This window comes from Xenopus laevis, chromosome 5L, assembly GCF_017654675.1.
Source record: "Xenopus laevis strain J_2021 chromosome 5L, Xenopus_laevis_v10.1, whole genome shotgun sequence".
NCBI lineage: Eukaryota > Metazoa > Chordata > Amphibia > Anura > Pipidae > Xenopus > Xenopus laevis.
The window spans coordinates 168,447,447-168,587,838 of NC_054379.1; the positions used below are offsets into that span (position 1 = coordinate 168,447,447).

Below are 140,392 nucleotides of genomic sequence, written 5' to 3' on the forward strand. Positions count from 1 at the left end.
GTATATAATATATATATATATAATGTATGGGCAGCTTGTAGCAACTATAGAGAGTGAGGGGAATGTTTAGTTGGACTGTCGCCCCCTGTGGGTATTAAGCGACTCCCCTTCATTTCACTCCATTAATTCTGCCCCTAATATAAATGTTACATTGTGTTTCCTGCTGACGTTCCCTGTGTTGTGCCCCCGGTGCCCATGAGGTGGCAGCGCTGAGCTCACACTTCATTGTACAGATTTATTTTATTCATTTTACAAAACAATTTAACTCTTCAGCCTCCCCATAGAGAATGGCCAAGTGCTGAGTCGCAGTGACTAAAGGGAAAGGTCCCATTGGAAATGAACTGGAAATAAAACAATGAATTAGGAAAATGAATTGAAAAGAAGGAAGAAATGGAGAATTTTACCAAATACGATTCAGTTTAATGTCTCGGAGTTTTGCTGGATGAACTGGAAATCCTTCTCTGCATGGGGGAAATAATCAACTAAATGATTAAAGGGGCAGTTCAACTTCACAAAACGTCTGTCCCAAAGCAACTGTTATAATTGGTACATGAGTCGCTCCATTTCCCAGCAGCCCCTACTGAGCATGCTCCCCGAGTGTTACCCACCCCCACTCAGTAAAATAACGTGGGGCCTTACAGTTCAACACTAACCAGAGGGTCATATTTTATTATATTGTTATAGTTCAGCAGCTTTATTTCCCCTGCCACTGCTGAGCTGTCTCTCCATTCTCCTAGTTAATTCAGTGAGAAGCTTCTCCAGGCAGCAGTGTAGCTTTAGTTCATTGTGTGCCCAGAGCAGTGTGCCCAGAGCATGCCTCCTGTTATAATTATTATATTCAATGCATTATATACAGAACCTCAGAACCAATGAGATTGAGCAGTGAATTGGGGAGCTGCTTAGAATAACCTTCTCTGTTAGAGTTTGGGTGAAGTTCCCCACACACACACATAGGGTATATATATATATATCTACAGATTGTCTGTTTGTGTGGCCTCGTTATTATTCTCGTTACCGTTCATGTGACTCATTACATTTCCCAATTGCAGGCGCAGATGGTGCGGAGCTTTAATGGGATCCTTTTGTTTCTATTCCCTGTCTCTGTGTTGGGGAACAGACGGGGGACACGCGCAGTGCATGCTGGGTACTGGCCAGTTTATGGCTCCAGATGCATCACATTGGGGTTCAGACTCGGGGTCTCCTGGTGGGAAAGTAACAGAAGAGACACGTGGCGAGGGGGCAAGAGTGGGGGGCACATGTATGAGACAAGAGTGGGGGGCACATGTATGAGACAAGAGTGGGGGGCACATGTGTGAGACAAGAGTGGGGGGCACATGTGTGAGACAAGAGTGGGGGGCACATGTATGAGACAAGAGTGGGGGGCACATGTATGAGACAAGAGTGGGGGGCACATGTATGAGACAAGAATTGGGGGGCACATGTATGAGACAAGAGTGGGGGGCACATGTATGAGACAAGAGTGGGGGGCACATGTATGAGACAAGAGTGGGGGGCACATGTATGAGACAAGAATTGGGGGGCACATGTATGAGACAAGAGTGGGGGGCACATGTATGAGACAAGAGTGGGGGGCACATGTATGAGACAAGAATTGGGGGGCACATGTATGAGACAAGAGTGGGGGGCACATGTATGAGACAAGAGTGGGGGGCACATGTGTGAGACAAGAGTGGGGGGCACATGTATGAGACAAGAGTGGGGGGCACATGTATGAGACAAGAATTGGGGGGCCACATGTATGAGACAAGAGTGGGGGGCACATGTATGAGACAAGAATTGGGGGGCACATGTATGAGACAAGAGTTGGGGGGCACATGTATGAGACAAGAGTGGGGGGCACATGTATGAGACAAGAATTGGGGGGCACATGTATGAGACAAGAGTTGGGGGGCACATGTATGAGACAAGAGTGGGGGCACATGTATGAGACAAGAATTGGGGGGCACATGTATGAGACAAGAGTTGGGGGGCACATGTATGAGACAAAAGTGGGGGCACATGTATGAGACAAAAATTGGGGGGCACATGTATGAGACAAGAATTGGGGGGCACATGTATGAGACAAGAGTTGGGGGGCACATGTATAAGACAAGAGTGGGGGCACATGTATGAGACAAGAGTGGGGGGCACATGTATGAGACAAGAGTTGGGGGGCACATGTATGAGACAAGAGTGGGGGGCACATGTATGAGACAAGAATTGGGGGGCACATGTATGAGACAAGAGTTGGGGGGCACATGTATGAGACAAGAATTGGGGGGCACATGTATGAGACAAGAGTTGGGGGGCACATGTATGAGACAAGAATTGGGGGGGCACATGTATGAGACAAGAGGTTGGGGGCACATGTATGAGACAAGAATTGGGGGGGCACATGTGTGAGACAAGAGTTGGGGGCACATGTATGAGACAAGAATTGGGGGGCACATGTATGAGACAAGAGTGGGGGGCACATGTATGAGACAAGAGTGGGGGGCACATGTTTTTTCCACTGGATGTGTTTGATTAGAGCCTTATGCAGGAATGGGAGTGGAGGAGGCGGGGCTGGAGGAGGGGCCTGATTGTAGCATTATTATGAGGGTCCTTGTTGCAGTGCAAGTGGCAGTTATTGGGGGGTTATGGGCAGTTATTGGGGGGTTGATGCCGCCGGCAGGTGCAACAACCTCTATTCATGGCTGTGTAAATGGAGCGTTGATGTGGAACAAACTCATCACAACAAGCCGACTCTCAGCTCTCATAATAACTCATTCTGCAACTGTCACTTACCTGTCAGCCGCCCATCAGCTCCCACTGTAAACACATAATCACTTTGCCGCCCACCCCTACGTGCGCCCCCATCACTCAGCTACATCTATTGGCATGAAATGTCTCCCAACTGAGCAGTGACGGGAACCCCTGTATCACTAACTGCCACCCTTTATATCAGGCCTCATGGGCCCCTGCTGACTCAATACACCCCATAATGACAGCTGGTGCCAGGCAAGTGACAGTTAGTCTGTGTCTCACTATTAATTACACACTCACTTATATACACTGGCGCTGTCTCACTGGGGGAAATCAACTGCTCACACTGTCATATTTAACTGCCTTACACCTACTGTATCTACTGTACTCACACCTATTGTACTCACTTACTGTATCAACTGTACGTACACTTACTGTATTGACTATACTCACACCTACTATATCTATTGTACTTACACTTATTGTATTTAATGTACTCACACCTACTATATCTACTATACCCATACCTACTGTATCAACTGTACTCACCCTACTGCATCAACTGTACTCATACTGGCTGTATTGCCTGTACTCACACTTACTGTATCTACTGTACTCACACCTACTATATCTACTGTACTCACACCTACTGTATCTACTGTACTAGTCACACTTACTGTATCAACTGTACTCACATCAACAGTTTCTACTGTACTCACACCTATTGTATCAAACTGTACTCACACCTACTGTATTGACTATACTCACACCTACTGTATCTACTGTACTTACACTTACTGTATCAACTGTACCTACACTTACTGTATCTACTGTACTTACACTTACTGTATTGACTATACTCACACTTACTGTATCTACTGTACTTACACTTACTGTATCTACTGTACTCACACCTACTGTATTGACTATACTCACACCTACTGTATCTACTGTACTTACACTTACTGTATCAACTGTACCTACACTTACTGTATCTACTGTACTTACACTTACTGTATTGACTATACTCACACTTACTGTATCTACTGTACTTACACTTACTGTATCTACTGTACTCACACCTACTGTATTGACTATACTCACACCTACTGTATCTACTGTACTTACACTTACTGTATCAACTGTACCTACACTTACTGTATCTACTGTACTTACACTTACTGTATTGACTATACTCACACTTACTGTATCTACTGTACTTACACTTACTGTATCTACTGTACTTACACTTACTGTATCTACTGTACTCACACTTACTATATTGACTATACTCACACCTACTGTATCTACTGTACTTACACTTACTGTATCAACTGTACTTACACTTACTGTATTGACTATACTCACACTTACTGTATCTACTGTACTTACACTTACTGTATCTACTGTACTCACACTTACTATATTGACTATACTCACACCTACTGTATCTACTGTACTTACACTTACTGTATCTACTGTACTTACACTTACTGTATCAACTGTACTTACACTTACTGTATTGCCTGTACTCACACCTACTGTATCTACTGTACTAGTCACACTTACTGTATCAACTGAACTCACATCAACTGTTTCTACTGTACTCACACCTATTGTATCAACTGTACTCACACCTACTGTATTGATGTTATTTACACCTACCAGACTCACATCTATGATGCCACGTGGGACTGAAACTTGGCTGTCATTTTCCAGCATTTATTTACTGTTACTGCTGCAACTCTCAGTCTCCCACATCTGTACTGACTGACAGAATCAGAAAATCACTGGGAGACAAACTGTGTCTTTTCATCATCTCCATCACATCCTTATATCAGAAATGTCAGTCACTCCTCCATCCCTATAATAAGGCAGAGAAACTCCAAATACCTGTGAATTTCACTTTTATCTTACTTATATCAGAGTTATCTACCAAATCATGTGTTATAAGGGATAATGTACCCCCTACTGTAAATGATAAGGATATTAGAAGTCACTGAGGGGTTGTTCTGTGACCATATAAAGGCACAAGGCTGCAGGCTGAGTTATACAGGGAACTCTGAGTATCACTCATGTATTATAAGGGATAATGTACCCCCTACTGTAAATGATAAGGATATTAGAAGTCACTGAGGGGTTGTTCTGTGACCATATAAAGGCACAAGACTGCAGGCTGAGTTATACAGGGAACTCTGAGTATCACTCATGTATTATAAGGGATAATGTACCCCCTACTGTAAATGATAAGGATATTAGAAGTCACTGAGGGGTTGTTCTGTGACCATATAAAGGCACAAGGCTGCAGGCTGAGTTATACAGGGAACTCTGAGTATCACTCATGTATTATAAGGGATAATGTACCCCCTACTGTAAATGATAAGGATATTAGAAGTCACTGAGGGGTTGTTCTGTGACCATATAAAGGCACAAGACTGCAGGCTGAGTTATACAGGGAACTCTGAGTATCACTCATGTATTATAAGGGATAATGTACCCCCTACTGTAAATGATAAGGATATTAGAAGTCACTGAGGGGTTGTTCTGTGACCATATAAAGGCACAAGGCTGAAGGCTGAGTTATACAGGGAACTCTGAGTATCACTCATGTATTATAAGGGATAATGTACCCCCTACTGTAAATGATAAGGATATTAGAAGTCACTGAGGGTTGTTCTGTGACCATATAAAGGCACAAGGCTGCAGGCTGAGTTATACAGGGAACTCTGAGTATCACTCATGTATTATAAGGGATAATGTACCCCCTACTGTAAATGATAAGGATATTAGAAGTCACTGAGGGGTTGTTCTGTGACCATATAAAGGCACAAGGCTGCAGGCTGAGTTATACAGGGAACTCTGAGTATCACTCATGTATTATAAGGGATAATGTACCCCCTACTGTAAATGATAAGGATATTAGAAGTCACTGAGGGGTTGTTCTGTGACCATATAAAGGCACAAGGCTGCAGGCTGAGTTATACAGGGAACTCTGAGTATCACTCATGTATTATAAGGGATAATGTACCCCCTACTGTAAATGATAAGGATATTAGAAGTCACTGAGGGGTTGTTCTGTGACCATATAAAGGCACAAGGCTGCAGGCTGAGTTATACAGGGAACTCTGAGTATCACTCATGTATTATAAGGGATAATGTACCCCCTACTGTAAATGATAAGGCTATTAGAAGTCACTGAGGGGTTGTTCTGTGACCATATAAAGGCACAAGGCTGCAGGCTGAGTTATACAGGGAACTCTGAGTATCACTCATGTATTATAAGGGATAATGTACCCCCTACTGTAAATGATAAGGATATTAGAAGTCACTGAGGGGTTGTTCTGTGACCATATAAAGGCACAAGGCTGCAGGCTGAGTTATACAGGGAACTCTGAGTATCACTCATGTATTATAAGGGATAATGTACCCCCTACTGTAAATGATAAGGATATTAGAAGTCACTGAGGGGTTGCTCTGTGACCATATAAAGGCACAAGGCTGCAGGCTGAGTTATACAGGGAACTCTGAGTATCACTCATGTATTATAAGGGATAATGTACCCCCTACTGTAAATGATAAGGATATTAGAAGTCACTGAGGGGTTGTTCTGTGACCATATAAAGACACAAGGCTGCAGGCTGAGTTATACAGGGAACTCTGAGTATCACTCATGTATTATAAGGGATAATGTACCCCCTACTGTAAATGATAAGGATATTAGAAGTCACTGAGGGGTTGTTCTGTGACCATATAAAGGCACAAGGCTGCGGGAACTGTATCACAGCAGGAGGAGGAGGAGCAGAGGAAGTGCTGTTACTCGGCTATTGGTCCTTTTTTTGTGACTCTCCCGGGACATGGGCTGCTGGCCCTGAGTCAGACACAAACGTTCCTGGGACCTGACAGTGGCTCTTGGATCTCCTGGTGAATCACATGGAGTGGCCAGATGGCTAGCAGCAGAGCGGGCCCCCCGATCCCTCAATGCCACTTACATCCCACCTGCCCTCATGCCTGGGCCTCTCACTGGGAAAACAGGGTTAACCCTTCTGTTACTGGAATTTTTGGGGAGGATTAGATTTCCCTTCTTCTCAGCCTCACATAAAGCTTCTTACAACAAGTCTGTGACCCAGTGAGATGACAATCTATTCAGCAGCTTCATGTGCGGTGGCAATGGAATAACTGCGCCTTTTAAGTGATAAGAACTCAGTGTAATTCTGATTAGAGAAATGTCAGTGGCAGATCCCAGCATTCCCAGTCACATAGACGCTGATATTATTATTATTATTTGTATTATTATTGTTATTATTATTATTATTATTGTTATTATTATTATTATTATCTCCTGTGCGTATGACAAGTTGTGCCCAGAGAACTGACATTTCATTTAGGCCCAAATCTGCCAAGGGGTGCTAAAATATAAACTCTTTCATCCCTCTCTCCTAATTCTGTGCTTCTAATGGGTTAAACTGACACTTAAAGTAACAGGAATAAGGGGTGTCACACTGATGTGACTCCAGTGAAACTGCGCCCCCTGGGGGAACCCCCTGATCAGTTCATCTTGTTACTATGAGAGGGGCATGACCTGAGACAATTGCACCCCCATCATTACTAGCAATAAATAACGACTTGGCTCCTGTGACCGACATTTACATGTGGCCCCCGGGGGAGAGATAAAAGGGCCCCTAGGGAATCCCATTCATGTGACACATTATTGCTCTGATGTTTTTATTGTGCCCAGAACAGATGGAGAACAGAGAGAAACAGCAAGTGCAGGAGCCTAATGAGCCTGAGAGGATCTGCCCCCAGAAATGTTATTATTCATCGTTCCTGCCCCAGGGGCCCTGCACGGGGCTCTAACACCGACACTAACGCACCTCCTCCCAGAAGCCTCTGCTCCGTGCTACTCTAGGAAAGGGACAGGGGGCTCAGGTATCGCGACAAGATTAAGGATTTCCATGATTTTTAGCAGAATTAAGGCACAGTGATCCCAATTACGCAAAGATTCCTTATCCAGAAAACCCCGAGCAGATAATAGATCCTATACCTGTGATAGATTTGTATCCAAGGGTAATAATGATATTGTTCTTAGTATTAATTATAGTGTTCTTAGTATTAATTATATTGTCCTTAGTATTAATTATATTGTTCTTAGTATTAATTATATTGTTCTTAGTATTGAATCCTTGTTTCCTACATTAGCATCGCTCTCCAACAGCCCCACCTAGTGTTGAACCAATGGAACAGCAGAGGGAATATATTATTATTATTATGCTGCTCTCTGTATATATATAGTGGTACCATGTATCCAGCGAGCTTTTTGTATGACTCAATAAAGTGACTAGGCAATTGTATCCCTTGGGAATGGATAAATGAATGTTTGTAGATCAGCCTAGTTTAGATACCAAGCAAGTTGCACTAATTAACCTTTAATTAACCCCCTGAAAACACCTGCAAGACTCATTAGCAATTCATGTGGATGTGGCTGAATAGACGTCGGTGCAGTCTGCAGCATCTGAATAACTTGCTGACTAATCACACAGGATTTAGACTCAATTTGTATCTGACTCTAAAGGGAAACCGCTGCCTCTGTGAACTACATTTCCCAGCATCCCCCAGCAGCCCATAACATACACTCTGATATCCCTGAGCCAAAGAGCTGACATTCCCATTGGCAATATTTCATATGGAACTTGGGAAGAAAAGACTCTATTCCCTGGCAGTGAATTATTCAGGGAGGCTGTTAGATAATATGTAGTTCAGCTGGAGGAGGATAATGTTACACATTCAGCCTTACGTCTTTAATTGGCACCTTAATTGCCCTGCGCTCACTCACCAGCAGCAACCGGGGGATATCTCTGGAAAATTCAATGGCAAATCAGCATTATTTCTCCTATGAACCCGATACAAGGAAGACTGAAAATAAAATCCATGAACAATATTGACCATGCGTATTTAGGTTAACTTCCCCTTTAAGCTTCCTTAAACATGACAGTTAAGCCTCAATCATTGCCTTGAAGGGGTTAATATAGACATGTGATCAACGTGATCTGGAGAGGCAGATGGGGGGAGGGTGTAAAACTGCACTGCTGTGCATGACCAAGTACAGCCAAAACGAGACTGAATGCATTCCCAGCATGCTCACTCATTATAAAGTTATTAAATCCTCTGGTTAAAGGGAAAGTTCATGTTCCATTTATCCCACTTGAAGGTTCTGTGGCCTCGCTCCCACTGTTTCTTTTACCTATGGGGATACATATGGCAGCACCACCGCCATTTTCAGGATTTCCGCTCTACAGTCCTGAAGTGCAGCCGCAGCCCAGGGTCGCCAGGTTGGTGGTTTTCCAGCCACATTGGGCTACTAATTTAAAGCCCAGGCGGGTTTTCGAGGTACAAACTAACCAAGATTTGGGCTACTTTTTGGGCCTTTGGCTGCTTTGTACTTTGGAAAGCAGCCAATGTTTCTTGCCCTAATGTGCCGAGCCTGTGTCTCCCAGTGAATGTTGGGTAATGTAGTTTTTGTTTGTCTTTGCTAACAGCCAAGTTGAATGTAAGACTACAATACCCAGCATGCAATGGGGCTGACTTGAGTAGAAGTCGGGACTTACCAGGTTTTTGGGCTCTGTACCCCAGTCTCCCGTCCCTCTTGAGCATTAGAAAAAGGTGTATTTTTATATATATTCATTTATTTTTTAGACTTTTTCCACTGCACATATTGTGCTATTTGGGGCTAGTTTTGGGGGCTGGCTTTGAAAATTAGACCTTGTAATCCTGCCGCAGCCCGTACTGCATGGGGGGCAGTTTCCCACAAGCCCCTCCAACGATCCGGCTCTGGTGATTGGGCACAGGTCTCGGGGGTGGGACTAATTCCTGCACTCGCCCAGCTGGTCAAGGTATAACGTGGACTGAGGAGCTGACACAGTATCCCAGGGTGAGTAAATGGTTAATAGAGCAGCCATTGGGCTCCGGATGGTTTACTAAAGAGTTTGTGGTCTGTGTTGCTTTAAATGAACTGTTAGTATGATGTAGAGAGGGATATTCTGAGACAATTTGTAATTGGTTTTCATTTTTTATTTTTGAGTTATTTAGCTTTTTATTCAGCAACTCTCCAGTTTGCAATTTCAGCAATCTGGTTGCTAGGGTCCAAATTACCCTAGCAACCATGCACTGATTTGAATAAGAGACTGGGATATGAATAAAAAGAGGAGGAATAAAAAGTAACAATTACATTTGTAGCCCTACAGAACATTTGTTTTTTAGATGGGGTCAGTGACCCCTGTCTGAAAGCTGGAAAGAGTCAGAAGAAGAAGGCAAATAATTCAAAAACTAGAAAAAATGAAGACTGATTAAAATGTTGCTTATAATTAGCCATTCTATAACATATTAACTGTTAACTTAAAGGTGAACTACCCCTTTCAGAGATCCTTTTCTGCGGTTACTGCCCCACATCTCCCATCATGCTTAACCTTTGTCTGACTGGGGATTCTGGGAGTTGTAGTTCAGCTATATTTGGGTGGAAACCTCCATGTCCCCCTGTTGATGTTTCTGGAAGGCCGGGAGTTACTGGTGCAGAATATTCAGTATATTGTGGGGTCCGAATATGTCCCAGTTGTGGCCTTTGGGGCTTGTGGGACAAACAGACTCCATGATAATAATCCTAATTTATCACTGACCAGGATCAATACAGAGACACATTGACTTCTGCACGTTATTGTTCCCATGAAGAACCCACAGACCTTCCCTCTGAGTATTGCCCTTTATTGCCCTTTATTGCCCTTTATTGCCCTTTATTGCCCTTTATTGCCCCGTCATGTGACTCCCTACCCACTGAAGCTTTCTGAGTCCATTTCTTTTCCTGCCTGATGTTTCACAGGCACATTTAATCCTTTAGGTGGGAAAGTGGGGTGCAAAGCCCGTCATGAAGCTGCTGAATTCATTCCCCCAAGCAAGAGCCAATGAGGAGAAGCCTTTAGTAAACCCTCCCCCTACTGGTCAGGATTGGGCATTACAGTCACATGCAGTATAGAGATTTATGGGTGGGTGTGGGGAGATTGTGGGTGCTGTCACGCTGGGGTGGGGGCAGAGACAACATGGCACCCCAGGATTTGCACCTCCTTCTTTAACTTGCCTCCCTCCATCTGTTCTTTATGTGTCACTAAATGAACCATCTGATTCCTGTAAACACTTTTATTTTTCTTTGATAGAAACTTACAAGGGGAGTGCAGGGAGTCTGTGACTCAAGCAATGGGAGGGGCCAGAACTCACTGACAGAGGGAGGACCGACAGGGAGTCTGTGACTCAAGCAATGGGAGGGGCCAGAACTCACTGACAGAGGGAGGAGGGACAGGGAGTCTGTGACTCAAGCAATGGGAGGGGCCAGAACTCACTGACAGAGGGAGGAGGGACAGGGAGTCTGTGACTCAAGCAATGGGAAGGGCCAGAACACTCTGACATTTAGAGGGAGGAGGGACAGGGAGTCTGTGACTCAAGCAATGGGAGGGGCAGTTCACTTTGATGACAGCTTACAGGGTGTAGTGAGTCTATGACTCAAGCAGTGGGAGGGTCCAGAAAATGTTGATGACTGCTTATGCTTACATTACAGGAAGGGGGGCAGGGAGTCTGTAACTGAACTAGTGGGTGGAGCTACAGTAATCACATGGTAGCTTACAGGGGGAGGGGCAGGCAGTATGTAACTCAAACAGGGGGTGGGACAAGGACACTCTGATGGCAATTTACTGGGGCAGGGAGACTGTGACTGAAGCAGTGGGAGGAGTCAGAACACCATTCGGTTCGGTATTCAGCCGAATCTTTCGCGAAGGATTCAGGGGTTCGGCCGAATCGAAAATTGTGGATTCGGTGCATCCCTAATACAGAGAGAGAGAGAGCCTTACCTGTCTGTATGTCCTCTCATCCCCACCCTTATAAACCAAATCTGTCCTTTCTTTAATCACATTATGTTCCTACTCATCTCCAGGGACACAGGTCAGGTATTGGTGTCTCTTATCCAGATCACTTGCAATATTACAGCAGTTGGGTCTCACTTTTTGGCACTCTCCTGCCATAGATTCCTTCAGGTCCAACTCTGACCCTGACAAGTCCATACCTCCCAACATTTTGGAAGTAAAAAGGGAGACAAAAAATTTTTTTCAGCGCGCAATTTTTTTGACCACACCCCCTAATTACCATATTTGTTTTACAAAATTTGGCAGGTTATGAAAGTTTGAAAATATTTCTCCTTATCTAAACTGTGTTTTTGTGTCTCAAAATTGTTACAAAGTATCTTATTTGCACCTGTTAGCTGTTCTGGGCTCTCTGCTAAAAGCCAATTAAGTGAGAAACTTTGTTTCTTTATCAGGCTGTTCAGTGCAGAGAAAAGAGGGACTTTCCAGTACAAATGAGGGACTGCGGGTTGAGCTGTCGAAAAAGGGACAGTTGGGAGGTATGCAAGTCTATTGTTTATCTGTTCTTGGCCTTGAGCCTCGGTATGTACTACTACTCTAGATACTCTGCTTGCTTTGCCTCCATAGCCTCATTAAGGTCAGAATGTGACCCACAGGAGTCAATGGCAATAGACTGCAGATAAGCGAGACCTCGGTGCTGTAAAGTCCAAATCAGCTGAGGCCTATGACTTTTTTAAAAGGGGCCCTGTTTTATAATAAATACAGATTTTCAAAGCCCAAGCAAAGTCTGGACCCCCTGCGATTATGCCCCCCTGTGCACCCTTCATGGTTGCCATGGAGACAAAGACCCTGCTACTTAGGCGGAATTTAACAAGTAATTATTAACTGAAGCTGAAACTTCACATCCTTGACTATAAAATAGAAATACAATATAATTCCCCCCTTTATCTGTTCTATTGTGCGGGTGCCGCCTGCACCCCCTTCTCTTCTAATCACAGACTTTCTATAGAAATGAAGCAAATTCACTAAATAACAAGTCGCATTATTTCTGCATTATTTCTGCATTAGTGCCGGGGAATTGGCAAATCCATTTAGTGAATAAAGAGATAAGATCCCGGGGAGGAAGATTTAAGCTGCGGGAGGAACGTCTCTTTCTCTTATACACAAGCGACAAATGATTATAATTTAATTACAGACAGAGGGGGTGCAGGGATAATGAATGGGGGGTTCTTTCACCCAGTGGATTGAATAATGATTGAATTAACCCTATAAATACATGTATTGTGTGTGGCATCATGAGGCCCAGTTGGTGGCCCCATACTTCACACCCCAGGATGTAGTTGGGCAAATATATAAGATATTTGGGGGCAAATTTACTTACCTTCAAAGTTGCGCCAACGTTGGCTTCGCCGCACATAGCCAGTCGAAGTTTCGCCAGGGCGCCGCTTATTCACTAAAATCTGAAGTTGCGCTCAGGGAGGCGAAGTTGCACTAGCGTTAATTGGCCAAGCAAAGCGAAGTTACGCTAGCGATGCCTAATTTGCAATTCGAGACTTTTGTTTATTTGTTTATTTGGCTCATGCCGTCTGGCCACTGTGGCCCCAGGAGCAGCACCATAAGCAGAGCCACAGATATTGGGGGGGTCGGACAGTGCAAACAGGGGCCCCAGTACTAAGGCTTCAGTTATGTTAGTGGCACCCAGTAATTATTTAGCAAAACGAAAACTCTTACTGTCCAATCACATTTCAGCCATTGCAATTTCGGGGGGGGGGGGCGGAGCTGGAATGGGAGTGAAATAAAAGAACCTGAAATGAAATAACGGTCCCTGTATATAAGCTCAGAAGTCTGCTGCACCGGCGCCCCCTTGTGTTCAACACTGGCCACACCTCAATCCCACGTACTGGGGTCACTTGTATGTGAAACACAAACTCTGGGGTCACATTACCAGGCCGGGGGTCCTCACTAATGATTTGTTGGGGAAAGTGGAGGAAGAAAATGTGCAGATCTGTGAAACAAATCAGCAGCCAATCACAACCCTCCCAGTTAACCCCCTAATAACTCACTGCCTCCAACCAATCACGATGCTCCCAGGTAACCCCTAATAACTCACTACCTCCAGCCAATCACAGGCCTCCCAGTTAACCCCCTTCTTGATTAGTAAATCACTGCCTCCAGCCAATCACGATCCTCCCAGGTAACCCCCTAATCACTCACTGTCTCCAGCCAATCACGATCCTCCCAGGTAACCCCCTAATCACTCACTGTCTCCAGCCAATCACGATCCTCCCAGATAACCCCCTAATCACTCACTGCCTTCAGCCAATCACAGCCCTCCCAGGTAACCCCGTAATAACTGTCTCCAGCCAATCACGATCCTCCCAGGTAACCCCTAATCACTCACTGCCTCCAGCCAATCAGGATGCTCCCAGTTAACCCCCTTAATGATTAGTAAATCACTGCCTCCAGCCAATCCAAGTCCAGTGACAAGTGAGAAATAAAAAGAGCCTGAAAGTAACAAATATGTGTAAACTTTATTGTGTTACATTTGGCTGCACCAGTGGCACCAGCCAGTCAGTTCCTGGTACATTAAATGACTTTTCCCTTTGTCCCCAATATCCCAGGGGCCCCTGTTGTCTCTGCGCTGGGATTCCCTTATACACAACATACAGAAGTGCTTTAGTCAGACGTGTGGCCCTCAGGCACTTCTATATCATTTATTATATCTCATTTGTTCTATCTCATTAATTCTATCTCATTTATTATATATGATTTGGGGTTTGTTCCACAAGAGTGAGATGGAGACACATGGGGTGAGTGTGAGGCACACGGGGGAGATAGAGACTAGTGATGAGTGAATCTGCCCCATTTTGCTTCACCAAAAAATGTGCAAAACTAGTGAAAAATTAGAGAAATGGTGAAAAATTGCATTGAAGTCAATCAGACATTTTGTTACACACGCAACTTTTTTTCTCATTCAATTGCATTAAAGTCAATGGGTGTTTATTTGCATTTTATTTGCCGCTAATTATTGCCGCAGTTTTGCAAAAAAAATCTGCCATTGGCGAGATTTGGAATTTCGCTCCAAATCCATGCGTGGAGAAAGAAACCATCACTAATGGGGACAAATAGGGAAGATGGGGGCATTTGGGGGAACATGGGAGAAGATGGGGGAAGAAGGGGATATGGGGCAGATGGGGGAAGATGGGGAGGTGCATGGCGGGGGCAGGAGACACAACACTCAGATCCCTGTGCTTGATGCCCACTCAGGGCTTAGTTACGGGGTCCCCTTGGGCCTCTAAGTGCCGCTCTCACCCCCAATTCTGAGTCCAGTGAAATGTGCAATCTGACCCCCCCCCCCCCAGTAGGGAACAAGTACTTTATTTATGGGTTGTTCCAATTCTGACCTTTACTTCTCCAGCACTAAGAGAACGTGTATGACTTGTGTAATGTCCCACATATAATACAGTATATATATATATATATATATATATATATATACCCACCTGAAGAAGGCTCGAGCAACAGGGCCGAAACGTCGTATATTTAATAAATTTTCTTTTCACTTGGATAAAGACCTGGTAGTGCGGTTTTTTGCTATGGATGTGTATTATTTTTAAACCAGCACCCAGGCAGTTGCAATCTGCAGGAAGAGTGCTCCAGTTTACTTCAAGCATATATATATATATATATATATATATATATATATATATATATATATATATATATATATATATATATATATATATATATATATATATATATATATATATATATATATATATGGGGGTGATCTGAATCGAGGACACAGACAAGAGCTATTGCTGGAGAGATTCAGGGTGAGTGAGACTATATGTGACCGTAGAGATGCCGGAGCCCCACATAAGCAGCATCCCCCCCGCAGTTCTCTGTGCTGTACCCTACATTATATTCCTATACCCAGTGCATCCCCCCGCAGTTCTCTGTGCTGTACCCTACATTATATTCCTATACCCAGTGCCCCCGGGGACGCGACTTTCCTCCCAGGGCCTCTTCAGTCAGAATTAATGGGGTCCCGACGTTCCCCTTGCAGCAGCCCCTGAGTCTCCTCGCTCTCTCCCCGGCACCTCCGGCACATTAGGGGTTTGTGAAGTCCATTGTAGAGGGCGGCCCCCAGTAACAAGACGATGAACCCCAATATCTGCAGCGCATGAAATGTCTCCCAGCCCAGGGCCAGACTCACCACCCAAATAACGACGGTCCTGAGACTGTCCAAGACCATGCGGGTGGTGGCGCTGATCTCCTTGGTGACGCTGATCCCGGCGAAGTTGAAGAAGGCGATGCTGATGATGTTGCCCAGCAGGGCCAGGAAGATGAGGGGCTGGTTGCCAATCTGACAGAAGGCATCTAATGAATCCTCCAGCACCGGCCGCTCACTGTTGCTCAGACCCCCGGCCGGGATGTAGTAGAACGGGATGAGCAATAACGACAGGATAACGAAGCCGAAGAGACCTGACGAGCAAATGGATCACAATGAGGAGAAGGGACTGGTTCAGCCCAAGCTTGGGATAGGGGGGTAACTACATAGGACTGGGCCCTACAGCATTTCTCTTTCAGGCCCCCAAAATGTTTAGAGTTTGACTTGTTTTACCAATATTTATTGAATTTGTATTTGAATTAGGGTCCCTATACCTCCTGGGCCCCCCCTGCAGGGTCTGCTTCCTCTATAATTAACCCCTGCATGGGGGCAAGTAAAAGAGTGAATTAACCCCGGGGCCCAGACACATAGGAAGTGGCTAATAGCCAGTGACTTACCCTCGGTGCCGACGGCTCTCAGCGGGTGAACATTGTGTTTGTAGACAAACTTCTCCTCCAGAACCATCTGAATGGACACGATGATCTGAGCCATAATGATGAGCAGGTCCCCTGTATAAAACACACACTTAGTGTCACGTTTGCATTCTGGCAGTTTGGCTCCTAGTGGGTGTGGCCAGCCGGTCACATGCTCAGAATAACAACCAGCAAACTAGTTCCTCAAGTCACACAAACTATTCAGGGACGTGTCTATGAAGATTCTCATTCAGCCAGGGCATCATATACAATATCCAGTGGAATTAAAACAACTGAAGAAGCCGCTCGGATGAGGGTGAAACGTTTTCAACAAAAACTCCAGTTGCCTTTGATTTAATGAGATACTGTATATTTAGACAAGTCATCAGCCAATCAGTTTCTTCATCTGAGCAAATAATCATGGGTTCCCTGGTTCTGTTTGTTCTACATCACATCCCTATCACTGTGTAACTCAGGGGCACAGAATGTTTCTATTGGAACTGGGCCCATTGCTTTAGGCAGACAACATGGTAATAATGATTGAATTAACCCTATAAATACATTTATTGTGTGTGGCATCATAAGGCCCAGTTGTTGGCCCCATACTCCGCACCCCAGGATGATAAGGGGCCACAGGGTAATTGGGCAAATACAACTGTTTAACTTTATAGCATTAGACTTGGGCTAAAACTTCTACTGCAATACCTGTTCCTGCCAGCAGATGTCACTGTATTTATTTATATATATTTATATCTAGAGAGAGAGAGAGAGCGCGGAATCTCTGGGAATTTAGTTCTTTAAAGGATAAGTAAACCTTAAAAATAATTGAGTGTAAAATTGATGAGGGGGCTATTCTAAGCACTTTTGTAATGTACCTTCATTATTTATTATGTTTTTACTCCAAGATATTAAGGGATACATGTACTGTTAATATGAATGAATTGTGTTACAACAGCGCCACCTGCTGGTCAGTTTCCCACCAGTCTGACCAGCAAGTAGTCAAGGAAGTTGTCAGGAGAAAGAAACAGGCTGCTCTGATGTTCTTCTGCTTAGGAATAAAATTGGAAACCTTTCTCACATCTTTCCTAAGCAGAAGAACATCAGCCTCTTTCTTTCTCCTGACAACTTCCTTGACTACTTGCTGGTCAGACTGGTGGGAAACTGACCAGCAGGTGGCGCTGTTGTAACAAAATTCATTCATATTAACAGTACATGTATCCCTTAATATCTTGGAATTAAAAATAAATATATAATGAATTTAAATTACAAAAGTGCTTAGAATAGCCCCCCTCATCCATTTTACATTCACTTGTTTTAAAGGTTTACTTGTCCTTTAACTCTTTGCATAACACAGGGCTAAATATCATCACATCTGTGTATTAATAACAGAAACCTAAATGTATTGAGCACAGAGCATTCTGCACAATTGTATTCTCCGTAGTGTGGGAGCTGCCATGTTGCTTGTTCCGCAAAACTGAATATGAAATATAATCTGAAGGCACCAGGGCCACTGTAACCAGATAAGGTAGAATGCTCCTATGGGTGTATGTTCTGTGTCTGGCAGCGGAGGGGTTAAATACATGGGTATCATGGAGCAATAATTTAGATTCAGTGTGTGTGAGACTGAGCATCTTTCCCAAGGGTTGGGAGCCTCAATGTGTCAGTAGTACAGAGAAGGGATGCCTCTAATCCACTATTTTGGCCGAACCCTTCGCAAAAGATTCAGCGAATACTGAACCGAATATGCAAATTATGGGAGGGAAGGGGAAACTTCCTTGTTTTGTGTGAATTCTGTGGCCCTTTCTCTTTCTGTTCAGTAGAGACCCCAATCAGCAGCTATTTCACTATCTTCCCCTTAGGGAGGGGCATATTGTGCTCTCCATAATCCCAGGGGCCAATAGAGACTCATTACCAGTAATGACATCACTGAGGTTTTTTCCGGCCCCAGGGCCACTGAGTAAATCTGCCAGTCCCACGACTACCAGTCCGGCTATAGTGATACAGATTCCCAGCCACTGGCTCCACTCCAGCTTGCGGCCCAGGAAAGCCACGGACAGGAGCCCCGTGAAGATGATGACGGCCCCCCGGAGCATCTGGAAACTGGAGGCGCTGGTCATGTTCAGAGCTGAAATAAAGGGGGAGACAGTGGCAATGACTTAGTGGGAGGAGAATGGGCACAGCCGGGTCTGGGGCTCATCCTCATTTTGTTTCCCAGCATGCTCAGCACTGTCACATGATCTGCAGGTGACGCACTGATAATATCGTCTGCCATTGGGCGAGTGTATAGAGGGAGACGAGTGATGTCAGAACAAGAATTGGATATTGATTGACTTGGGGCTGCTTGTAACATTTTGATTGGGCGTCTGTGAAGGCAACTGAACATCGGCCATTGTTATTATTAATTGTCACATACAGACAGGGCCACATCAGGGGGGACAGTAGTCCAGGCTGCACAGGTTTTTGTGACTAAGTGGGGCCCGGCCATGATTCATTTATTTCATTAGTCGCCCCCCCCCCTGCTGTCAGACCACCAGGGTTACCCGGTCTAATTTTCAAAACCAGCCCCCAAAACTAGCCAAGAGGCGCCTCAACAGTAGCCCAGAAATAGCACAAGATGTGCAGTGAAAAAAAGTCTACTAAATAAATGAATATATGGGAAAATGCGTCTTTTTAAAATTTCACTGGTTTGCAAATTTTTCCATGAAGCAAAATGGGACAGATTCGCCCGTCACTATGGGGCTAACTACAGAGGGGGCCCATGAGATATAAGGGTCCCATAAGGCCCAATACAATTTCTATAAATATTAGTAAAACAGCTCAACCTCTAGATATTTTGGTGGCCGGCAGATTTTTGCTCCAAAATGATCTGAAATTGAGGAAAGTCACCGGAGAATGTAAAAATGCTTAAGAGACGGGGGTACAGAGGCCAAAATCTGGTAACTCCCGACTTCTACACAAGTCAGTCCCATTGCATGCTGGGTATTGTAGTCTTACATTCAACTTGGCAAATTGTTAAACAAAAATGACATTACCCAACATGCATTGGGAGCAGGCCTGGACTGGCAATCTGTGGGTTCTGGCAAATGCCAGAGGGGCTGCCATTAGGTGCCATAGAATGTGACTATTTAGTGGGCTGCTGGGACCTGTTTGGGCCTCTTTTTACTTGGGCCTATTTTGACTCCCAGTCCGGACCTGATTGGGAGACACATTACTGGCACATTAGGGCAAGAAAAAACTTTCCAAAGAACAAACCAGCCCAAAAGTAGCCCAAATCTGTACTTTGGCTAGTTTGTACTTTCAAAACCCGCCTCGGCTTTAAATTAGTAGCCCAATTTGGCTGGAAAACTGGCAACCCTGCTGCAAGCTTAAGAAAACAGCACAGGAGCTCCAGCCTGTGTATAATTTCTCCTGTTCACATCTCTGTACTCTCATTGGTCCTTTAGGGATAAGTTCCAATAAAGCTGTACAGGGATTGAATGGGTGATGTAGGAGCTTCCTCTCCAGCCTGTCCAATGCTACTCAGCGCTGGATTTCTTTGCCGGCCGCCCCTAGGCCGCGCAGTCCTAGCACCTGCCTACAATTCCCAGGGCGCCGGCGAAAAAACGCTGGCGCAGCTGGTGTAATTGAATGGGGACACACACGTCCCCATAATGCGGCTGGGCGGCATGCCGCCCCTATTTTTTCCTGCCCTGGGCCCGGGCCTATGTGGCCTTGCCACAAATCCGGGCCTGATACTACTGCAGTTTTAGTTAGTTGTACTATTGGTGTATAGGTGCATCTCAGGTCATTTTGCCTGGTCATGTGATTTCAGAAAGAGCCAGCACTTTAGGATGGAACTGCTTTCTGGCAGGCTGCTGTTTCTCTTACTCAATGTAACTGAATGTGTCTCAGTGGGACCTGGATTTTACTATTGAGTGTTGTTCTTAGATCTACCAGGCAGCTGTTATCTTGTGTTCGGGAGCTGCTATCTGGTTACCTTCCCATTGTTCTGTTGTTTGGCTGCTGGGGGGGAAAGGGAAGGGATGATATTACTACAACTTGCAGTACAGCAGTAAAGAGAGATTGAAGTTTATCAGAGCACAAGTCACATGACTGGGGACACATGGGAAATTGACAAAATGTCTAGCCCCATGTCAGATTTCAAAATTGAATATAAACAAATCAGTTTGCTCTTTTGAGAAATGGATTTCAGTGCAAATGTCTGCTGGAGCAGCACTATTAACTGATGTGTTTTGAAAAAAATGATCTTTCCAGGAAACATCGTAACTGTCAAGTCTGTGGCACTTTCACTCATTTCTATTGTGTGGGCGGAGCCAGTGCCCACCCAGATGCCAGGGACTAGGATTAGACAAGGGATCATTTTATGTGATGTGTCTCAATGATCATCGACCTCCTCAAACACGCGGTTGAGTCCCTGACACCCCAGAACACGTGTGACTTACCCACATACATGATGCTGGTCCCGGTCATGTCACACAGAGCCGGCGGGAGGAAGAGCAAAGGGTTAAAGGGCTGAGAGGGTTCGATGGTGGGAACGGGGGAACTTCTGTTTCTGCAGATGAGAATGTACAAAACTGCCAGACAGGAGAGTTCTCCCAGGAACATGCCCACGGCCTGCAACACATACAGATAGAGTGTCAGCCTCTGGGGAAAGCACGGCCTCCTGGGTATTACGTGCAGCCCCCCTGGCCCAGGTACAGCTTCATATTCACCTCTATTCCCCTGTATAGTAACACTACTGACTATAGTCACACAATCTTGCTTCATTTTCATATATACATGTCCCTTGTGCCTCTCTGATTGGCCAACAGTTTTATTCCCTAAACACTTTCATTTGTTATATTTTACCCTCCTCCCTCATCTCTCCCCTAATCACTCACCTTCCCTTTCTCTCTGCTCCTTCCCCAACTTTCTCTCCACTTCTCTAAATTCTCTACAACTTTATTATCTCCCTTCAATCTCCCTTCATTTCTATCTCCATATATTCTCTCTGTGTGTGCCCTTTATATACAGTATATCTTTTATTAATATATATATTCTCCCTATTTGTGCCCTTTATACACAGTAAAATATCTTTTATTAATATATATATTCTCTCTATGTGTTCCCTTTATATACATTATATCTTTTATTAATATATATATTCTCTCTATGTGTGCCCTTTATATACATTATATCTTTTATTAATATATATATTCTCCCTATGTTTGCCCTTTATATACAGTATAATATATTTTATTAATATATATATTCTCTCTGTGTTCCCTTTATATACAGTATAATATCTTGTATTAATATATATTCTCCCTATGTGTTATAATATATATATATATATATATATATATATATAGTCTCCCTATTTGTTCCCTATGGTTTCAGCTCCACTGCCCCCCACCCGCTGCCCCCAGGGAACCCGACTCACTCAAGTGACACAAATGTTCTGTTTCTCTAAATCTTCCCTTAAATATAAATAAAACAAATACAGAACTTTCCCTTCCCTACTTGTCTCCGGTATCATTTCCTTTTTTTGAGCAATTTCAGTTACTTGTTCTTATTTTTTTCTTGCTCACACCCCCTATTCACTATTTTACTACTGATTTCCCCTCCCCCACTCCCCCTCATGAGCCTCCATTTTCCCCCATCAACTGCCCCCCAAAATCCTACACCAGCCTTTTTGGAGTCATCAGACTTGCCAAAAACTCCCATCATTTCACTAAATCAAGTTAGGGTGCTGGGAGTTAAATGTTTCTTGGACAAACCTATAGATAAGATTCCCCGCACCCCGTGACACCCCGTGACACCCCAGGGCTCAGTAACTGACCTGTAGAAACGGGTGCTGGAACTGGTGACTCTCTGACCCATTACAGCCTTTGGCATTGAAATTATCTGCCCACCTGTAACACAGACACACAGTTACTCACACACTGCTGCCATATTATATATACTATACTGTACATCTATACCTCTATATATATAATCTACTGCTATATACTGTCTGTCTGCCCCAGGGCTCAGCACTTGCTCCTGGTTATCTTCCTCTTGGAAAGTTCCTCAGTGGGGCTGTTCTTTTTTGTTGCTAAGCTAAACTACCCTAGCAACCATACAGCATCTGGAATATGTTTCTCCGTATTTTCCTCAGATAGAGACAGGGGCTGAGCCTTGTTGGGGACATTCTACTCTGCAGAAAAGAGAATGAGAGGAGGATACAGAGCGATAAACATTTAGTGATTCAAGGCCAGTGGGTGCTGGGAGTTGCTCATTACCCCAGCGGTGGGACAGGAACCAGTTTGTTGTGTTTATGTTGATTTACAGCCACAAGGGCACCCAAGCCTTGGACTCTCTATGGGCAACAAAGACCTAAATGTGTCTGTCTGTAGTTGTGTCTCTGTCTGTCGTTGTGTGTCTGTCTATAGTTGTGTGTCTGTCTATAGTTGTGTGTCTGTAGTTGTGTGTCTGTAGTTGTGTGTCTGTAGTTGTGTGTCTGTAGTTGTGTGTCTGTAGTTGTGTGTCTGTCTGTAATTGTATCTGTCTGTAGTTGTGTGATTGTGTGTAAATGTGTTTGTGTGTAAATGTGCTTGTGAGACGTGGGGCAAATAGAGTTCAATGCAATTGCCCTGGTACAACTCCCTGCAGCCTGTATCCTGACTAGTGACCTTATAGGGAGTTCAGGGAGTTCAGGGAGTGCACAGAAAAGATTCCTGTAACTTCATCCTCATGTTTCATTTTTGCTTTTGGGCCGGCAAGTTTGTGCAGGTTTGGTCGGGTCCCTGGGTTTCTTGGCAAAGAGACGGACGTGACAGACAGAAAAACGTTATTATTGGGCTCCAGTTACACTCGGTGATGCTGCTCCACGCTACATGTCAGCTCTATAGCAACAGCTCCAGCCCCAAGAGCACAAGAGACGGGCTACAAATAACTGCTGTGTCTCACTGATCCCTCACCCACATTGTGCCCTGTGACTCCTAAATCCTAAATATACTTCTCCCAGTCTCAGCATGAGGGTCACGTGACATTTAACCCTATCAACCCCCCTCACATGACCAAGCGCTGACGAACTGCCGGCTTCTTGTGGTTTGAAAAGTGACGACTTTGCGCTTTTTCTTGTGTGGCTAAAAATGTCCTATTTTATATAGTGAACTTATTGCACGAGGCTAAAGTTTGAGCTTGTCAATAGCAGCAATGATCCAGGACTTCAAACTTGTCACAGGGGGTCACCATCTTGGAAAGTGTCTGTGACACTCACATGCTCAGTGGGCTCTGATTGGCTGTTGAGAAGCTAAGCTTAGGGCTCGTCACTAATTATCCAGCAGAAAATGAGATTCCCTGGCTGTAATATAAACTGATGCTACAGGTTTGCTGATTATTCAATTCTGATGCTAATTGCACTGGTTTCTGTGCTGCCATGTAGTAATTATGTGTATTAATTACTAATCAGCCTTATATTGTGACATTTCTATTCTATGTGTACTGTATATTGTGAGTGGCTCCCTAAGCTCAGTAAGTGACAGCAGCACAGAGCATGTGAATCAGTGAATCAGCAGAAAAGAAGATGGGGAGCTACTGGGGCATCTTTGGAGACACAGATCTTTACTGCTAAAGGGCTGTGGTTGCCTTGGGCTGGTACAGAAGCACAAAACATCATGTACAACATTTCTACCCACTTCTTTAGTTAAGCTTTAGTTCTCCTTTAAAGGCAGTGACTACAATGTGGTTATTTTATTTGTATTCAGGCAGAGTGTAATTATCTATAACTCTCAATACATATCAGATAAAGAGAAAACTGGGAATCCCGATCTATAAATGGATACAGGGTCACTGGGAGTGGAATGTCAAGTGTAATAAACTTTGCAGTCGGTCTCCAGGAGTTGCTACCCCTCCCCCGCTACTCCCTGTCACCCAGAGAAGAGGAACCGGCTCCCATTCACTTCACTACGTTACTTGCACTCAGGGACTTGTCTAGAGAAAAGATTGAGGCAGAACCTCAGTGAGAGGAGACGGAGCCCCAAGCAACGCAGGATGGAAGGGGCCCCCCATGTAAAGGGCTGGGGCATAATGAACGAGTGCAGCAATAATAATAATAATAATAATAATGACTCTGTATAACTATGGGAGTCTGTGTCCCTGATATTTCCCATCATTCCAAATAGAAATCATTGAATTAAAGGGGAAGCAAAGGCTGACAGTGTTTCTGTTCATACTTAGCTGAGAGGGTGTTGATGGATCCAGTTGTTAACATCATCCCTGCCAGGAGCAGTTGGTACGAGGTCCAGGCCATTGTGTCAGTGAGTCGGGGTTCATGTAGTGATGGGGGGCTCCTGCAGTGATGGGGGGCTCCTGCAGTGATGGGGGGCTCCTGCAGTGATGGGGGGCTCCTGCAGTGATGGGGGGCTCCTGCTGCTGCTCCTGCTGTTGTTGTTGCTCACGTTAAATACTCGCAGGGAGCAAGTGGTTCCTGTACAGACAAATATGAAATCATGTGATTTCTTAGTCAGCTGCTGTGGGGAGGCTAATCCTATTGGCTAAGGGACGAGGAGGAGGAGGAGGAGGAGGAGGGCAGGCGAGTGACACGGGCAGGGAACTGAACCAAGGAAATGTCTGGCACTACAACTCCCAGCATCCCCCACAGACTGGCTTGTGTAGTTCAGCAACAACTGAAATATAACAAATACCTGTGACATTTGTTGCAGCTGCTGTTTATTGTGTAACAGTAATAATTGTGATGTGTCAGTGCCCCCCGTTATTCTGTGTGACACTGGGGATTATGTGCAGCTCAGTGCGACAGACAATAAATCACGTACAACTGTATCACTAGTCCTGACTCTTAATAAACACACCGACATGTTTCACCACCATCAGAGCCCAAGTGCTACAATAATAATACTAATAATAATAATACTAATAATAATAATACTACTAACACTAATAATAATAATACTAATAATAATAATACTAATTATAATAATAATACTAATAATAATACTAACACTAATAATAATACTAATACTAATAATAATACTACTACTACTACTAATAATAATACTAACACTAATAATAATGATACTAATAATAATACTAATAATAATACTAATAATAATAATACTACTACTACTACTACTGATAATAATAATAATACTAATAATACTACTACTACTACTACTACTTAATAATAATACTAATAATAATACTAATAATACTACTACTAATAACTAATACTACTACTACTACTAATAATAATAATACTAATAATAATACTAATAATACTACTACTAATAACTAATACTACTACTACTAATAATAATAATACTAATAATAATACTAATAATACTAGTCCATACCTCCCAACTGTCCCTTTTTCGGAGGGACAGTCCCTCTTTTGACATCTCAACCCGCAGTCCCTCATTTGTACTGGAAAGTCCCTCTTTTCTCTGCACTGAATAGCCAGAAAAAGAAACAAAGTTTCTCACTTAATTGGCTTTTAGCAGAGAGCCCAGAACAGCTAACAGGTGCAAATAAGATACTTTGTAACAATTTTGAGACACAAAAACACAGTTTAGATAAGGAGAAATATTTTCAAACTTTCATAACCTGCCAAATTTTGTAAAACAAACATGGTAATTAGGGGGTGTGGCCACAGAAAGGGGTGTGGTCCAAAAAATTGCTGCGCTACGTGTGGGAAAATTTTTTTTGTCCCTCTTTTTACTTCCAAAATGTTGGGAGGTATGATACTACTACTACTACTGATAATAATATCCCTGTGTGAGGAGAGACAGACACAGGCAGGACTAAGGGCACTGACTATTCTTATCTGCTGCTCCGCCCACATGCAAGGCCACACCCAATGTCTGACTCACCTGTCATAGCAGTAACCGCCCCTGAAATAAGAGGGTGTCATAGGGCAGTCACCTGCTTGTCTGTATCCGTGTCACCCTCATGTCACCTGTCACCCATCACCCTCATGTCACCCTCATATCACCTGACCACCTGTCACCGTCATGTCACCCTCATTTCACCCGTCTCCCGTCACTCTCATGTCACCTTGATATCACCTCATATCACCCTCATGTCACCGTCATGTCACCCTCTTGCCACCCGTCACTTTCATGTCACCCGTCACCCAGCAAGAATTGTGTTGTACTTTGGCGTCAGCATGTTTCTTAATCACAAGTGTGTGACACATTAGGGAACTGGTGCAAACAAGTGATTTACTGAACAAAATCCAGTGCTGGAGCAGTGACTGACCAACAGAGCTGAGACTCACTCACACATAAACAACCCCCCCCCCAGTGTAACCATGGCAACCAATATAACCCTATACTAGTGTATCACTAGATCACTGCAACGTATACAGATTGTATCAAAGTCAAATATGGGATCAGATCCATTTCACAAGCAAATTAACTTTAGTATCAGGTTCACTACAACTTGATTGGACAAATAATCCTGTGTGTGCCCTTAGCCCAAACTGTACTGACCCAACAGCCGCTGTGAAAGGAAACGTTCTGGGACTAATGTGAGAATAACAAATGTGTCAGGCGGTACCAGCGGGTGACAAATATGTAACTGTGTAATAAGTGAATTGGGGTAATTACAGTGTAGGAGCCACTAGAGGGAGCAAGTGAGGAAAAGTAATTCCATAGAGTTGAGTGAAGTCCCAGAGACTAGAAAGGTTATAAAAGGGGAGGTTCCAGAGGGAAATATGGTTGTCGCTCTTCCTCCTGAATAATTACAGGTGGGGGGGCAGGACATGACATAGTGGGGGGCGGGATCTGACGCTGGGGGTGGGGCAATTGGCTGATCGCCAATCTCAGGGAATCCTGTCCTGTTTTTATCATTTGGAAAACCAAGCAGGCAGTTTTGACCCAGATAGTCCTTCAAAAAACTCTGCTGTTGGGGTTAAAACCGGCCAGGTGACAGGTGTTAGAGTCCCACTGTTAAAGACCTGGCAAGGCTGATGTTTGGGCGAAGTCCTGTAAACGGGGGGGAGTGTTGACTGGACCCCTAGTTCCCCTGGGAACAAAAACTGAAATCCAACTGGACTCCTGTAACTGGAGTAAAGTGTTAGTGGGGCCCTCCTGCTGCAGCTGTTACTCTCTAATTGGGGTCTGACATTCCTGCACTTTCCTCTTCTTCCTTCTATTCCCAGTCTGTTCCCTGTGATGGTTCTGCCCGTGTCTGGGGGTGACACACGCTGGAGTATTGGAAATATACAAGATCAGTGGCCGTACCCACTAGTGATGGACGAATTTGTCCCAATTCATGAAACGCAAATTTCGTCAATGGGTGTCCGAATAATGTTGATGCGCAACGGTTTGGACGCAAGTATCTTTTCCGACGTGCGTCCACAATTTTTAGAATGTACGAGGCAGAAATTCGCTGCAAATTCGCGCCTGGTTAATTAATTCGCCCATCACTAGAACCCCCCCTTTATGTACAGGACTGGGGCGCAGACATTGCCCAGGTTACAGTTACACTGTTTGAATAGAAGAGGGGGGTCTGTTACACATTTAGGGTCACTGTCCTTCCACCAAATGAAACAAATGAAGTGAGTCTGCCCAGAATGTCCCCCCATACTGTGAGCACTTACTGCTCCCCCCTTGCCCCTTTATAAGAAAGTGTCAGTATAAAGTAATGACACACCTCCCAATATTTTGGAAATAAAAAGAGGGACAAAAAAGTTGTTGCGCGTAGTGTGCCAGCAGTTTTTTGACCACACCCAATTTTGTGGCCACACCCCCCTAATTACCATGTTCATATTACAAAATGTGGCAGGTTATAAAAGTTTAAACATATTTCTGAATTTTTTTCAGTTATTACAGTTTTGCTAATGAAGGTGAATTGCCCAGTACAGCAGTGCCCCCCTGTCACCCAATACTCATACCTCGAAACTGTCCCGTTTTTAGAGGGACACTCTCGCTTTTCACAGCTCAACCCGCAATCCCTCGTTTGTACTGGAAAGTCCTGATTTTCTCTGCACTGAACAGCCAGAAAAAGGAACTTAGAAAGTCTATAACTTAATTGGCTTTTGGCCTAGAGAGCCCAGAACAGCCACAGCTGCAGATAAGATACTTTTGTAAGAATACGCAAATAAGTAATTGTAACAATATAAGATAACAGGTCCCTTGGGAGAAGTTAGACTCACAGCTGAAAGGGCAATTAACCCTTATTAGCAAAACTGTAATAACTGGGGAAAAAACACAGAAATATGTTCAAACTTTTATAACCTGCCAAATTTAGTAAAATGAACATGGTAAATAGGGGGTGTGGCCACAAAATGGACGTGGTCTTTTTTGTCCCTCTTTTTATTTTCAAAATGTTGGGAGTTGTTCTCTGGACCTTCTCTATCCCTTGTATGAGCTTTGACATCTGCCCAACTATTCTGTGATAAATACTGGGCCTTTATAAATATATGTTATTAATAATAATAATAATAATAATAACAGTAATGGGACTAATTGTTCGAGGCAGATCCAAGAAATCAGGAATAACAGGATTCCTGTGCAAGAGTGTAATATGGAACAGGATCCAGTAGATGGCGCTGTACAACCAAAGGACAGACCAGTATAACCCAATGGCACAGGAACCACTAACAAGTCTGTTCTGCCAACTGCACCTCCAGCCCAACAGAACTCACCCCTTAAAGGAGAAGTAAAGCTTAACTGTAGGTAGAAATGTTGTACATGATATTTTGTGCTTCTGTACCAGCCCAAGGCAACCACAGCCCTTTAGCAGTAAAGATCTGTGTCTCCAAAGATGCCCCAGTAGCTCCCCATCTTCTTTTCTGCTGATTCACTGCACATGCTCTGTGCTGCTGTCACTTACTGAGCTTAGGGAGCCACTCACAATATACAGTACACATAGAATAGAAATGTCACAATATAAGGCTGATTAGTAATTAATACACATAATTACTACATGGCAGCACAGAAACCAGTGCAATTAGCATCAGAATGTAATAATCAGCAAACCTGTAGCATCAGCTTATATTACAGCCAGGGAAGCTCATTTTCTGCTGGATAATTAGTGACGAGCCCTAAGCTTAGCTTCTCAACAGCCAATCAGAGCCCACTGAGCATGTGAGTGTCACAGACACTTTCCAAGATGGTGACCCCCTGTGACAAGTTTGAAGTCCTGGATCATTGCTGCTATTGACAAGCTCAAACTTTAGCCTCGGGCAATAAGTTCACTATATAAAATAGGACATTTTTAGCCGCATTCATTTTTAGGGTTTAGTTCTCCTTTAAGGGGAAATATCCCTCCCCAGAACTATTATGCTGTTATAGAGACAGTGCACCCCCTGTGTATCCCCCTGTTACATGGGCTTATTATCATACTATAAATACATGTTAATAATAATCAAATAATAATACTGGCACACTGGGCACCTGATTAAATGGTAATATATTTACATACATAGACTGCGCCCACTATAGGGCATCTAAATCACAGGCGATGCAGTTGGTCTCATTTCAGCCTAAACATTTTCACCCCCTAATTACCATGTTCATTTTACAAAATTTGGCAGGTTATGAAAGTTTGAACACATTCCTGTTTTGGTTTTTTTTTCCAGTTGTTACAGTTTTGAAGGTGAATTGCCCTTTAAGCTGTGAGTCTAACTGTGAGTCTAACTTCTCCCAAGGACCTGTTATTTTATATTGTTACAATTACTTATTTGCTTCTCTCAAAATTCTTACAAAAGTATCTTATCTGCTGCTGTGGCTGTTCTGGGCTCTCTGCCCAAAGCCAATAAAGTTAGAAACTTTGTTTCTTTTTCTGCCTGTTCAGTGCAGAGAAAAACGGGCCTTTCCAGTACAAACGAGGGACTGCGGGATGAGCTGTCAAAAGAGGGACTGTCCCTCTAAAAACGGGACAGTTGGGAGGTATGATTTTCCCTTTCAATTGGTCAGTATTGGGCTCAGCATTGAGAATATTGATATATTTGCTTCCAGGTGATGCACAAGTAGGTTGTGCCCATTTGATCCAACAAGGGAACCCAATCAGTTATGGATCAATGACCATTAATTAATTTCTATTAAACATTTCATATAAAACATTTACCCCCCACTGTGTTGCTCTGAGAAGCTGCTTTATGTTCCTCATATACAGCAGCCCCTGGTGCCCATTCCTCAGTCCCTCCTGGGGCCACATCACTGGCCTCTCTATAGATGGTTCCTCTGTTGCTTTTTCATTACTGCCACCTACTGTCCAACATGGAAACTGCACAGAGCAATATGCACAATAGATGCAGAGACCCTGGTATGTGAAGAACTAATACAAGAAGTAAATAATGCGCCAGTGCAGCTGCACCAGGGAGAGAAATGCGATGTATGTCTTTTATAATTGTAATAAAATGTCATTATTCCCGGCCTTATACAGGGGTTCAGTTTACGCATCATGTGACTGATTCCTAATTGGGACTAATTCCAGAGGTCTCCACACACCCAGGGTGCCCGGCTCATAACGGGCAGATATATGATATAATATTCCCTCCCCAGGGGTGGCAGGTCCCAAGTGGTCACCAGGGGTGTCTCTATTACCTGCACCCACATTACAGAGGGGCCGATACCAGGAAAGTCAGCCGGGGGGCAGCAGAGAGTGCGGTTACTGAATTCTCTGCCAATTCCCTACAGGAATGTTATACCCCTCCCCCATCACATCTGCCTCTTCCAATGAATCAGATCTGAGCTGAGCCCGGTGCCCTCGCTGCCAGTGACAATCTGCATCACAACTGGATTTGGGGCCAATTCTGTTTATTTCCAGTTACTCAGCTCTGAGGCAAATGCTATGGGGGAACCAGGAGGCTGATTGGGGCCCTGACTGATGTGCAGCACAAAGATCATCATCCCCAGAGTTTGGGGGGACCCAGGGATCTCTGTGAATAAGGGGGGCTCTCACCAAAACACAGAACTTTCCCTTATATCCTACAGATCCCAAGTTACAGCCCCTGTGTCCTGCCAGTCCTATTGGATCCTCTATAGAGGCCCATACCTGGGATGAGTTGGCCAATCCTGAACAGGGTGGAAGCTGATTGGTCTCTGGGAAACACCAATCACAGTCATTGTAGCCTCGGCGTGTGTCCCATTGTGCCTTCTCTCTGGGCTCCAACCTGTGGTCAGTATAACTGGTAGCCACTGTGCCAGCAGAACAAGCAAAATGCCACAATATTGTTGGCCGGACAGAACTCTAGATACAGGAGGAACTTTCATTCTAAGCTTTTCCAAGCAATATTTAGTTGCAAAGAGCAGCCCACGAAGAACAACTTTTTGGCACTGAGATAAGAGGGGGAGACAGAGCTTTCTGCCCAGGATGGGGTGCTGGGACGTGATCTACATGAGGGGGATTGTGATGGGTTTAGCACCTTGTTACAAGATCAGGTGACCTGCTGGGAGTATATAAGGTACGTGGGGGAGGGGGTAGAGATTTATCTTTTATCCAATTAAATAAGGAACGTGGGTGAGTCCACGGTATAGGTGGGAATCAAATGTGTTTGGGTTATCACTTTAAGTGAGCAGCCAGTTAAGAGAAGCAGTGGAAGTGGTAACTCCCACTCCTACTACTGTCTCCATCTTGTCCTACTGTCTCTATCTTCCCCTATTGTCTTCATCTTGCCCCAGTCGCTCCATCTTGCTCTACTGTCTCCATCTTGCTCTACTGTCTCCATCTTGCTCTACTGTCTCCATCTTGCTCTATTGTCTCCTTCTTGCCCCACTCTCTCCATCTTGTCCTACTGTCTCCATCTTGCCCCCTTTCCTCTATCTTGTTCAAGTCTCCATCTTTGTATATAAAGATTGGGAGTCCACCTCTGATTTAAACTTGGTTAAGCCCAAGGTACTCGCCCCAGTTCACAGGCGATATATATATCAAATTTCCTTGTATCCAAAGATAGCTGTCCCAAAGGCTTACTTTTCCATAAAAAGTTTCTTTATTTAAATTATCATTAAAAATTCAGTTACATACAGTCCCCCCAGGCCCACCTTACGCGTTTCGCACCCTCCGGCGCTTAGTCATAGGTGTATCTGTAAACCACACAGCCTCTACGGGATTTATACCCTGTCAGTCCCTCCCACTTTATTTAAAACCAATCAAAATCTTTGAGGGATTAACCCTATTGTGTTAATTGCTCTTCAAACATGCCTATATGGGGTTTTTGCATTACTTTTCATATGTTGCTGTTTACAAATTCAATTATTAAGTATGTATAATAGTCACTGTTTATAAATTCAATTATTAAATATGTATAATAATATATATCACAAAAATAGTATAATAACCAAAAATCAGTAGCACTCACTTCTTTTGCATTTGTTGTTCATAAACCGTCAATAGCTCCCTTTTAGTTTAGATAGCCCCATCTTCAACCCCTAACAATGTTAGCCCTTTCACGTATAACAGGTAACATCAAATTCATGATTAAGTCCTAAGGGCAAACGCGTGCCCAGATGGAATATCCAAAATACTTCTCTCCTCTCCAAGAGGCTCAACTGATCTCCTCCTCTTTCTCCCAATCTAACCCTCTCTATCCCCTGAATACTGAAAAATTCTAGGGAATTTCCATTACACGCACTAAAGTGTCTAGTGACATTGCTCTTTTCAGTCATTGGCGGGTTTTTTATGTGACTCAAATGCTCCCTAGCTCTTTCCTTCAGTTTCCTGGTCGTACATATTGTATTTGACAGTTAAGGCACGTGATCAAATATATTACATAAGTGGTATTGCAATTGATATAGCCCTTAATGTCAAATTCCCTCCCTGTCACCGTTGATTTGAATTTTTTTGATACTTTCATTTGCCTACACGTTATGCATCTCTGACTCCCACACCTGTAGTTCCCAATTGATGTAAGTGGCCCCAAATCACGTCCCTGGCCTCTCTTTTTAAAATGACTAGGTGATAGCATGTCTTTCAGAGTGTGGGCCCGCTTAGGAATCACATTAATACCTGGATTCAACACTCTGAAAAAGTGCTCATCACCATAGAGAATAGGTAAATATTTCTTAACAATCCTCGATATTTCAAAAAATTGTTTACTGTACCTAGTAGTAAGTACTACTTTGTCTGACCAGTTGGAGCTCTTGTTCTGCTTTGTTTTCGTCCTTAGCAAGTCCTCTCTAACACTTCCTTTTGCCCTCCATAGAGCTTTCTGTATAGTTTTATGTTTGTAACCTCTCTCCGCAAATCTCTGCTGCATGTCCCACACCTGGTTCCCAAAGTCCTTACCTGTGGAGCAGTTTCTTCGAAGCCTCAGAAACTGCCCCACCGGTATTCCTTCTATTAATTTTTTTGGGTGACAGGAAGAGGCATGGAAAAGAGTGTTGCCACTACACGGTTTGCGATAAATACTCGTGTTTATTGCCTGATCCTCTGCTGTTAACCTTACATCCAAAAATTCTATTTGATTTGGGCTAAATTGACTAGTAAAACCAAGGTTTAAGTCATTCTCATTGATATCCTTCACAAAATTACCGAATTCTTCCTCAGTCCCTTGCCATATACACAGAAGATCGTCTATATAGCGCAAGTCTCCATCTTGCCCTACTGTCTCCATCTCATCTTACTTCTTCCATCTTGCGTTACTGCTCCCATCCTGTCCTACTGTCTCCATCTTTTCCTTCTGTCTCCATCTTGCCCTACTGTCTCCATCTTGCTCTTCTATCTCCATCTTGTCCTACTGTCTCCATCTTGCTCTTCTATCTCCATTTTGTCCATCTGTCTCCATCTTGTCCTACTGTCTCCATTTTGTCCTACTGTCTCCATCTTGTCCTACTGTCTCCATCTTGTCCTACTGTCTCCATCTTGCTCTTCTATCTCCATCTTGTCCTACTGTCTCCATCTTGCTCTTCTATCTCCATCTTGTCCTACTGTCTCCATCTTGTCCTACTGTCTCCATCTTGCCCTACTGTCTCCATCTTGCTTATCTGCCTCCATCTTGCCCTACTGTCTCCATCTTGTCCTACTGTCTCTATCTTGTCCTATTGTCTCCATCTTGTCCTCCTGTCTCCATATTGTTCTACTGCCCCTGAGTGAAATTAGAAGTCAGATGGAATGGGGTCCCATGGAAGGCACAGAGTACAAAAAAAACTTCTACCAAATTCAATGACATTTTGAGAGTCATTTAAAGGGAAACACCCACTCAGGCAGGACGCATGAGAAAGAGCAGATTAACCTCATTTCTGGGAGTCATGGAGCAGAGACACAACAGATCCATTATTTTTGCAAAGTGTCACTGTAACCCTTAAATATAAGGATCACAACCTCCCTTAAACCCGTTCGATAACCCTCCTGAAGTGTTACAATTACTCCTTGACTCCTCAACAATCTGTGCCATGAAATTGCCATTTATACACTTGTTCCCATGAGCCTCTCTGGTCACAGATCAGGGAGAAGGAGCCATTGCAGTCAACACTGACATGTGACAGATTCAGAAACAGGTTACACACGTGTGAATTGTGATACTTTACTTGGGAAGAGACAACTCACACATTTATTAGTGTAATCGCTGGCTCTTCTTATGGAAGTGTTTGGAGGGTTACTGCCTGCTCTGTTATTTACCCAGAGACTATTATCCACTGTTACTATAGGCACCATCTCTCCCTACTATACCTGCTATCCCACAGTCACACTCCCTTCCCAGAGACTATTATCCACTGTTACTATAGGACACCATCCTCCCTACTATACCCTGCTATCCCACAGTCACACTCCCTTCCCAGAGACTATTATCCACTGTTACTATAGGACACATCTCTCCCTACTATAACCTGCTATCCCACAGTCACACTCCCTTCCCAGAGACTATTATCCACTGTTACTATAGACACCATCTCTCCCTACTATACCTGCTATCCCACAGTCACACTCCCTTCCCAGAGACTTATAATCCCACTGTTACTATAGGCCACCATCCTTCCCTCTATAACCTGCTATCCCACAGTCACACTCCCTTTCCCAGAGACTAATTAATCCACTGTTACTATAGGACACATCTCTCCCCTACTATACCTGCTATCCCACAGTCACACTCCCTCCCAGAGGACTATTATCCCACTGTTACTATAGGAACACCATCCTCCCTACTATACCTGCTATCCCACAGTCACACTCCTTCCCAGAGACTATTATCCCACTGTTACTAATAGGCACCATCCTCTCCCTACTATACCTGGCCTATCCCACAGTCACACTCCCTTCCCCAAGACTATTATCCACTGTTACTAAGACACCATCTCTCCCTACTATACCTGCTATCCCACAGTCACACTCCCTTCCCAGAGACTATTATCCCCTGTACTATAAGGCACCATCTCTCCCTACTACCTGCTATCCCACAGTCACAGCTCACCTTCCCAAGACCTATTATCCACTGTTACTATAGAACACCATCTCTCCCTACTAATACCTGCTATCCCACAGTCACACTCCCTTCCCAGAGACTATTATCCACTGTTACTATAGGCACCATCTCTCCCTACTATACCTGCTATCCCACAGTCACACTCCCTTCCCAGAGACTATTATCCACTGTTACTATAGGCACCATCTCTCCCTACTATACCTGCTATCCCACAGTCACACTCCCTTCCCAGAGACTATTATCCACTGTTACTATAGACACATCTCTCCCTACTATACCTGCTATCCCACAGTCACACTCCCTTCCCAGAGACTATTATCCACTGTTACTATAGCACCATCTCTCCCTACTATACCTGCTATCCCACAGTCACACTCCCTTCCCAGAGACTATTATCCACTGTTACTATAGACACCATCTCTCCCTACTATACCTGCTATCCCACAGTCACACTCCCTTCCCAGAGACTATTATCCACTGTTACTATAGGCACCATCTCTCCCTACTATACCTGCTATCCCACAGTCACACTCCCTTCCCAGAGACTATTATCCACTGTTACTATAGACACCATCTCTCGCCTACGTATACCTGCTACCCACAGTCACACTCCCTTCCAGAGGACTATTATCCACTGTTACTATAGGCACCATCCTCTCCCTAATATACCTGCTATCCCACGTCACACTCCCTTCCCAGAGACTATTGAATCCAACTGTTACTATAGACACCATCTCTCCCCATACCTAACCTGCTATCCCACAGGTCACACTCCCTTCCAAGAGACTATTATCCACTGTTACTATAAGACACATCTCGCCCTAACTATAACCTGCTATCCCACAGTCACACTCCCCTTCCCAGAGACTATTACCCACTGTTTACTATAGGCACCATCATCTCCCTTTACTATACCTTGCTATCCCACAGTCACCACTTTCACCTTCCCAGAGACTATTATCACTGTTACTATAGACCCACCATCTCTCCCTACTATACTGCTATCCCACAGTCACCACTCCCTTCCCGACTTATCCACTGTTACTATAAGGCACCATCTCTCCCTACTTATACCTGCTATCCACATCACACTCCTTCCCAGGACTATTATCCACTGTACTATATGAACCATTCTCTCCCTACTTTACCTGCTATTCCCACAGTCACACTCCCTTCCCAGAGACTATTATCCACTGTTACTATAGACACATCTCTCCCTACTATACCTGCTATCCCACAGTCACACTCCCTTCCCAGAGACTATTATCCACTGTTACTATAGGCACCATCTCTCCCTACTATACCTGCTATCCCACAGTCACACTCCCTTCCCAGAGACTATTATCCACTGTTACTATAGACACCATCTCTCCCTACTATACCTGCTATCCCACAGTCACACTCCCTTCCCAGAGACTATTATCCCACTGTTACTATAGACACCATCTCTCCCTACTATACCTGCTATCCCACAGTCACACTCCCTTCCCAGAGACTATTATCCACTGTTACTATAGGCACCATCTCTCCCTACTATACCTGCTATCCCACAGTCACACTCCCTTCCCAGAGACTATTATCCCACTGTTACTATAGGACACCATCTCTCCCTACTATACCTGCTATCCCCACAGTCACACTCCCTTCCCAGAGACTATTATCCACTGTTACTATAGGCACCATCTCTCCCTACTATACCTGCTATCCCACAGTCACACTCCCTTCCCAGAGACTATTATCCACTGTTACTATAGCACCATCTCTCCCTACTATACCTGCTATCCCACAGTCACACTCCCTTCCCAGAGACTATTATCCACTGTTACTATAGGCACCATCTCTCCCTACTATACCTGCTATCCCACAGTCAACTCCCTTCCCAGAGACTATATCCACTGTTACTATAGACACCATCTCTCCCCTACTATACCTGCTATCCCACAGTCACACTCCCTTCCCAGAGACTATTATCCACTGTTACTATAGGCACCATCTCTCCCTACTATACCTGCTATCCCACAGTCACACTCCCCTTCCCAGAGACTATTATCCACTGTTACTATAGGCACCATCTCTCCCTACTATACCTGCTATCCCACAGTCACACTCCCTTCCCAGAGACTATTATCCACTGTTACTATAGGCACCATCTCTCCCTACTATACCTGCTATCCACAGTCACACTCCCTTCCCAGAGACTATTATCCACTGTTACTATAGGCACCATCTCTCCCTACTATACCTGCTATCCCACAGTCACACTTCCCTTCCCAGAGACTATTATCCACTGTTACTATAGACACCATCTCTCCCTACTATACCTGCTATCCCACAGTCACACTCCCTTCCCAGAGACTATTATCCACTGTTACTATAGGCCACCATCTCTCCCTACTATACCTGCTATCCCACAGTCACACTCCCTTCCCAGAGACTATTATCCACTGTTACTATAGACACCATCTCTCCCTACTATACCTGCTATCCCACAGTCACACTCCCTTCCCAGAGACTATTATCCACTGTTACTATAGACACATCTCTCCCTACTATACCTGCTATCCCACAGTCACACTCCCTTCCAGAGACTATTATCCCACTGTTACTATAGGCACCATCTCTCCCTACTATACCTGCTATCCCACAGTCACACTCCCTTCCCAGAGACTATTATCCACTGTTACTATAGACACCATCTCTCCCTACTATACCTGCTATCCCACAGTCACACTCCCTTCCCAGAGACTATTATCCACTGTTACTATAGGCACCATCTCTCCCTACTATACCTGCTATCCCACAGTCACACTCCCTTCCCAGAGACTATTATCCACTGTTACTATAGACACCATCTCTCCCTACTATACCTGCTATCCCACAGTCACACTCCCTTCCCAGAGACTATTATCCACTGTTACTATAGACACCATCTCTCCCTACTATACCTGCTATCCCACAGTCACACTCCCTTCCCAGAGACTATTATCCACTGTTACTATAGGACACATCTCTCCCTACTATACCTGCTATCCCACAGTCACACTCCCTTCCCAGAGACTATTATCCACTGTTACTATAGACACCATCTCTCCCTACTATACCTGCTATCCCACAGTCACACTCCCTTCCCAGAGACTATTATCCACTGTTACTATAGACACCATCTCTCCCTACTATACCTGCTATCCCACAGTCACACTCCCTTCCCAGAGACTATTATCCACTGTTACTATAGACACCATCTCTCCCTACTATACCTGCTATCCCACAGTCACACTCCCTTCCCAGAGACTATTATCCCACTGTTTACTATAGACACCATCTCTCCCTACTATACCTGCTATCCCACAGTCACACTCCCTTCCCAGAGACTATTATCCACTGTTACTATAGGCACCATCTCTCCCTACTATACCTGCTATCCCACAGTCACACTCCCTTCCCAGAGACTATTATCCACTGTTACTATAGGCACATCTCTCCCTACTATACCTGCATATCCCACAGTCACACTCCCTTCCCAGAGACTATTATCTCCACTGTTACTATAGACACATCTCTCCCTACTATACCTGCGATCCCACATTCACACTCCCTTCCCAGAGGACTATTATCCACTGGTACTTATAGCACCATCCTCTCCCTACGTATACCTGCTATCCCACAGTCACACTCCCTTCCCAGAGACTATTATCCCACTGTTACTATAGGCACCATCTCTCCCTACTATACCTGCTATCCCACAGTCACACTCCCTTCCCAGAGACTATTATCCACTGTACTAAGGCACCATCTCTCCCTACTATACCTGCTATCCACAAGTCACACTCCCCTTCCCAGACGAAGCCTATTATTCCACTCCTATGTCTACACTAGACACCACTCTTCCCTTACTATTACCTGCTAATCCCACAGTCACACTCTCCCATTCATCCCATAGCCACTGTATTATCCACTGTACTATTAGGCACCATCTCTCCTACCTACCTGCGTATCCCACAAGTCACACTCCCTTCCCATGGAGGAGGAGAGATATTATTCCACTTCGTTATATTTAGACACCATCTCTCCCTACGTATACCTGCATATTCCCACAGTCACACCTTCCCTTCCCAGAAGACATCCTATCCACTGTTACTATAGACACATCCTCTCCCTACTTACCTGCTTATCCCAACAGTCACACACAACACTCCACTGCCTTCACTGTCCATACAGAAACTTATTACTCCCCTCTACTGTACTTATCATATACGCCGCACCTAATCCTCCTCTCAAATCATACCCTCCACCCTACTATCACCTGCTACTGCCCACACTAGTCATCACTCCCTTTCCCACGAGACCTCTATTACCCAGCTCGTTACTTACTATGGACACCTTAACTCTCTCCACCTACCTTCTGAATAACTTATTACACTGCATTACTCCCACATTCACACTCACCCTTCCCAACGACATTAGTTCCACTCTTGACTATAGGCACCATCTCCCCTACTTTCTATATACCTGCTTATCCACAGTTCCCAACACTCCGCTTCCAGAGACCTACCTTATCCTATACCGAACCTCGATCACGCTATAGACCACCATCTCCTCCACCTTTCTCCTACTCAACTACTTCACCGCTATCCCACAAGTTCACACTCCCCCTCTGTGCTACCATGTCAGAACATCTCCACCTACTAACCTGATACGCACCATCCTCCCTATTACTGCAACTCTGCCTACATACAGCTTCACCACTCACCTTCCCCAGAGACTATACTGGTTACTATAGACCACCACTCTCCCTCACTACCATCCCTACTCCCACCACGTCACCACTCCGCTTCCCATAGAACTATTTATTCACACCTTCACTATCAGGCACCCATCTCATCCGCTACTATACCTGCTATCCCCAGCTCACACTCCCTTCCAGGACTATTATCCACTGTTACTATAGGCAATCTCTCCCTACTATACCTGCTATCCCTAGCAGTCAGCACTCCTTCCCAGAGGACTTTATCACTGTTACTATGACAACCATCTCTCCCTTAATATACTGCTATCCACCAGTCCACACTCGCCCTTCCAGAGACTGATTAATCCATGTTCTATAGGCACCATCTCTCCCTATTATACCTGCTATCCCACAGTCACACTCCCTTCCCAGAGACTATTATCCACTGTTACTATAGGCACCATCTGTCCCTACTATACCTGCTGTCCCACAGTCACACTCCCTTATCCCACTGTTACTATAGGCTCCATTGAGTAAATGTGCCCACCACCAGGCTGGAGTCTGACCCTTTCTCATGGTTTATTCCTCTTTACTCTTCACTTACAAGTCCTGACGAGGAGGTTTTTGTAACTCAAGTTCATCTAAGGTAAAGGAATTGGATGCCATGAGCCATGAGGATTGAGCAGTGTGAAATATTGGCTGAATAATATTAACATTTCAACGATGAAACAGACTTTCATAAATGCTTAACACATTAATAATTAATGAAAGGAGATGACAGATGAGTTAAATAGAAATCTCTGTATTTCTGAGCCTCACACATTAGCAGAGATATATTGACCATGAATATTTTACAATCTGCCATCTATCTATTAATGTTGAGTTGAATAATACAGATGGTTTATTAGGGAGGGAAGGAAAGTGACTGGAGTATGTAGAGCGGGAATCAGAGTGAGTTTGGCATCTTGTTTGTAGAGATCTCACCATGAAACACAGGGTTTCTCTTATATAAGCCCCACTGCCCATATACACAATAGATTTATTTTATAGAAGGACAAAGGGAATATTTCATTGTTTGCATTTTAATTGGCCCGAAAAAAATATGGAAATGTTTGAGTCAGATGCTGGAGACATTTCTTAATTCCCATAGAATTGAATAAAATACATTGTGTGTTTATGTTTCTCATAGAGAAGCCAAATGCTCTGTAAAGGTAAATAAATAACACAGTTGTGGGAACAGCTCAGCACTTTTCCTTTTTTTTATTTCAAACCTGAAGAAAGGAGAATTTTCAGAAACTGTGGATGCTTTATTATATGTACAGCAGGTAACATGTATCAGGAACAAAGCCCTTTCAATGACAGATATAGGACCTCTGATAGTCAAGTATCTTCAATGTTATTGTCATATTCGGCACCCTAAATCCAGAACCCAAGCTAAGCTCCCTGGTCTCGGCTCTCACTTCTGCCTTTAACCGCCGACTTTCACCTCGGGAGGAGCCTTTGGCTAATTGGATGCCGCCAGGTCTTATTTGAGAGAGGAGCAAAGCTAACGGTTCTGGATGAGCAAAGGGGCATGATGGTCTCACCAGGATAGTGGAAGGAAGAACCACCAGGAACAGGCAGGCCGGGCCAGCACAAGCAGATAGAATGGTCAGACAGGCCAGATATAGGGTTAGAGAGCATAGAGTAGTCAGTGGACAGGCAATGGTCAGGAATGGAGAGTTTGGAGTTAACAGGCAGGTTAGGATCAGGATTGGAGAGGATCAGAATAGTCAAGAAGGCAGGCGAGGTCAAACATAGTAGATCAGATAAGAATAAACACCCAGGAACTTTTCTGAATAGAACCTAACAAGGGGCAGTTTGCAGAACACTGAATTTCCCTCTTATACTATTTGAATTTCGCGCCCTGCAAAAAACCAGGAAGCACGCCGGGACGCGCGCCATAGAGGAACCGGCAAGGAAGGAGATAGGACGCACACGACGTCTGTCCACGCCAGAGCCGCGGCGTGCTTCCCTGCTAACCACTAGACCCCAAGGGAAGGCCACTGGACTACCAGGGTAAGGCTTCCTTACAGTTCTATTCTTGTTGACCATGTACTATAGAGGGACCAGGCCCAGAGGAACAAGAGCCACAGAAGTGGGCAAGACTGGTACTGGCACCAGGGAGATCAGAGAGGAGAGATGTTGGGAAATGGAGCAGTGACCAGAGACAAGGAGAAATGGAGGAATGAGAAACAGGAGAAATAAGCTTTTATTCCTGAAACCCCTCTAGAGGTTAGAGTTCTGCACAATTTAGTCTCATCTGCAAAAATAGAAACAGTACTTTCAATGGCCACCTCCAGGTCATTAATAAACAAGTTGAAAAGCAAGGGACCTAGTACAGAGCCCTGCGGTACTCCACTAACAACACTGGTCCAATTAGAAAATGTTCCATTTACCACCACTCTTTGTAGTCTATCTTTTAGCCAGTTCTCTATCCAGGTACAAATACTATGTTCCAGGCCAACATTCCTTCATTTAACCAGTAACCTTCTGTGTGGCACTGTATCAAATGCTTTAGCAAAGTCTAAGTAAATCACATCCACTGCCATCCCAGAATCAAGGTCCCTGCTCATCTCTCATAAAAAGAAATTAAGTTAGTCTGGCAAGATCTATTACGCATAAAACCATGCTGGCACAAACTCATAGTATTATGATTTGCTATGAAGTCCAGTATCTTATCCCTTAATACCCCTTTGAAAAGCTTTCCCACCACTGATGTCAGACTAACCGGCCTAAAGTTTTGAGGTTGAGAACGGGATTTTGAATTGCAGCACCACATTAGTAATTTCCCAATCTAAAAATCTAATAAAGTGGTTTGGAAATAAAAGAGCTACATCTGTCTGTGCCCCACATGTGCTGTAAGGGTCACACTGTATTTGAGACTTGAAATTGAGAATGGAGGAAGTTTGGACATAAGGACGGACAAAAGTCTAGAAGGGAAGTTTTGGAATGGTTATAAAAGTCCCAATGTCAATATACAGGCCATGGTCAGGGCAGGCTGCAAGCACACATTTGGGCATTGAACCCAAGTCTTTTGGGTTTCATTTTATTTTGAGTTATGTGATGACACCATGGGGCAGATTTATCAAGGGTCGAATTTCGAGGGTTAAAAAACTCAATTCGACCCTTGAAGTAAAATCCTTCGAATTCTAATATCGAATTCAAAGGATTTTAGCGCAAAAGGTTCGATCGAACGATCAAATGAAGATCAGATTTATTCAATCAAAAAAAAAACTGCTCTGGAAGGTCCCCATAGGCTAACATAGCACTTCGGTAGCTTTAATGTGGCGAAGTATGAAGTCTAAGTTTTTTTTAAAGAGACAGTACTTCGATTATCGAATGGTCGAATATTCGAATGATTTTTACTTAGAATCGAAGTCAAAGTAAATTCGAAGTCATAGTATCCTATTCGATGGTCGAAAGTATCCAAAAAATGACTTCGTAATTCGAACTTTTTTAACTTCGAAAATTCACTCGAGCTTAGTAAATCTGCCCCCACATGTCGATGCTTTATTATGTAGTAGGCATCATGGTTCCAAGGAGCAGAGCCAGGGGCCAAGTAGTATTGTAAAAAAACAAACTAATGAACTGTGTATGTTGAGCCCATAATAAAGTTCGAAATAAAGTCCAAGGCACCTCACCTTGTAATTTAGACAAAGTTATAGTCCAATGGAATTCCACCATTCACCCCAGTCCATGGGTGTATGTAACAATTAGAAAATAAAGGTATTTGGTGTAAGGAGAGCTGCGGAGTGCTCCTGCTCCTGTGCGCAGAGAATCCAAGATGGCCGGCGCCCATGGTCGCCATGTGGTTTCAGGTGCCGGCGCGTGACACCGCGTTTTATCGCCAAATTCAAAATAAAGGGATGCCCAGGACGCCGTTTCAATGCCCGACTATAGGATTTTTTTCAGGCATTCCTGACTACACTTGTATCTGATCCACAGGTAATTCCATTGATTGTCGGGTGGTCCCTCACTCCAAAAGTATCAGGGTTCTATTCAACAGAGTCAGTGGCACCGTCCAAGCCACAAAATATCCAAGGTAAAAGTAAAGTTCACTCTGGAGAACCAAATTCGATTCAGTGTATTTTATTTAATTTAAACACAACATGTTTCGGACAGACATGTCCTTCATCAGGTGCACTTGTTTAAATTAAATAAAATACACTGAATCGAATTTGGTTCTCCAGAGTGAACTTTACTTTTACCTTGTATCTGATCCCTTGTCTGTACCGTGAAATCGGACTTTGGCCTAAAGCTTCCTCCTTGGTCCGGACTTCCCCCGCTGGGAGCCGATTGGCCCTCTGACATTTGGTGGGTTTTTCCCAAGAAAATCAAAAACAAAAAATGTATTAAAAATGTAAAGCCATTTATTAGGACAAAAAAAGGTTCTAGCCTAATGCGTTTCATGCCTGTTGTGGCCTAAGAGTAAGTGCGCCGACAGGCATGAAACGCGTTAGGCCAGAACCTTTTTTTTGTCCTTATAAATGGCTTTACATTTTTTGTCTTTGATTTTTTTGGGAAAAACCCACCAAATACCTTTATTTGTCAAGTAGTATTGCCCCTCCCGCTTGATTACACCCCCACCCAAGTGGTCTGTACCTCACTATTACCCCCTGGGATCTCACATCACCTCGGCCTCTCTCCATTCTCTCCCATCCCTGTACATTACTCTCCAATTGTGCCCCCTACATTTTGCCCCTTTCCCCCTAATTCCTGCCAATGACCCGCCACTTATTCAGAATTTCATCGGCTGATTCGCTTCTTTGTTTCCTCTGCTGTTACTCACTACTATCTGGATACATTGTGACTGCAAGAAATCCAATAAATCATATGAAAAGAAATGTTCCAGAAGATTAGAAACTTGGCCCCGAGTTTTTCCATGGATTAGAGATTTGGCTGAGGAAACAGACGCTTGAGTCCAATATACAAAGTCCAAAATTGCAGCTCATCCCCATGTTGCAATTAAAAGCAGTTGGGTGCATGGGTGTGTGGCTTATATCGTATATTGAACAAAACTAATTAGCCCAGCACACCTACTATATCGCTTTTAGGAAAAAATCAGATTGAAAGGAAAACGCCTATGTTTGGAAAAAAAGAGAGACTTTTAGTTACATGGTTTGTACAAAGTATTGATGAGCTGATGCCGAGGTCCATGGACACTGCCTTGAGTCCAACATGAGACACTTTGGTTCAGTTTGTGGCCCATTACTTTACTCCCTCATTATAAAAAGATACATTTTTATTTTCTCCTTCTCCTCGTTACACCAAGCTCAATCATATTCCTTCGATAAAATTCACTCCGACTCACAGAAATCGCACGGAATAAAGAGAAACATGTGCGGCGCCCAAGTCTCATGGGACAAAATCAATAACAAAGAAGCAGAAACTGCAGCAAATGGGAAATGATTTGACTTCAAACACGGAAACTCTGGGGGTGGCTATTGTATACTGGAGACTGTTCTCAGAGAAGCCCGAGCTTGTGTGTGATCCTTCAGGGTCATTTTATCATCCGAGGGAATCGGCACATGGGAAAATCTGTCCTTTTGCTTTACACATGTTCAGCTTCACTCAATAGGCCACATAGGACTGGAATTCAGTGAGTGAAGTGTTAAAGCAGAAGTTCATTCCAGGCTTCATGCAACTTGCTCTTTATATGAGATTACAGCCATTCCTACTTCATACATATACAATCAGATGCAAGAGCCATTATAGGGAGCCACCCTTTGTAGAGTTACAACTCGTTACATGTTTCAGAGCAAATTTCAGTGCAAGTCTCTCTTCACATGAGAGCGCTCGGTGCCCACGTGAACTCTCACTTGCCAGAACATATACAATGTAATATGCACAGTCTTATAATTAAATGTTAGTATTCAGTAGGCACTGATAGACTAAAGGTGGCCATACACGGGCCGATAAAAGCTGCCGACAGACCGTGTCGGCAGCTTATTGGCCCGTGTATGGGGGCCCCCGACGGGCTTCCCCGATCGAGATCTGGCCGAAAGTCGGCCAGATCTCGATCGGATGGGATTAAAAATCCCGTCGGATCGCGGCCGCATCTGTTCGTTGATGCGGTCCCACGATCCGACCGCCCGTTTGGCGAACGCTAGGATCCGATCGTTGGGCCCTAGGGCCCACGATCGGATCAGCCCGATATTGCTCACCTCAAGGTGGGCATATCGGAGGGAGATCCGCTCGTTTGGCGACATCGCCAAACGAGCGGATCTATCCGTGTATGGCCACCTTTACACAAAAGCTGTCAGGCTGCTGGGAGTTACTGTAAATAACAGAAGATGGAAATATTGGGACAAGATGTTCACAGTAGGGAAGGCTGGTAACAGTGACACACGGGGGCCACAATAAGTCAAAATAGAGACAGTAAAGAAGAACAGAGACAGTAGGACAAGACTGAGACAATGAATACAGTTGAACAAGACAGGAACAGTAGTGCAAAATAGAATAAGATTAAAAAAAATTTAGACAGGGGGGCAAGATAGAGACAGTAGGACAAGATGGAGACAGTAGGGCAAGATGGAGACAGTAGGACAAGATGGAGACAGTAGAGCAAGATGGAGACAGTATGACAAGATGGAGACAGTAGGACAAGATGGAGACAGTAGGACAAGATGGAAACAGTAAGGCAAGTTGGAGACAGTAAGACAAGATGGAGACAGTAGGACAAGATGGAGACAGTAGGACAAGATGGAGACAGTAGGACAAGATGGAGACAGTAGGGCAAGATGGAGGCAGTAGGACAAGATGGAGACAGTATGACAAGATGGAGATAGTAGGGCAAGAGAGAGACAGTAGGGCAAGATGGAGATGATAGGGAAAATGAACACAGCAGGACAAGATGGAGACAGTAGGACAAATGGAGACAATAGGGCAAGATGGAGACAGTAGGACAAGATGGAGACAGTAGGACAAGATGGAAACAGTGGAGCAAAATGGAAACAATAGGGCAAGATGGAGACAGTAGGACAAGATGGAGACAGTAGGACAAGATGGAGTCAGTGGGGCAAGATGGAGAAAGTAGGACAAGATGGGGACATTAGGGCAAGATGGAGACAGTGGAGCAAGATGGAGACAGTAGGGCAAGATGGAGACAGTAGGGCAAGATGGAGACAGTAGGACAAGATGGAGACAGTAGGACAAGATGGAGACAGTAGGACAAAATGGAGAAAGTAGGGCAAGATGGAGACAGTAGGGCAAGCTGGAGACAGCAGGACAAGATGAAGACAGTATGGAAAGATGGAGACAGTAGGGCAAGATGGAGGCAGTAGGACAAGATAGAAACATTTGGACAAAATGGAGACAGTAGGACAAGATGGAGACAGTAGGGCAAGATGGAAACAGTAGGGAACGATGGAGACAGTAGGGAAAGATGGAGACAGTAGGGCAAGATGGAGACAGGGCAAGATGGAGACAGTCAAGCAAGATGGAGACAGTCAAGCAAGATAGAGACCATAGGGAAAGATAGAAACAATAAGGAATGATAGAAGTAATCGGACAAGATGGAGTTTGACTGGTAGAATTTGGCAAGATTATCACACCGTAGAACCCTGGCTTCAGTCCTGTCTTCAGAATTGCACTTGGAGTAAACAGAGATGGTTCTGGATTAGCAGCACTCACTTAAAGTGCCATGTAATTTCAGTAAGGAGATGTGGCTACACATTTACATTTAATATATCCCACATTTATTTCCCACTTGGAACAATCACTTTAACTGTAGAGCTTATTTTTCACCCCTCATAGAAACTTCAGCCTCCAAACTGAAATAACCCAGCTCGGTCCACTGTGTGGGTATTGCCTGTGCCATTGCCTGGCAAACCTGACTATTTACTGAGCCACAAGGGAGCCCATTAAATTAAGTGCAACATCAATCACTGAGTGCAGCTACTAATGACAATTTCATTTCCAAATAATGTCCTGGTACTGAGTCAACTCAGATGTCGTACTGGGCTGGTGCCTGGGAGACGTGGCTGCCATGAGCTGGTCTGGAGGAGGACAGCCACACTGTTACCTGTGCTACCCCCATGTTACCTGTCCCACACCCATTCCACTGTTACCTGTCCCACACCCATTCTACTGTTACCTGTCCCACACCCATTCCACTGTTACCTGTCCCACACTCATTCCACTGTTACCTGTCCCACGCCAATCCAACTGTTACCTGCCCACACCCATTCCACTGTTACCTGTCCCACACCCATCCCACTGTTACCTGTCCCACACCCATCCCACTGTTACCTGTCCCACACTCATTCCACTCTTACCTGTCCCACACTCATTCCACTGTTACCTGTCCCACGCCAATCCAACTGTTACCTGTCCCACACCCATTCCACTGTTACCTGTCCCACACCCATCCCACTGTTACCTGTCCCACACCCATCCCACTGATACCTGTCCCACACCCATCCAACTGTTACCTGTCCCACACTCATTCCACTGTTACCTGTCCCACGCCAATCCAACTGTTACCTGTCCCACACCCATCCCACTCTTACCTGTCCCACACTCATTCCACTGTTACCTGTCCCACGCCAATCCAACTGTTACCTGTCCCACACCCATTCCACTGTTACCTGTCCCACACCCATTCCACTGATACCTGTCCCACACTCATTCCACTGTTACCTGTCCCACGCCAATCCAACTGTTACCTGTCCCACACCCATCCCACTCTTACCTGTCCCACACTCATTCCACTGTTACCTGTCCCACGCCAATCCAACTGTTACCTGTCCCACACCCATCCCACTCTTACCTGTCCCACACTCATTCCACTGTTACCTGTCCCACGCCAATCCAACTGTTACCTGTCCCACACCCATTCCACTGATACCTGTCCCACACCCATCCAACTGTTACCTGTCCCACACTCATTCCACTGTTACCTGTCCTACACTCATCCAACTGTTACCTGTCCCACACTCATTCCACTGTTACCTGTCCCACGCCAATCCAACTGTTACCTGTCCCACACCCATTCCACTGTTACCTGTCCCACACCCATTCCACTGTTACCTGTCCCACACTCATTCCACTGTTACCTGTCCCACGCCAATCCAACTGTTACCTGTCCCACACCCATCCAACTGTTACCTGTCCCACACTCATTCCACTGTTACCTGTCCCACACTCATTCCACTGTTACCTGTCCCACACCAATCCAACTGTTACCTGTCCCACACCCATCCCACTCTTACCTGTCCCACACTCATTCCACTGTTACCTGTCCCATGCCAATCCAACTGTTACCTGTCCCACACTCATTCCACTGTTACCTGTCCCACGCCAATCCTACTGGTGCCTGTCCCACACCCATCCAACTGTTACCTGTCCCACACTCATTCCACTGTTACCTGTCCCACACCCATCCAACTGTTACCTGTCCCAATCCTACTGGTGCCTCTCACACCCATCCTAAAGCCCCTGCCCCACAGCTACATTACAAGCGATATCCCATATTATTTCCATTTCAGGAGCACATCACATGAGTTGATTGGAACCATCTCCACCCCTAGGGATTGTGCAGATTTGCATGACAGTTGCAGGGGCCCCAGGGACACATTCCTCACTGCGGCTGAACTGTTACTGACGTAAGGAATAAATTAAATATCCATTATGGGACCAGTAGAATATACCGGATGTTAGCCTTGGCCCAAACACATGACAGCACTTCTCAGGCTCCACAGTTTTACTGCATTCAAATCACTGGTCCTTGTGCAGGTTCATATTCTATTCAATATTAAGGGTTTACTGTCCCCCATTTGTACTAGGATGGAATGGATACCCCACTACCTGACTTCCAACCTATGGCTATAACTCTATGTAACATGCATGGGCAGCAGGAAAGTTGAGGTCACACACTTTCATAAGGTCCAACCCTTTGCTCAAATACAGATGGAGTAGGCTGTGTCCATCATGCACCAGCCTGTTCCCTATGGGGTTCTCCCTCAACTTTCAAATAACCCCCCATGTGTCACTAGAGCATTTATTGCCCATGGAGAGTGGCAGGAATAGTTTTCGACCCGCTATGCTCAAAGTGTCCAGGCAAGGAGCAGAAAAGTCTATGGAGAAGAGAGGACGTTGGGCTCCTGCAATGCTCTGAGCTTGGGCTGTTGAATTCCTTTGGGGTCACTTACAGAAGAATCCCACTCATGGAAACAGCACTTAATTCACTCATCAGCATTTCTATTTATTTTCCTCTCGGGAGTAGAAATATGAGACCTGAGGTCAGGATTTATAGGGAAATGCTAAAATCTCAACATACGCAGCACTTTGAATTGCCAAGAACACAAACACTCTACAAGCTCCAAGCATCACACAAGTAGGGGCTGTTCCTGCTGAATTGGGTTAGGTTATTGCAATATTGGTGCTGGTTGAAAGCTGTAGTCATGCCCCACTCAGCCCACTAAGGTAGAACCACAGACTTCTTTCCATCCATTCAGGCCCTGGTATTATATTAGAGAAAGTCTCACAGCTTCACTTACATCAATTCAGAACATAGGGACCCTAAAAAATGAGTAATGTCCAAAAAACACTTGGATTGATTGTATATGTCTCATAAGATTCTCAATATAAAGTGCCCTGATTTCTCATCAGAAGGTACAAGATGCACATGCAGCACTTTCCTTCTTCTTTGTACGTCTGTAGAACAAATAGAAGTTGCCCATAAATATTACATGAGCTGTCAATCATGGATTTAAGGGAGTATTGACAACCATGGCCCCTTTTTTCCCTTAAAGAACTGCATTTCCCCTCCAGCACTGAAATATCAATATAAACATGTTTTTCAAAGAATTATGATTCCCGACCCTTCACAACATAGTGAGATTCCTTCAGCTCCTCAATGTTACTGTGTTGCCTGATTCATCTTAATTCATCCTGACATTGTCACAATGATAATTAATGTGCAACTCTTCAAATAAATCTTCCTGATGCACTGATATGCCAAGAATACTAAAGGATCTACAGACATCTTGGAGAACAGACTACTGTCTCAATCTTATTCTACACCTTACATCTTCCCTTCTCCATCTCGTCCTACTGTCTCCATCTCATCCTACTTTGTCCATCTTGCCCTACTGTCTCCATCATATTCTATGCCTTCTATCTTGTCCTTCTGTTTCCATCTTGCCCTACTGTCTCCATCTTGTCCTACTGTCTCCATCCTGTCCTACTGTGTCCATCTATGGTTCCCTACTGTCTCCATCCTGTCCTACTGTCTCCATCTATGGTTCCCTACTGTCTCCATCTTGTCCTACTGTCTCCATCCTGCCCTACTGTCTCCATCTTGCCCTTCTGTCTCTATCTTGTCCTACTGTCTACATCTTATTCTATGCCTTCCATCTTGCCCTTCTGTCTCCATCTTACCCTACCTTCTTCATCTTGCCCTACTGTCTACATCTTGCCCTTCGGTCTCCATCTTGTCCTACTGTCTCCATCTTGCCCTACTGTCTTCATCTTGTCCTACTGTCTCCATCTTGTCTTTCTGTCTCCATCTTGGCATACTGTCTCCATCTTGCCTACTGTCTTCATCTTGCTGTACTGTCGCCATCTTGTCCTACAGTCTCCATTTTGCCGTACTGTCTCTATCCTGCCCTACTGTCTCCATCTTGACCTACCAACCCCACCAAATTCTACTCTTTTCATCTTGCTGTACTGTCTTCATCTTGTCCTAATGAATTGATGGTTCCCTACTGTCTCCATCTTGTCCCACTGTCTCTGTCTTGTCCTACTGTCTCCATCTTGTCCTACTGTCTCCATCTTGTCCTACCAACCCCACCAAATTCTACTCTTTTCATCTTGCTGTACTGTCTCCATCTTGCCCTAATGAATCTATGTTTCCCTACTCTCTGTATCTTGTCCTACTGTCCCCATATTTTTCTATCCTTTCCATATTGCCTTACTTTCTCTATCTTGGCCTACTTTCTCAATATTATACTACTCTTTCCATCTTCTCCTACTTTTTCCATCGTGCTCTACTGTCTACATATTGCCCTAATATGTGTATCTTCCCTACTATCACTATCTTGTCCTACAAGCTCCATCTTGCCCTTCTGTCTCCATACTGACATACATTCTTGATCCTAAAATACTGTCTCCATCTTGTTCTAGACCTAGAATCAATAACTTTCTCCAACTTAAACTTCTATTGACATCTTGACCTGTCACCAACTTGTCCTACTGTCACCTTTCCTATTGTAACAATCTTTCATGTCATTATCCCTATGGCTAATGACTTCCCTAATATAACCCACTCTTCATTATCTACATCTGCTACTTTGCGGGGCCCAACAATGTTGAGGTGCTTGTTCACCTGTTGCTATTTGTGCCTCCCATAGGCAGATGTGGGGATACAGAACAAACACATTCAGCCCTGAACCTATAGGCTGTGAGTGAGTGAACAAGTGAGTGAGTGAGTGAGTGAGTGAGTGAGTGAATGAGTGGCTCTTGGAATTCATATTCTTACAGTGGAACATATAGATCTTGTTTGGCAATGCAATTATTCTGACCTGTTTAAATTATGTGCTTTTCCTTCTTTTGACACAAGTATTGGCTTCCCTTTATCTACAGGTCGGAGGTCAATGTGCCCAGCAGGTGAAGTGGTGAGAGCAGGGGGTTATGATGGCAATATAAGCTGAAGTGCAATAGGTTGGACCATAATATATAAAAATGAATTGCCTCAAACTGACCCCAAAGCCGTGATGTGTGTGCTTCCACAATTCCCAAATACAAATTCATGCGGAATCCTTTTATTGTTCCCACTTTACACTGACCGACAAGGAACGGGGTGGAAGACAGTTGCCCCTCTCCCATTATATAAAGCTATAGAATTGCCCCTAGTAGAGATGTCGCGAACTGTTCGCCGGCGAACTTGTTCGCGCGAACATCGGGTGTTCGCGCTCGCCGGAAGTTCGCGAACGTCGCGCGACGTTCGCCATTTTGGGTTCGCCATTGTTGGCGCTTTTTTTTGCCCTCTCACCCCAGACCAGCAGGTACATGGCAGCCAATCAGGAAGCTCTCCCCTGGACCACTCCCCTTCCCTATAAAAACCGAAGCCCTGCAGCGTTTTTTCACTCTGCCTGTGTGTGCTGAAGAGATAGTGTAGGGAGAGAGCTGCTGCCTGTTAGTGATTTCAGGGACAGTTGAAAGTTTGCTGGCTAGTAATCGTTTTGATACTGCTCTGTTATTGGAGGGACAGAAGTCTGCAGGGGTTTGAGGGACATTTAAGCTTAGGTAGCTTTGCTGGCTAGTAATCTACCTTCTACTGCAGTGCTCTGTATGTAGCTGCAGTGGGCAGCTGTCCTGCTTCTGATTTCATCTGCTGACTGCTGCAATAACAGTAGTCCTTGTAAGGACTGCTTTTATTTATTTTTTTGTTGTTTTACTACTACTACTACTACTACTACTATAAGAGCCCAGTGCTATTAGTCTAGCAGTGTTGGGGAGTGGGACTGGTGTGCTAATCTGCTGCTCCTAGTAGTTCAGCAGCCACCAACTTTAATTTTTTTTTTTAATATTCATTTTTTTTTTATTTTACTTTTTTTATTTTACTACCGCTGTAGTAGTGTATAAGTTGACCTTTTAGGCATTATTTGCCCTGTAGGCATTATTTGCACACTGTTTTCTTCAACCCGCCATCTAGCTGTGTGACCTTGTTCACATTCTGTCTAAATATCCATAATATTACCGTCTCCAGAAAAAACACCGGAGTGACTTTTTTCAAGCAGCCATAATATATTTTACGTAATCCGTATCCACCGCTGTAGTAGTGTATACGTTGACCTTGTAGGCATTATTTGCACAGTGTTTTCTTCAACCCGCCATCTAGCTGTGTGACCTTGTTCACATTCTGTCTAAATATCCATAATATTACCGTCTCCAGAAAAAACACCGGAGTGACTTTTTTCAAGCAGCCATAATATATTTTACGTAATCCGTATCCACCGCTGTAGTAGTGTATACGTTGACCTTGTAGGCATTATTTGCACAGTGTTTTCTTCAACCCGCCATCTAGCTGTGTGACCTTGTTCACATTCTGTCTAAATATCCATAATATTACCGTCTCCAGAAAAAACACCGGAGTGACTTTTTTCAAGCAGCCATAATATATTTTACGTAATCCGTATCCACCGCTGTAGTAGTGTATACGTTGACCTTGTAGGCATTATTTGCACAGTGTTTTCTTCAACCCGCCATCTAGCTGTGTGACCTTGTTCACATTCTGTCTAAATATCCATAATATTACCGTCTCCAGAAAAAACACCGGAGTGACTTTTTTCAAGCAGCCATAATATATTTTACGTAATCCGTATCCACCGCTGTAGTAGTGTATACGTTGACCTTGTAGGCATTATTTGCACAGTGTTTTCTTCAACCCGCCATCTAGCTGTGTGACCTTGTTCACATTCTGTCTAAATATCCATAATATTACCGTCTCCAGAAAAAACACCGGAGTGACTTTTTTCAAGCAGCCATAATATATTTTACGTAATCCGTATCCACCGCTGTAGTAGTGTATACGTTGACCTTGTAGGCATTATTTGCACAGTGTTTTCTTCAACCCGCCATCTAGCTGTGTGACCTTGTTCACATTCTGTCTAAATATCCATAATATTACCGTCTCCAGAAAAAACACCGGAGTGACTTTTTTCAAGCAGCCATAATATATTTTACGTAATCCGTATCCACCGCTGTAGTAGTGTATACGTTGACCTTGTAGGCATTGTTTGCCCAGTTTTTTTGGCCGCAGCCACTGAAGCACAGAGGCCAGAAAAAATATGCCATATAAATGCTGAAAATAGTCATTTTTTGCCATACGTTGACTCAACGTATATGGCAAAAAATGACTATTTTCAGCATTTATATGGCATATTTTTTCTGGCAACTGTGCTTCAGTGGCTGCAACCAAAAAAACTGGGCAAACAATGTCTACAAGGTCAACGTATGGCGAAAAATGACTATTTTCAGCATTTATATGGCATATTTTTTCTGGCAACTGTGCTTCAGTGGCTGCAACCAAAAAAACTGGGCAAACAATGTCTACAAGGTCAACGTATGGCGAAAAATGACTATTTTCAGCATTTATATGGCATATTTTTTCTGGCAACTGTGCTTCAGTGGCTGCGTCCAAAAAAACTGGGCAAACAATGCCTACAAGGTCAACGTATGGCAGTTGTTTAAAGAGAACAGTAGATTACTAGCCAGCAAAGCTACCTAAGCTAAAATGTCCCTCAAATCCCTGCAGACTTCTGTCCCTCCAATACAGAGCAGTATCAAGCAGATTACTAGCCAGCAAACTTACTATCATCTGTCCCTGAAATCACTAACAGCTCTCCCCCTACACTATCTCTTCCAAGCACACACAGGCAGATTTTTCAGATACATTTTTGCCCTTGATCCCCCTCTGGCATGCCACTGTCCAGGTCGTTGCACCCTTTAAACAACTTTAAAATCATTTTTCTGGCCAGAAATTTTTTTTTTAGATGTTAAAGTTCGCCTTCCCATTGAAGTCTATGGGGTTCGCGAACCGCTCGCGTTTTTGCGCAAGTTCGCGAATATGTTCGCGAACTTTTTTTCCGACGTTCGCTACATCCCTAGCCCCTAGTCACAAGCCTGATATTCCTTTATCTGCCTAAATTGTCATGTAGGGAATCCCATTGGCCTTTTTTAGTAAAACAATGAATATAATTGGGCTGTGCCCCCTGCCCCAGATCTGCATTCATTACCCACAATTCAATCTTCTCTGCTTCTATTTCTGCTTCTTTTGAAAATGGGAAATGAAAGGGGAGTTGGGGAGAGAAACGTTTATCAAAGTGATTTGGCCTTGGGCGAGTATAATAAGTGCCCCGAGTCGTTAGCGCTGCTGTAATTAGGCCTCACAGTTGTCATTTAAACGCTGCACACACGGCTGGTATTTATTGTACTGGATAAATATTGGATTTATTTTGTTCTATAATTAGAAGCAAGAGACGCGGCTTAATTAACTCAAGGTTCTCCTTTCTCACCCCGAGTCTCTTTCTCTCCTACAGAGCAGCCACTCGCCTGGGGGCTTGGAGTGGGGGGAGAATAAACATGAAGCAATTATTCTGCTTTTAGGTTAGAGGATTAAACAGACTTTTAATAAACCTAAACTGGCTGCTCGGGGTTACAGCTCCCATCGCCCCCTAGTCTGTCAATATGTGGGCACATGGCTGGCATTGTGGATATGGCACAGGCATAGGATTCAGGAATTGTCTATAGTAAGAGAATTTCTCTCCAGTAAAGGGGAAACAAAGGTCACTTTATTGCACTTCATAGTCACAATGCACAGGAGAAGCAGCGGCACAAGTCAAGCACAATAGGCATTTAATGGGCAATAACAAGGTGTCAGGGATATTTTTAGTGAGCCACGTGCCACCTGTGCCACTGGTAAAGGGGGAAATAAGGGGAAAGGATATGACAGTACAAGAAATATATATTGCTGATTTCCTAATCACACGGTCAGAGCATTCCTAAGCTCGTATATAACAGCAATTCCTAAGCCAGTAGTCTTGGGACATTCTACTGACCCCAAAATAAACAAGACACTTCCTATTTAAGCAGCCAGGACACTTCCTACCAAAATAGTCAGGCACCGATGTGTAGAGAGGCCACAAAGTCCTGGGCCCAGGGCAGCAAGTATTCAAACTCACATGGTCGCCATGTGCTTGGACCTAGTAGTCTAGGTGCACCCAAGCCCAAAATCATGGCCTGCGAGTAGTCAGGGCACTTCCTATGCAATTAGTATTGGCACTTCCTATACAGTCAGGGCACTTCCTATACAGTCAGGGCACTTCCTATACAGTCAGGGAATTTTCAATATAGTCAGGGAATTTCCTATACAGTCAGGGCATTTCCTATACAAGCAGTCAGGGCATTTCCTATACAGTCAGGGCATTTCCTATACAGTCAGGGCACTTCCTATACAGTCAGGGAATTTTCAATATAGTCAGGGAATTTCCTATACAGTCAGGGCATTTCCTATACAAGCAGTCAGGGCATTTCCTATACAGTCAGGGCATTTCCTATACAGTCAGGGCACTTCCTATACAGTCGGGGCATTTCCTATACAGTTAGGGCATTTCCTATACAGTCAGTGCATTTCCTATACAGTCAGGGCACTTCCTACACAGTCAGGGCATTTCCTATACAGTCAGGGCACTTCCTACACAGTCAGGGCATTTCCTATACAGTCAGGGCACTTCCTATACAGTCAGGGCATTTCCTATACAGTCAGGGCATTTCCTATACAGTCAGGGCATTTTCTATACAGTTAGGGCACTTCCTATACAGTCAGGGAATTTCCTATACAGTCAGGGCATTTCCTATACAGTCAGGGCACTTCCTATACAGTCAGGGCACTTCCTATACAGCCAGGGCACTTCCTATACAGTCAGGGCATTTCCAATACAGTCAGGGCATTTCCTATACAGCCAGGGCACTTCCTATACAGTCAGGACATTTTCTATACAGTCAGGGCACTTCCTATACAGTCAGGGAATTTGCTATACAGTCAGGGCACTTCCTATACAGTCAGGGCATTTCCTATACAGTCAGGGCACTTCCTATACAGTCAGGGAATTTCCTATACAGTAAGGGCATTTCCTATACAGTCAGGGAATTTCCTATACAGTAAGGACACTTCCTATACAGTCAGGGCATTTCCTATACAGTCAGGGAATTTCCTATACAGTAAGGACACTTCCTATACAGTCAGGGCATTTCCTATACAGTCAGGGCACTTCCAATACAGTCAGGGCATTTCCTATACAGTCAGGGCATTTCCTATACAAGCAGTCAGGGCATTTCCTATACAGTCAGGGCACTTCCTATACAGTCAGGGCATTTCCTATACAGCCAGGGCACTTCCTATACAGTCAGGACATTTTCTATACAGTCAGGGCACTTCCTATACAGTCAGGGAATTTGCTATACAGTCAGGGCACTTCCTATACAGTCAGGGCACTTCCTATACAGTCAGGGAATTTCCTATACAGTAAGGACACTTCCTATACAGTCAGGGCATTTCCTATACAGTCAGGGAATTTCCTATACAGTAAGGACACTTCCTATACAGTCAGGGCATTTCCTATACAGTCAGGGCACTTCCAATACAGTCAGGGCATTTCCTATACAGTCAGGGCATTTCCTATACAAGCAGTCAGGGCATTTCCTATACAGTCAGGGCACTTCCTATACAGTCAGGGCATTTCCTATACAGTCAGGGCACTTCCTATACAGTCAGGGAATTTCCTATACAGTCAGGGCACCTCCTATACAGTCAGGGCATTTCCTATACAGCCAGGGCAGTTCCTATACAGTCAGGGCATTTCCTATACAGCCAGGGCACTTCCTATACAGTCAGGACATGTTCTATACAGTCAGGGCACTTCCTATACAGTCAGGGAATTTCCTATACAGTCAGGGAATTTCCTATACAGTCAGGGCACTTCCTATACAGTCAGGGCACTTCCTATACAGTCAGGGCATTTACTATACAGTTAGGGCACTTCCTATACAAGCAGTCAGGGCATTTCCTATACAGTCAGAGCACTTCCTATACAGTCAGGGCATTTCCTTTACAGTCAGGGCATTTCCTATACAGTCAGGGCACTTCCTATACAGTTAGGGAATTTCCTATACAGTCAGGGCATTTCCTATACAGTCAGGGCACTTCCTATATAGTCAGGGCATTTCCTATACAGTCAGGGCACTTCCTATACAGTCAGGGCATTTCCTATACAGTTAGGGCACTTCCTATACAAGCAGTCAGGGCATTTCCTATACAGTCAGAGCACTTCCTATACAGTCAGGGCATTTCCTATACAGTTAGGGCACTTCCTATACAGTCAGGGCACTTCATATACAGTTAGGGCACTTCCTATACAGTCAGGGCATTTCCTATACAGCCAGGGCACTTCCTATACAGTCAGGGCATTTCCTATACAGCCAGGGCACTTCCTATACAGTCAGAACATTTTCTATACAGTCAGGGCACTTTCTATACAGTCAGGGCATTTCCTATACAGTCAGGGCATTTCCTATACAGCCAGGGCACTTCCTATACAGTCAGGACATTTTCTATACAGTCAGGGCACTTCCTATACAGTCAGGGAATTTGCTATACAGTCAGGGCACTTCCTATACAGTCAGGGCATTTCCTATACAGTCAGGGCACTTCCTATACAGTCAGGGAATTTCCTATACAGTAAGGGCATTTCCTATACAGTCAGGGCACTTCCAATACAGTCAGGGCACTTCCTATACAGTCAGGGCATTTCCTATACAGTCAGGGCACTTCCTATACAGTCAGGGCATTTCCTATACAGTTAGGGCACTTCCTATACAGTCAGGGCAATTCCTATACAGTCAGGGCACTTACTATACAGTTAGGGAATTTCCTATACAGTCAGGGCATTTCCTATACAGTCAGGGCATTTCCTATACAGTCAGGGCATTTCCTATACAAGCAGTCAGGGCATTTCCTATACAGTCAGGGCACTTCCTATACAGTCAGGGCATTTCCTATACAGTCAGGGCACTTCCTATACAGTCAGGGAATTTCCTATACAGTCAGGGCACCTCCTATACAGTCAGGGCATTTCCTATACAGCCAGGGCACTTCCTATACAGTCAGGGCATTTCCTATACAGCCAGGGCACTTCCTATACAGTCAGGACATGTTCTATACAGTCAGGGCACTTCCTATACAGTCAGGGAATTTCCTATACAGTCAGGGAATTTCCTATACAGTCAGGGCACTTCCTATACAGTCAGGGCACTTCCTATACAGTCAGGGCATTTACTATACAGTTAGGGCACTTCCTATACAAGCAGTCAGGGCATTTCCTATACAGTCAGAGCACTTCCTATACAGTCAGGGCATTTCCTTTACAGTTAGGGCACTTCCTATACAGTCAGGGCATTTCCTATACAGTCAGGGCACTTCCTATACAGTTAGGGAATTTCCTATACAGTCAGGGCATTTCCTATACAGTCAGGGCACTTCCTATATAGTCAGGGCATTTCCTATACAGTCAGGGCACTTCCTATACAGTCAGGGAATTTCCTATACAGTCAGGGCATTTCCTATACAGTCAGGGCACTTCCTATACAGTCAGGGCATTTCCTATACAGCCAGGGCACTTCCTATACAGTCAGGGCATTTCCTATACAGTCAGGGCATTTCCTATACAGTCAGGGCACTTCCTATACAGTCAGGGCATTTCCTATACAGTTAGGGCACTTCCTATACAAGCAGTCAGGGCATTTCCTATACAGTCAGAGCACTTCCTATACAGTCAGGGCATTTCCTATACAGTTAGGGCACTTCCTATACAGTCAGGGCACTTCCTATACAGTTAGGGCACTTCCTATACAGTCAGGGCATTTCCTATACAGCCAGGGCACTTCCTATACAGTCAGGGCATTTCCTATACAGCCAGGGCACTTCCTATACAGTCAGAACATTTTCTATACAGTCAGGGCACTTTCTATACAGTCAGGGCATTTCCTATACAGTCAGGGCATTTCCTATACAGCCAGGGCACTTCCTATACAGTCAGGACATTTTCTATACAGTCAGGGCACTTCCTATACAGTCAGGGAATTTGCTATACAGTCAGGGCACTTCCTATACAGTCAGGGCATTTCCTATACAGTCAGGGCACTTCCTATACAGTCAGGGAATTTCCTATACAGTAAGGGCATTTCCTATACAGTCAGGGCACTTCCAATACAGTCAGGGCACTTCCTATACAGTCAGGGCATTTCCTATACAGTCAGGGCACTTCCTATACAGTCAGGGCATTTCCTATACAGTTAGGGCACTTCCTATACAGTCAGGGCAATTCCTATACAGTCAGGGCACTTACTATACAGTTAGGGAATTTCCTATACAGTCAGGGCATTTCCTATACAAGCAGTCAGGGCATTTCCTATACAGTCAGGACATTTCCTATACAGTTAGGGCACTTCCTATACAGTCAGGGCATTTCCAATACAGTCAGGGCACTTCCTATACAGTTAGGGAATTTCCTATACAGTCAGGGCATTTCCTATACAAGCAGTCAGGGCATTTCCTATACAGTCAGGGCACTTCCTATACAGTCAGGGCATTTCCTATACAGTCAGGGCACTTCCTATACAGTCAGGGAATTTCCTATACAGTCAGGGCATTTCCTATACAGTCAGGACACTTCCTATACAGTCAGGGCATTTCCTATACAGCCAGGGCATTTCCTATACAGCCAGGGCACTTCCTATACAGTCAGGACATTTTCTATACAGTCAGGGCACTTCCTATACAGTCAGGGAATTTCCTATACAGTCAGGGAATTTCCTATACAGTAAGGGCACTTCCTATACAGTCAGGGCATTTCCTATGCAGTCAGGGCATTTCCTATACAGTCAGGGCATTTCCTATACAGTAAGGGCACTTCCTATACAGTCAGGGCATTTCCTATACAGTCAGGACATTTTCTATACAGTCAGGGCACTTCCTATACAGTCAGGGAATTTCCTATACAGTCAGGGAATTTCCTATACAGTAAGGGCACTTCCTATACAGTCAGGGCATTTCCTATACAGTCAGGGCATTTCCTATACAGTAAGGGCACTTCCTATACAGTCAGGGCATTTCCTATACAGTCAGGGAATTTCCTATACAGTCAGGGCATTTCCTATACAGTCAGGGCACTTCCTATACAGTCAGGGCATTTCCTATACAGTCAGGGCACTTCCTATACAGTCAGGGCATTTCCTATACAGTCAGGGCATTTCCTATACAGTCAGGGCATTTCCTATACAGTAAGGGCACTTCCTATACAGTCAGGGCATTTCCTATACAGTCAGGGAATTTCCTATACAGTCAGGGCATTTCCTATACAGTCAGGGCACTTCCTATACAGTCAGGGCATTTCCTATACAGTCAGGGCACTTCCTATACAGTCAGGGCATTTCCTATACAGTCAGGGCACTTCCTATACAGTCAGGGCATTTCCTATAAAGTCAGGGCACTTCCTATACAGTCAGGGCATTTCCTATACAGTCAGGGTATTTCCTACACAAGAATTTTTATAAAAATCTTACATTTTAATAAAAATCTTAAATTTGATTTATTTCCCCTTTAACTCATCCTGAATCACAATAATGACAACATCCCTGCAAATAAATTTTTCCTCCCCAGCAAGTCTCCTACATGAGAAGAGCGATACAATTAGAAACAGACACTAGAGGGGCCTCAGTGTTCACTTCACACCCACTGCAGGGCCCCTCTCTGCTCCTCACTTAAATTAGCAAGAGAAAAGCCCAGAGAAATCACAAGAGCTTCTGCCGTTGTCTCCTTTCCCTTCTGTTTCCAGAATTATTACAATAATAATCATTATTATTATTATACAGATTCACCTTTAGCTCCTCCTTCTGTTGAACAGTAATTACCAGTGGGCACAGAATTCCTAATAAATGAGATGAGAGTGAGTGGAGCCCAGACTCAGGTGAGTGTCACTCATTAGGCCGCTAAAGGGGAAGTCATTAGTACATTAAATGTCCCTAAAATATTGCTATGGGCACAGTGGCTGATCAAATACATTTGTGATGGTTCTACCCTCGAGCAGGTTAACTGTATATATATATATATATATATATCTCTGGGAGTATTGAATAAACACACAATAATCTCCAGGGATCCCAGACTTCCAATTAAAGGGTAAGTCATTCATTGCTTTGCATTTATTTGTTATGGTAAGAAGACTTTTATTCTTAGAGAAAGAATTCAATGGAAATCCAGTTCCGTGTGATGCAGATTTATTTAAAGGGGTGGTTCAGCTTTAAGTTAACTATTAGTATGTTATAGAATGGCTAATTCTAAGCAACTTTTTAATTGGCCTTCATTTTTTTTTTTTTTATATAATTTTTGAATTATTCGCCTTCTTCTTTATCTGACTCTTTCCAGCTTTCAAATGGGGGTCACTGACGCCTTCTAAAAAAAACAAATGCTCTGTAAGGCTACAAATGTATTGTTATTGCTACTTTTTATTCCTCAGGCCTCTCCTATTCATATTCCAGTCTCTTATTCAAATCAGTGCGTGGTTGCTAGGGGAATGTGGACTCTAGCAACCAGATTGGCTCCTGGGGGCCAACTCTCTCCATTAGGATCACAGAGACGTGGAGCTTCAGAAGCTGCCATTGTGATCTCATTAGTGCCGGGGCCCTCTGATAAAATCATAACGATGCTCTTTCATTTCCTAAATTAATTACTGTATCCCTTGTGTAACCCCAGTCTCTGGTCTAACATTCATTAATATTATTAACCGTTAATTACTGTGCCATCTGCCTGTGCAGGACTGGATCTGATCCCCAATATCTAATACTAATCAGCAGGTCCAGCTCATTGGGAATCGGATACAGCAATTGGACTTCCCAGGATTCCCTGGGGCTGGTCAGTATGAATGTTATTATAACCTGTATACGGACTGGTCATTATATTGGCCCTATCTTTCATACGGGGCCCTCACTGCCTCTGGAGCTGCAGCATTAGCAATATTATGATTGGTGAATAGTAAAAGGAGTTAATATAGTTACTAGTCCTTATTGCTGGAGACATAATGAGCTGAGTGCATTCAGGCTGGGCTAATTCCCTGTATTTACAGTAGCCTAGAATAAAGAATACCCCCTGCAGCATCTGGGAAAATGTACTGTGATTGGTCATAGCAGCCCCCCCCCCTGTTTGATTCTAAGTGTTTGTATAGCAACGGTAACTGCCATTCCACTGTTTATATTCCCTGCACTGCCGGCTCTGACTCCTAAACTAGAAACCACTGTTTATATTCCCTGCACTGTCGACTCTGACTCCTAAACTAGAAACCACTGTTTATATTCCCTGCACTGTCGACTCTGACTCCTAAACTAGAAACCACTGTTTATATTCCCTGCACTGTCGACTCTGACTCCTAAACTAGAAGCCACTGTTTATATTCAATGCACTGTCGACTCTGACTCCTAAACTAGAAGCCACTGTTTATATTCCCTGCACTGCTGGCTCTGACTCCTAAACTAGAAACCACTGTTTATATTCCCTGCACTGCCGGCTCTGACTCCTAAACTAGAAACCACAGTTTAAATTCCCTGCACTGTCGACTCTGACTCCTAAACTAGAAACCACTGTTTATATTCCCTGCACTGTCGGCTCTGACTCCTAAACTAGAAGCCACTGTTTATATTCCCTGCACTGCTGGCTCTGACTCCTAAACTAGAAGCCACTGTTTATATTCCCTGCACTGTCGACTCTGACTCCTAAACTAGAAGCCACTGTTTATATTCCCTGCACTGCCGGCTCTGACTCCTAAACTAGAAGCCACTGTTTATATTCCCTGCACTGTCGACTCTGAATCCTAAACTAGAAACCACTGTTTATATTCCCTGCACTGCTGGCTCTGACTCCTAAACTAGAAGCCACTGTTTATATTCCCTGCACTGTCGGCTGTGACTCCTAAACTAGAAGCCACTGTTTATATTCCCTGCACTGTCGGCTCTGACTCCTAAACTAGAAGCCACTGTTTATATTCCCTGCACTGTCGGCTGTGACTCCTAAACTAGAAGCCACTGTTTATATTCCCTGCACTGTCGGCTGTGACTCCTAAACTAGAAGCCACTGTTTATATTCCCTGCACTGTCGGCTCTGACTCCTAAACTAGAAGCCACTGTTTATATTCGCTGCACTGTCGGCTGTGACTCCTAAACTAGAAGCCACTGTTTATATTCCCTGCACTGCCGGCTCTGACTTCTAAACTAGAAGCCACTGTTTATATTCCCTGCACTGCCGGCTCTGACTTCTAAACTAGAAGCACAACAGTTACACAATAGTTACACAACAGTTACACAATAGTTACACGCAGCTTCCCATCATTGCAGCCCCTCCTGAACCACTTTGGCTGGTTATACACAGCAGCACCCCACAGTTACAGACCCTTCTACCAGAATAACACAACCCACTGGAGTTTTTCCACAGTCCCACGTGTTCCTTCCCCTCCCAGACAGCTGTGGCCCCTCTCCATGTGATGAGTGAGTCACAATCAAGTTCTAGCTGCCGGTTACTGGAAGTGACAGTTTAGCTGCAGATTCCTGTTGTTGTGCATCACACAGGGGTCCCCCGGGGCCCGGGAAGGAGCTGCTACTGATGCTGGAGGACAAGTCCTGGCAGTCAGATTCTCTCGCAGCTTCTCGGGATGTCGCAACCCTCACAGCCCCTTGGCTCCACTTCAGCTCCACTTCAGCCTGCCGGGAGTTGTGAAATTGATACTTTTCCATTGTGACATGTCTGGCTCCTCCCCCTCCCTATAATAATAATAATAATAATAATAATAATAAAAAGAAGAAGAAGATGAAAAGAATTGGGGTGAGGAGGCAATAGATGAGGCTGCTGCTGCTGCTCTCCGCCCAGGAGTCGGGACAAAGCCTTATATGGCCGGGGTCGGCCGCCCCAGTGTATCAGTGAGTGGGGGGAGCAGCTGAGGGAGGTGCTGAAGGGACAGCTCCCCGCGTCTCACTCACTCACTAAAGCCGCAGCTTCAGCCTCCAGTTGCTCCTTCTGCTGAGCCGAGACAAGAGGCCGGACCTCTGAGGGACCCTCTGATGCCAAGCCAAGCAGCCGGACCTCTGAGGGACCCTCTGGTGCAGTCATGACCTGCGAGTGCAGAGCAGCCCCCCAACAGGCAGCCCCCCAGCTCCCCAAAAGCAACAGCCCCTGAAAATGAAGAGGCAGAACGTGAGGACGTTGGCTCTGATCCTCTGCACCTTCACTTACCTGCTGGTGGGGGCCGCCGTGTTTGATGCGCTGGAGTCTCAGGAGGAGACCAAAGACAACGAGAGTCTGAGGAAGAAGAAATGGGACTTGCTGAACGACTACAACCTGACCGAGGACAATTACCTGGAGTTGGAGCGAGTTGTTCTCAAACTGAAGCCTCACAAGGCGGGAGTACAATGGACCTTCGCCGGCTCCTTCTACTTTGCCATCACTGTGATCACTACTATAGGTAGGGCCGAAACGTTGTCCATTTCATCTTCTGCCTCAAACATTGCTGCTCTTGTCTATGGGTTTAGTTCATTGTTACCTAAACTTCCATTCTCATATACTATATCCCCCTGATTATCATCTTTGTGGGTTACAGACACCCCTAATAATGGCACCCAAAGATAAAAAGCATTGGTTCCAGCTGTGGTTGGACATAAGTAGGAGTTTATTTTTCCTCCATAATCCAGAGATTTACTCCCAGACCAGAGTGTAAGCTCTGCTGCAGCAGTGACAACCTGAGTGCAGCCTTTACAAGTCACAGCTTCCCCCAGGAGGAACATGTTTCTATTTCTATGTAGTGCTGTAGCCTGTGTCAGTGTTGTGTAAACAAAACTTAATTATAATAATAATAACAATTAGCCTCCAGATGATTTAATGAGTGCTGTCTCCCCATCCCCCATCCAATCAATGTAGGAATGTGAGTAGTAGTGTAAATTACGCCCGGCGGGCACTAAATGAGGAGCTTAATTACCCGTTGATTCATTTCATTCTCTTGCCTGGGTAATAATTCTTTTTATTGATACAAAGGCAATTAAAGGCTGCTTTGCTGGAAGTGCCACTTAAGACTGTTGGTTTATTATATGATGTCCCTAATTGATTTCTTCTCATTTGAGTTTGGGACAGAGAGAACATTAGCTGTGATGGAACATTTGTGCAACAGAGAATTCTGGGGGATGTAGTCTCAGCCTGGTGTAAATATTGCTTTTTATTTACTCTCAATACTCTACCCTGAGAGTACTAGTCTGGGGTATAAATAGCAGCTTCTTGCACCTTCTCACATTGTGGAGTAAATTAGGGAGAAGTTTGAGGAGGAGCTGAGAGGCTGCGTGTGAAACAGAAGAAAATATAGAAAGTACTTGGGTCACATTAGCACCTGATGTGAGAGAACTATTCCTATCTGCTCAACATCTGCTCTCCCAATTATACTCAGACACACCGAGAGAGGGACTTTAAGCTCTTTAATAAATAAACTGCAATAACCAACAGACTGGAGAGAGAGAGAGAGAGAGAGAGAGAGAGAGAGCAGAGTTAACTCTATAAGAGCAAGAGAGATGGGGAAGGAGAGACACAGAGAGTGAGATACAGAGGAAAAACTTTAGGAGAGGAAAGAGAATAGTAAGACAGACATGTCTGAGAGAGATATTGAGACAGAAAGAATAAGAACAAGAAAGAGAGAGAGAGAGTAAGAGAGAGAGAGAGAGTAAGAGAGGGACACTAAGAGAGGGAGAGCAAGAGAGGGCGAGTAAGAGAGAGAGAGTAAGATAGGGAGAGTAAGAGAGGGAGAGTAAGAGAGGGAGAGTAAGAGAGGGAGAGTAAGAGAGAGTGTAAGAGAGGGAGAGTAAGAGGGAGAGTAAGAGAGAGAGTAAGAGAGGGACACTAAGAGAGGGAGATCAAGAGAGGGCGAGTAAGAGAGAGAGAGAGAGTAAGATAGGGAGAGTAAGAGAGGGAGAGTAAGAGAGAGAGAGAGAGTAAGAGAGGGAGAGTAAGAGAGGGAGAGTAAGAGAGAGTGTAAAAGAGGGAGAGTAAGAGAGAGAGTAAGAGAGGGAGAGCAAGAGAGGGCGAGTAAGAGAGAGAGAGTAAGAGAGGGAGAGTAAGAGAGGGAGAGTAAGAGAGGGAGAGTAAGAGAGGGAGAGTAAGAGAGAGTGTAAGAGAGGGAGAGTAAGAGGGAGAGTAAGAGAGAGAGTAAGAGAGGGACACTAAGAGAGGGAGATCAAGAGAGGGCGAGTAAGAGAGAGAGAGAGAGTAAGATAGGGAGAGTAAGAGAGGGAGAGTAAGAGAGAGAGAGAGAGTAAGAGAGGGAGAGTAAGAGAGGGAGAGTAAGAGAGAGTGTAAAAGAGGGAGAGTAAGAGAGAGAGTAAGAGAGGGAGAGCAAGGGAGGGAGAGCAAGAGAGAGAGAGGAAGAGAGGGAGAAAAAGAGGAAGAGGGAGAGGAAGAGAGAGAGGAAGAGAGAGTGTAAGAGAGGGAGCGCAAGAGAGAGAGAGAGAGTGGGAGAGGAAGAGAGAGAGAGAGTAAGAGAGAGAGAGTAAGAGAGGGAGAGTAAGAGAGAGAGTAAGAGAGAGAGTAAGAGAGGGAGAGTAAGAGAGAGAGAGTAAGAGAGGGAGAGTAAGAGAGAGAGAGAGTAAGAGAGGGAGAGTAAGAGAGAGAGAGAGTAAGAGAGGGAGAGTAAGAGAGGGTGAGTAAGAGAGAGTGTAAGAGAGGGAGAGTAAGAGAGAGAGTAAGAGAGGGAGAGTAAGGGAGGGAGAGCAAGAGAGAGAGAGGAAGAGAGGGAGAAGAAGAGGAAGAGGGAGAGGAAGAGAGAGAGGAAGAGAGAGTGTAAGAGAGGGAGCGCAAGAGAGAGAGAGAGAGTGGGAGAGTAAGAGAGAGAGAGAGAGTAAGAGAGAGAGTAAGAGAGGGAGAGTAAGAGAGAGAGTAAGAGAGAGTGTAAGAGAGGGTGAGTAAGAGAGGGAGAGCAAGAGAGAGAGAGAGTAAGAGAGGGAGCGTAAGCGAGAGAGTAAGAGAGGGAGAGTAAGAGAGAGAGAGAGTAAGAGAGGGAGAGGAAGAGAGAGAGAGGAAGAGGAAGAGAGAGAGAGAGAGAGAGAGAGAGAGGAAGAGAGTAAGAGAGTAAGAGAGAGAGAGAGAGAGAGTAAGAGAGTAAGAGATGGAGAGTAAGAGTGGGAGGATTAGCAAGAGAGAGAGAGAGTATGAGAGGAATAGTAAGAGAAAGAAAGTAAGAGAGGGAGTAAGACGGAGAGTACGAGAGGGAGAGTTAGAGAGAGGGAGAGAGTGAGTAAGTGAGAGTACAGCTTTCTGCAGTGACTGTATGAGACTGTTCATGAGAGTGGAATGAAGGGAAGATTTGGGATGAATAAACTGTGACTCGGGGGGCATTATTAATGGAGGGGTGTCATGTGATGATGATGATGCAGGTCTGTCAGTGGCCAGAGCTTGGGGCACAATTATGTGCACATTGTTATACTTTGCCCTGAGTCTGTAATAGTAAATGAGCCCTATAGTGCGCCACCTAGTGCTGCCTGGGGCAACTGCAGGACAAAGTCTTGTGTCCCAGGGGCCAATAAGATCCCAGACTGTAGTGTTTTGTTTATCAAAGTGTGAAATCAATATTTTACTCCCCAGTCCTGCTCAAAAGCCCACACATTGGGGACAGATTGGGGGAATAGGACAGAGATTCTGGACTCACAGATTGGTGCCCATGATGATACAAACCAAATCAAAGGTAAATATCAAAGGAGGCTCAGAACTGGCTCTAAATCAATTGGGACAAGTACGTGATGTTTATAAACTGACGGCTCAGCTCTTTCCATTAGATTACTTGTAGAGTGTAAGCTTTTCGCACTTACCTTCTCTCAGCAGGTACCAACAATCAGGGGCACATTGGGAATCTTATAGCAAACCATGAGAAATGTCTCTGTGAAATCCCAACTGATACGTGGAATAAATACGTGGAATAAGGATGATTTACTACTTAGTTTGATGTCACTGTCTCTTTAAATACATCAGCCCACAAGTCCAAAATCCTGAATGCAGCAAAGCCTGATGGGAAAAAATGATTGGATTGTGGCACCACTCTGTACCCCTGCCCCCGATTATTTATTCTAGGGATGTACCAAATCCAGGATTCGGTTCGGGGTTCGGCCTTTTTCAGCAGAATTTGGATTCGGACAAATCCTTCCGCCCGGCCGAACTGAATCCGAATCCTAATTTGCATATGCAAATTAGGGGTGGGCAATTGCGTGGATCCGGGGGTTCGGGCAAATCCAAAGTAATGGATTCAGTGCATCCCTAATTTCTTCACTCCCTTGTGACTCTCTCTGAACACTAATAAATAAAACATATGAATATTATTAGAAATGTTAGAGAATCAGGCTGGGGGAGGGGGTCTTTCAGATTTCTTTTTTATTCCCCAGACAATCAGACCGCTAATTCCCACTTTTCATGGGGCCGGATAAAAAGAAACGCGACAAATCAGCAGTTACATTGATGCAATTTGCCCTTTATTGCACAGTGTGGAGCCTCTGTTTATTGGGTTTCAGTAGTTACGCACAGGTACCATAGCAACCAATCGCAGTGATGCTAAGGCTTATAAATCTGATCTGCTGAGCCCTATCATTAAGACTCATTAGTGCGGCACTATTGGAAGCAAAGAAGGGGTTAATAAGTCATTTGGTGGATAAGTGCAATAAATATAGTTAATCCGGGAATGAAGGAGGAGGTGAGTGTTGGTAATAATGACTGATTGTATCAATGAGTTTCCACTTGATTGAAGATATTCATATATTGGTTTTATCCACAGCTTTAATTACATGCCATTGTTTAAAGGGGTGGTTTACCTTTAAATGAACTTTTAGTATGTTATAAAATGGCTCATTCTAAGCAATTTATGGTTTCAAATGGGGGTCACTGACCCCATCTCAAAACTAAAGGTCAAAACTAAATGTATTGTTATCGCTATTTTGTTTTACTCCTCTTTCTATTCAGACCCTCCCCCTATTCATATTCCATATTCTCATTCAAATAAGTTCATGGTTGCTAGGGTAATTTGCACCTAAGCAACCAGATGGCAAAACATTTTGGACGCACGTCCGAAAGGCACTCATGTCACAAACGCCGCGCGTCAACACTATTCAGACGCCCATTGACTTTAACACCGGCGTTTGAATTGACGCGAGTGATCTTCCGGATGCAGGCGTCAATTTTCGAGTATCATGAATTTTTCGCAAATTTTTCAGGAGAAATTAGAATCGGTGATGTTTCTAACTCCCCCATAACCCAGGGTGTGAGTATTTTGTATTTAAAAAAAAAATTCCGTATTCACATTGATGATTGTAATGGCTGTGATGTCACATGGGTGTCTTCCCCTTTAAGAGAACCGACTCCCTTTCCACTGGGTTCATTAAACAGAAACCTCGGGGTCGTTGGGCAATTCTGCTCTTATTTTCTCTCTAAACTGACAATAAATCAGCAGGTTTGTAGTGACAGAGTGAGCAATCTATAAAGCACTGGAGATTTGTTCTTATTGATCAGCCCTGTCTCCTTCCTATTAACCCCCAGTCATCCCCATGAAGGATCTCACCCCCTCTGCCAAACACCAGGCTTAGTCTTACCCCACTGAAATAAAATAATCCTTATATTCTGTGCATGGTTAGAAAGGGGTGAGCCTGCCTTATCATCTCCACCTCCAACACTATATATGTACAGTAATACATACACTAATACATATAGTAATACATATAGTAATATACACATACAGTAATACATACAGTAATATATACAGTAATACATACAGTAATATATACAGTAATACATACAGTAATATACACATACAGTAATACATACAGTAATACATACAGTAATACATACAGTAACACATACAGTAACACATACAGTAACACATACAGTACAACATACAGTAATACATACAGTAACACATACAGTACAACATACAGTACAACATACAGTAATACATACAGTACAACATACAGTAATACATACAGTACAACATACAGTAATACATACAGTAATACATACAGTAATACATACAGTAATACATACAGTACAACATACAGTAATACATACAGTAATACATACAGTAACACATACAGTAATACATACAGTAATATACACATACAGTAATACATACAGTAATACATATAGTAATATACACATACAGTAACACATACAGTAATACATACAGTAATATACACATACAGTAATACATACAGTAACACATACAGTAATACATACAGTACAACATACAGTAATACATACAGTAATACATACAGTAGTACATACAGTAATACATATAGTAATATACACATACAGTAATACATACAGTAACACATACAGTAATACATACAGTAATATACACATACAGTAATACATACCGTAACACATACAGTAACACACACAGTAACACATACAGTAATACATACAGTAACACATACAGTAATACATACAGTAATACATACAGTAACACATACAGTAATACATACAGTAATACATATAGTAATATACACATACAGTAATACATACAGTAATACATACAGTAATACATACAGTAACACACACAGTAACACATACAGTAACACATACAGTACAACATACAGTAATACATACAGTAATACATACAGTAATACATATAGTAATATACACATACAGTAACACATACAGTAATACATACAGTAATACATACAGTAACACATACAGTAATACATACAGTAATACATATAGTAATATACACATACAGTAATACATACAGTAATACATATAGTAATATACACATACAGTAATACATACAGTAATACATACAGTAATACATACAGTACAAGATACAGTAATACATACAGTAATACATACAGTACAAGATACAGTAACACATACAGTAATACATACAGTACAAGATACAGTAACACATACAGTAATACATACAGTAACACATACAGTAACACATACAGTACAACATACAGTAATACATACAGTAATACATACAGTAACACATACAGTAATACATACAGTACAACATACAGTAATACATACAGTAATACATACAGTAACACATACAGTAACACATACAGTAATACATACAGTAATACATACAGTAACACATACAGTAACACATACAGTACAACATACAGTAACACATACAGTAACACATACAGTAATACATACAGTACAACATACAGTAATACATACAGTACAACATACAGTAACACATACAGTAACACATACAGTAATACATACAGTAACACATACAGTACAACATACAGTAATACATACAGTAATACATACAGTACCACATACAGTAATACACACAGTAATACATACAGTAACACATACAGTAATACATACAGTAACACATACAGTAATACATACAGTAATACATACAGTAATACATACAGTACAACATACAGTAATACATACAGTAATACATACAGTAACACATACAGTAATACATACAGTACAACATACAGTAATACATACAGTAATACATACAGTAATACATACAGTAATACATACAGTACAACATACAGTAATACATACAGTAATACATACAGTAATACATACATACAGTACATATATAGTGAATAAAGTACCCCCTCTTGTAAAATATAAGGATATTATAAGTTACCGAGGAGTTTCATGACCATATAAAAGTACGAGGCCGAAGGCCGAGTGTTTTTATACAGGTCATGGAACTCCGAGGTAACTTCTAATATCCTCATATTTTACAACTGGGGGTACTTTATTAATTATAATACACAAGTTTCAGTGAGTCATGTGACAGAAATGACATCACTACTCACTGTTTATAACTGATGACATCAGAACTCACTGTTTATAACTGATGACATCAGAACTCACTGTTTATAACTGATGACATCAGAACTCACCGTTTATAAGGATATAATTTACAAGATATTCATGGCTTTTGTGTATTATATATATATAATACACAAAAGCCATGAATATCCTGTAAATGATATCCTTATAAACGGTGAGTTCTGATGTCATCAGTTATAAACGGTGAGTTCTGATGTCATTTCTGTCACATGACTCACTAAAACTTGTGTATTATAATAAATAAAGTACCCCCAGTTGTAAAATATGAGGATATTAGAAGTTACCTCGGAGTTCCATGACCTGTATAACAACATTTGGCCTACGGCCTCGTACTTTTATATGGTCATGAAACTCCTTGGTAACTTATAATATCCTTATATTTTACAAGAGGGGGTACTTTATTCACTATATATATATATATATATCATATTTATTCCTAAACTTTACTGTAGAGACTTGAACCAGAGATCCTCCTATGATATCAATTCATAGATAAATACATTTTATATGGAATATTTGCAAACCTGCCCCTGCAATTCAGCAGAGATGATGTTCCTGGGAGGAGAATGGGCCCCAAGTGATACTCAGGGTAGAGAGGGGCCCCTAGTTGTGCAAGAAGAAGCCTGTGAATCTAATTCAGCTTCTCTGTTGGCTCCAGCTCTGCATCTCAATCTAATCTCTCCCCTTCTTATCAGCTTTGGCTTTGCAAGATGTTGACAGTAGGGCAAGATGGAGACGGTAGAGTAAGATGGAGACAGTAGGACAAGATGGAGACAGTAGGACAAGATGGAGACAGTAGGATAAGATGTAGACAGTAGGGCAAGATGGAGACAGTAAGACAAGATGGAGACAGTAAGACAAGATGGAGACAGTAGGGCAAGATGGAGACAGTAGAGCAAGATGGAGACAGTAGGGAAAGATGGAGACAGTAGGATAAGATGGAGACAGTAGGGAAAGATGGAGACAGTAGGATAAGATGTAGACAGTAGGGAAAGATGGAGACAGTAGGGCAAGATGGAGACAGTAGGGAAAGATGGAGACAGTAGGGCAAGATGGAGACAGCAGGACAAGATGGAGACAGTAGGAAAAGATGGGGACAGTAGAGGATGGAGACAATACACAGTGGAGACAATGGGATAGTTACAGTTACAGAAATGACCAATAGAATACATTAACATTTGACACTTTGGCCTTCCACATCTCTAATGTGAGGGCAAGTAGCAGTAAAACTCTATATCAATGTCATTAAGTCCATGTTTGTTGAAATACGACTTTAAGCTCCTACTGACACCTGGAAGCTTCTAAAGGTGCTGGGAGCAAACACAGATGAAGGGCCACATGTAAGTTATACCTAATGGGACCCTGGAGTTTGTTATTGCCCTGGAGTGGACACCAAAGATCTGCTTCAGCTTTACTAGAAGATTTCCATCACGTAAGAGATGACGAAGGCCCAAGGGTGAAGTGTGAGTTTTGCTGGCCGTCCCTCCTGAGCTTTGACTTGAGAGCAGTCTCAGTGCCAGAGATGCACACTAACATGCTCACTAACATGCTCACTCACATCCACACTCACATACTCACTCACATGCACACTTACACTCACATGCTCTCATTTTCACACTCACATCCACACTTACATGCTTACTCACATCCATACTCACATGCTCACTCACATTCACACTCACATGCTCACTCACATACTCACTCACATGCACACTTACACTCACATGCTCTCATTTTCACACTCACATCCACACTTACATGCTTACTCACATCCATACTCACATGCTCACTCACATTCACACTCACATGCTCACTTACACTCACATGCTCTCATATCCACACTCACATCCACACTCACATGCTTACTCACATTCACATCCATTCCACACTCACATGTTCACTCACATTGCTGAGAAAAGACTCATTTCATTATATACAGATGAAGCCAATTTGGTTAGTGTGTTTAAGGGAAGAGACACAGGTGGAGATTTGGGAGATTAGTTGCCCGGCTACAAATCGCCTCTTCTACGGGCAACTAATTTCCCTAAACTGCCTTCCTACCAGCTAGAATATAAATCGCCGTCGGAATGGCACTCGGAACATGTGGTTTTCCGAAGTTGCCCGAAGTTTCCTTGTGAGGCAACTTTAGGCGACTTCGGAAAACGAAGAGCTCCAAGTGCCATTCCGCCGGTGGGAAAGCAGTTTGGGGAGATTAATCGCCCGAAGAAGAGGCGATTTGTAGCCGGGCAACTAATCTCACCGAATCTCCACGTGTGTCTCTGCCCTAACACTGAATATCTAAACCCATTTAACCCATTTATCCCATTTAACACAGAAATTGGCGTCACAGTGTCCCATCGAATTAAAACATTCAGTATTGGGTACAATGCGCTTTGTTCTGCTAATGAAAAGGTTAAATGCATTACATGAGCTGAGATGACTTTATATAACACAGTTTCTTCAATTAAACTCGAGTCATGACGCATTTAACTCACAACTTCATCTGTATAAACTGGATCTATAGCTGCTTTATAGTCTTCACCCACAGTGCCCTGTAAAGTTTAAAGGGAAAATAAAGAGATAAAATGCATGAAGCGCACGGAGGGTTAACTTCTTTGTCTCAAAATTGAGAAAATGGCCACAAATTGAAACTCAGGGGCCACACATCACATTTGAGCCATAAATTACACCTGATCTGATGTTCTGAATGTGTTTGAGTAAAAACAGCAGCAAATGGGAATATGGGAGTTGTAGTCCAACAGCAGCTGGAGGGCAGGAGGTTGTACATTCTGGATTGGGGGGCATTGCCGGGGGCCCATTTGGAGGGAGGCTGCAGTGTAACAGGACACACAAGGGAGTGACACACAGCAGAGTGGAAAACTCAGTGTTATTTGCCAGAGCAGTGGGGCATTAATCAAGCGTCTGGGTAAACAAAGGGCTTAGTTCCCCTTGGAGAGGTTTCCAGAGAGGCTGATGGAGGTCGTGGAGCTGAGAGGAGCCGGGTCACTGTCCTTTGTCTTCTATGGGGAATCAGACACCTATAGATTCATTTCTATTGCTATTTGTACTAATATGAATTAAAGGGCAACTAAGCCTTCACTTTACTGCTCTTGCTTTTGAATTTAGCAAACAGACCGGGTTCTTCTGAATGATTCTTCTGAAAGGCTGAATATAGTTACAGTGATGCAGTTGGTCTCTAGGAGATCCATAATCCCATGGGAACCATTAATCACACACCCAAAGTCAGTTTGGCCTCAAGACACTCAGGGCCCCATGCAGATTACTAGTCTACTGCAGTCTCCCCCACCTAATGGTCCTCAGTGGTACAGTCTCAGAAACTCTTCATGTGAAAATGAAGGGTGGTCCAGTCTTTGCTTGAAGTCCCACCCCAAGCCTCATTAAAGTTCCCTCCATTAGAAGATGGGCAGTGGCTCACACAAAGAAGACCATGAAGAAGACCTGCCCAATTTATTATCTTCATGGTGGGATGAGTCAGTATATTTAACAGCCAATGTCTCACTACTGGTGCTCTCAATAGGGACCTCTCTAAAGAGCACAGGCAGCTTCCCCTTGTTGGGGTGCTCTGGGGAACCTCCTGGGCTCAGCCAAAGGATCAGGTCTGATTTGGGGCACCTGGATCTTCCTATTGACTGATCTCAGCAGAGGTTTTTACTCTTTGTTCCCATACATGGTCTCAAAGCAAACTGGCAACTACAGGTCTTAACAGGGGCGTCTAACTGTCATCCTTGACTAGTCACTAGACTGTCTGGTCTCTAGTAGCCCCACAGCAGTACAGCTAATTAGCACCGAGAGAACCCAGGAACCATCAGGAGACCTGATTCTACATTGGTAAAATAAAAGACAGATAAAGGAATATTGATTGAGGTTCCTTGAATTTTGTTAGACTGGGGGGCACGTTGCTCTCAGTGATCACTGACCCAAATATACAGAGCCTTCCATATTTATATATATCCCTAATGGCTCAGAGAAAAGAATTGCCTCTCTCGGCACATCTGAGCCCCTTCAATGACCCCGAGGACTAATAATAAAGTGTCAGGAATAGATTAGAGCCCAGTGATTGATCCCCCTATTGTGAATAGACACACAGAGTATTTCTTCTGCATTTCCCATTAGCCCAGTGTCCACTGACACAAGGGGGGATTAATAGGAAACAAAACCTGCTGTTGGTTATAGTTCCCAAGCCAGAGACTTGTATATAAAGTGCAACATGCGGAGGGCCACACAGGGGCCACACAGGGGCCACACACAGCGACACTGGATAGGAAAGTGCTGAGCTCTGTAATTTACCTTTACATATATACAGTATATATCCTATACCCTAGAATGTGCCCTCGTGTGTGTCTGTACATGTGTGTGTGTCTGTACATGTGTGTGTGTGTGTGTGTGTGTGTGTGTCTGTATATGTGTGTGTGTCTGTACATGTGTGTGTCTGTATATGTGTGTGTGTCTGTACATATGTGTGTGTGTGTGTGTGTGTGTACATGTGTGTGTCAGTATATGTGTGTGTGTCTGTACATGTGTGTGTGTGTGTCTGTATATGTGTGTGTGTCTGTACATGTGTGTGTCTGTACATGTGTGTGTGTGTGTGTACATGTGTGTGTCTGTATATGTGTGTGTGTCTGTACATGTGTGTGTCTGTATATGTGTGTGTGTCTGTACATGTGTGTGTCTGTATATGTGTGTGTGTCTGTACATATGTGTGTGTGTGTGTGTACATGTGTGTGTCAGTATATTTGTGTGTGTCTGTACATATGTGTGTCTGTATATGTGTGTGTGTCTGTACATGTGTGTGTGTGTGTGTGTGTCTGTATATGTGTGTGTGTCTGTACATGTGTGTGTCTGTATATGTGTGTGTGTCTGTACATATGTGTGTGTGTGTGTGTGTACATGTGTGTGTCAGTATATGTGTGTGTGTCTGTACATGTGTGTGTGTGTGTCTGTATATGTGTGTGTGTCTGTACATGTGTGTGTCTGTATATGTGTGTGTGTCTGTACATGTGTGTGTCTGTATATGTGTGTGTGTCTGTACATATGTGTGTGTGTGTGTGTACATGTGTGTGTCAGTATATTTGTGTGTGTCTGTACATATGTGTGTCTGTATATGTGTGTGTGTCTGTACATGTGTGTGTCTGTATATGTGTGTGTGTCTGTACATATGTGTGTGTGTACATGTGTGTGTCAGTATATGTGTGTGTGTCTGTACATGTGGGAGTCAGTATATGTGTGTGTGTCTGTACGTGTGTGTGTGTGTGTCTGTACATGTGTGTATGTGTGTCTGTGCATGTGTGTGTGTCTGTACATGTGTGTGTCAGTATATGTGTGTGTGTCTGTACATGTGTGTGTCTGTATATATGTGTGTGTCTGTACATGTGTGTGTGTGTGTGTAAGTATATGTGTGTGTGTCTGTACGTGTGTGTGTGTGTGTGTGTCTGTACATGTGTGTGTGTCTGTACATGTGTGTGTCAGTATATGTGTGTGTGTCTGTACGTGTGTGTGTGTGTGTGTGTGTCTGTACATGTGTGTGTAAGTATATGTGTGTGTCTGTACATGTGTGTGTGTCTGTACATGTGTGTGTGTCTGTACATGTGTGTGTGTGTGTACATAGTTCAACCTACAGCCAATCACAGCAAGAGAACAGCTGATAGGCCAGACCAGGGTTGCCAGGTTGGTGGTTTTCCAGCCATATTGAGCTACTCATTTAAAGCCCACGTGGGTTTTGAAAGTACAAATTAGCAAAGGTACAGATTTGGGCTACTTTTTGGGCCTTTGGCTTCTTTGTACTTTGGAAAGCAGCCAATGTTTTCTTGCCCTAATGTGCCGAGCCTGTGTCTCCCAGTGAATGTTGGGTAATGTAGTTGTTGTTTGCCGACTGCTAAGTTGAATGTAAGACTACAATACCCAGAATGCAACGGGACTGACTTGTGTAGAAGTCGGGAGTTACCAGATTTTGGCCTCTGTACCCCATTCTCTTAAGCATTCTTGCATTTTCTGGTGACTTTCCTTATTTTCAGACAATTTTGGGGCAAAAATCCTGGTCACCAAAATATCTATAGTTTCACCTGCTTTACTAATATTTATTGAAATTGTGTATTAGGGACTTATAATACCTCCTGGGCCCCTCTGTACTTACACCCCTGATGTCGGAAAAATCTGTTCCATTTTGCTTCTCGGAAATACTTGTGAAACAGTGGAAATTTGAAAAAGGTGTTTTTCCAGATATATTAATTTATTTTTTAGACTTTTTTCTAGGGATGCATCGAATCCAGGATTCATTTCGGGATTCGGTCAGGATTTGGCCTTTTTCAGCAGGATTCGGATTCGGCCGAATCCTTCTTCCCAGCTGAACCGAATCCGAGTCTTAATTTGCATATGCAAATTAGGGGTGGGGAGGGAAATCTAATGACTTTTTGTCACAAAACAAGGAAGTAAAAAATGTTTTCCCCTTCCCACCCCTAACTTGCTTATATGCAAATTAGGATTCGTTCGGTATTCGGCCAAATCTTTTGCGAAGGATTCGGGGGTTTGGCCGAATCCCAGCTTTTTTCACTCCACATGTTCTGCTATTTTTGGGCTACTTTTCTCTGCTAGTTTTGGGCTGGTTTTTTATTTGACTTTGGCTGGTTTTCAAATTAGACCTGACATCCCTGTAACAGACCAACCCAGTCCAACCCACAGCCAATGAGAGCATTAGGGCCTTCACCTGACCAGACCGAGCAGTAACCAATCAGAATACAGATATATTATTTATCTATTTAGACTGTACCAATCAGAATACAGAAATATTATTTATCTTTTTAGACTGTACCTATCAGAATACAGAAATATTATTTATCTATTTAGACTGTACCTATCAGAATACAGAAATATTATTTATCTATTTAGACTGTACCAATCAGAAAACAGAAATATTATTTATCTATTTAGACTGTACCAATCAGAAAACAGAAATATTATTTATCTATTTAGACTGTACCAATCAGAATACAGAATATTTATCTATTTAGACTGTACCAATCAGAATACAAATATTTTATTTATCTATTTAGACTGTATCAATAAGAATACAGGAATATTATTTATCTATTTAGACTGTACCAATCAGAATACAGAATATTTATCTATTTAGACTGTACCAATCAGAGTACAGACATATTATTTATATATTTAGACTGTACCAATCAGAATACAGAATATTTATCTATTTAGACTGTACCAATCAGAATACAGAAATATTATTTATCTATTTAGACTGTACCAATCAGAATACAGAATATTTATCTATTTAGACTGTACCAATCAGAGTACAGACATATTATTTATCTATTTAGACTGTACCAATCAGAATACAGAATATTTATCTATTTAGACTGTACCAATCAGAATACAGAAATATTATTTATCTTTTTAGACTGTACCTATCAGAATACAGAAATATTATTTATCTATTTAGACTGTACCAATATGAATACAGAAATATTATTTATCTATTTAGACTGTACCAATCAGAAAACAGAAATATTATTTATCTATTTAGACTGTACCAATCAGAAAACAGAAATATTATTTATCTATTTAGACTGTACCAATCAGAATACAGAATATTTATCTATTTAGACTGTACCAATCAGAATACAAATATTTTATTTATCTATTTAGACTGTATCAATAAGAATACAGGAATATTATTTATCTATTTAGACTGTACCAATCAGAATACAGAATATTTATCTATTTAGACTGTACCAATCAGAGTACAGACATATTATTTATATATTTAGACTGTACCAATCAGAATACAGAATATTTATCTATTTAGACTGTACCAATCAGAATACAGAAATATTATTTATCTATTTAGACTGTACCAATCAGAATACAGAATATTTATCTATTTAGACTGTACCAATCAGAGTACAGACATATTATTTATCTATTTAGACTGTACCAATCAGAATACAGAATATTTATCTATTTAGACTGTACCAATCAGAATACAGAAATATTATTTATCTTTTTAGACTGTACCTATCAGAATACAGAAATATTATTTATCTATTTAGACTGTACCAATATGAATACAGAAATATTATTTATCTATTTAGACTGTACCAATCAGAAAACAGAAATATTATTTATCTATTTAGACTGTACCAATCAGAAAACAGAAATATTATTTATCTATTTAGACTGTACCAATCAGAATACAGAATATTTATCTATTTAGACTGTACCAATCAGAATACAAATATTTTATTTATCTATTTAGACTGTATCAATAAGAATACGGGAATATTATTTATCTATTTAGACTGTACCAATCAGAATACAGAATATTTATCTATTAAGACTGTACCAATCAGAGTACAGACATATTATTTATCTATTTAGACTGTACCAATCAGAATACAGAAATATTATTTATCTATTTAGACTGTACCAATCAGAAAACAGAAATATTATTTATCTATTTAGACTGTACCAATCAGAAAACAGAAATATTTATCTATTTAGACTGTACCAATCAGAATACAAATATTTTATTTATCTATTTAGACTGTATCAATAAGAATACAGGAATATTATTTATCTATTTAGACTGTACCAATCAGAATACAGAATATTTATCTATTAAGACTGTACCAATCAGAGTACAGACATATTATTTATCTATTTAGACTGTACCAATCAGAAAACAACCAGAACTAGAATTTGTCCTTAAAAAATCTGCAAAGAAAGCAGGAATGTTGGGAATGTTTGTGGGCGCTCGGAGGGACAGGGCGGAATTGAGGGGTTATGTGAAATGGCACAGGGGGGAGACCTTGTTATGTTTCCTCTGTTTTTGGAACTTATTCCTTTGCAGATTTGTGGCTCCGCTTGGTTCTGGTTCTGTGGCCGGGGGGAGCGGCTGATGATATAAATTCTGGGAGTTTTACGAGGAGTCCATGACGCCAGCGAATGCGTCTGGGAAACGCCAGTGACACAAAGCAGCAGAAATAATGTTTCTCCTTATATAGTCACCTGCTCTGTATATGTGGCCCCACTAATCTCACAGTCAGTGCCTGAGATTATCCAAGAGATTATAGTGACAGACACAAGATTATAGGAGCCATTTACTAACAACAGTGCAAAGTGTAAACTCATTTATCAACAATGGGCAGTAACCCATGGCAACCAATCAGATTGCTGCATTCATTGTTCTACTTGCAGCTGGTTTCAAACAGCTCTAATCACTGATTGGTTGCTATAGGTGCATGGGGGGGAGGGAGAGAGGTTCAGAAGTTGATTCTTTACATTGCAGGTTCCACAGCCTGGGGGTCAGACACCCATGTGGCCCCTATAACTCCAATCACAACTCTTCTCCTCTGGAGTCCAGTCCCTGTCAGTTTAAAGGCACTCGCCCTCCAAAGCCGGAAATCTCTGCCATGTGACTAATTAGAGAAATTAGCTGGGCCCCCCTATCATATAACCAGGTGCCCTGGACATGCCGGTGCACAGGGAATAAATCTGTATATAATGTGTGTATATAATCTATAATAACCCAGGCAGTTTTGGTCAGTAACAACTCCCTGCAACTCCCAGTAGTGTTACAGATGTCTCTTTTCTCAGGTGGGTTCTCGCTGTTACTGTTGGAGGAGGGTTAATAACACTGTATCCACCACAAAACAGATATTTGAAGATAACTTGGGTGCCAGTGGCTCTTTATCCCTGAGCGATCGGCTCCTACACTGGCAGCATTGGCACCGCAGGGAATTATCTCTAATTAGCAACTGTCAGCTCTTCTAATTACCCTCATCCTCTCACCCCTCACTGACTATTACTATCCTTGCACTTACCTACTGGAACCTTCCTTCATTCCAGGCCCTCCAGCACCCCCTCCAGCACCAGCACCTCCTCCAGCACCAGCACCTCCTCCAGCACCAGCACTCCCTCCAGCACCAGCACCTCCTCCAGCACCAGCACCCCCTCCAGGACCAGCACCCCCTCCAGCACCTCCTCCAGCACCAGCACCCCCTCCAGCACCAGCACCCCCTCCAGCACCAGCACCTCCTCCAGCACCAGCACCAGCACCCCCTCCAGCACCAGCACCCCCTCCAGCACCAGCACCCCCTCCAGCACCAGCACCCCCTCCAGCACCAGCACCTCCTCCAGCACCAGCACCCCCTCCAGCACCAGCACCCCCTCCAGCACCAGCACCTCCTCCAGCACCAGCACCTCCTCCAGCACCAGCACCTCCTCCAGCACCAGCAGCCCCTCCAGCAAGTGGGAATCACCCTGACACCCTATGGCCAATACTAAAGTTCCAACGGACCTGCTCCACCTCCCAACTGTAACACAGGCCCAAATCTAGGAGGTAAGAACCTTCCCAGGGAACTAAGGGAATTAATGATTGGAAAAGCCTTTACCATCCTACAAATACAGGGGAATATACTGAATCGGGGGGCAGAAGGCAAAGCTCATGGCACCTCCAAATATAAATATAAACGTAAATATAAATGTAAATATAAATATACAGTAGGTAGAGAATGAGCTGAGGTTCCGCTATGTCCAGCAAGGAGCACATCAATCTGTTTTACTTCTGCGGCACAAAATATAAAAAAAAATAAAGAGAAATATACACAGAAAAGCTCTCAGAGAATTCAATTGCCCCCCCCCGTCCATGCCATATTATATATTATATATATTATAACCCAGTTATCAGGGCTGGATTTATAAAATTGTGTTATAATGGGCCACCTGACCCACTTCCACTGACCCAGTTGTGGCCAGTGAGCGACATGACTCCCCAGCTCTCTGCTGCTCTAGGCCCAGACCTTTGTAGCCGCCCACAACATGCAGACCTGCCAGTTATGTCCTGTTATATCCCAGCCATTCCCGGCCCTGTTACCCCGAGAGATCCATATCATTAAGATTGTCTTGTGCCAAAAATGTCAAATTCTTCTCTTTTTTATTTTGTAACCCTTGTGACTAGTTTATTGTAGGAGCCCTGAAATATTGTAAAGTGCCGAGTAGTACTGTAAGAGATACATACCTCCCAAAATTTTGGAAGTAAAAAGAGGGCCAAAAAATTTTTTGTCCCGCACGTAGCGCAGCAATTTTTTGACCACACCCTTTCTGTGGCCACACCCCCTAATTACCATGTTCGTTTTACAAAATTTGGCAGGTTATGAAAGTTTGAAAATATTTCTCCTTATCTAAACTGTGTTTTTGTGTCTCAAAATTGTTACAAAGTATCTTATTTGCACCTGTTAGCTGTTCTGGGCTCTCTGCTAAAAGCCAATTAAGTGAGAAACTTTGTTTCTTTTTCTGGCTGTTCAGTGCAGAGAAAAGAGGGACTTTCCAGTACAAATGAGGGACTGCGGGTTGAGCTGTAAAAAGAGGGACTGTCCCTCCGAAAAAGGGACAGTTGGGAGATATGGAGATATAATGTATAAATGACTGCTGTGATATCTACATATACACACACATATATATATATATATACACACACACACACCTATATAAACACACACATATATACACACATATATACACACATGTATACACACACATACACACATATATACACACATATATACACATATACACACACATATACACATATATACAAACACATATATACACACAAATAAAACCTAGTACATATATACAAGAGCCCTGGCAGGACATAGATGGAGGGTGATTTTATTTGTTTGAGGGGTTCAAGCGCTTTATCCAGTGTGGAAGAAGCAGCTGATTTGGCTCCTGATTATTTGCCCCTGACAACATTATAATTCACTGTCACGGGGGAAACTGAATCCACATGGAGATGAGGGTTCCATTAACCCCACACATGCCAGTAAGATCTTTGCAGAAAAGACATAATGAACATTGCATTAAGCTGGGGATAAGTCAGTGAGATCAGGTGAATTTCTTACAGAATGTCACTGTATATTTAATGTTTATTTCTGATTTATATAAAAGAGCTACAGCAAAGAGTTTATATGTATTGGCTCCCTGCAGTTTGTAGCACAAAAGTCTTTCTTCTACAGCCCTGAGCCTTTTTAATGATCTCAGTGTCTTGTACCTTAACTTTATTGCATCTCAAAACCTGTTATCCAGAAAGCTCCAAATTACAGGAAGGCCATATCCCACCGACGCCATTTAATTGTGTCCTTGTAACAATAAAATAGTAAATTTAATGAATCCTTTTTTTTGGGGGGGTGGGGTTGCCTGATGTGACTGCTCATATTATGACTTATTCCTATTTATATCAGAACAGAAGAAGAAGGGGCGCTGCAGCATTAAGCCTGCTGGATCACTAGTAATTATACAAAGCTCTGTGCAGCAATCCAACAATATGAGAGAATTAATGTCCTGCACCATCTGTTCTGTATCAGGATAAATCTCTCTGATTTACTTTTATATTGTATTTCCCAATCCTAGGGCTGCTCAGAACTCTGATTTCTAGGAACTGGGACATGTGTGTAGGAATGGACTCATCCAGTGGGACATGTGTGTAGTAATGGACTCATCCAGTGGGACATGTGTGTAGGAATGGTCTCATCCAGTGGGACATGTGTGTAGGAATGGACCCATCCAGTCTGACATGTGTGTAGGAATGGACTCATCCAGTGGGACATGTGTGTAGGAATGGACTCATCCAGTGGGACATGTGTGTAGGAATGGACTCATCCAGTGGGACATGTGTGTAGGAATGGACTCATCCAGTGGGGCATGTGTGTAGGAATGGACCCATCCAGTCTGACATGTGTGTAGGAATGGACTCATCCAGTGGGACATGTGTGTAGGAATGGGCTCATCCAGTCTAACATGTGTGTAGGAATGGACTCATCCAGTGGGACATGTGTGTAGGAATGGACTCATCCAGTGGGACATGTGTGTAGGAATGGACTCATCCAGTCTGACATGTGTGTAGGAATGGACCCATCCAGTCTGACATGTGTGTAGGAATGGACTCATCCAGTGGGACATGTGTGTAGGAATGGGCTCATCCAGTCTGACATGTGTGTAGGAATGGACTCATCCAGTGGGACATGTCTGTAGGAATGGACTCATCCAGTGGGACATGTGTGTAGGAATGGACTCATCCAGTGGGACATGTGTGTAGGAATGGACTCATCCAGTGGGACATGTGTGTAGGAATGGACTCATCCAGTGGGGCATGTGTGTAGGAATGGTCTCATCCAGTGGGACATGTGTGTAGGAATGGACTCATCCAGTGGGGCATGTGTGTAGGAATGGACTCATCCAGTCTGACATGTGTGTAGGAATGGACCCATCCAGTCTGACATGTGTGTAGGAGTGGAATCATCCAGTGGGACATGTGTGTAGGAATGGGCTCATCCAGTCTGACATGTGTGTAGGAATGGACTCATCCAGTGGGACATGTGTGTAGGAATGGACTCATCCAGTCTGACATGTGTGTAGGAATGGATTCATCCAGTGGGACATGTGTGTAGGAATGGACTCATCCAGTCTGACATGTGTGTAGGAATGGACTCATCCAGTGGGACATGTGTGTAGGAATGGACTCATCCAGTCTGACATGTGTGTAGGAATGGACTCATCCAATGGGACATGTGTGTAGCAATGGACTCATCCAGTGGGACATGTGTGTAGGAATGTGCTCATAGAGTGGGACATGTATGTAGGAATGGGCTCATTCAGTGGGACATGTATGTAGGAATGGGCCCATCCAGTAGGACATGTGTGTAGGAATGGACTCATCCAGTGGAACATGTGTGTAGGAATGGACTCATCCAGTCGGACATGTGTGTAGGAATAGACTCATCCAGTGGGACATGTGTGTAGGAATGGGCTCATCCAATGGGTGCATGTGTGTAGGAGTGGGTTTATCCAATGGGACATGTGTGTAGGAAGGGGCTCATCCAGTGGGACATGTGTTTAGGAAGGGGCTCATCCAGTGGGACATGTGTGTAGAATGGGCTCATCCAGTCTGACATGTGTGTAGCAATGGACTCATCCAGTGGGACATGTGTGTAGGAATGTGCTCATAGAGTGGGACATGTATGTATGAATGGGCTCATTCAGTGGGACATGTATGTAGGAATGGGCTCATCCAGTGGGACATGTGTGTAGTAATGGGCCCATCCAGTAGGACATGTGTGTAGGAATGGACTCATCCAGTGGAACATGTGTGTAGGAATGGACTCATCCAGTGGGACATGTGTGTAGGAATGGACTCATCCAGTGGGACATGTGTGTAGGAATGGACTCATCCAGTAGGACATGTGTGTAGGAATGGACTCATCCAGTGGGACATGTGTGTAGGAATGGACTCATCCAGTGGGACATGTGTGTAGGAATGGACTCATCCAGTGGGACATGTGTGTAGCAATGGACTCATCCAGTGGGACATGTGTGTAGGAATAGACTCATCCAGTGGGACATGTGTGTAGGAGTGGGCTCATCCAGTGGGACCTCTGTCTAGAAACTGGCCAGATACAGTGGGACATACAGTACTTTGAGGATCTAGGCATATGCAGGGAAATGTTTATTTAATTGAGGAATTATGGGGCAGTGTCTGGTTAAGAATAAAGGCCAAGAAAATGTGACTATTGGAAGCTGAGTAATGTAACTTGTGTTATGAATTGTCCACACACAGTCCAACCTCAAACCCTGCCCAAGCCCTGTGTTATCATTACACCCCCAGATCAAGTCCTGCTCCTAAATGTGCATTTGGCAGTGGGTGAATTAGTTTGTTGTTGATCCGCAGGGAGTGTTGCAGATTTAGGGACTTTCTGCTGATGAATCAGAGTTTCAGATGGTTGGGAGGGATACTGGTGTTCAGATAAATTTAGATGGGGCAAAGTGCCAAAACAGAAGCAACGTGAAATCACTGCTACCGACTCCCACTCCCTGCGTCCTGCGAAGTGACACTTTGTGCTCCTAGAGTGGTAGATACGCGCTGCTGCTGCTGCTGCCTGCAATCCCGTCCAACAGGCCAAGCACATCATCATGTACAGTAGGAGATCATGGGCACATTGACATCCCATTGCTTGGTCTCTGCGCCTGGTCAAAAACCTTGGGCCTAAAGATAGATCCTCCCTATATTTATTATTCTATTGAAGAGGAACTTCCAAGACCAACCCAAAATGTCCACCAGCAGCACCATCATTGACCCCTGCAGGTCCCCCCATGGTGCTTACAATGTACATTTACATGTTTGGGGATATCATTGAGTGTAATGTTAAGTCCTACAGTAGAGTTTAATGCTGAAATGCAGAAATATCCAAATAGTATTTATATGAATGCAGCATGAAAGCCTAATCTGCTGAATAAATGAGAGTGAGAGGAACTGTTCTTGGCCAATGGAACTCCTTCACATTATCAGTTGGAGGATCATTCATGGGATCAACCTGTGCAGTAAAAATAAAACTATACAAATATTTATATCTGGCTAAATATCTGCTGAATGTGCTTCTAGTTCCTGAACTCATTGTCGGGGCATAATCTATCTATGATAAAAGAAAAATCACATTTAGCAGCCGTGGCCATATATTTTTTGTGTAATTAGTGAGAATGTTCTCATCAGAGCCTCTATCAGCTCAGCAGGGGAGATGCACTTGTTCATATAGACTTCTTTTTAAAAAAAAAAAAAAAAGCTGAAGTAAAAAGAATTAACATATTGGTCATTACTCAGGGTGAAAAGGTTATTTGTTTTTAAAACATCTTTTCTGAGTGTTTCTAAGGTAAGAACTGTGAAACTACAGTGTTGTATCATGAAGATGGAGACAGTAGGGCAAGATGGAGACAGTAGGACAAAATGGAGACAGTAGGACAAGATGGAGACAGTAGGACAAGATGGAGACAGTAGGGCAAGATAGAGACAGTAGGACAAGATGGAGACAGTAGGACAAGATGGAGACAGTAGGACAAGATGGAGACAGTAGCACATGATGGAGACAGTAGGACAAGATGGAGACAGTAGGACAAGATGGAGACAGTAGGACAAGATAGAGACAGTAGGGCAAGATGGAGACAGTAGCACAAGATGGAGACAGTAGGACAAGATGGAGACAGTAGGACAAGATGGAGACAGTAGCACATGATGGAGACAGTAGGACATGATGGAGACATAAAGACAAGATGGAGACAGTAGGACATGATGGAGACATTAAGACAGAAGGACACTGAGACTGTAGGGCAAGAGTGAGACAGTAGCAAATAATGTATGACAAGAAATTACATAAATTGGGGGGCATGGAAAATACAAGGCCCCTTTCCAAATATCTGTGTCAGTGATAGAAACATCTGTAAAGGCATAAAGCGGAGAATAAGAGAGCAGGGCTGTGGGCAGTGGTGGCTATTTACTGTGTAACTAAATAATATCAGCACAGAATGATCTAAGCACAGTCCACGTCTCCCTCGTCCTGACAATGAAGTGCCATTGCCCAAGAGCAGTGACCCCCAAACCAGTAGCTCGTGAGTAACATGTTGCTCTCCAACCCCTTGGATGTTGCTCCCAGTGGCCTCAAAGCAGGAGCTTATTTTTGAATTCCAGGCTTGGGGCAAGTTTTAGTTGAATAAAAAACAGTTGTACTGTCAGACAGAGACTCAATGTAGGTTGACAATCCACATAGGGGCTACTAAATGGCCAATCACAGTGATTATTTGGCACCCCAAGTACATATTTCATGCATGTGTTGCTCCCCAACTCCTTTTACTTCTGAATGTTGCCCATGGGTTCAAAAGTTTGGGGCTCCCTGCCCTAGAGCCACTGATTGATGCCCAGATCCAGCAGCTCATTCCCACTTAATCCCCTTTCCTTGTGACCTTTTTCAATTGCACCAGATGTTCCACCAGGGAATTGAACCTGGAATCAATAGTGAGTATTAACAGGTTCCTGCATGTAGTCCCTAAATCCAAATGATTGATCTTTTGTCATCTTCATCCATGTCTAGCAAGAAGAAAGAGAAATGTGATACAAATGTTCTGGCCCCCGAGGAGTTAAAGGGGTTGTTCCCCTTTAAATTAACTGTTAGTATGATGTAGAGACTGATATTCTGAGACAATTTGCATATGGTTTTCATTTTTTATTATTTGCGTTTTTTGAGTTATTTCGATTTTTATTCAGCTCTCCAGTTTGCAGTTTCAGCAATCTGGTTGCTAGGGTCCAAATTCCCCTAGCAACCATGCATTGATCTGAATAAGAGACTGGAATATGAATAGGAGAGGCCTGAATAGAAAGATGAGGAATAAAAAGTAGCAATAACAATATATTTGTAGCCTTACAGAACATTTGTAATTTAGATGGGGTCAGTGACCCCCATTTGAAAGCTGGAAAGAGTCAGAAGAAGAAGGGAAATAATTCAAAAACTATAAAAAAGGAAAAATGAAGACCAATTGAAAGTCGCTTAGAATTTGCCATTCTATAACATATTAAAAGTAAATGACCCCTTCAGGAGAATATAACGGAAGGACAGTATGACACAGACAGACTACGGGGCTATGGGTTATAGTGGGGTTATTCCAGCACATGATGGATTGTACTTGGATCCGACCCTTCTGATTCTTATTGAGCCTTCAGCAAAGGAGCTAAATATAGTGGGAGAAACCCAAACACTGGAATCAGAACTGAGAGGAGACGGTTTTGGAAAGGAACCAACTGAGAGTAGCCGCGACTGTAATGGTGATCCATCAGATCTGGCTTTTTGGGAATTTTCCATGACTTTTGCCAGGATTTTTGCTCCTTGAGTTGAAAGGAGAAATAGTGGAGTCAGAACTGGCCCAGCGCATTTCATACCTATAGGGGCTCATCCTTGGGGAACTTATAGACGTCTGGTGTTGTACCTTTCTAACAATTAAAATACACAAACCCTCAGACACTTGTGTTCAGACAAGGTTACACACACATAAATATTGTATAGGTTTGAAATCAAACACATGATACAAATACTAAATAAATGTTACACCCAATGTTTGTCATAAACAGCGATTGTTTCAATATGTCAGGATTTAGGCTCCTTATAGAGAAACAATGTATCACAGTTCCACTTATAGAGGAATAGAGAGAGAGAGAGAGAGAGAGAGAGAGAGAGATAAATAGATAGATAGATAGAGAGAGAGAGAGAGAGAGAGAGAGAGAGAGAGAGGATAAATAGATAGATAGATAGATAGATAGATAGATAGATAGATAGATAGATAGATAGATAGATAGATAGATAGATAGATAGATAGATAGATAGATAGATAGATAGATAGATAGATGATAGATAGAGAGAGAGAGAGAGATAAATAGATAGAGAGAGAGAGAGAGAGAGAGAGAGAGAGAGAGAGAGAGAGATGATAGATAGATAGATAGACAGACAGACAGACAGACAGACAGACAGACAGACAGACAGATAGATGATAGAGAGATAGATAGATGATAGAGAGATAGATATGAGAGAGAGAGAGAGAGAGAGAGAGAAGATAAATAGAGAGATAGAGAGATAGATAGATAGATAGATAGATAGATAGATAGATAGATAGATAGATAGATAGATAGATAGATAGATAGATAGATAGATAGATAGATAGATAGATCTTTTTATAGAGAGAGAGATAAAGAGAGAGAGATTGATAGAGAGGGAAAGGGAGAGATAAAGAGAGAGAGATAAAGAGAGAGAGATTGATAGAGAGGGAGAGAGAGAGATTAAGAGATAAAGAGATAAAGAGAGTTTATAGAGAGAGAGAGATACAGCTGTAGATGATAGCTATATAGTGGTTTCTAATGAAATCGAGTGTTACAGGAATTTGATGCAATCAGCTAATAATAAATACAGAATAATGGTTCCTGCTGGTAAGTCGTTAGAAACCCAAATAACATTCCTGTTGCAAAGGGAAAGATTCTATTGGTTTGTATGACTATGAGTCAATGAGAATATTAAAGTAACAGTAAATGGGGGGCCCTGTTGGTACCTCAGGGGCAGCAGTGAGACTGCCGAGAGACTGACACCCCAATGTTCTTGGATCATTATACACAGGAATCGTCTCACATTTCTCCCGATTTCATAAAATATCTTTCAAAGTGGATACACTTATCTGGATTATTTTGCATTGTTTCAGGAGTCAGAAGCAGCAGTGCAGAAGATATAACCAGCCAGAGAGATGCATATGAATTTAATCCCAGGGATAATGTGTTAGGAATGTATATTGGGAAGCTGAATTCTCTTCCGCTATATATTCTCCCAATAACGGGAGTATTGGGAACAGAGGAAGGGAAAAGAGCAGACGTTTGTGTTGTCATTGAGACAGTAGCCAATGTTCCCTGTGTATTGGGAGACAATGTTTCTATGACTTTCTCCTCTGGGAACAGAACAGACGCCATTTATATCAGTCACTTGTCAATAAAACAAGTAAATCAATGGCGGTTTTATGGGAGTCTCTTGTTATTTATCATGTCTGGGTTCTGAGTGCAACTCAAGCCTATTTGATTGGCTGTCAGCAGGAATAATGTTGCACCCAATCATTTGTTTTGCTCCTGGTTATTGTGTCATTGTCTTGTCACTGGGATTAATGGTCATTGGTGGGGAGGAAAGGAGATCTCACCATCAGTATAGCAAGGGGTTCTTTACTGTAAGGACAGTCAGGTTATGGGATTCCCTACCAAGAGAGGGGGAATGAGTGATTCATTGGTGGGGAGGAAAGGAGATCTCACCATCAGCATAGGAAGGGGTTCTTTACTGTAAGGACAGTCAGGTTATGGGATTCCCTACCAAGAGAGGGGGAATGAGTGATTCATTGGTGGGGAGGAAAGGAGATCTCACCATCAGCATAGGAAGGGGTTCTTTACTGTAAGGACAGTCAGGTTATGGGATTCCCTACCAAGAGAGGGGAATGAGTGATTCATTGGTGGGGAGGAAAGGAGATCTCACCATCAGCATAGGAAGGGGTTCTTTACTGTAAGGACAGTCAGGTTATGGGATTCCCTACCAAGAGAGGGGAATGAGTGATTCATTGGTGGGGAGGAAAGGAGATCTCACCATCAGCATAGGAAGGGGTTCTTTACTGTAAGGGCAGTCAGGTTATGGGATTTCCTACCAAGAGAGGGGAATGAGTGATTCATTGGTGGGGAGGAAAGGAGATCTCACCATCAGCATAGGAAGGGGTTCTTTACTGTAAGGGCAGTCAGGTTATGGGATTCCCTACCAAGAGAGGGGAATGAGTGATTCATTGGTGGGGAGGAAAGGAGATCTCACCATCAGCATAGGAAGGGGTTCTTTACTGTAAGGACAGTCAGGTTATGGGATTCCCTACCAAGGGAGGGGAATGAGTGATTCATTGGTGGGGAGGAAAGGAGATCTCACCATCAGCATAGGAAGGGGTTCTTTACTGTAAGAGTTTAGGGAATTTGCTACTATAGATAAGATAAATTGGTTTCTTTACATTAGACATCAGTAAATGTGAATTAAGTGTAAGTTGGAGGTTGGGAAATGCCCCAGTGTAGGGTGGGATTGGGTGACTGGGTGCCTTGGCCTGGGGGTGACTGGGTGCTGTGGCCTGGGGGTGACTGGGTGCTGTGGCCTGGGGGTGACTGCTCGTTTGTGCCTCAATATAATGAGGTTGCTGTGAGTTCAGTCAATAAGACAGGAGCCGGCAGTTCTCTACTTGGTGATTTAGTTAATATGATCAGAAATTGCTGCGTTTAAGTAAATTGCAAATTAAATCAACTGTGGGCCAGATTTATCAAACACTCTGTTGTTCCCTCCCCCCGCTGCATTTCAGCTACAGACATTAGGGCTCATTTACAGTCCAGCCAAAATGGACGCAGCCGTTGCAGTTGGTCATAGTTACTTTGGGTGCCTCCTCCTTATTCCCAGTCCTATACAAGTGTGTCTATGGCTGCAGGGGAACCTTGGAGTTGGCCACAACTACATTCAAATTAAGGGCCATTGTGGGTAAAAAATAACATGACAAGTTGTGTCTGGATTTGCGTCTTGCTCACTTTGCTCCTAATTGACGTCAGTGTTTTCACATATTTGTTTTTTTTGCACTTATGGAGTTTTAGTGCAGATAACTAGTTCCTCGGATCCTGACGCATCTCTTGTCCCTTCCCCCAGGTTATGGCCATGCAGCACCCAGCACGGATGGAGGCAAAGTCTTCTGCATGTTTTACGCCCTACTGGGAATCCCACTCACCTTGGTCATGTTCCAGAGCCTGGGCGAGAGGATCAACACCTTTGTCAAGTATCTCCTCCACCGTATCAAGAAGTGCCTTGGCATGAGACGGGCTGAGGTCTCCATGGCCAACATGGTCACCATTGGGTTCTTCTCTTGCATCAGTACCCTGTGTATCGGGGCTGCTGCTTTTTCTTGCTATGAACAATGGAGTTTCTTCCACGCCTACTATTACTGCTTCATCACGCTGACCACTATTGGGTTTGGAGACTACGTGGCCCTGCAGAAGGACGCGGCTCTACAGAATATGCCCCAGTACGTTGCCTTTAGTTTTGTCTACATTTTAGCTGGGCTCACGGTCATTGGCGCATTCCTCAACTTGGTGGTACTCCGTTTCATGACTATGAATGCCGAAGATGAGAAGAGAGATGCCGAGCACCGGGCTTTGCTCACCCAGAATGGTCACTCCAGCATTCACACCACCGACACCAGCTCTTCATCGGGTGGATTTCGGAACGTTTATGCCGAGGTGCTCCATTTCCAGTCCATGTGTTCTTGTTTATGGTACAAGAGTAGAGAAAAGCTCCAGTATTCTATCCCAATGATCATCCCTAGGGACCTTTCCTCTTCAGACACTTGTATAGAGCAGGGGAACCTCACCCCGGGCAGGTGCATAAGTACGCCATCTAATGGGTGCATCTGTAACACCCAGCACTCGGCCATCAGCTCAGTTTCTACTGGACTCCACAGTCTCTCCACCTTCAGGGGGCTCATGAAGAGGAGGAGTTCTGTGTAGGGGGATATTCCTTGCTGGGATCAGAGCATCTACAGCAAATCTAGTGTGGGGCCATTGCAGGAAATTGCCGGTCAAATTCTCCATTGATAATTTATGTCCATTTGTCTGTTCCAGTATTGTGTGTCCATCTTGGAATTTTTTAAGGTCCAACACTGGTCTGTAGACCATATTTGATGCCATAGTGCAAGTCTGTCTGACAAGGGTCCATATCATTTTCTAGGCTTGTGCTTCCGGCCAAATGGAAGAAGATCATCAGGACTGTGGGGCCACACACAAGCCAATAGGCTGCTAATGTAATCCAGTGAGGCATTGCCAATAGCTGATTTCTAAACCTTGAATTTAACTTGTTCCTCAGAGAACATTACAGACTGAGATAAGCATGGGCCCCAGTTTGATTGAAACCCTCCATATCTCAGGTAATGACCAGCTGGCCTATCCACTTATTGACCGTCTCACCTCTGAGTAACTGAGGTGAGACTGAGTAATTACTAAACTCCGCTCCTACACAGTGGCTGCTGGTGAGAGGTACCTAAGGCTGGCAGGCAGAAGGTAAAGCAAGGAGAAAGCCCAGATACCATCAGGAGCAGCACAACCTAGTGTTCCTTAAAGCAGAGTGCAATGCTTGTGCTCCTTCAGTCAGTCTAAAGTAGGGGTTCTAAAATCTTGGATTCATAAGCCCCTGTATCATTCAGCATTTAGGCTAGGGTTACCACTTTCCCCCCCCCCGACGAACTTCGAGGGGAGGTGGGGCCGTGACATAGCAGTGTGCGGGACTATGACGTGATGGGGTAGGACTGTGAAGTCGGGGGCGGGGCTATGATGTGGCGATTGGCTGATCATCTCGTCAGTCTCAGGAAATCCTTTCCAGTTTTGATAATTTGGAAAACCCGGGCAGCCAGATTTGACCTGAACAGTCCTTCAAAAAACCGAGCTGCCCGGGTCAAAACCGGGCCGTGCTCACCCCAAATCTCCCCCTAACTGAGCTTCAGGCTGGGCCTCCTTAGCTCATAACAAGGTTACAGATATATAGAAACATTGTGGTAACAGTCACCTGCTATATTTCCAGTGGTACCCAGGGTACAAATAAGCACTCACCCCAAATCTCCCCCTAAATGACCTTCAGACTGGGCCCCCTTAGCTCATAACAAGGTTACAGATATATAGAAACATTGGGGTGTCACTCTGCTGAAGTTCCAGGGGTACCCAGGGTACAAATAAACTCTCACCCCAAATCTCCCCCTAACTGACCTTCAGACTGGGCCCCCTTAGCTCATAACAAGGTTACAGATATATAGAAACATTGGGGTGTCACTTTGCTAAAGTTCCAGGGGTACCCAGGGTACAAATAAACACTCACCCCAAATCTCCCCCTAACTGACCTTCAGACTGGGCCCCCTTAGCTCATAACAAGGTTACAGATATATAGAAACATTGGGGTGTCACTTTGCTAAAGTTCCAGGGGTACCCAGGGTACAAATAAACACTCACCCCAAATCTCCCCCTAACTGACCTTCAGACTGGGCCCCCTTAGCTCATAACAAGTTTACAGATATATAGAAACATTGGGGTGTCACTTTGCTAAAGTTCCAGGGGTACCCAGGGTACAAATAAACACTCACCCCAAATTTCCCCCTAACTGACCTTCAGACTGGGCCCCCTTAGCTCATAACAAGGTTACAGATATATAGAAACATTGGGGTAACAGTCACCCTGTTATAGTTCCAGGGGTACCCAGGGTACTAATAAACACTCACCCCAAATCTCCCTCTAACTGACCTTCAGACTGGGCCCCCTTAGCTCATAACAAGGTTACAGATATATAGAAACATTGGGGTGTCACCCTGCTATAGTTCCAGGGGTACCCAGGGTACAAATAAACACTCACCCCAAATCTCCCCCTAACTGACCTTCAGACTGGGCCCCCTTAGCTCATAACAAGGTTACAGATATATAGAAACATTGGGGTGTCACCCTGCTATAGTTCCAGGGGTACCCAGGGTACAAATAAACACTCACCCCAAATCTCCCCCTAACTGACCTTCAGACTGGGCCCCTTAGTTCATAACAAGGTTACAGATATATAGAAACATTGGGGTGTCACCCTGGTATATTTCCAGGGGTACCCAGGGTACAAATAAACACTCACCCCAAATCTCCCCCTAACTGACCTTCAGACTGGGCCCCTTAGCTCATAACAAGGTTACAGATATATAGAAACATTGGGGTGTCACCCTGCTATAGTTCCAGGGGTACCCAGGGTACAAATAAACACTCACCCCAAATCTCCCCCTAACTGATCTTCAGACTGGGCCCCCTTAGCTCATAACAAGGTTACAGATATATAGAAACATTGGGGTAACAGTCACCCTGCTATAGTTCCAGGGGTACCCAGGGCACAAATAAGTACTCACCCCAAATCTCCCCCTAACTGACCTTCAGACTGGGCCCCCTTAGCTCATAACAAGTTTACAGATATATAGAAACATTGGGGTAACAGTCACCCTGCTATAACTCTAGGGGTACCCAGTAAAGAACAACCTCAGCAGTGGTACATTTGGGGCAGACCAACATGCACCCTAAACATACAAATGATGCTTTCTTGTTACACATTATAGTAAGTGGCTGTAGAAAGCCGACTCACAGCATCCATGGAGTTAGAAAGCAATTCTATCAGATCATCTGAATATATGGGGGGCACCATTGTTATTCTCTAAACCATTGGTAGAGTTTACCCAGAGGAGTTCTGTAGCTTTGCACAAGGGATGATAATGGAGAGAAGACAATACCACATTTGTTTATTGGGCATTAATAAATCAGCAGACTGATCAGCAGAAGCAAATACAACAAGAATAGGCAATATGTATTTATATGTATGTCTGTCTTAAATGGCCACCCTTCATCCAGCGGTTCCTGGTCTCATTTAACTTCATTGAAAACTGGGCACTGTCGTTACATTTCCAGCTGCTCTTCATAAACCACTGTATGTGCTTTGCCAGTGACCCTTTGGGGTTCTACAGGGAAAAAGACTATCAATTATCCTTGGGGTCTTTGAATTGGGGTTTCTATGGCTCTGCACATCCCAATGTGGTTCCAGTGCAGATCTCTGTACTAAATATATTGTATATAAGTTAGAGAGAGAACGTATCTTGAATATAAATAGTATCATCTGACTAAATGTGTATATATACAGACCTATAAATATCTATAAATAACTTCCGCTGTAACGTATTGCATATAAAAGGCAGAACTCTGTGAATGAAGATCCGGCAATGCCAAAAGTGTTGCTGAACCCAGAGGAGATGTTAAAGTTATTGCATTCCAATGGAGCGAGGCCTGGCTCCCATGCCAAAGTATATTTGTACTACTGATCATTTTACATAGAGACGCAAATAAAGACCCTTTTAAACCTTCTTAATACTTTTTTTGTTTTTTGTCCATGTTTGAATGTACAAATTCCACTGGGAGGAGGGAGATGGGACTGTAGTTAAGGTTTCCATACACTGGAGCAACTTTCTTTTCTTTCATTCATTGAGGCCAATGAGCCTCTTCACTATCTCATCTAATGATGCACTGACTAACATGGGGCATTGGCCATGGTACATCACCATAACTGCCAGTTATGGTATCAACTGGCAGTTAGGCATGTTAAAAAAAGTTAAAAGGTTGAACTTGATGGACGTGTGTCTTTTTTCAACCTAACTTACTATGCTACTATGTTACTATATTGATTGGGATTGTCCCACCCAGTGTACCTGTACCAATAATTACACATTTTCTTCAACTTTATTAGCGGGAACAGATGGGTCTAGTTCAGCCTTCTTAAGAGCAGTGTTGATATGGACATGTTTTGTTGAAGAGGGAAACTTCCAAAGGAAGAGCAAAGGATGAATCTATGGGAAAGCTCTGAAGGAAGCTCAGCAGCACAAAGTTGGGGTAGAAATGAAGACATAGAGTTGAGGGAACAATTGATGAGTGGAGAGGACCATAGGGATTTCAGAGTCATTGACATTATCAAAAGGAAGGAAAAAGGGGTGTTTCCATGGGGTTTCCTCCACATACATTCTGTAGACCCTTCACAAGATTACTCTGGACATGTAAGGGTTCAAGGAAGTCAGTACTGGAGAAATTAATGTATCAGGACCAAAGAAATGGAGGAAGAGAGGAAAGATCAGTTAGACTGAAAGTTGACTAGGGTTGGTAGCTCAGTAGCATGATTATGAATATTGGTGGGAGGAGTAGGTGATTGAGGAGAATATGAGACAGAAATGTAAATGTGATGATCAGAAAGAGGGAAGGATCACTGTTAATGAAAGAGTTGGACTATATATGGGATGATGTGTCTGTCCACTTATGGAGATGTTGGGGTAAGATGAAGAAAGGCCACGGCTGGGAAAGATCATCAGTTTGGCATTTGAAACTACCAATGTGAATAGTAAGCCTGTAAGTACAGAAGAGGAATTCATGCCTGGAGGTATCAGAGAAGGAGCTGAGGGTGATCTGTAAATAAAGAGCACACATAGAGAGAGAAGGTGGAAGGTCTGAACATCATGAAATGGCTGGAGGGATAGAAAAGTGTTAGAAATGGCCACAAGAAGAGAGTAGAATTCCTCCTTTCCCACCATGGCCACTTATGCAAGAGGTGAGAGAGAAGAGAGGCCAGAAGATCAGAGAGCAGCCTCAATTGCAGTATCGTCCTGAGAGAGATGAGTTTTGGGGGGACAGATATGAAATAATGTTGAACACAATATATCAAGGACTTGTGTAAGTTAGAGAATGGGTGTGGATAAGAGCACAAGAAAAGGAAAAAAGATAGTGAGAATGTGAATAAATTTAAAGGAGAAGAAGAACAAAAGGGACTGAATAAAGGTGAAGAGTAGAAAGCAGGTTTGTGGAGATATATTAGTAAAGTTATTTTCTTCCATGGGAATAACTGAAGGATAAAGGTTCAGCAGAAAGTTGTAGAGTGGGTCTGTTGGGAGATGTAGAAGGGAACAGGGATGAAGATGGTTGAACAGAACAATGACAAAGAAACTACCACTGGAAGAACTGAGCAAACATGAAAAACAAACATGAGTAGTGTGTACATTGCTTGCAGCTCTGGAGCAGGTAACTACTAATGGCCAATGCAATAAATCTTCCCAGCTGCCAACGCTCCTGAGCTTCTAATTGCCAGTGCCTTCTATCAGCCACGGCTCTTAACTCTCCATTAGTTCAGCAGAAGGCAGCCAGATAGCAGGGCTGTCCTTGTTGAACTTGTTCATCTCCTGGAAATCATTCCTAGAAATGGATCGACATGCTCTCCGTCTTGAGTGTCTAACCTTATAGGGAGCCGGGCACTGCTGGGGGGGATTAGCAGTGATTTCACTTCATTAATCAACAAAGTGATGACCCAGCGGTGGCACCGGATGAGAGCAGGACACTTGATTAAAGATAAAAATGGACTGTATGAAGGGAAGAAAGTATGTTCCAATAAAATTCAGAAAACCAGCAGAGATGCCAACTAGTCACCCTACTTGATACTGACACCTTCATTATTTTACTGATTCCAGATATAAAATCTACTTCTCCCCATTTATAATGTCACACAACCTGGGAACCTTCTCTGGAGTCTACACTGCCTCACACTACATCTCTACTTACTGAGGGGCATCCACAAGACCCTAGTTATACCCTAATCTTTTATTCACTGAGAAGTTTGGGTCACCTGATCTTTCCAGTCCCAGTAGGATTCCACTATTGTCTACCCAAGGAAACACCACCCTACCACATAGGTTCCTGATTCTTCTATACCTCCGAGGATACACATAGGGGCAAATTTACTTATGGTTGAATATCGAGGGTTAATTAACCCTCGATATTCAACTGCCGAATTGAAATCATTCGACTTCGAATATCGAAGTCGAAGGATTTACGGCAAATAGTTCGATCAAACGAAAAATCGCTCAATTCGAAGGATTTTAATCGATCGAACGATTTTTCTTTGACCTTAAAATTGTTCCAAAGCCTTTGGGGACCTTCCCCATAGGCTAACATTGACTTCGGTAGGTTTTAGGTGGCGAACTAGGGGTCGAATTTTTTTTTAAAGAGACAGTACAGTTTTTTTTTATTCTATTCCTTCACTCGAACTAAGTAAATGGGCCCCATATAGTTGGGGGCAACTGTGGGGAAAAATATATTGTCCCTGCCCCAATGCCCAGCACTTTCAGACTAAATACACACGCAGCTCATATATGACTGGGGGTGTCATGGTGGACAGTGTCATCAAGTACAGTCACATAGTCATTGTATTAGTGAGGCCATGTGGCTGGTATGTTGGTATTGCATTTAGGAACTTTACATCTCACAAGGGACATCACTTTAATACATTTAGTCTTTTCTGTAAGAACGACCTACTGTAGATCCCATTAGCTTTCAAATCAGAAGAAGAATTGAAAGTATCAATATCTGATATTAAAGACTGCTCTTAAGAAAGACAGAGAGGTAACATATTTAAACCTGTAGCTTTCAGCAATTGGAGAGACCTGTAATAATTTAATTTGGAAATGGATTTAGTGCTCCTTTATAACTAGGTTACTACAGGCCAATATCATTAGCTGTCACACCACAGAAGCACAATGCTATTGACTGCATATTGAACGAATCCTTATCCAGTTTGATTGAGTGGGATTTGCCTAAACCAATAAAAAAAAGATGTTGGACATGATCAATATTTCAGCTCCTGGGAGAGAGAAGCCTTTGACTGCAAACAAATGAATATAGTTAGCAACACAATGAATAGATTGCAACCACCGACTGTCTCTTTGGATAACCTTCTCTCCTGTGACTTTAGAACTCTAGAGCCAATCTTTGTCATGGTTAGATGGTTTCCAAGTAAACATGTACAGATGTGAGCTGAAAGTCTAACAGTTGCAGTTCAATGACAGCTGAATAGTTACAGGCTAAAGATATCCCTTGAAAATGATTATTTGCCCTTAGGATCTACCTATACCTAATCTACAATAGGGTTAGCTTAGCCAGTATGGACATCGGTGAGGCAGTGTTGCTGCTGCTAACCTCAACTCCGTGCATCTTCAGCCAACCAAAGGAAAGGTGCTACACAGTAGTGATGCAAGGGTTGAAGATTTTTTGACCCACGCCCAACCCTATCCTATTCTAACCCAAGCACAACCAGGCCCACCATACCAGTATATGGGTGGGAAAAGCCAAAGTGCATGATGGAATCCAAAGAGAATTAAGCATTTACGAGACTGGTAGAACATAGAGGCAACAGGTACTTATTAATACACTGGAGTCACCTTGTGTCAAGGATGGGGCACAAACAACTTAACATGTTTAGATTAGTTGAGCAAGTAAATGAATCTGGAGCATGAGACACTTTCTATCTATGCTACATCATCTAATCCAAATCTTGAGCCATGGATGGGGTTTGTGGTGCTATGATTGGAGTCCAGTCCAAGACTAAGATGGAATTAGAGGGCTTGAGACTCTGTTCAACTTCAAAGCATGAATACAGAATGGCAACAAAATTGCCAAGCCTTGACAAATAAGTGCTAAATTAAAGCAGAGATGAAGTCTATGGGCAACTTTTTTTCTCACTCCAATTGCATTAATAGTCAATAGGTGTTTTTTCTCACTCCAAATTAATTTCTCTGCAATTTTTTTTCCGTGCAGAAGATTTGTCCCTTTTTCATGGAAAATTCAGTCGGAATTTCACTGTGAATCTATACGTCAAAAAAAATTGCTCATCACTATTCAACACAGAGACAAGACACAAGATGAAGACCAGGCCAAGAGCAACAAATACCCAAGGCAAAGCCCAAGACTACTCAAGACAAGTCAACTCCAGATGATACAGTACACAGAACCCAGACAAGAATGCATGCAATGGAAACAAGACTGAATGCAACAATACCACAAGTCCAAAGTCTTCAAGAGACCAACAGAGAGATCATGACAGATCATACAAGGCACTCTACCAAAAGCTGAGGAAGCGTTGGGGAAAAATCTCTCTTGGTTGAGCTCATAGACAAGACAATGAGCAGCAAATCACCCTGTGTACTGTCAATATGAATGCTGAGGCATGCTGGGAAGTTAGCAACAGGTAGGGCACCAATATACATGCTGTAGTAGCTTACTAGGCACCATAAATAGCGAACCTCCATCTATAGGCTATAAATGCTACTGCAGATACAGATACTAACAGATGTATGGGCTCACTAGGCGCTAGAGTAATGTAACACGGGAGGCCCACTAACCCTTTGCAACGTTTTGCATATTTTGATGAGAAATAATGTATTTTTCCTTTTAGAAATCGACACCATAGCAACCAACTGGAAATTAGCATTTGTCAGTTGACTGCAGTTCCAAAAGCCTACGGCTTACTAGTTACCCTCTGGCAAGAGCCTTTACTTTACCCTGCATTTAATAACCAAAAGTAAGAGATACCGTTGCACCAGTAATACAGTGAGTGTGAGTTTGAGTGTGGTTGACTGAAACTCTCAATAAGCCAGCCTGCAGCATAAATCATGGCTGAACCCTTGGGGTAATTGTTATACCCTATAACTCCAATACTAACTGAGCATTCACTTCTCCCCCCCCCCTCATGTAATTGTGAGCTCCCAAGCACCACTTATCCATGCACAATATCCTAACAGAGAAAATGTTGAGAATAAGGTAAATAGGATAAAAGGATTCTCAGGGTAGAACTCATTATCTTTATTTCATATTCCATGTGCCTGTTCTGTGCAGGTACTTACTGATTTATTATCATAATTAGAAGAGAATATGTACCAGTACCAAGTCGTGTCATTGACAAAGGGAGAAGTTGGATGAAGAAATCAGAACAAATCCCAAATGCTCTCTGGACTCTTTTATCTGCCGCCCCAGCCGCCTCTGGTTCCTGGGCACTAATTCTATTATCTGGAAGTGAAAGGCTTTTTATTTAATGTTTCTTTTATAAGGCAGCATCTGTGCCAGTCGCTAAGCCAGCGAGGGCCCCTGCCAGCTGCCCTCTGTGCCACATCATCTAAATGCCACCTGCCATGCGAGGAACTGGGTCACTTTATCATATCACATTATCCTGTTGCTTTAGATTATCTGATACGGCGCCAACTTCAAGGGCATCCGCTGAGCTGCTCGTTCTGCATGGGGCACCCGGTCCCTTGGTCATGTTATTGCAGAGCTATATATATATATATATATAAAGGTACCCCAGCCAAAAATATGACATTTTTATTAGATATCTGTTTATTACCTAACCCTGAATAAATAACTCTTAATTCTCCTGTGCGCTTTCATATTCTCCCTAACTCTGCAGAACTCCCTCCATAGGAACATAATTTACATATAAATAGATATAACCCAGTACATTACAGTTTCCACCTCAATTAAAGCAGACATTTAGGCACAACAGTCAGACCCGGCCCAAACCCATTATGTTCCATCACAATTCACTTTCCATTCTATTCAGCTGGGAAATCTTATTGTACCTAAAGTCTCCAGGGAAATCAGTGGGGAAAGCGCATTGATGCCATTGATGTTAATGGAAAGAACATATAACTGACACCGGCTCATTGGTTCATATATTCAGGGAACCAGAATACGCTAAGAAAACTGATACGGAGCCAATGATTAGCTGGGGTCTGTGCGATACTCATAGAGGTTCTACTAATACTTTGTTGGTTATATAATCGAGATTTGTTATTAGGAGAAACATGGTGTTCATTTTAACAGAAACCCAATCAGTTGTGTTAAATAGATTCATAAACCCCCTCTATGGTGTCAAAAAAGGTTGATATTTTTTAAAAGAGCAGTAAGTTTACTCTCTTTAAAAGGACTCCATGAATGTCAGGTAAGGTTCCTGTGTGGGGCAGAAAGCCTTGTTGCCCCCTTCTCCCAGGAGATACCCTCAAACCAAGGAGAAGTGGGGACTAGATGAGTAGGCAGAGGTAGGAGGCACCAGGGGAAACACCACCAGTACAATATACTGCCTTACATGGAATGGAGCTGAAAGAGGCTTTAGCAGTACATGGCAATCGGGGGCCTATGACTGCCTCCACTTTATAAACGAGGGAGTTCCTCTGGGTCCCAAGGGTTCTCCTCCTACAAAGCATGTCCTTCAACTGCTTTCAGGAGATACCCTCAAACAAAGGATCAGTGGGAACTAGATGAGCAGACAGAGGTAAAAGGCACCTGGGGAAACACCACTTATTTTGCAGGAAGACAGTGTAGAGCATCTTTTCTCAGGAGTCTTCGTCTCCTATCTCAAACCCACCAGTACCATGTACTGACTTCCATATAATGGAGCTGAAAAAGGCTTTAGTCTCTGGGTCACAAGGGTTCTCCTCCCACAAAGCATGCCCTTGCCCCCCAATAGCCTATCACTACATCAACTGCTTTCAGGAGATACCCTCAAACAAAGGATCAGTGGGAACTAGATGAGCAGACAGAGGTAAAAGGCACCTGGGGAAACACCACTTATTTTGCAGGAAGACAGTGTAGAGCATCTTTTCTCAGGAGTCTTCGTCTCCTATCTCAAACCCACCAGTACCATGTACTGACTTCCATATAATGGAGCTGAAAAAGGCTTTAGTCTCTGGGTCACAAGGGTTCTCCTACCACAAAGCATGCCCTTGCCCCCCAATAGCCTATCACTACATCAACTGCTCTCAGGAGATACCCTCAAACCAAGGAGCAGTGGGAACTAGATGAGCAGACAGAGGTAGGAGGCACCTGGGGAAACACCACTTATTTTGCAGGAAGACAATGTAGAGCATCTTTCCTTAGGAGTCTTCTTCTTTATCGGGGTCTTGTATCTCAAACCCACCAGTACCATGTACTGACTTCCATATAATGGAGCTGAAAGAGGCTTTAGTCTCTGGGTCCCAAGGGTTCTCCTCCCACAAAGCATGCCCTTGCCCCCCAATAGCCTATTATTACATCAACTGCTCTTAAACCAAGGAGCAGTGGGGACTTGATGAACAGGCAGATGTAGGAGGCACAAGGGGAAAAAAACACTAGTTTTGGAAGAGGACAATGTAGACACTTTATGTCAGGACTTTTCTTATTTATTGGGGTCCCTCATCTCTGACCCAATAGTACCCTGCACTGCCTTCCATAGACGGAGCTGAAAAAGGCTTTAGCCTATGGAAGGCAGTACATGATGCTGGTGGGCTAATTGCTGCCTCCACTTTATAAACTAGGGAGTACCTCTGGGTCGCAAGGGTTCTCCTCCCACAAAGCGCGCCCTTGCCCCCAATAGCCTATAACAACATGAACTGCCCAGCTTGGCCAAGAATTTGGTGAGTCTCTTCTTTTCTCACATTAAATAAAAAGAAAACATGAAACTGTGTTCGGAACAGAAGTAAGTTGTATATCTGTCACTGCCGACTGATTGCCTAAATTAACTTTAATTTGTCACGTTTCTAAATAAGTGAGTCACAGCCGAGTACGACATTAATATGCAAGAGTTAAATATATGAATATGAGCTAAATAGGCATCAATCTAGATCCCAAATCACTTCACATTGTGACAGCTTTGCACCATAACTTCATTATGTGAGGGATAAATAGAGCCGGAGTATTTATAGATGCAGCAGCTGTGTCTCTAGATGGGACTCTAGGAGTGAACTCTCAGTAATCAGGAGGTACAGGAGGCCACTTTGAGGATTTCCAAAGAATCGCTTAGATGAAGGTTACCTTCCCCCCCCCAATATAATATTTCTAGGACCTCAAAACTTTGAGAAAACCAATCTCTTTGGTGCACCTCTACTGAATCTGAGCTGAGTCCTCCCCACGTCCTATGTGCTAGGGCTGCTGTATCTCTTGGTATTGCCAACTTCCATGGCAGGTCACCATCCAACTTGTGTGAGACTTTATATTGAATGGCACCACTGGACAGACCATCTTCCTTATAGATATATTCTTATAATACACAACAGCCATGAATATCTTGTAAATTATATCCTTATAAACGGTGAGTTCTGATGTCATCAGTTATAAACGGTGAGTTCTGATGTCATTTCTGTCACATGACTAACTGAAACGTGTGTATTATAATAAATAAAGTACCCCCAGTTGCAAAATATGAGGATATTAGAAGTTACCTCGGAGTTGCATGACCTGTATAAAAACACTCGGCCTTCGGCCTCGTACTTTTATATGGTCATGAAACTCCTCGGTAACTTATAATAGCCTTATATTTAACAAGAGGGGGTACTTTATTCACTATATATTATACATATCTTATGCCAAACTGGATATTCATTGGTTTCCTGGGGAGAATTCCTTGGTATAGTCTATAAATTCTACGTAAGGACTTCTTGATGATGTTGATGATGGGGCAAAAAGAGAGTTTTGTCCAACACTGGAAACCAGAAGTTGTAAGTCACATGACGATTATGGGCTGAAGCAGTTGCGGGTGGAGATAATGTTGCTTTTAACATTGATTCTGAGGGTAAGGGCTGAAAATGAAATATAAATAGTGATGTCCCATGGGTTTAGTTAAGGCTTTCAGATCCTCCACTGCACGTCATGTATTTTATCTACGGTACAGCCTGTTCTTTGGTATTTGCCGTGCTTTTTGTGGTGCCTGACTGATTGAATTACATGGAGAGATTGGGCTGAGTCGCTATGGACACGGCAGAAGTTCGTCAGTTTAGGACATGGCACATTATTTTAGCTATTAATAAGAAAGGTTGTATTGATATTAATTGACTTGATGGACCTAATAGAGGAGTAAGGGACCTACCTGGTCCATAGTCATGTCAACCGCCATATTGTTTGGAGTAAATCTCAGGGGGAATTCTCACAATTAGAGGAAACAGTAACTTTCTACCCTGTCCATGTTGGACCACCGAATGGAAATACTTCTCCCCTTCTCTTTGGCCCCTGGAATGCGCCTATAGAACAGCCATGAGGCATTGTCACCAGCATAAGGTCTCAATGGAATGACAATCTGACGCAGTGGTGTAACTAGATGTGACTGCGCCCCGCAGCAAATTCAATTTAGGGCCCACAAAACATTGATAAGTTGACCCATTCTACTAAGGAATATTGAAATTGCTCATTTTCTACAGCCTCTACACCCCTGGTCTGATGCCCCAAACAATGGGGAAGCCAGTGATGTAAACTAAATGTTACTGGTCCCCACAGTTTTGTTTTTTTTTAAAAGATTTATTTATTAATCCAACACAAAGCCACACATGGTGGCATAATCAGTACAGTGAACAAGAGAATGCAGTTGACAACGTATTGGAAGATTTTTCAATTAAACCCCTGGAGAAACAGAGAGGAGGCGAGAAAGCACCCGGGGGAGAATAAGACAGAGAGATCAAGGAGAAAACTGTAGCATGAAAAGGAGAGAAAGAAAGAGGAGAGGTAAGAAGAGGTGAGAAGAGGTGAGGGAGGGAGGCAGTGAGCGACTGGTCCCCACAGTTAATTCAATTTAGGGCCTCAAAATATTGACAAGTTGGATTATTCTGCCAATATATATTAAAATTGCTTGTTAATTAGGGCCTCAAGGGCCCCCTACTCTCCTGGGCCCTTGGGCCACAGTGTTTAGTACAAAACCAGGGGACAGCAATGGAGGAAATACCTAGTGGGATGCCAGAAACCTGGTACTGGTCCCACTAGGTATTTCCTCCATTGCTGTCCCCTGGTTTTGTACTAAACACCAGTTTACTAATATTACAAATAATCATATTTGTAATATTAGTAAAAGTCAACGTATCATAGCAATTAGTCTATCTGTGCTCTACATTGCTAAAGAAGGACTGTAACTACTTACAGTAAGAAACTTTTCAGAGAGATCACACTGAAACGTTGCTGTGGTCGCACTTCCCCTTTAATGTAATGAGATTTAAACGGAACCTCTACATCAGCTTGGAGTTCCAAAATGGATCTTTCTCTCCTCCATATAACGCTTCTCTTTCTATCCCCGGAGTCCGCGGGTCACTGTTTGGCAGAATGATCCGTTTTGATGCTAAAGTAGCCTATTTTGGGAAACAATTTTCTTTCAATTATGTATTTTCTACCCGGTGTTAATAGCACTTAGCATCTGTCACGAGCAGAGTTCCTGGAATTGTATGAAAGCTCCTTCCATTTCAACGCTGTATTTGTGTATCTTGTGTTTAATGGATTGCGCTGAGATCTGCACATCTGGGGGGGCCTGGGCTATTGTTGGGGTCTCGACAAGGGGTGCGCGGAATTCAGGATTTGCTTCAGGATTCAGCCTTTTTCAGCAGAAATCTAACTTTTCATCACAAGGAAATTGGGATTTGGGGTGTATTTTGCATGTTGCACGGTTCTTTTTACATATGCAAATTAGGGTTCGGGTTCAGTTCAGGATTTGGCCGAAACTTTCCTGCAAGACTGGGGATTCAGCTAAATTCCAATTTTCTAGCAAACCACCCTGTTTCCCCAGTGTAGAGGTCTTTCTCTCTCCAGTGCTGTAACTATAGAGGAAACAGACCCCACGCTTGAGGGGGCCCTGGGGAAAAGGGGGGGCCCGGCCCACAGGGTCTGTTTCCTCTATAGGTTCAAATCCCCCTCCCACCACTTTCTGTTTCTTTTAATTAACACGCAAGTGTCTGAGCGACCATGGGGCGGGGGACGGGAGTTGCAGAGAGGCACCAGCAGGAGCACCTATGGTGGGGGACCCGATGTGCACTTGTTACACCCCCACCAATTATGTAATTTTCAGACCCCCCACAATGAGTATCCTTATAGCTATTAATGCAAACGATAATTCCCCTCCTGGACAGTCCTGCACACACGTACTGTACTTGGGATAAAGTCCAACGGGACTGATAATAAACTGATACCTGAGCTGTAACGGATACAGTTTCTTGCCCCCTAAAAAGTGGGATCATAATAAGTGAAATATGGATCTGAGCTGTAAGACACAGCTGTGGAATGAGCAAGCCATGGGAGATATGGCACCCACCTACCTCTTCAATGGCCCTCAAGCCAACCCCTGCTCCCCCTGCCCTAGCTGCAACTCCCACAGGGCCCTCCTACCTAGCCGCAACCCCCCACCACCCTAAATCCCCCGCCCCTGCTGTTTTTTTGCATCTTTATGTGTAGAAACAGCAGCCTGGTCTTTCTTTATGGCAGGAATGCTAGATGGTACAAGAGAGTCTCACAAGAGAAACAAGCAATATCCCAGTTGTATCCCAGGACTGGTGGAAGTTCCAGTGAGGGTTCATTAGATCCCTGCATGTAAAGTAGCACTGGGAACCCCCAAAGAGTGATCCCTATTCCCCTTTATATAAAGCAGAACTGAGAGGCACCAGTAAGTGACCATTGTATCCCTAGTCTCCACCATACATTGTAGAGCTGGACTAGTGCCAGAAAGTGATCCACTGTATATAGAAGAGCAGGGGGCCATATGAAGTGTCAGCACTAAATAAAGAAGAGACATTTTCATATAGTGCCATGTTGGGTGTATGTGTAAAGCCGGGATCAAACCATGAGTAGTCACTGGCACAAGAAATATATTAGAATGATACAGCGAGTCCAGGGAGTCCTGGCCAATATGAGACTCATGTAACTCTGAGGGTTCCTCCATATCCTCATGTGTATGTACTGACATACTGACATACTGACATACTAACATACTGATATACTGAGCTACTGAGTTACTGAGATACTGAGATACTGAGATACTGAGATACTGAGATCTTGAGCTATTGAGATACCGAGATACTGAGTTACTGAGATACTGAGCTACTGAGATACAGAGATCTTGAGCTACTGAGATACTGAGAGTATTCCCATTATACCCAAGGATTAGCAGCCTCTGCACCTTCATTTCAACATATGTGTATTGGCACCTCCCCGGCAGATATACAATATAGACTGCGGCACATGCAGCTAATACAGGTATTACTGTCTAATAACACTGGGATGGAAAGGGGAAAAGATCATTTACTTGATACATTTCCAACTCTTCTTCTCTCTTCCCTTCTCTGAGCCAGACCCCGGGGTCGTTTCTATGGCAGATATCAGGCGCTGCAGTAGGTCTGACAAATTAATAGCCTATGCCCTATGCCTCTTACTGGAACTTAGAGCCCGAATGGAGACAGGAATAAGTCCAGGTAGAGAGTAACAGAGGTGCCGGTAATAGATGTTCAGCAGCACTTGTATAGAAACCGAGTCGAAGTAGTCAAACAGGGTAAACCGAAAACGTAGTCAAGCCAGGCAAGGTCAGGAAAAAGAATCTGCGGTACCGAGGGAGAATCCGAAAGAAGAGTCGATAAACAGGCCAAAATATTCAGGAAACCAATAGATCAGACAGTCAAAAGTTCAGGAACGCTTAGTGTCAAGGCAAGATCACTTCGCAGTGATTTGCAGGCCTCGGCGTCCTTTTACGCGCTGTGCACATGCGTCAAAACGTGCGCGCGCCCGCGAACCTTCGCCCGCGCGCGCCCAACTCGACGCGGACGCGCCGATGCGCGAAAACGACGCGACCTCTCGCGAGGGCGCAAATCAGCACCAGAGGACTGACAGCAGAACTGTGCCACCATCTTTTCTTTCAATTCCCAGTGGTCCCATAGTCAGACTTGGTTATTATAGGCACCTGTGTAAGTCTCATAAGAACCACTTGCGCATGATTACTCTGCAGAAAGAAGCACTTTTGGGGTCCCCCCTGCTAGAAATCAGCAATTGTTTGAGCAAAGGATTGAGCTTGATGGACGTGTGTGTGGTGGCACCAACTTTATCTGTTGGCCAAGCAATTTCTACCTAAGAGATGCATTATATTCTCATTAGAGTAGAATTGTCTGTATAATGCAGTCAATGCCAAGCACAGCCAGATGGCACCCGCTTTACACTTGCACCCACTTCCATCACCGTCATCATCATCTCTTTCTGTCTTGTAAATGGCCCTTCCAAGGCTCTGATGTTTCATTACAGAATCTTCATGAAGAAACAAACATTAACTGGAGGACATGGAGCCACTTACTTACTTTGATACATGGGTGAACCGTACTGTGGGGCCCTCTGCTGAGCCCATACATGTACCTACTAATTTTATAGGGTGCTTTCTGCACATTTATATTGGGTTTATTAGACTATGAGTTCTTGGAGGTGATACCAGTATCATCTGTCTTTCTTGTTTCAGGAGTTGGCAGAGTGGTATGGCTAGTAGCCCATTCTCACATCTACTGGCCTTCTGTTTGGAAGTCTGGGCCAAGTAATAATCAAGTGGTTCGGTGTTTTATTTGCTGCTATGGCTTGAGAGCTTGCTGCACATTAGTGTTGCACATATAGGTTGGAATAACATGGGAGTTATTGGACAATTGGTGAGAGCAATGAAAAGGGACATTAAAGGGATCCTGTCATCGGAAAACGTGTTTTTCTCAACGCATCAGTTAATAGCGCTACTCCAGCAGAATTCTGCACTGAAATCCATTTCTCAAAAGACCAAACAGATTTTTTTATATTCAATTTTGAAATCTGACATGGGGCTAAACATTTTGTCAATTTCCCAGCTGCCCCTGGTCATGTGACTTGTGCCTGCACTTTAGGAGAGAAATGCTTTCTGGCAGGCTGCTGTTTTTCCTTCTCAATGTAACTGAATGTGTCTCAGTGAGACCTGGATTTTACTATTGAGTGTTGTTCTTAGATCTACCAGGCAGCTGTTATCATGTGTTAGGGAGCTGTTATCTGGTTACCTTCCCAGAAGTGAAGTGTACAAAGTGTTTAAATGAAATGTCTCTTGTATGTACAGGCTCCTTGCCATGATATGAAGGCAAAGCTGGCACAGGGCTATTTATAATATAATATATATGTAGCTGGGGAATAGATTTTAGGCCTCAGCTATGTTCTGTTGTCGCCGGGGCTCAAACTGAGCTCATTCATTATATCAGCGAGGCACAGATGGGACAGCGAGGAAAAATTCGATCTTCTAGACTTTCATTTAAAATATCTTGTTCAGCGACACCTGCCAGGCCCGGAGGGACTTTATTAGCCACAGAAACTCATATCCAGATGGGCCGGAGCGGCTCTCTCATCCTTTAATGAAATGACTATCCACAAGGAAATGAGGAGATGGGGGTCAGATATAGGAGGATGGGTCTTCTGCCAAAGATGATAGGACCCCAAACGTGAAGCTTCTACTATTTTGTTATTGCTTTGGGGCTTTCTAGTCTTTGCATTTTCTGGGGACCAGTTGCATTTTGTATCTGTTGGAATATTAAAAAGCAAATATTTAGTGAAAAAGTACCCTCTATTGTAAAATATAAGGATATTATAAGTTACCGAGGAGTTTCATGACCATATAAAAGTACGAGGCCGAAGGTCGAGTGTTTTTATACAGGTCATGGAACTCCGAGGTAACTTCTAATATCCTCATATTTTACAACTGGGGGTACTTTATTTATTATAATACACAAGTTTCAGTGAGTCATGTGACAGAAATGACATCACTACTCACCGTTTATAACTGATGACATCAGAACTCACCGTTTAGAAGGATATAATTTACAAGATATTCATGTCTTTTGTGTATTATATAGGGATTTTCTTATTTTCTCCTAACTACAATAAGGAAGTCACCAGAAAAGCTTGCAGTTTCAGTCTAGTAGTTGTTGCTACATTACGTATCACTTCCCACAGACCTCCTATTGTGTTACAATCAGCCAACAAGAAGCTAGAAAGGAATTTGTCAGCACAGGGGAGTGTTGGTCAGTCAGACCTCAGATTTGCCATAGATTTGCCATAGATTTTACTGAGAAATCCACTTTTGCCTTCGTTACTAACTCAGACCCTTAGTAGCTTATATTCTCAGTCTAATTAAATTCATATTTCCTTTTTATTCATTTCAATTGATTTTGCAAAAATACCGTCAACTAATGGAGGGGGAACCAGAGGCACTCAAGGAACCCAGGGTCAGTCTGCTCTTCAGCAAAGAGAATCCAATTCAATCCATTTCAATTTCCTGAAATGTTTTTGAAAATGTTGCATGGAGAATAGTCTTCTCCTCTCTTCCATGGTCGGACTCATATCCAACAAAGCTGCCCCTAAGCCAGATATTTACCTTATGGAGCTTTTGGACTTGCCCCTTAGTGAAAGAGTTTTGGGACACAGTTACTGTTTATTGTAAAAAACACTTTACGTATCGGTGTACAAGTTGCACTTTGGGCAATATTGGGTGTTACCGTGAAAAACTCAAAATTGGATAAAAAAACTTGCAGGCAGTTTGAACAGTGAGTAGGAATGTGATGTTGGATTGTTGGATACACCTCAGACACTTACTATGTTGACAGACTTTGTCTGTTGGTATCTGGGGGAGGACCTGTAGCTTCATTCAGTGTCACCCATGCGTGGAAAACAATTCAGTCCCTATTCACGTAAATAATGACTGGGGAGTAATTCTCTTTATGAGGGCAAGGGAGGTGCGGCTATACTGCAGATCAGTAGAGTGATAATAAGAGCAAATTCCCAAGTGCAGGTCTACCCGCCATTCCTGATATGTATATATCTATATCTCAAGCGTGTCCTCCCTTCATGTGCATCAAGTAAAACAAGTCCCACCAGTTTCACAGAAACATCAGAGTGTTGCAACTTGATTCTTCTTCTTCCAGTCATGGCAGCAGGGAGTCTGAGAAATGAACTGAAATGCTTTTTGTGCCTGAAGATTTATGCCGACCCCATAACGCTGCCGTGTGGCCATAACTTCTGCAAGGTTTGCATTGACACCACATGGGATACACAGGCGGCGGTGAGAGAGAAGCCTTCCTGCCCTGAATGTGGGGAGCATTTTAGAGAAAGACCTGAAATGACCCTCAACCTGACTCTGCGGAACATTGTGGAGCATTACCTTTCTTCTCAAACTGAGCTAAACAAGTCTGGGATCTTCTGTGCCTACTGTGATCCTCCTATGCCCGCTGCCAAAACCTGCCTACTGTGTGAGGTCTCCCTGTGTGGGAAACACGTTACAGTGCACACCAAGTCACCCGAACACATCATGACAAAGCCCACCGCTTCCCTTGGGGTAAGAAGATGCTCCACACACAACAGGATCCTGGAGTACTATTGCCCCGAGGACGCTGCTTGTATCTGTGTGTCCTGCTGCTTGGTGGGAGAACATATGGAGCACAAGGTGGAGCTGTTGAATGAAGCTTTTGAGAAGAAAAAGGAGAAACTGAGAAATGTTGTGAAGGAACTAACCTCAAGAAGAAAGGGGATGGAGAAACAAATTCAGAGGCTGCTAACACACAGGGGAGAATGGCAAGATAAAGCATCCCATGATACAGAAGGAGAAAAAGTCTTCTCTAGACATGGACACAATGCTGCATTGGAAATGTCTCACCTAATCCAGGAGCTGGAGATAAAGAAGAATGAGTTGGCCAGGACAATGCAACACATTGAGGAGCTCTGCAACATAGAAGACCCATTAGTTCTCTTACAGGATGAGCAATCAGATGACGTTGCTTATTATGATGTCATGGGCAGATTTGATGAGGACACAAATAGAGATGTTCCTCATTTAGGGGATCTGAATGAAAATCTGGGTTTAGTACCAGCAAAGCCTACACGAAATGGTTCTGTTAGTGGTGTTAACAGCTGGGTCACTGGAAATGACTCCACAAAAATATTAATGGAAATAAAAACAGATGGAAATATGGCAGAAACTGGCACAGACAAAGGAACAAGGATCACAGGGGAAGAATGTTCTAAGCTCAGTGCTCCAGTGACCTTGGTAACATAGTAACATAGTAACATAGTAACATAGTAACATAGTAAGTAAGGTTGAAAAAAGACACGTCCATCGAGTTCAACCTTTTTTTTTTTTTGTTTATTAACTACCTATCTGCCAGTTGATCCAGAGGAAGGCAAAAAACCCATCTGAAGCCTCTCCAATTTGCCTTAGAGGGGGAAAAATTCCTTCCTGACTCCAAAATGGCAATCGGATTAGTCCCTGGATCAACTTGGACTATGAGCTATTTCCCATAACCCTGTATTCCCTTACTTGCTAAAAAGCCATCCAACCCCTTCTTAAAGCTATCTAATGTATCAGCCTGTACAACTGATTCAGGGAGAGAATTCCACATCTTCACAGCTCTCACTGTAAAAAACCCCTTCCGAATATTTAGGCGGAACCTCTTTTCTTCTAATCGGAATGGGTGACCTCGTGTCAGCTGGAAAGACCTACTGGTAAATAAAGCATTAGAGAGATTGTTATATGATCCCTTTATATATTTATACATAGTCATCATATCACCCCTTAAGCGCCTCTTCTCCAGCGTGAACATCCCCAATTTGGCCAGTCTTTCCTCATAGCTAAGATTTTCAATACCTTTTACCAGCTTAGTTGCTCTTCTCTGTACCCTCTCTAATACAATAATGTCCTGTTTGAGTGATGGAGACCAAAACTGTACAGCATATTCTAGATGGGGCCTTACAAGTGCTCTATACAGTGGAAGAATGACCCCCTCCTCCCGTGACTCTATGCCCCTTTTAATACAGCTCAAGACCTTATTTGCCCTTGATGCTGCTGACTGGCATTGCTTGCTACAGCCAAGTTTATCATCTACAAGGACTCCAAGGTCCTTTTCCATAATGGATTTGCCTAGTGCAGTCCCATTTAGGGTATAAGTGGCTTGGATATTTTTACATCCCAGGTGCATGACTTTACATTTATCAACATTGAATCTCATTTGCCACTTAGCTGCCCAGATTGCCAGTTTGTCAAGATCCTGTTGCAAGGATGCCACATCCTGGATGGAATTAATTGGGCTGGATAATTTTGTGTCATCTGCAAACACTGATACATTACTTACAACACCCTCCCCTAAGTCATTAATGAACAAGTTAAATAAAAGTGGACCCAATACTGAGCCCTGGGGGACCCCACTAAGAACCTTACTCCAAGTAGAGAATGTCCCATTAACAACCACCCTCTGTACCCGATCCTGTAGCCAGTTTCCTATCCATGTGCAAACGACTTCATTAAGCCCAACAGACCTTAGTTTAGAAAGCAGTCGTTTGTGGGGCACAGTATCAAACGCTTTGGCAAAATCCAAATAGATCACATCTACTGCCCCCCCACTATCCAGAATCTTACTTACCACATCATAAAATGCAATCAAATTCGTCTGACATGACCTATCCTTCATAAAGCCATGCTGATTGTTGCTCATAATGACATTCATTAGGACAAAATTTTGTATGTGATCCCTTAACAAGCCTTCAAATAATTTGCCCACCACAGATGTCAAGCTTACTGGCCTATAATTGCCAGGCTGAGATCGTAATCCCTTTTTAAATATTGGAATAACATCAGCTTTTCTCCAATCCATAGGCACCATACCAGATGACAGTGAATCTGAGAAAATCAGAAATAAGGGCTGGTCTAAAACTGAACTAAGCTCTCTTAGAACCCGGGGGTGTATGCCATCAGGCCCTGGAGCCTTGTTTACATTAATTTGTATTAAAGCTTTTTGAATCATATCCTGAGTCAGCCACTGACTAGATTGAGCTGAACCATTCGTGCAGTTATTAAGTGAGCCTGTGAACCCAGACTCCTCTATTGTATACACTGAAGAAAAGAACTGATTTAACACATTTGCCTTATCTGTATCTGTTACAACCATACTGATACCATTATTTAATGGAGCAACACTCTCAACCTGCATCTTTTTACTATTAATATATTTAAAAAACTTTTTAGGGTTAGTTTTCACCTCCACCGCAATTAACTCTTCATTTCTTTTCTTAGCCTTCCGGATTGCTGATTTACAACATTTATTACAGTGTTTATATTCATTAAATGCAGCTTCTGTCCCTACAGATTTGTAGTTTTTAAATGCCTTTCTCTTCTTTCCCATTAACATCTTTACCTCTGTATTAAGCCACACAGGATGATTCTTAGAGCTTCTACGTTTAGTCCTTAAGGGAATAAATTGAGAACAGTAATGATTTAATATCATTTTAAAGGACAACCATTTCTGTTCTGTGTTTTTAGCTGAAAACCTAATGCCCCAATCAATGCTCTGTAGGGCAGCCCTCAAGGCACTAAAATTAGCTTTGGCAAAATTCATGGTTTTTGTTGCCCCAGTATATTTTTGTTTTTTGCACCAGACATTAAAAGATATAACATTATGGTCACTATTACCCAGGGGTTCAATGACTTGCACATTTGCTATAAGTTCTGGGTCATTTGAGATCACTAAATCAAGAATAGCATTTTTTCTGGTAGGCTCCTCAACAACCTGTGCTAAAAAATTGTCGTGCAATAAGTTTATAAACTTGCTCCCATTAACTGATCTAGCAGTACCGTTGCTCCAGTCAATATCTGGGTAATTAAAATCCCCCATTATCATTACTTTACCTAAACTAGCAGCCTTTTCTATTTGCATTAGGAGCTTTGTCTCTTCCTCCTCACTTACATTAGGGGGTCTATAGCATACTCCTACAATTAATTTGCTGGATTCTTTACAATTGGTGAAGAACTCCACCCATACGACTTCTGGCCCCTCATTTTCTAACATAACCTCCTCCTTTATATGAGCTTTTAAATCCTGCCTAACATACAGACATACCCCTCCTCCTTTTCTATTGCCTCTGTCCCTCCGAAACAAAGTATAGCCACTGATATTTACTGCCCAGTCATGTGACTCATTCAGCCATGTTTCGGCCACACCAATCACATCATATTTTCCTTCCATCACCAGCAGCTCCAGCTCTCCCATTTTACCAGTCAGACTTCTTGCATTTGTAAACATACATTTAATACTCGCACCATATTGAACATATGACATGTGCTCCTCCCTATCCTTAACAGTATCCCTAGCCAAATCTCCTCCCCCATTTTCCCTTTCTTTGCCCACTATCTCATCTAACCTGTCTACCACTGAATCTTTTACAACCTGTTGCTCCAGAATATCAGGGAGCAAAAAATCTCAGTGATGGCACTTGGTTTAGTGGTCCACTCAGTCTACATGCTCAGAAGAATGGACAACAAGGTACAGTCATCTCACTTGAACCTCATGCAAACCAGGACATGGATCTAGCTTCCAAAGACAAAGATGGGTCAAGGATTGGTGCTTCAACAACGGAAAGCATCCCACCTCATTCTGTAGATAAGAAAAAGGCTAAAAGTCTCTGTGATTCTTGGAACTCATCACTACAAACAAACAAAGCCCCATTGCCTGGGCTGACAGCTACAGAATTACCAAGCACCTCTCAAACTGTTCCAAGTAAAAAGAACAAATATCTAATTGAGGCTCCGTTGGATGGGGCTGCCCATACCTTAACTGCCTCTCTATACGGTCAGGAGGCAAAGGGCATGGCAATGGATATAAACACAGCAGCTAATGATGTAGCTCTTTCAGATGACATGAAAGAAGCCTTCTGGACTAAAAGAAACCACCGGCGCCCATACACTGGAGGAAGGTTTCAGTGGAACCAGGTTTTGGGCACCACTAAATTTCAGTCTGGGCGCCATTACTGGGACTTAAAGGTCAGTGAATCAGGGTACTGGGTGACTGGAGTGGCTTATACTAGTATAGAAAGAGAACGTTCAGAGTCCAACCTTGGAAGTAATGATAAGTCCTGGGTTCTGTTCAGAAAGAATAATAAATATAAAGTACAACATGCAGGGGAACAGACTGAATTAGATCACAGCACTTTCAGCCAGAGAATCAGGATCTCATTGGACTATGAGGCTGGAAACTTGTGCTTTTATGAGTTGAATGACCCGATTGTCCACTTGCACACAGTCTCCACTTGTTTCATTGAGCCCCTCCATGCTGCATTCTGGGTAGGATATGATGGCAGGGTGGGGATCATTAGTTAGCCTACTACCCAGCAGGAACATCCCAGAAATATAAGACTGAATTATTACAACTTGGATCTTGTGGATGAAAGTAGATGTCACCTTGACCTACAGTTCCAGTATGGGTAATCCCTTATGGCTGAGCAAATACAAAGACAATGGCAATGTGCAGGGAATGTATAATAAATAACAATTGCTACACATTGTGTTTTGTACTGCCTTTTTAATAGGGGCTCCATAATGCAGCCCCCGAGTTATATACAGTAAGAGTTTCACAAGAAACCTGCAGTAATGTTATATTATATTTGTTACACTTCTATTGGCATCTGGGCCACCAGTTCATTTACTGATAACAAATCCTTCAGATATTGTTCAGGGAAACCTCCAAGTGACTTGGGTTGGGCTCCTCTGAGGCATTTCAGTAATAATAATGTGTTCTGATTATATTTCCTTCCCAGGGGTGTGAGAGGAAGATGAAGTAATGGGCACATTAGGACTCAGAAAGGCTCTGCAGCACCAGGGTGTTATATTGATGGGAAACTGAGGTTACAAAGAAATAAGAGGATTATAATGATTGTTATTGTAGACCAGTAGGTTATAAAGCCATGCAGCACAGGCTTTTATATTAGGCAGAGTAATAAAATCCAATGATAAGAAAGTATTTGTTATGGGCCTTAATATACACTTCAAACAACATTCAGTAGGACAGTGCTTAGGTCATTCAGTAGGACAGAGCTTAGGTCATTCAGTAGGACAGTGCTTAGGTCATTCAGTAGGACCAAGCTTAGGTCATTTAGTAGGACAGTGCTTAGGCCATTCAGTAGAACAGTGCTTAGGTCATTCAGTAGGACAGTGCTTAAGTAATTCAGTAGGACAGAGCTTAGGTCATTCAGTAGGACAATGCTTAGGTCATTCAGTAGGACAATGCTTAGGTCATTCAGTAGGACAATGCTTAGGTCATACAGTAGGACAGTGCTTAGGTCATTCAGTAGGACAATGCTTAGGTCATTCAGTAGGACAGTGCTTAGGTCATTCAGTAGGACAATGCTTAGGTCATTCAGTAGGACAGTGATTAGGTCATTCAGTAGGACAATGCTTAGGTCATTCAGTAGGACAATGCTTAGGTCATTCAGTAGGACAGTGATTAGGTTATTCAGTAGGACAGTGCTTAGGTCATTCAGTAGGACAGTGCTTAGGTTATTCAGTAGGACAGTGCTTAGGTCATTCAGTAGGACAGTGCTTAGGTCATTCAGTAGGTCAGTGCTTAGGTCATTCAGTAGGTCAGTGCTTAGGTCATTCAGTAGGACAGAGCTTAGGTCAACAAAATACAGTGTCTTTGTTGTAATAAAAAGATAGCAAACTGGGAAGTTTATGAGCCTATTGGAGAGTCTGGGGATTATAACTTCTGCATCTCCATGTAGTGCTCCTGCTGGCAGGTAAAAGAAGGTTTATATAGGGCTGTAGGGTTCTATCTATTTGCATCTGGTTCTAGGAGATGTCCTGCCTAAACTTGCTTTCCCATCAACATAAGATATGTCTCCAAATCGACCTTAATCTCATCCACTTCTTTCCTTTAAGCCCAACCTTTTTTAAGGGTCTCCTATTTGGTACCACCCTTCTTGAACTTGGATAGAAAAGTGCTTCCATAAAATATATTTGCTTTTTAACCTTGCAAAACTGCCTTTCCCTCCCCCGCCATGAGCACATTCCATGTTTGTTTTCCCTCTGTGTATATAAAGAAATTAAAGGAAAAAAGGGGGGGGGGCAAGTAAAGATATATAGATAATGAAATAATGTATAAAAGAAGAAATTTCCTGTTTATTAACAGAGAGGAAATCTACTCAGACAACAGCAGATCCAATTAAAAGAATTCAGATCCAATTACTAGGTCAGTATATGGGCCCTCCAGCTTCATAGGAAGGATTAATTCTGATTTATTGCAGAAGGGACAGACATGGATGGATGGAGTATGGAAGTGACTCAGCGAGATCTGATATTGTACTAAGAAATACATAAAGGGATATTGTGCAATGTACAGACAAGAACACACAGATATAATGTAACCCTAGGGCCAAACCCATTCATGGACTTGACATTGACCCACAGAGGAACGCTAATACCTCAATTATCTCATTATTGGTGCCAGTTTCTCCCATGGTTAATGAAGCAATTACCATCCTATGAAGCTCAGGATTAGGGATAGAAATGATGGACTGACCCACCGCATGGCCGACATTCATGGCAACAGAAAGAGCTTTGACTGTGAGATCTGGGGAAATGGAGGCAGGTGAGATACAATGCAGATGCCCTACGTTCTGATGTACAGTGATAAATGAGACGTTGGCATGCCCCTGGTATTGGCTTGGGTGCAAGGCAGCAGCACAATTTCCCCAGGGGAGGGTGAACATGTTGGCAATGAGTGACTAGATTCACCAATCAGGTTCTGTATTACGACCAGAAGATACAGTGTGTCCTGTACTGATGGGCCAGTTATTCCCCCGTCCTTTTACATCAATGTGACAGTGGAACTCAGCCCCAAGGCTAATTGGAGTGACATAATGGGGGGGGGTGAGCACTTACCTACTGGCCTAGATATTCTTGGCTGATACACCAATGCTTTCCTATATCAGTAACTCTGTTGTGATTTAAGGGAGGTGCCTACCAAACGTTGGACCTCCAATGGAGTTTTAACCAGAATAGTCCTCCAACCATTGTTGTAGATTGTAGGATGTTGTGAGCAGGGTCCTCTGCGCCTATTCCATTCTTATTTAAGATACTTTTATAAAGTGATGTGTAGCTTGCTCACTAGATAAATAAGATGACTGGTGATGAGGAACTACGTAGGTCGCTTGTAGGTTGGTTGTCCCTGGCCAAGGTAAAAGTGCTGAATTTGACAAAGAGATATCAAAACTGCCCTTTTTGCAGTTGCACTTAATCTGCTCATTGCCAAAGAGTGTCCAATGGGAGAGAGAGTGGCAGAGAGAGAGAGTATCAGTGGCAGAGAGAGTATCTGGGACAGAGCCCTTTAAAGAGCAGCAGGGAAGAGGGATTTTCAGTTTATTGTAGGAGAAAAATCAACACAGGGAATGGAACAATTTACTCACAAGGCTCCAACACTCGGAGTAACACAGAGACAACTCAAATACTGATAAAAAGGGCCACCCAGGTGTTGTCTCTTGAGCTCTGTGGCACATTCATTGTCCAATAATTTGGACTTTAATGACTGAGCACAGGCATCTGTACAGAGGCAGGAGAACCATCAATCTCTGGAGAGCCCATGAGGAAAGAAGGTCCCAATGGGAAACTGATGTCAAAGTTTAGTAAATCAATTAGCTAAACCAGCAGGAGCCAAGGGGAGTTGCTCTTCCTCTAATTCTCCATGGGAGCACAGAAAACTATGGGAAGAGGCTGCAAGGCCATTATTTTATTATTCCTTGTTTGTTATTTAATACAAATAAATTGATTGTTCAGACAGTAATTCATCAAGGACCAAAAATATGTATTCCCAAAACAATGACAATCAGTTTCCCTTCGATTCCATTTATTGCACCAAGCCCCATATAACTATGGATCTCATGTGATTCTGATTGCTTTTTTAGTCCTTAAACCCCCGGCTCTAATCTTGCTGGAACTCATTGAGTGCTCTGGCTTTGCTGTGTGTATTTAATCAAGATTCTGCATGTAATCCCTATCATACCGTTTGTTCCAGCCTCCTCGCTATTGTGTGGGTGCTGCTGGGGGGATAATGCATTGGGTGCCAGGGATGATGAGGGAATAGGAGGCAGAACTGCAGGGTCACGGGAGTTAATGGCATGTTAACAAGGGATTACGATTGTGCAACTCTAATTACATCCCAGTTGGGCACGCTGCTGAGATTTTCTGTATTAATAAATATGGGTGGCGCTACCATACTGTTTCTTCTAGCCCTGTGAATCAATATTCTAATGCTCTGATTGGCTACAGGCTGCTCTAGTGAATGCTTCACATGTTTCCAGTTAGACACAGGTTGGATCCAGCCGTGTGCAAGTTGGTTACACAAGGACTCACTGCAGGGGGTAAAACAACCAACTGTACAAGAAAGTAATAATGTCATTAGTGTGTCCGTATTGTCTCATCTCCTAACAAACAGTCTATCTGTGTCTATTTATTCCTCCACTGGTGACATCCGCAAACAAAACAGTCAATTCCAGCCCAATTAACCTTGGTATCAAGTCGTTCTGATCTCTGGCTCCATCTTATATATATACATACAGACAATGAGATGTTATACTGAGGAGCATTGAGCCCAGACCCACACAGATTGTGGATTCCATTCAACATTTAATTGGGGGGTCCAAAAGTGAGAAAAGGTCAACATTTTCCTAATCAGAAATGTTTTTGTTGATTGTAGTTGGTCCATAAGCTGGAGGAACTAGAAGCTATTTTACTCTCTACACTTCCCTCACTATAATGCATGGTGATAGTTATTTCTCATTTTATATATCATGCAGCTCTCTATCATATTAAGAGTTCACTCCAGGAGTAATCTAGATCTCCATGTTACTGAGGGTTCATGCTAGGTGTCATTAAGATCTCCATGTTACTGAGGGTTCATGCTAGGTGTCATTAAGGTCTCCATGGTTGTGAGGGTTCACTGTATGAGTCATTTAGATCTCCATGGTACTGAAGATTCACTCTAGGAATCATTAAGATCTCCATGGTACTAAGGGTTTACTCTATGAGTCCTTTGGACCTTCATGGTACTGAAGGTTTACTCTATGTGTTATTAAGATCTCCTTGGTATTGAGGCTTCACTCTAGGAGTCATTTAAACCTTTAAGGTACAGAGGGTTTACTCTAGGAATCATTAAGATCTCCATTGTAGTGAGGGTTCACTCTAGGAATCATTCAGATCTCCATGGTTCTGAGGGTTCACTCTAGGAATCAGTTAGATCTCCATGGTACTAATGATTTACTCTATGAGTCCTTTGGACCTCCGTGGTACTGAAGGTTCACTCTATGAATCATTAAGATTCCCTTGGTATTGAGGGTTTACTGTGGGAGTCATTCAGATCTCCATGGTACTGAGGATTCACTCTAGGAGTCATTAAGATCTCCTTGGTATTGAGGGTTCACTCTAGGAGCCATTTAAAACTCTACGGTACTGAGGGTTCACTCTAGGAGTCATTCAGATCTCCCTGGTTCTGAGGGTTCGCTCTAGGAATCAGTTAGATCTCCGTGGTACTAAGGGTTTGCTCTATGAGTCATTCAGAGCTCCATGGTACTGAAGATTCACTCTAGGAGTCATTTGGACCCAATGGCACTGAAGGTTTACTCTAGGAATCATTAAGAACTCTATGGTATTGAGGGTTTACTCTAGGATTCATTTAGATCTCTCTGGTAGTGAGGGTTCATCGATTTCTATGGTACTGAGTATTGACTCCACGAGTCATTTAGATCTCTATGGTACTGAGGGTTCATTCCATGAGTTATTTAGATCTCTATGGTACTGAGTATTCATTCTGTGCCTTATCCATTGCTTAACGGTACTTGGTGTTTAGTTTGGGATTGCTTTATGGCATTGGGAGATCCCTCTACAAATCGTTAGGACCCAAGTGATAGTGGGTATTCACTCTATAAGTCATTCAGACCTTTATCATATGAGGTGTGCCCTTTATGAATTGTTGTGCTTAATGACATTGGGTGTTCACTCAGTATTGATTGGTGCTCCGTGCTGTTCAGGGTGCTCTATCCATGATCAGGCGCTCACACTATGGGTCACCCACTTGTCTAGAATAATGAATGTTTTTTCTATGAGTCATTACATTCTCTATGATATTGGGGGTTCAGCCTATGGCTATAAGTCACCCAGTGCTCAGCAATACAGTTTAGTCCTTTCTCCTCCTATTAGAGAGACATGTGGTGCTCTGTAATATTCAATACTTGCTCTATGAGACATTCAACATTCTGTGATATCTCATGGGTCAACCAGTACTCATCCTAGGACCAAGTATTGAAGAGCAAAATGACAATGGAAGAACCTCAACCCAAGATGATCACCCAAGAGTGTTTGAAAGCAAGGGGTAAGGGCAGGCCCGGACTGGCAATCTGTGGGTTCTGGCAAATGCCATGTATGGTTCCATAGAAAGTTACCATAGAGTGGGCTGGTTGGGAGCTGTTTGGGCTGGTAGGGGGCTGTTTGGGCCTCTGCCTGCTTGGAATGGCAGGGCCTATTTTGACTCCCAGGCCTGGGTAGGGGGTGAAGGCCACTGCATGAAGAGGAGTCTCTGAAAGAACAGATCAGTAGCATGTGGGGGGGGGGAAGAACAGGAGGTCTTGGTGATGGAGAAGGAGAGGGCAGAATTTGGAATAAGCTACAGACCACAGTGCCAGAGCATGCCAGGCTTATACCCCATAACCATCATCATCATCACACAACATGGCAACTTCTCCATAATAGGGATTATATTTATATATCTCATTCCTGCGGCCTGTACCTTTATCTCTCTATTCATAAGGTCAATAAGGTTGATTCCATCCGGAGATGCAGATTAGTGCCGTGAAATGGAAAGGGCACATTGAGTATCACTCACATTGACTGTAATAGACTTTGTTTGGAACATTGCCTGGCAGTGACATTCATCTTAACCACTGCCAGCCTCTATTTCTCTCCCAACTCCTCCCAAAATCCCAGGAGGGACGAGTAACATATATATGGGCAGAGACACATACGTTACTGCCTGCTCTGAGGATACAGGAGATATAATATATATATAAACCATGGGGAGAGAGGAGAGCAATCGAATTCTACATTTCCCCGACTCATTGAGGAATCACATGACTGCAGCTGTATTTCCCAGGAGCCTCGGCTACACATTGACTTGTCCTTTTCTACAGAAGTTTATGAGCGTTCAAATGGGACATGTGAATTATTTACACACGAATAACCAGTCAGACACAATCCAGGGAACGTTATAATCAAATGTCGTGTTTTATTGCCCCGTTATTCAGTTCATTCGGCTGAATGTCACCTTTTCATCTACTGATTTCAGACTCTATCATTGTAAAAGGCCTGGAAGGATTTGTGCTGAAAAGCTTCTCATGTAAATCAGGTAATTGTGTTTCAGTCATTCCCTACATCCAACTGCCGTGCTCAGTGTAACTTTGCCTGGGGGCTTTAAAAAATAGTGTATATTAAATGTTTTACATAAAGGCAATGTGGCAATTTGCCTCTATTTACGATTAGGAAGCAAAGCCCAGTATAACTCCTGCCTGAAGAACCCCTCAGTGACTTCTGATATCCTTATTATTAGGGGGTACATTATCCCTTATAATACATGAGTGATACTCAGAGTTCCCTGTATAACTCAGCCTGCAGCCTTGTGTCTTTATATGGTCACAGAACAACCCCTCAGTGACTTCTAATATCCTTATCATTTACAGTAGGGGGTACATTATCCCTTATAATACATGAGTGATACTCAGAGTTCCCTGTATAACTCAGCCTGCAGCCTTGTGCCTTTATATGGTCACAGAACAACCCCTCAGTGACTTCTAATATCCTTATCATTTACAGTAGGGGGTACATTATCCCTTATAATACATGAGTGATACTCAGAGTTCCCTGTATAACTCAGCCTGCAGCCTTGTGTCTTTATATGGTCACAGAACAACCCCTCAGTGACTTCTAATATCCTTATCATTTACAGTAGGGGGTACATTATCCCTTATAATACATGAGTGATACTCAGAGTTCCCTGTATAACTCAGCCTGCAGCCTTGTTCCTTTATATGGTCACAGAACAAACCCTCAGTGACTTCTAATATCCTTATCATTTACAGTAGGGGGTACATTATCCCTTATAATACATGAGTGATACTCAGAGTTCCCTGTATAACTCAGCCTGCAGCCTTGTGCCTTTATATGGTCACAGAACAACCCCTCAGTGACTTCTAATATCCTTATCATTTACAGTAGGGGGTACATTATCCCTTATAATACATGAGTGATACTCAGAGTTCCCTGTATAACTCAGCCTGCAGCCTTGTGCCTTTATATGGTCACAGAACCCCTCAGTGACTTCTAATATCCTTATCATTTACAGTAGGGGGTACATTATCCTTTATAATACATGAGTGATACTCAGAGTTCCCTGTATAACTCAGCCTGCAGCCTTGTGTCTTTATATGGTCACAGAACAACCCCTCAGTGACTTCTAATATCCTTATCATTTACAGTAGGGGGTACATTATCCCTTATAATACATGAGTGATACTCAGAGTTCCCTGTATAACTCAGCCTGCAGCCTTGTTCCTTTATATGGTCACAGAACAAACCCTCAGTGACTTCTAATATCCTTATCATTTACAGTAGGGGGTACATTATCCCTTATAATACATGAGTGATACTCAGAGTTCCCTGTATAACTCAGCCTGCAGCCTTGTGCCTTTATATGGTCACAGAACAACCCCTCAGTGACTTCTAATATCCTTATCATTTATAGTAGGGGGTACATTATCCCTTATAATACATGAGTGATACTCAGAGTTCCCTGTATAACTCAGCCTGCAGCCTTGTGCCTTTATATGGTCACAGAACAACCCCTCAGTGACTTCTAATATCCTTATCATTTACAGTAGGGGGTACATTATCCCTTATAATACATGAGTGATACTCAGAGTTCCCTGTATAACTCAGCCTGCAGCCTTGTGCCTTTATATGGTCACAGAACAACCCCTCAGTGACTTCTAATATCCTTATCATTTACAGTAGGGGGTACATTATCCCTTATAATATGAGTGATGTTCAGTATCCAGTTAAAAGCTATTGGCTTGGATCTACAGACTGAAAGTGATGTACAAGAGAGGAATATAAAGTTTAGTAACTGCCCAGTATGTTTCTTGGCAGTTGGGGGTTGAGAAGAGGATGGTCAGTAGGATGAGACACAAACTGGCAGTTGGGGAAGTCGAGTTGGTTCTTATAGTGTAAATGGCAGAGAGACAACATGAGGAATGGATTGTACGTTTCATACAGACAGTGGGGGGATTGTGAGAGTAGAACATTGATCATTGTTCCAGTGAGTCAGCGGGTGCCATCTCTTTACCCCCTATGTTATCTGCGCTGTATAATCCTGTGACTCACTGTATTTAGTCTGGACTTGGAATTATCCCGTTACTTGTTATTTAGACCCAGGCCAGTTCCCTGTGCAGATATAATGGAACCCTCTGTGTATCTCCATCGCTGGCAATAGAGCCGCTAACCCCCAGCGCACAACATTCAGACTTCTGTAACACACAATGTCCATGGGGGTCATTTGTCTCATGGGCAGATCCCGACCTTGTGCCCCAATTCTCTCCCACAGGACCAATACCCACTGCCTAAATCACTTTAAGATGAAGCCAGAGAATGTGTTGCTTTATAAATAAACATTAATTAGTGGAATAAATCAGTGGAGTAACGAGATATTACTGGGCCCACAGCAAATTATTTTTCAGGCCCCCAAAATGCCTAGAGATTGATCTGTATTGACGAATATGTAATTTATTCATTGTATGAATTATCATCATCATCATTTATTTATATAGCGCTGTCAAGATACGCAGTGCTTTACTGCAGTTATAGCAAACAGGGAATAAATGGTGGCTAACAGACAAGGATTACAGAGTACAATAGGGTTTACAAACTAAAGGTTAGGGTACAATTGAGACATTAGGATTATATAAACACTTTGTCATTTTTGATACAGCAATGATTAATTAAGGTACATTGAATAAGCCTCTTTAAACAGATGGGTCTTTAAGGAGCACTTGAAAGTTTGGAAAGAAGGAGAAAGTCTGACAGCTTGTGGCAGAGAGTTCCAGAGAAAAGCAGAAGCCTGAGAGAAGTCTTGTAGGTGAGAATGGGCAGAAGTGATGAGAGGAGAAGTGAGGCGAAGATCAGAAGCAGAGCGTAGGTTTCGTGAAGGAGAGTATTTGGAGATTAGAGATGAAATATATATATATGAATTAGGGCCCTATACCTCCTGGGCCCCCCGCAGGGTCTATAGTTACACCCCTGGAATATATCAACAGAAATGATCAGACACAGAGATAGGCTCCTCCCTCCTCTCTTTATTCCACGTGTCCTTATGCAGCAGGCTGAGCCTATGCTGGGGCAGCCCATGTCATTTCCGGGGGTACCCTGTATGATTTCCTAGGGCAGCCCATGTCATTTCCAGAGGGTACTCTGTGTGATTTATTGGGGCAGCCCATGTCATTTACAGGGGTTACACTGTATGATTTCCTAGGGCAGCCCATGTCATTTTCAGGGGTACCCTGTATAATTTCTTGGGGCAGCCCATGTCATTTCCGGGGGTACCCTGTATGATTTCCTAGGGCAGCCCATGTCATTTCCGGGGGTACCCTGTATGATTTTCTAGGGCAGCCCATGTCATTTCCGGAGGGTACTCTGTGTGATTTCTTGGGGCAGCCCATGTCATTTTCAGGGGTACCCTGTATGATTTCCTAGGGCAGCCCATGTCATTTCCGGAGGGTACTCTGTGTGATTTATTGGAGCAGCCCATGTCATTTACAGGGGTTACACTGTGTGATTTCCTAGGGCAGCCCATGTCATTTCCAGGGGTACCCTGTATAATTTCTTGGGGCAGCCCATGTCATTTCTGGAGGGTACCCTGTATAATTTCTTGGGGCAGCCCATGTCATTTCCGGGGGTACCCTGTATGATTTCCTAGGGCAGCCCATGTCATTTCCAGCTGAGCAGACAATGGGCATCTGAATATCTCTGGATGTTATTAATGAAGGGCAAGGACACGTCTGGGGGTTCAGCAAAGTCGTTCAAGGGAAATGTCTCTGGCAAGTGTCACATATTCATGGAGCCTATAAATCTTCTATGGGATTATTATAGTTTTCAAGATAAGATTTACACTGCTGTAAGCGACTCCTGACTCCTGGCTACTCACAGGCCTCCCAATCAGACCTTTATGGGGTGAACCTTCCAGACAAAGCTCTGAAATGCCTCGTAATTATTCCTATAGGTTTTTTAATGTCGCTACATGAAGTCCTTGCGGTTCTGCCAGGAGGTACTGCAGAAACTGTTGCACCTTTTGCTCAGCTTCATACAAACAGGCCTTGGACCTGACATGCAACATCACTTCTAGTACAGGTATGGGACCTATTATCCAGAAAGCACGGCACCTGGGGGTTTCAAAATAAGGGGTGTCTGTGTTACCAGATTTTAATGCAATGGGACAATAGCACCTCAGTCGCCACTTTACCAGAAGTAGTAGGGAAGTTATGGCACTAGTACCGGCATGGGATCCGTTATCCAGAAACCCATTATTCAGAATGCTCCGAATTATTGAAAGGCCGTCTCCTTTTTCTCTGTAATAAAACGGTACCTTGTACTTGATCCAAAATATAATGAGTCATGATATAATGAGTGCTTGTTGGAAGCAATACCAGGTTATGGGGTTTATTTAATATTTAAATGATTCTATAGTAGAGTTAAAGGGATACTGTCATGGGAAAAAATGTTTTTTTCAAAATGAACCAGTTATTAGTGCTGCTCCAGCAGAATTCTGCACTGAAATCCAAAAGAGCAAACTGATTTTTTTATATTCAATTTTGAAATCTGACATGGGGCTAGACATATTGTCAATTTCCCAGCTGCCCCTGGTCATGTGACTTGTGCCTGCACTTTAGGAGAGAAATGCTTTCTGGCAGGCTGCTGTTTTTCCTTCTCAATGTAACTGAATGTGTCTCAGTGGGACCTGGATTTTACTATTGAGTGTTGTTCTTAGATCTACCAGGCAGCTGTTATCTTGTGTTAGGGAGCTGCTATCTGGTTACCTTCCCATTGTTATGTTGTTAGGCTGCTGGGGGGGGTGAAGGAAGGGGGTTATATCATTCCAACTTGCAGTACAGCAGTAAAGAGAGATTGAAGTTTATCAGAGCACAAGTCACGTGACTGGGGGCAGCTGGGAAATTGACAATATGTCTAGCCCCATGTCAGATTTCAAAATTGAATATAAAAAAATATGTTTGCTCTTTTGAGAAATGGATTTCAGTGCAGAATTCTGCTGGAGCTTCACTATTAACCGATTCATTTTTTTATAAAAAAAATTTCCCATGACAGTATCCCTTTAAAGGGTGGTTCACCTTCAAACAACTAGTTGTTTTCAGATAGATCACCAGAAATAACAACTTTTTCCAGTGTCTTCCTACATTCTATGTGTCACCGTTTTGCTAATATTAAAGTGTAAGGTGTCATTTTTTACCTTCTGAAGCAGCTCTGGGGTGAGGGGTCGCCGACCCTGTGAACAGTGATACATTTCATGTGTATGTCCCTGCTGAGCAGAATCCCTAAGTTTAATTACAGGCAGCTGTTAGACTTGATACAATAGTTGCTAATACTCCAGAGATGCTGCTGAGAAATGGATCAACTCAATGCTGTAAAATTGTAAAAGTTTAGAGTCTGCGCCTGAATTACTGAGCTGCCATTCTCCAGAGACACGAACATTTAACTTTAAATTTAGATTTTGGAAAAACAGTAAAAAATAAATAATGGAAAGTAATTAAAAAAAAGTATTTATCTGAAAACAACTAAGTTGAAAAAAAGATCCATTTTCCAGAAAACCCCAGGTCCCAAGCATTCTGGATAACAGGTCCCATACCCATAACATAAATAGATTTGTAGGAGCATTAATAGGATCTTTGTCCTGGACCTGAGCTGCTTTAGTGTTTCAGTCGCTCCTTTCTACAGATATCTGTGTATATAGGATCTGCAAACCAGGACTCTGTATGTCTTGTCTGCAGCTAAACAGTGTCTTACCTACAAACTACACCAACTCCCATCCTTAATATTAGGTCCATCCAACTCTCTAATGCATTTTGTAGTTCAATGGAAATGTAACCAGTAGAAGTCTTCTCCTTCCACATCTTAGTGTTGTGCCATCTAGTAGTCACTGGCCGACTGGTAATATTGCCATTGTAATGCCATTGATTCCTGGGGTGGCAAGTTCTCAATACCAGTCTGACCTCATCCCCCCACCCTAAATGTTCTTCCATGGAGCCAACATCGTCAGAAGTTGAGAGAAGCAGAGGATGTTCTGATGGACCCAGCTAAGGACCATTCCCATCAACTGTCTCCTGTTTCTAAATAATTACTTTGATTGTTCTGGGCCCTTGGTGCAGGGTTCTAGGATGCCCAGTCTTGTGCTTATCTGGTTGTAGAGGTTTTCTGTGCATCTTCCATCTTTGCTGGATCCTTGTTGTATCTTCTGTGTGATCTGTGGAGGCCGGATCTCCTCTTGGACAGACTGGTTTACATCTCTCTGAAATATTCAGCCTTATCCTGATTCTGTCTGATGAAGTATTTCTTTTGATCTCTATGCAAGTCCCATGTTATAGTAATTAAACAAAAAGAGCAGGCGCACACACAGAAGGGAGGCCCCAGAGGCCAAACTGATTTTGATACAGGACAGCAGGAAACTTTAGAAATTGAGTACATATGTAAAATCTGTCCCTGGATAAACACAGTAATTAGAGGGAGACCCATGATGACTGAGTATCTGTACATTAATGACTCCCAGCCCTGTACTCATAAGGAGATGTTTATGTAGAGAATGGGAAATATGTTTACACAGTACTGGACCCATATTCTTGCCTGCCGGCTAACCAATGTTTGGGTCGGGTGACAGGTACTTGGCACTGAAAAGTAAAAGTGTTGCAAGTTCTACTTTCTCTTCGTTTAAATGACTGTAGCTCTAATAATGACACACGCACGTATAGTGAGTATAGTGTGTATAGTGAGTATAGTGAGTATAGTGAGTATAGTGAGTATAGTGTGTATGGTGAGTATAGTGAGTATAGTGAGTTTAGTGTGTATAGTGAGTATAGTGAGTATAGTGAGTATAGTGAGTATAGTGTGTATAGTGAGTATAGTGAGTATAGTGAGTATAGTGAGTATAGTGTGTATAGTGGGTATAGTGGGTATAGTGTGTATAGTGAGTATAGTATGTATAGTGAGTATAGTGAGCATAGTGTGTATAGTGAGTATAGTGAGTATAGTGAGTATAGTGAGTATAGTGAGTATAGTAAGTATACTGAGTATAGTGAATATAGTGTGTATAGTGAGTACAGTGAATATAGTGAGTAAAGTGAGTATAGTGTGTATAGTGAGTATAGTGATTATAGTGAGTATAGTGAGTATAGTGATTATAGTGAGTATAGTGAGTATAGTGAGTATAGTGAGTATAGTGAGTATAGTAAGTATACTGAGTATAGTGAATATAGTGTGTATAGTGAGTACAGTGAATATAGTGAGTATAGTGAGTATAGTGTGTATAGTGAGTATACTGATTATAGTGAGTATATTGAGTATAGTGTGTATAGTGAGTATAGTATGTATAGTATGTATAGTGAGCATAGTGTGTATAGTGAGTATAGTGAGTATAGTGATTATAATGAGTATAGTGAGTATAGTGAGTATAGTAAGTATACTGAGTATAGTGAATATAGTGTGTATAGTGGGTATAGTGTGTATAGTGAGTATAGTATGTATAGTGAGTATAGTGAGCATAGTGTTTATAGTGAGTATAGTGAGTATAGTGAGTATAGTGAGTATAGTAAGTATACTGAGTATAGTGAATATAGTGTGTATAGTGAGTACAGTGAATATAGTGAGTATAGTGAGTATAGTGTGTATAGTGAGTATAGTGATTATAGTGAGTATAGTGAGTATAGTGATTATAGTGAGTATAGTGAGTATAGTGAGTATAGTGAGTATAGTGAGTATAGTGAGTATAGTAAGTATACTGAGTATAGTGAATATAGTGTGTATAGTGAGTACAGTGAATATAGTGAGTATAGTGAGTATAGTGTGTATAGTGAGTATAGTGATTATAGTGAGTATAGTGAGTATAGTGTGTATAGTGAGTATAGTGAGTATAGTGTGTATAGTGAGTATAGTATGTATAGTGAGTATAGTGAGCATAGTGTGTATAGTGAGTATAGTGAGTATAGTGATTATAATGAGTATAGTGAGTATAGTGAGTATAGTAAGTATACTGAGTATAGTGAATATAGTGTGTATAGTGAGTACAGTGAATATAGTGAGTATGGTGAGTATAGTGTGTATAGTGAGTATAGTGATTATAGTGAGTATAGTGAGTATAGTGATTATAGTGATTATAGTGAGTATAGTGAGTATAGTGAGTATAGTAAGTATAGTAAGTATAGTGAGTATAGTGAGTATAGTGAGTATAGTGTGTATAGTGAGTATAGTGATTATAGTGAGTATAGTGAGTATAGTGAGTATAGTGTGTATAGTAAGTATAGTGAGTATAGTGTGTATAGTGAGTATAGTGAGTATAGTGAGTATAGTGTGTATAGTGAGTATAGTGAATATAGTGAGTATAGTGAGTATAGTGTGTGTATAGTGAGTATAGTGATTATAGTGAGTATAGTGAGTATAGTGAGTATAGTGTGTATAGTGAGTATAGTGATTATAGTGTGTATAGTGAGTATAGTGTGTATAGTGAGTATAGTGTGTATAGTGAGTATAGTGAGTATAGTGAGTATAGTGTGTATAGTGAGTATAGTGTGTATAGTGAGTATAGTGAGTATAGTGTGTATAGTGAGTATAGTGAGTATAGTGAGTATAGTGAGTATAGTGTGTATAGTGAGTATAGTGAGTATAGTGTGTATAGTGAGTATAGTGAGTATAGTGTGTATAGTGAGTATAGTGTGTATAGTGAGTATAGTGTGTATAGTGAGTATAGTGAGTATAGTAAGTATAGTGAGTATAGTGAGATGGTTGTGGTGGATACGGCACTGCATTTGTTTAATTCTCTGCTGATAATACTAAAGAAATATCTCATTTAGTGATGGGCATATAAATTCAGCAGGCGCAAATTCGTGTCGAATTTCCACATTTTGCCACTGGCGAAAAATTTGCAAACCAGCGCGCGTCAACATTATTCGTCCGCCCATTGACTTTAATGCCGGCATAAAAATTGAGGCGAGTGTCAGAATTGATGTGAGCATCAAAATCCACACATTTTTCACCGTCTCATGAATTTCGCAAAAAATTTTCGGCGAAATGGGACAAATTCGCCCATCACTAATCTCATTCTTGCCTTAATGACTATACAGTGGGACTAGGGGTAGGGCAATAAATCATCATCATGTGCTTTTAACATTCCACTGGGCAGTATTGAGCCTCCAGCCCATCACATACAGACATGTAAATTAGAGATTTCTGTCTGTTCCTATAAATCCCCAACACTTGGACTGGAACCTCCTCACAACAACGATACAATGTTTCAATTTGTCTCTCGTTAGTTTAGAAGATAACGATCTGTGTATTTTGCACTGGGTTAGTCATACCTTCCAACTGTCCCTTTTTCAGAGGGACAGTCCCTCTTTTGACAGCTCAAGCGGCGGCAGTCCCTCATTTGTACCGGAAAGTCCTTTTTTTTCTGCACTGAACAGCCAGAAAAAGACACAAAGTTTCTAACTTAATTGGCTTTTAGCAGAGAGCCCAGAACAGCTAACAGGTGCAAATAAGATACTTTGTAACCATTTTGAGACACAAAAAAATTGTTTAGATAAGGAGAATTATTTTCAAACTTTCATAACCTGCCAAATTTTGTAAAATGAACATGGTAATTAGGGGGTGTGGCCACAGAAAGTGGCGTGGTCAAAAATGTTGGTGCACCACGTGCGAAAACATTTTTTGTCCCTCTTTTTACTTCCAAAATGTTGGGAGATATGGGTTAGTGGCACCGGCACACAATGTGTTCGGGAGAATCTCAAGTGGATTTTTCTGACCTCTGAAATGAGACATTCATGTGATCAAACTGGATCAGCACCAGGTCCCTCACTGGAAAATAAACCTTCCAATAAATACACCCAATAAATACACCCAGTCCCTCCACAATGAACTGAATATATAGGAGTCACCTGTCAGTATAAAGATCATTCTAATACTTTATATTTCTGAACTTTAGTCCCTGTATCATCCCAGTTTAATGATTTCCCGGGGTAATTACACGTAGAGGAACAATACTTTATGCCCTTTGAAACCAACTGGTGCCACAATCAGACTCATCTTGGCTACAAGTTACAGCAAACAGACTGCTCTGGGCTCAGCAAAGTGAATGGTACTGCTGGGGGTTTAGGTTAGAGATACACCAAATCCAAATTCAAATTTTGGCAGTAGGATTCGGATTCAACCAAATCCAAGTGCCAAGCTGAACCGAATCCAAATCATCAGGACTTTTTGTCACACAAACAAGGAAGTTAAAAAATATTTTATCCACACACCACATGTGCGGTTCTCTTTCCCCCTAATTTACATATACAAATTAGGGTTCAGGTTCAGTTTGGTATTTCCCTAAATATTTCACAAAGGATTCAGGGTTTGGCCGAATCCTAAAATAGTGGATTCAGTGCATCCTTAGGGCAACTGATGCACAGCTAGAGATGGTCCAGTATCCTTCAGGGATTGCTCCAAAACTTAATGTAAAAAACCTAATATGGAACAAGTAGTTAGAAGTCACAGAAGTCACACGCCAATTAGATAACGAACAGCCTGGAACTCCAATGTCTGGAATTCATGCCCACCTAAACATGGGCATGAATGTTATCTAGTTCCATCTATGTCCAGAGAAGTACAAATAAGATGGAAAGTAGATGCAGCTGGAGACAGTAGGAGAAGATACAGAAAGTAGAGCAAGATGGAGACAGAATGGCAAGCTGGAGACAGTAGGGCAAGATGGAGACAATAGGACAGGATGGAGACAGTAGGGCAAGATAGACACAGAAAGACAAGATGAAGGCAGTAGGACAAGATGGAGAGCATGGCACAATGGAGACAGTAGGGCAAGAAGGAGACAGTAAGGCAAGATGGAGACAGTAGGGTAAGATGGAGACAGTAGGGCAAGATAGAGACAGTAGGGTAAGATGGGGACAGTAGGGTAAGATGGAGACAGAAGGGCAAGATGGAGACAGTAGGACAAGATGGAGACAGTAGGACAAGATGGAGACAGTAGGGCAAGATGTAGATAATAGGACAAGATGGGCACAATAGTGCAGGATGGAGACAGTAGGACAGGATGGAGAAATAAGGGCAAGATGGAGACAGTAGAATAAGATGGAGACAGTAGAGGGTAAGATGGAGACAGTAGAATAAGATGGAGACAGTAGAGGGTAAGATGGAGACAGTAGAATAAGATGGGTTCAGTAGAGGGTAAGATGACAACAGTAGGATACAATAGAGACAGTAGGGCAAGAACAAGATAGTAGGACAAGATGAAAATATAAGGATAAGATGGAGATAGTAGGACAAGCTGGAGACAGTAGGGTTACATTGCAGAAGGTATCAGAGCTAGGGATTGCAGCTACTGATGAGCTGTGTGTTAGACCACAGTCCTTCAATAATGAGGTAGAAGACCCAGCCTATAACCCTGTTGGAACTGAACATCACATTATTAAAGAGACAGATTATGATTGGCTGATAAAAGAAGACTCTACTGACATGAGCTGGAGAATTTTCTTTGAGGGACAAATGAGGAAAAAGTGATTGAGGTTCTGCAGTTGGAAGTGACAAACGAGCTCAGTAATGGGAACAGGAGTCAATATGTGGATTTATTGAATGTGAATTTGTCTCCCAAAATGTTTCCCATGAAGCAGATAGAAATCCTTTAAGAAGAACGAGGAGCCCAATATTCCAGACTGAATGATGCTGAGGGCGGGGCATTGAATGAGGGGTGTGGCCACACCCTGTGATATCACAAAACACATGTATATCACATATAAACAAAATGTTTGGGTTTTTGTAAAACCGGGAACAATTTATTTGTGAGTCTCTTACCCTCATGTTGTTTGGCCGGCGATCAGACTATTGTCCTGGGATTCACCCTGAGAACTGCCCCTGTAGCACAACTGCCCCTTCTCTCCATGTGAGACTTCCAGTTACACAATTATTTATACTCCTGTGCAGTTGGTCTGCTTCAAACCAGCCACTGTCCCTTGAAAAAAGAGTTTCCCATAATTCTGCTCCATTGTGTGTCCAGTTGATGTAAATTATATAATTTGGGAGATTATAGAGACTCCCTTTCCCATGTAACACGTCTACCTCCATCTCTCTGCACATCAGGGGTTAATTCCCTGCATGGAATAAAGTGTCGTTATTTCTACTCCCTAGTGGCCAATAAAGTGCAGGCGGTGCAAAGTGACCTCAGCCAGAGATTAACACTTTGCACCTACACACAGAGCCGTCGTATTGATTTGTGCAGATATTATGGGGTCAGTGTGCCTTTAAGGCTATCTAGGTGAGCAACGGATACATGGGTGCTGAGTATCTATCACAGGTGCTTCTGTTTGTTCTGCTCATTCTGATCCGGAGAAAATGGGATTGAGAGCATGAAAGTCATTTATATATCAGCCCATTGCTGCCCCTGCACCTCATTCTCACCCCTTCCCTCTGCTACATTTTATACATAAATGTCCCAGAGCAGCAGTGCAGCCCCTGAGAAACATATACAGTAGCGCATTATGTGGGGCAATAGCTCCTCCCTCACTGTCACACTGAGTCACCGCAGACTCCACCCACCACTGAGAGCTGCTCAGGTTTGACTCTCCTCAGCACCCGTCCATCATGGGACCCTTCAAGGTTTCTCCCTGAGCCCCA

The 140,392-nt window shown here is 43.1% G+C and overlaps 2 protein-coding genes across 3 annotated transcripts; one reads left to right on the forward strand and one right to left on the reverse strand.

The window, feature by feature from the left end:
- Nucleotides 1-15,592: 15,592 nt before the first annotated feature.
- LOC108717274 (solute carrier family 35 member F6) lies at nt 15,593-24,927 on the reverse strand. 2 transcript variants are annotated; one of them, XM_041563648.1, is made up of 7 exons: nt 24,837-24,901; nt 24,644-24,779; nt 22,267-22,339; nt 20,888-21,059; nt 18,358-18,570; nt 16,431-16,541; nt 15,593-16,127 (listed from the first exon to the last, which is right to left on the reverse strand). In XM_041563648.1, the coding sequence occupies exons 2-7, from the start codon at nt 24,718-24,720 to the stop codon at nt 15,670-15,672; spliced, it is 1,104 nt and encodes a 367-aa protein (XP_041419582.1). In that variant the 5' UTR covers nt 24,721-24,779; nt 24,837-24,901; the 3' UTR covers nt 15,593-15,669. The 2 variants fall into 2 exon arrangements, with proteins under 2 accessions (XP_041419582.1, XP_018119646.1); XM_018264157.2 differs by having other exon boundaries at nt 24,644-24,927.
- A 40,832-nt stretch (nt 24,928-65,759) lies between these two features.
- Nucleotides 65,760-97,098, forward strand: LOC108717275 (potassium channel subfamily K member 3). Its single transcript, XM_018264158.2, has 2 exons — nt 65,760-66,624; nt 95,087-97,098. Exons 1-2 carry the CDS (start codon nt 66,342-66,344, stop codon nt 95,938-95,940), a joined length of 1,137 nt encoding a protein of 378 aa, XP_018119647.1. The 5' UTR covers nt 65,760-66,341; the 3' UTR covers nt 95,941-97,098.
- Nucleotides 97,099-140,392: the final 43,294 nt, after the last annotated feature.

What these genes read in the sequence shown, in the direction of transcription:
- LOC108717274 (XM_018264157.2), bottom strand. Translation starts at nt 24,720, where the DNA reads ATGGCCTGGACCTCGTACCAACTGCTCCTGGCAGGGATGATGTTAACA. An exon ending in CCTCAGTGATGTCATTACTG is followed by an intron (nt 16,542 to 18,357) that starts GTAATGAGTCTC and finishes TGTTTTATACAG; the next exon opens with GGGACCTGCTCATCATTATG. An exon ending in GAGAGCCGTCGGCACCGAGG is followed by an intron (nt 16,128 to 16,430) that starts GTAAGTCACTGG and finishes TTTGCTCGTCAG; the next exon opens with GTCTCTTCGGCTTCGTTATC.
- LOC108717275 (XM_018264158.2), top strand. Translation starts at nt 66,342, where the DNA reads ATGAAGAGGCAGAACGTGAGGACGTTGGCTCTGATCCTCTGCACCTTC. An exon ending in CACTGTGATCACTACTATAG is followed by an intron (nt 66,625 to 95,086) that starts GTAGGGCCGAAA and finishes CCCTTCCCCCAG; the next exon opens with GTTATGGCCATGCAGCACCC.